Source organism: Camelina sativa, chromosome 5, assembly GCF_030686135.1.
Source record: "Camelina sativa cultivar CO46 ecotype springtype chromosome 5, ASM3068613v1".
Taxonomy (NCBI): Eukaryota; Viridiplantae; Streptophyta; class Magnoliopsida; order Brassicales; family Brassicaceae; genus Camelina; species Camelina sativa.
The window spans coordinates 27,422,384-27,566,562 of NC_141884.1; positions in this window are offsets into that span (position 1 = coordinate 27,422,384).

Consider the following 144,179-nt stretch of genomic DNA (forward strand, 5'->3'; position numbering starts at 1 on the left):
CTAATTATAAGAGTTTGAGATTGATGTGGAGAGTTTAAAAGCCACTTATACCCATTTTGTCCCAAAACAAGCTAAAACCAAGAAAACATTGCTTAGAAGCACCAAACAGCTTTTTTAGTGTTTCTAGGGTTAAAATGTGTTTTAATCCAATGCAACTAACTAATTATAAGAGTTTGAGATAGATGTGGATAGTTTAAAAGCCACTTATACTCATTTTGTCCCAAAAAAGGCTAAAACCAAGAAAACATTGCTTAGAAGCACTAAACAGCTTTGTTAGTGTTTCTGGGGTTAAAATGTGTCTTAATCCAATGCATCTAACTAATTATAAGAGTTTGAGATAGATGTGGAGAGTTTAAAAGCCACTTATACCGATTTTGTCCCAAAACAGGCTAAAACCAAGAAAACATTGCTTAGAAGGTGTAAACAGCTATGTTAGTGTTTATGGGGTTAAAATCTGTTTTAATCCAATGAAACTAGCTAATTATAAGAGTTTGAGATAAATGTGGATAGTTTAAAAGCCACTTATACCCATTTTGTCCCAAAACAGGCTAAAACCAAGAAAATATTGCTTAGAAGCTGTAAACAGCTTTGTTAGTGTTTTGCGGTTAAAATGTGTCTTAATCCAATGCAACTGACTAATTATAAGAGTTTGAGATTGATGTGGAGAGTTTAAAAGCCACTTATACCCATTTTGTCCCAAAACAGGCTAAAACCATGAAAACATTGCTTAGAAGCACCAAACAGCTTTGTTAGTGTTTCTCGGGTTAAAATGTGTTTTAATCCAATGCAACTAACTAATTATAAGAGTTTGAGATAGATGTGGATAGTTTAAAAGCCACTTATACTCATTTTGTCCCAAAAAAGGCTAAAACCAAGAAAACATTGCTTAGAAGCACTAAACAGCTTTGTTAGTGTTTCTGGGGTTAAAATGTGTCTTAATCCAATGCATCTAACTAATTATAAGAGTTTGAGATAGATGTGGAGAGTTTAAAAGCCACTTATACCCATTTTGTCCCAAAACAGGCTAAAACCAAGAAAACATTGCTTAGAAGGTGTAAACAGCTATGTTAGTGTTTATGGTGTTAAAATCTGTTTTAATCCAATGCAACTAGCTAATTATAAGAGTTTGAGATAAATGTGGATAGTTTAAAAGCCACTTATACCCATTTTGTCCCAAAACAGGCTAAAACCAAGAAAACATTGCTTAGAAGCACCAAACAGCTTTGTTAGTGTTTCTGGGGTCAAAATGTGTTTTAATTCAATGCAACTAACTAATTATAAGAGTTTGAGATAGATGTGGATAGTTTAAAAGCCACTTATACTCATTTTGTCCCAAAAAAGGCTAAAACCGAGAAAACATTGCTTAGAAGCACTAAACAGCTTTGTTAGTGTTTCTGGGGTTAAAATGTGTCTTAATCCAATGCATCTAACTAATTATAAGATTTTGAGATAGATGTGGAGAGTTTAAAAGCCACTTATACCCATTTTGTCCCAAAACAGGCTAAAACCAAGAAAACATTGCTTAGAAGCACTAAACAGCTTTGTTAGTGTTTCTGGGGTTAAAATGTGTCTTAATCCAATGCAACTGACTAATTATAAGAGTTTGAGATTGATGTGGAGAGTTTAAAAGCCACTTATACCCATTTTGTCCCAAAAAAGGCTAAAACCAAAAAAACATTGCTTAGAAGCACTAAACAGCTTTGTTAGTGTTTCTGGGGTTAAAATGTGTCTTAATCCAATGCATCTAACTAATTATAAGAGTTTGAGATAGATGTGGAGAGTTTAAAAGCCACTTATACCCATTTTGTCCCAAAACAGGCTAAAACCAAGAAAACATTGCTTAGAAGCTGTAAACAGCTTTGTTAGTGTTTCTGGGGTTAAAATGTGTCTTAATCCAATGCAACTGACTAATTATAAGAGTTTGAGATTGATGTGGAGAGTTTAAAAGCCACTTATACCCATTTTGTCCCAAAACAGGCTAAAACCAAGAAAACATTGCTTAGAAGCACCAAACAGCTTTGTTAGTGTTTCTCGGGTTAAAATGTGTTTTAATCCAATGCAACTAACTAATTATAAGAGTTTGAGATAGATGTGGATAGTTTAAAAGCCACTTATACTCATTTTGTCCCAAAAAAGGCTAAAACCAAGAAAACATTGCTTAGAAGCACTAAACAGCTTTGTTAGTGTTTCTGGGGTGAAAATGTGTCTTAATCCAATGCATCTAACTAATTATAAGAGTTTGAGATAGATGTGGAGAGTTTAAAAGCCACTTATACCCATTTTGTCCCAAAACAGGCTAAAACCAAGAAAACATTGCTTAGAAGGTGTAAACAGCTATGTTAGTGTTTATGGTGTTAAAATCTGTTTTAATCCAATGCAACTAGCTAATTATAAGAGTTTGAGATAAATGTGGATAGTTTAAAAGCCACTTATACCCATTTTGTCCCAAAACAGGCTAAAACCAAGAAAACATTGCTTAGAAGCACCAAACAGCTTTGTTAGTGTTTCTGGGGTTAAAATGTGTTTTAATTCAATGCAACTAACTAATTATAAGAGTTTGAGATAGATGTGGATAGTTTAAAAGCCACTTATACTCATTTTGTCCCAAAAAAGGCTAAAACCGAGAAAACATTGCTTAGAAGCACTAAACAGCTTTGTTAGTGTTTCTGGGGTTAAAATGTGTCTTAATCCAATGCATCTAACTAATTATAAGATTTTGAGATAGATGTGGAGAGTTTAAAAGCCACTTATACCCATTTTGTCCCAAAACAGGCTAAAACCAAGAAAACATTGCTTAGAAGCACTAAACAGCTTTGTTAGTGTTTCTGGGGTTAAAATGTGTCTTAATCCAATGCAACTGACTAATTATAAGAGTTTGAGATTGATTTGGAGAGTTTAAAAGCCACTTATACCCATTTTGTCCCAAAAAAGGCTAAAACCAAAAAAACATTGCTTAGAAGCACTAAACAGCTTTGTTAGTGTTTCTGGGGTTAAAATGTGTCTTAATCCAATGCATCTAACTAATTATAAGAGTTTGAGATAGATGTGGAGAGTTTAAAAGCCACTTATACCCATTTTGTCCCAAAACAGGCTAAAACCAAGAAAACATTGCTTAGAAGCTGTAAACAGCTTTGTTAGTGTTTCTGGGGTTAAAATGTGTCTTAATCCAATGCAACTGACTAATTATAAGAGTTTGAGATTGATGTGGAGAGTTTAAAAGCCACTTATACCCATTTTGTCCCAAAACAAGCTAAAACCAAGAAAACATTGCTTAGAAGCACCAAACAGCTTTTTTAGTGTTTCTAGGGTTAAAATGTGTTTTAATCCAATGCAACTAACTAATTATAAGAGTTTGAGATAGATGTGGATAGTTTAAAAGCCACTTATACTCATTTTGTCCCAAAAAAGGCTAAAACCAAGAAAACATTGCTTAGAAGCACTAAACAGCTTTGTTAGTGTTTCTGGGGTTAAAATGTGTCTTAATCCAATGCATCTAACTAATTATAAGAGTTTGAGATAGATGTGGAGAGTTTAAAAGCCACTTATACCGATTTTGTCCCAAAACAGGCTAAAACCAAGAAAACATTGCTTAGAAGGTGTAAACAGCTATGTTAGTGTTTATGGGGTTAAAATCTGTTTTAATCCAATGAAACTAGCTAATTATAAGAGTTTGAGATAAATGTGGATAGTTTAAAAGCCACTTATACCCATTTTGTCCCAAAACAGGCTAAAACCAAGAAAATATTGCTTAGAAGCTGTAAACAGCTTTGTTAGTGTTTTGCGGTTAAAATGTGTCTTAATCCAATGCAACTGACTAATTATAAGAGTTTGAGATTGATGTGGAGAGTTTAAAAGCCACTTATACCCATTTTATCCCAAAACAGGCTAAAACCATGAAAACATTGCTTAGAAGCACCAAACAGCTTTGTTAGTGTTTCTCGGGTTAAAATGTGTTTTAATCCAATGCAACTAACTAATTATAAGAGTTTGAGATAGATGTGGATAGTTTAAAAGCCACGTATACTCATTTTGTCCCAAAAAAGGCTAAAACCAAGAAAACATTGCTTAGAAGCACTAAACAGCTTTGTTAGTGTTTCTGGGGTTAAAATGTGTCTTAATCCAATGCATCTAACTAATTATAAGAGTTTGAGATAGATGTGGAGAGTTTAAAAGCCACTTATACCCATTTTGTCCCAAAACAGGCTAAAACCAAGAAAACATTGCTTAGAAGGTGTAAACAGCTATGTTAGTGTTTATGGTGTTAAAATCTGTTTTAATCCAATGCAACTAGCTAATTATAAGAGTTTGAGATAAATGTGGATAGTTTAAAAGCCACTTATACCCATTTTGTCCCAAAACAGGCTAAAACCAAGAAAACATTGCTTAGAAGCACCAAACAGCTTTGTTAGTGTTTCTGGGGTTAAAATGTGTTTTAATTCAATGCAACTAACTAATTATAAGAGTTTGAGATAGATGTGGATAGTTTAAAAGCCACTTATACTCATTTTGTCCCAAAAAAGGCTAAAACCGAGAAAACATTGCTTAGAAGCACTAAACAGCTTTGTTAGTGTTTCTGGGGTTAAAATGTGTCTTAATCCAATGCATCTAACTAATTATAAGATTTTGAGATAGATGTGGAGAGTTTAAAAGCCACTTATACCCATTTTGTCCCAAAACAGGCTAAAACCAAGAAAACATTGCTTAGAAGCACTAAACAGCTTTGTTAGTGTTTCTGGGGTTAAAATGTGTCTTAATCCAATGCAACTGACTAATTATAAGAATTTGAGATTGATGTGGAGAGTTTAAAAGCCACTTATACCCATTTTGTCCCAAAAAAGGCTAAAACCAAAAAAACATTGCTTAGAAGCACTAAACAGCTTTGTTAGTGTTTCTGGGGTTAAAATGTGTCTTAATCCAATGCATCTAACTAATTATAAGAGTTTGAGATAGATGTGGAGAGTTTAAAAGCCACTTATACCCATTTTGTCCCAAAACAGGCTAAAACCAAGAAAACATTGCTTAGAAGCTGTAAACAGCTTTGTTAGTGTTTCTGGGGTTAAAATGTGTCTTAATCCAATGCAACTGACTAATTATAAGAGTTTGAGATTGATGTGGAGAGTTTAAAAGCCACTTATACCCATTTTGTCCCAAAACAAGCTAAAACCAAGAAAACATTGCTTAGAAGCACCAAACAGCTTTTTTAGTGTTTCTAGGGTTAAAATGTGTTTTAATCCAATGCAACTAACTAATTATAAGAGTTTGAGATAGATGTGGATAGTTTAAAAGCCACTTATACTCATTTTGTCCCAAAAAAGGCTAAAACCAAGAAAACATTGCTTAGAAGCACTAAACAGCTTTGTTAGTGTTTCTGGGGTTAAAATGTGTCTTAATCCAATGCATCTAACTAATTATAAGAGTTTGAGATAGATGTGGAGAGTTTAAAAGCCACTTATACCGATTTTGTCCCAAAACAGGCTAAAACCAAGAAAACATTGCTTAGAAGGTGTAAACAGCTATGTTAGTGTTTATGGGGTTAAAATCTGTTTTAATCCAATGAAACTAGCTAATTATAAGAGTTTGAGATAAATGTGGATAGTTTAAAAGCCACTTATACCCATTTTGTCCCAAAACAAGCTAAAACCAAGAAAATATTGCTTAGAAGCTGTAAACAGCTTTGTTAGTGTTTTGCGGTTAAAATGTGTCTTAATCCAATGCAACTGACTAATTATAAGAGTTTGAGATTGATGTGGAGAGTTTAAAAGCCACTTATACCCATTTTGTCCCAAAACAGGCTAAAACCATGAAAACATTGCTTAGAAGCACCAAACAGCTTTGTTAGTGTTTCTCGGGTTAAAATGTGTTTTAATCCAATGCAACTAACTAATTATAAGAGTTTGAGATAGATGTGGATAGTTTAAAAGCCACGTATACTCATTTTGTCCCAAAAAAGGCTAAAACCAAGAAAACATTGCTTAGAAGCACTAAACAGCTTTGTTAGTGTTTCTGGGGTTAAAATGTGTCTTAATCCAATGCATCTAACTAATTATAAGAGTTTGAGATAGATGTGGAGAGTTTAAAAGCCACTTATACCCATTTTGTCCCAAAACAGGCTAAAACCAAGAAAACATTGCTTAGAAGGTGTAAACAGCTATGTTAGTGTTTATGGTGTTAAAATCTGTTTTAATCCAATGCAACTAGCTAATTATAAGAGTTTGAGATAAATGTGGATAGTTTAAAAGCCACTTATACCCATTTTGTCCCAAAACAGGCTAAAACCAAGAAAACATTGCTTAGAAGCACCAAACAGCTTTGTTAGTGTTTCTGGGGTTAAAATGTGTTTTAATTCAATGCAACTAACTAATTATAAGAGTTTGAGATAGATGTGGATAGTTTAAAAGCCACTTATACTCATTTTGTCCCAAAAAAGGCTAAAACCGAGAAAACATTGCTTAGAAGCACTAAACAGCTTTGTTAGTGTTTCTGGGGTTAAAATGTGTCTTAATCCAATGCATCTAACTAATTATAAGATTTTGAGATAGATGTGGAGAGTTTAAAAGCCACTTATACCCATTTTGTCCCAAAACAGGCTAAAACCAAGAAAACATTGCTTAGAAGCACTAAACAGCTTTGTTAGTGTTTCTGGGGTTAAAATGTGTCTTAATCCAATGCAACTGACTAATTATAAGAATTTGAGATTGATGTGGAGAGTTTAAAAGCCACTTATACCCATTTTGTCCCAAAAAAGGCTAAAACCAAAAAAACATTGCTTAGAAGCACTAAACAGCTTTGTTAGTGTTTCTGGGGTTAAAATGTGTCTTAATCCAATGCATCTAACTAATTATAAGAGTTTGAGATAGATGTGGAGAGTTTAAAAGCCACTTATACCCATTTTGTCCCAAAACAGGCTAAAACCAAGAAAACATTGCTTAGAAGCTGTAAACAGCTTTGTTAGTGTTTCTGGGGTTAAAATGTGTCTTAATCCAATGCAACTGACTAATTATAAGAGTTTGAGATTGATGTGGAGAGTTTAAAAGCCACTTATACCCATTTTGTCCCAAAACAAGCTAAAACCAAGAAAACATTGCTTAGAAGCACCAAACAGCTTTTTTAGTGTTTCTAGGGTTAAAATGTGTTTTAATCCAATGCAACTAACTAATTATAAGAGTTTGAGATAGATGTGGATAGTTTAAAAGCCACTTATACTCATTTTGTCCCAAAAAAGGCTAAAACCAAGAAAACATTGCTTAGAAGCACTAAACAGCTTTGTTAGTGTTTCTGGGGTTAAAATGTGTCTTAATCCAATGCATCTAACTAATTATAAGAGTTTGAGATAGATGTGGATAGTTTAAAAGCCACTTATACTCATTTTGTCCCAAAAAAGGCTAAAACCAAGAAAACATTGCTTAGAAGCACTAAACAGCTTTGTTAGTGTTTCTGGGGTTAAAATGTGTCTTAATCCAATGCATCTAACTAATTATAAGAGTTTGAGATAGATGTGGAGAGTTTAAAAGCCACTTATACCGATTTTGTCCCAAAACAGGCTAAAACCAAGAAAACATTGCTTAGAAGGTGTAAACAGCTATGTTAGTGTTTATGGGGTTAAAATCTGTTTTAATCCAATGAAACTAGCTAATTATAAGAGTTTGAGATAAATGTGGATAGTTTAAAAGCCACTTATACCCATTTTGTCCCAAAACAGGCTAAAACCAAGAAAATATTGCTTAGAAGCTGTAAACAGCTTTGTTAGTGTTTTGCGGTTAAAATGTGTCTTAATCCAATGCAACTGACTAATTATAAGAGTTTGAGATTGATGTGGAGAGTTTAAAAGCCACTTATACCCATTTTGTCCCAAAACAGGCTAAAACCATGAAAACATTGCTTAGAAGCACCAAACAGCTTTGTTAGTGTTTCTCGGGTTAAAATGTGTTTTAATCCAATGCAACTAACTAATTATAAGAGTTTGAGATAGATGTGGATAGTTTAAAAGCCACGTATACTCATTTTGTCCCAAAAAAGGCTAAAACCAAGAAAACATTGCTTAGAAGCACTAAACAGCTTTGTTAGTGTTTCTGGGGTTAAAATGTGTCTTAATCCAATGCATCTAACTAATTATAAGAGTTTGAGATAGATGTGGAGAGTTTAAAAGCCACTTATACCCATTTTGTCCCAAAACAGGCTAAAACCAAAAAAACATTGCTTAGAAGGTGTAAACAGCTATGTTAGTGTTTATGGTGTTAAAATCTGTTTTAATCCAATGCAACTAGCTAATTATAAGAGTTTGAGATAAATGTGGATAGTTTAAAAGCCACTTATACCCATTTTGTCCCAAAACAGGCTAAAACCAAGAAAACATTGCTTAGAAGCACCAAACAGCTTTGTTAGTGTTTCTGGGGTTAAAATGTGTTTTAATTCAATGCAACTAACTAATTATAAGAGTTTGAGATAGATGTGGATAGTTTAAAAGCCACTTATACTCATTTTGTCCCAAAAAAGGCTAAAACCGAGAAAACATTGCTTAGAAGCTGTAAACAGCTTTGTTAGTGTTTCTGGGGTTAAAATGTGTCTTAATCCAATGCATCTAACTAATTATAAGATTTTGAGATAGATGTGGAGAGTTTAAAAGCCACTTATACCCATTTTGTCCCAAAACAGGCTAAAACCAAGAAAACATTGCTTAGAAGCACTAAACAGCTTTGTTAGTGTTTCTGGGGTTAAAATGTGTCTTAATCCAATGCAACTGACTAATTATAAGAGTTTGAGATTGATGTGGAGAGTTTAAAAGCCACTTATACCCATTTTGTCCCAAAAAAGGCTAAAACCAAAAAAACATTGCTTAGAAGCACTAAACAGCTTTGTTAGTGTTTCTGGGGTTAAAATGTGTCTTAATCCAATGCATCTAACTAATTATAAGAGTTTGAGATAGATGTGGAGAGTTTAAAAGCCACTTATACCCATTTTGTCCCAAAACAGGCTAAAACCAAGAAAACATTGCTTAGAAGCTGTAAACAGCTTTGTTAGTGTTTCTGGGGTTAAAATGTGTCTTAATCCAATGCAACTGACTAATTATAAGAGTTTGAGATTGATGTGGAGAGTTTAAAAGCCACTTATACCCATTTTGTCCCAAAACAAGCTAAAACCAAGAAAACATTGCTTAGAAGCACCAAACAGCTTTTTTAGTGTTTCTAGGGTTAAAATGTGTTTTAATCCAATGCAACTAACTAATTATAAGAGTTTGAGATAGATGTGGATAGTTTAAAAGCCACTTATACTCATTTTGTCCCAAAAAAGGCTAAAACCAAGAAAACATTGCTTAGAAGCACTAAACAGCTTTGTTAGTGTTTCTGGGGTTAAAATGTGTCTTAATCCAATGCATCTAACTAATTATAAGAGTTTGAGATAGATGTGGATAGTTTAAAAGCCACTTATACTCATTTTGTCCCAAAAAAGGCTAAAACCAAGAAAACATTGCTTAGAAGCACTAAACAGCTTTGTTAGTGTTTCTGGGGTTAAAATGTGTCTTAATCCAATGCATCTAACTAATTATAAGAGTTTGAGATAGATGTGGAGAGTTTAAAAGCCACTTATACCGATTTTGTCCCAAAACAGGCTAAAACCAAGAAAACATTGCTTAGAAGGTGTAAACAGCTATGTTAGTGTTTATGGGGTTAAAATCTGTTTTAATCCAATGAAACTAGCTAATTATAAGAGTTTGAGATAAATGTGGATAGTTTAAAAGCCACTTATACCCATTTTGTCCCAAAACAGGCTAAAACCAAGAAAATATTGCTTAGAAGCTGTAAACAGCTTTGTTAGTGTTTTGCGGTTAAAATGTGTCTTAATCCAATGCAACTGACTAATTATAAGAGTTTGAGATTGATGTGGAGAGTTTAAAAGCCACTTATACCCATTTTGTCCCAAAACAGGCTAAAACCATGAAAACATTGCTTAGAAGCACCAAACAGCTTTGTTAGTGTTTCTCGGGTTAAAATGTGTTTTAATCCAATGCAACTAACTAATTATAAGAGTTTGAGATAGATGTGGATAGTTTAAAAGCCACGTATACTCATTTTGTCCCAAAAAAGGCTAAAACCAAGAAAACATTGCTTAGAAGCACTAAACAGCTTTGTTAGTGTTTCTGGGGTTAAAATGTGTCTTAATCCAATGCATCTAACTAATTATAAGAGTTTGAGATAGATGTGGAGAGTTTAAAAGCCACTTATACCCATTTTGTCCCAAAACAGGCTAAAACCAAGAAAACATTGCTTAGAAGGTGTAAACAGCTATGTTAGTGTTTATGGTGTTAAAATCTGTTTTAATCCAATGCAACTAGCTAATTATAAGAGTTTGAGATAAATGTGGATAGTTTAAAAGCCACTTATACCCATTTTGTCCCAAAACAGGCTAAAACCAAGAAAACATTGCTTAGAAGCACCAAACAGCTTTGTTAGTGTTTCTGGGGTTAAAATGTGTTTTAATTCAATGCAACTAACTAATTATAAGAGTTTGAGATAGATGTGGATAGTTTAAAAGCCACTTATACTCATTTTGTCCCAAAAAAGGCTAAAACCAAGAAAACATTGCTTAGAAGCACTAAACAGCTTTGTTAGTGTTTCTGGGGTTAAAATGTGTCTTAATCCAATGCATCTAACTAATTATAAGAGTTTGAGATAGATGTGGAGAGTTTAAAAGCCACTTATACCCATTTTGTCCCAAAACAGGCTAAAACCAAGAAAACATTGCTTAGAAGGTGTAAACAGCTTTGTTAGTGTTTCTGGGGTTAAAATGTGTCTTAATCCAATGCAACTGACTAATTATAAGAGTTTGAGATTGATGTGGAGAGTTTAAAAGCCACTTATACCCATTTTGTCCCAAAACAGGCTAAAACCAAGAAAACATTGCTTAGAAGCACCAAACAGCTTTGTTAGTGTTTCTCGGGTTAAAATGTGTTTTAATCCAATGCAACTAACTAATTATAAGAGTTTGAGATAGATGTGGATAGTTTAAAGGCCACTTATACTCATTTTGTCCCAAAAAAGGCTAAAACCAAGAAAACATTGCTTAGAAGCACTAAACAGCTTTGTTAGTGTTTCTGGGGTGAAAATGTGTCTTAATCCAATGCATCTAACTAATTATAAGAGTTTGAGATAGATGTGGAGAGTTTAAAAGCCACTTATACCCATTTTGTCCCAAAACAGGCTAAAACCAAGAAAACATTGCTTAGAAGGTGTAAACAGCTATGTTAGTGTTTATGGTGTTAAAATCTGTTTTAATCCAATGCAACTAGCTAATTATAAGAATTTGAGATAAATGTGGATAGTTTAAAAGCCACTTATACCCATTTTGTCCCAAAACAGGCTAAAACCAAAAAAACATTGCTTAGAAGCACTAAACAGCTTTGTTAGTGTTTCTGGGGTTAAAATGTGTCTTAATCCAATGCATCTAACTAATTATAAGAGTTTGAGATAGATGTGGAGAGTTTAAAAGCCACTTATACCCATTTTGTCCCAAAACAGGCTAAAACCAAGAAAACATTGCTTAGAAGCTGTAAACAGCTTTGTTAGTGTTTGTGGGGTTAAAATGTGTCTTAATCCAATGCAACTGACTATTTATAAGAGTTTGAAATTGATGTGGAGAGTTTAAAAGCCACTTATACCTATTTTGTCCCAAAACAGGCTAAAACCAAGAAAACATTGCTTAGAAGCACCAAACAGCTTTGTTAGTGTTTCTGGGGTTAAAATATGTTTTAATCCAATGCAACTAACTAATTATAAGAGTTTGAGATAGATGTGGATAGTTTAAAAGCCATTTATACTCATTTTGTCCCAAAAAAGGCTAAAACCAAGAAAACATTGCTTAGAAGCACTAAACAGCTTTGTTAGTGTTTCTGGGGTTAAAATGTGTCTTAATCCAATGCATCTAACTAATTATAAGAGTTTGAGATAGATGTGGAGAGTTTAAAAGCCACTTATACCCATTTTGTCCCAAAATAGGCTAAAACCAAGAAAACATTGCTTAGAAGGTGTAAACAGCTATGTTAGTGTTTATGGGGTTAAAATCTGTTTTAATCCAATGCAACTAGCTAATTATAAGAGTTTGAGATAAATGTGGATAGTTTAAAAGCCACTTATACCCATTTTGTCCCAAAACAGGCTAAAACCAAGAAAACATTGCTTAGAAGGTGTAAACAGCTATGTTAGTGTTTCTGGGGTTAAAATGTGTCTTAATCCAATGCAACTGACTAATAATAAGAGTTTCAGATAGATGTGGAAAGTTTAAAAGCCACTTATACCCATTTTGTCCCAAAGAAGGCTAAAACCAAGAAAATATTGCTTAGAAGCTGTAAACAGCTTTGTTAGTGTTTCTGCGGTTAAAATGTGTCTTAATTCAATGCAACTTACTAATTATAAGAATTTGAGATTGATGTGGAGAGTTTAAAAGCCACTTATACCCATTTTGTCCCAAAAAAGGCTAAAACCAAAAAAACATTGCTTAGAAGCACTAAACAGCTTTGTTAGTGTTTTTGGGGTAAAAATGTTTCTTAATCCAATGCATCTAACTAATTATAAGAGTTTGAGATAGATGTGGAGAGTTTAAAAGCCACATATACCCATTTTGTACCAAAACAGGCTAAACCCAAGAAAACATTGCTTAGAAGCTGTAAACAGCTTTGTTAGTGTTTGTGGGGTTAAAATGTGTCTTAATCCAATGCAACTGACTATTTATAAGAGTTTGAAATTGATGTGGAGAGTTTAAAAGCCACTTATACCCATTTTGTCCCAAAACAGGCTAAAACCAAGAAAACATTGCTTAGAAGCACCAAACAGCTTTGTTAGTGTTTCTGGGGTTAAAATATGTTTTAATCCAATGCAACTAACTAATTATAAGAGTTTGAGATAGATGTGGATAGTTTAAAAGCCACTTATACTCATTTGTCCCAAAAAAGGCTAAAACCAAGAAAACATTGCTTAGAAGCACTAAACAGCTTTGTTAGTGTTTCTGGGGTTAAAATGTGTCTTAATCCAATGCATCTAACTAATTATAAGAGTTTGAGATAGATGTGGAGAGTTTAAAAGCCACTTATACCCATTTTGTCCCAAAACAGGCTAAAACCAAGAAAACATTGCTTAGAAGGTGTAAACAGCTATGTTAGTGTTTATGGGGTTAAAATCTGTTTTAATCCAATGCAACTAGCTAATTATAAGAGTTTGAGATAAATGTGGATAGTTTAAAAGCCACTTATACCCATTTTGTCCCAAAACAGGCTAAAACCAAGAAAACATTGCTTAGAAGGTGTAAACAGCTATGTTAGTGTTTCTGGGGTTAAAATGTGTCTTAATCCAATGCAACTGACTAATAATAAGAGTTTTAGATAGATGTGGAAAGTTTAAAAGCCACTTATACCCATTTTGTCCCAAAGAAGGCTAAAACCAAGAAAATATTGCTTAGAAGCTGTAAACAGCTTTGTTAGTGTTTCTGCGGTTAAAATATGTCTTAATTCAATGCAACTGACTAATTATAAGAATTTGAGATTGATGTGGAGAGTTTAAAAGCCACTTATACCCATTTTGTCCCAAAAAAGGCTAAAACCAAAAAAACATTGCTTAGAAGCACTAAACAGCTTTGTTAGTGTTTTTGGGGTAAAAATGTTTCTTAATCCAATGCATCTAACTAATTATAAGAGTTTGAGATAGATGTGGAGAGTTTAAAAGCCACTTATACCCATTTTGTCCCAAAACAGGCTAAAACCAAGAAAACATTGCTTAGAAGCTGTAAACAGCTTTGTTAGTGTTTCTGGGGTTAAAATGTGTCTTAATCCAATGCAACTGACTAATTATAAGAGTTTGAGATTGATGTGGAGAGTTTAAAAGCCACTTATACCCATTTTGTCCCAAAACAAGCTAAAACCAAGAAAACATTGCTTAGAAGTACCAAACAGCTTTGTTAGTGTTTCTGGGGTTAAAATGTGTTTTAATGCAATGCAACTAACTAATTATAAGAGTTTGAGATAGATGTGGATAGTTTAAAAGCCACTTATACTCATTTTGTTCCAAAAAAGGCTAAAACCAAGAAAACATTGCTTAGAAGCACTAAACAGCTTTGTTAGTGTTTCTGGGGTTAAAATGTGTCTTAATCCAATGCATCTAACTAATTATAAGAGTTTGAGATAGATGTGGAGAGTTTAAAAGCCAGTTATGCCCATTTTGTCCCAAAACAGGCTAAAACCAAGAAAACATTGCTTAGAAGGTGTAAACAGCTATGTTAGTGTTTATTGGGTTAAAATCTGTTTTAATCCAATGCAACTAGCTAATTATAAGAGTTTGAGAGAAATGTGGATAGTTTAAAAGCCACTTATACCCATTTTGTCCCAAAACAGGCTAAAACCAAGAAAACATTGCTTAGAAGCTGTAAACAGCTATGTTAGTGTTTCTGGGGTTAAAATGTGTCTTAATCCAATGCAACTGACTAATTATAAGAGTTTTAGATAGATGTGGAAAGTTTAAAAGCCACTTATACCCATTTTGTCCCAAAACAGGCTAAAACCAAGAAAATATTGCTTAGAAGCTGTAAACAGCTTTGTTAGTGTTTCTGCGGTTAAAATGTGTCTTAATCCAATGCAACTGACTAATTATAAAAGTTTGAGATTGATGTGGAGAGTTTAAAAGCCACTTATACCCATTTTGTCCCAAAATAGGGTAAAACCAAGAAACCATTGCTTAGAAGCACCAAACAGCTTTGTTAGTGTTTCTGGGGTTAGAACGTGTTTTAATCCAATGTAACTAGCTAATTATAAGAGTTTGAGATAGATGTGGAGAGTTTAAAAGCCACTTATACTCATTTTGTCCCAAAAAAGGCTAAAACCAAGAAAACATTGCTTAGAAGCACTAAACAGCTTTGTTAGTGTTTTTGGGGTTAAAATGTGTCTTAATCCAATGCATCTAACTAATTATAAGAGTTTGAGATAGATGTGGAGAGTTTAAAAGCCACTTATACCCATTTTGTCCCAAAACAGGCTAAAATCAAGAAAACATTGCTTAGAAGCTGTAAACAGCTTTGTTAGTGTTTGTGGGGTTAAAATGTGTCTTAATCCAATGCAACTGACTATTTATAAGAGTTTGAAATTGATGTGGAGAGTTTAAAAGCCACTTATACCCATTTTGTCCCAAAACAGGCTAAAACCAAGAAAACATTGCTTAGAAGCACCAAACAGCTTTGTTAGTGTTTCTGGGGTTAAAATATGTTTTAATCCAATGCAACTAACTAATTATAAGAGTTTGAGATAGATGTGGATAGTTTAAAAGCCACTTATACTCATTTGTCCCAAAAAAGGCTAAAACCAAGAAAACATTGCTTAGAAGCACTAAACAGCTTTGTTAGTGTTTCTGGGGTTAAAATGTGTCTTAATCCAATGCATCTAACTAATTATAAGAGTTTGAGATAGATGTGGAGAGTTTAAAAGCCACTTATACCCATTTTGTCCCAAAACAGGCTAAAACCAAGAAAACATTGCTTAGAAGGTGTAAACAGCTATGTTAGTGTTTATGGGGTTAAAATCTGTTTTAATCCAATGCAACTAGCTAATTATAAGAGTTTGAGATAAATGTGGATAGTTTAAAAGCCACTTATACCCATTTTGTCCCAAAACAGGCTAAAACCAAGAAAACATTGCTTAGAAGGTGTAAACAGCTATGTTAGTGTTTCTGGGGTTAAAATGTGTCTTAATCCAATGCAACTGACTAATAATAAGAGTTTTAGATAGATGTGGAAAGTTTAAAAGCCACTTATACCCATTTTGTCCCAAAGAAGGCTAAAACCAAGAAAATATTGCTTAGAAGCTGTAAACAGCTTTGTTAGTGTTTCTGCGGTTAAAATATGTCTTAATTCAATGCAACTGACTAATTATAAGAATTTGAGATTGATGTGGAGAGTTTAAAAGCCACTTATACCCATTTTGTCCCAAAAAAGGCTAAAACCAAAAAAACATTGCTTAGAAGCACTAAACAGCTTTGTTAGTGTTTTTGGGGTAAAAATGTTTCTTAATCCAATGCATCTAACTAATTATAAGAGTTTGAGATAGATGTGGAGAGTTTAAAAGCCACTTATACCCATTTTGTCCCAAAACAGGCTAAAACCAAGAAAACATTGCTTAGAAGCTGTAAACAGCTTTGTTAGTGTTTCTGGGGTTAAAATGTGTCTTAATCCAATGCAACTGACTAATTATAAGAGTTTGAGATTGATGTGGAGAGTTTAAAAGCCACTTATACCCATTTTGTCCCAAAACAAGCTAAAACCAAGAAAACATTGCTTAGAAGTACCAAACAGCTTTGTTAGTGTTTCTGGGGTTAAAATGTGTTTTAATGCAATGCAACTAACTAATTATAAGAGTTTGAGATAGATGTGGATAGTTTAAAAGCCACTTATACTCATTTTGTTCCAAAAAAGGCTAAAACCAAGAAAACATTGCTTAGAAGCACTAAACAGCTTTGTTAGTGTTTCTGGGGTTAAAATGTGTCTTAATCCAATGCATCTAACTAATTATAAGAGTTTGAGATAGATGTGGAGAGTTTAAAAGCCAGTTATGCCCATTTTGTCCCAAAACAGGCTAAAACCAAGAAAACATTGCTTAGAAGGTGTAAACAGCTATGTTAGTGTTTATTGGGTTAAAATCTGTTTTAATCCAATGCAACTAGCTAATTATAAGAGTTTGAGAGAAATGTGGATAGTTTAAAAGCCACTTATACCCATTTTGTCCCAAAACAGGCTAAAACCAAGAAAACATTGCTTAGAAGCTGTAAACAGCTATGTTAGTGTTTCTGGGGTTAAAATGTGTCTTAATCCAATGCAACTGACTAATTATAAGAGTTTTAGATAGATGTGGAAAGTTTAAAAGCCACTTATACCCATTTTGTCCCAAAACAGGCTAAAACCAAGAAAATATTGCTTAGAAGCTGTAAACAGCTTTGTTAGTGTTTCTGCGGTTAAAATGTGTCTTAATCCAATGCAACTGACTAATTATAAAAGTTTGAGATTGATGTGGAGAGTTTAAAAGCCACTTATACCCATTTTGTCCCAAAATAGGCTAAAACCAAGAAAACATTGCTTAGAAGCACCAAACAGCTTTGTTAGTGTTTCTGGGGTTAGAACGTGTTTTAATCCAATGTAACTAGCTAATTATAAGAGTTTGAGATAGATGTGGAGAGTTTAAAAGCCACTTATACTCATTTTGTCCCAAAAAAGGCTAAAACCAAGAAAACATTGCTTAGAAGCACTAAACAGCTTTGTTAGTGTTTTTGGGGTTAAAATGTGTCTTAATCCAATGCATCTAACTAATTATAAGAGTTTGAGATAGATGTGGAGAGTTTAAAAGCCACTTATACCCATTTTGTCCCAAAACAGGCTAAAATCAAGAAAACATTGCTTAGAAGCTGTAAACAGCTTTGTTAGTGTTTCTGGGGTTAAAATGTGTCTTAATCTAATGCAACTGACTAATTATAAGAGTTTGAGATTGATGTGGAGAGTGTAAAAGCCACTTATACCCATTTTGTCCCAAAACAGGCTAAAACCAAGAAAACATTGCTTAGAAGCACCAAACAGCTTTGTTAGTGTTTCTGGGGTTAAAATGTGTTTTAATCCGATGCAACTAACTAATTATAAGAGTTTGAGATAGATGTGGATAGTTTAAAAGCCACTTATACTCATTTTGTCCCAAAAAAGGCTAAAACCAAGAAAACATTGCTTAGAAGCACTAAACAGCTTTGTTAGTGTTTCTGGGGTTAAAATGTGTCTTAATCCAATGCATCTAACTAATTATAAGAGTTTGAGATAGATGTGGAGAGTTTAAAAGCCACTTATACCCATTTTGTCTCAAAACAGGCTAAAACCAAGAAAACATTGCTTAGAAGGTGTAAACAGCTATGTTAGTGTTTATGGGGTTAAAATCTGTTTTAATCTAATGCAACTAGCTAATTATAAGAGTTTGAGATAAATGTGGATAGTTTAAAAGCCACTTATACCCATTTTGTCCCAAAACAGGCTAAAACCAAGAAAACATTGCTTAGAAGGTGTAAACAGCTATGTTAGTGTTTCTGGGGTTAAAATGTGTCTTAATCCAATGCAACTGACTAATAATAAGAGTTTTAGATAGATGTGGAAAGTTTAAAAGCCACTTATACCCATTTTGTCCCAAAGAAGGCTAAAACCAAGAAAATATTGCTTAGAAGCTGTAAACAGCTTTGTTAGTGTTTCTGCGGTTAAAATGTGTCTTAATTCAATGCAACTTACTAATTATAAGAATTTGAGATTGATGTGGAGAGTTTAAAAGCCACTTATACCCATTTTGTCCCAAAAAAGGCTAAAACCAAAAAAACATTGCTTAGAAGCACTAAACAGCTTTGTTAGTGTTTTTGGGGTAAAAATGTTTCTTAATCCAATGCATCTAACTAATTATAAGAGTTTGAGATAGATGTGGAGAGTTTAAAAGCCACATATACCCATTTTGTACCAAAACAGGCTAAACCCAAGAAAACATTGCTTAGAAGCTGTAAACAGCTTTGTTAGTGTTTGTGGGGTTAAAATGTGTCTTAATCCAATGCAACTGACTATTTATAAGAGTTTGAAATTGATGTGGAGAGTTTAAAAGCCACTTATACCCATTTTGTCCCAAAACAGGCTAAAACCAAGAAAACATTGCTTAGAAGCACCAAACAGCTTTGTTAGTGTTTCTGGGGTTAAAATATGTTTTAATCCAATGCAACTAACTAATTATAAGAGTTTGAGATAGATGTGGATAGTTTAAAAGCCACTTATACTCATTTGTCCCAAAAAAGGCTAAAACCAAGAAAACATTGCTTAGAAGCACTAAACAGCTTTGTTAGTGTTTCTGGGGTTAAAATGTGTCTTAATCCAATGCATCTAACTAATTATAAGAGTTTGAGATAGATGTGGAGAGTTTAAAAGCCACTTATACCCATTTTGTCCCAAAACAGGCTAAAACCAAGAAAACATTGCTTAGAAGGTGTAAACAGCTATGTTAGTGTTTATGGGGTTAAAATCTGTTTTAATCCAATGCAACTAGCTAATTATAAGAGTTTGAGATAAATGTGGATAGTTTAAAAGCCACTTATACCCATTTTGTCCCAAAACAGGCTAAAACCAAGAAAACATTGCTTAGAAGGTGTAAACAGCTATGTTAGTGTTTCTGGGGTTAAAATGTGTCTTAATCCAATGCAACTGACTAATAATAAGAGTTTTAGATAGATGTGGAAAGTTTAAAAGCCACTTATACCCATTTTGTCCCAAAGAAGGCTAAAACCAAGAAAATATTGCTTAGAAGCTGTAAACAGCTTTGTTAGTGTTTCTGCGGTTAAAATATGTCTTAATTCAATGCAACTGACTAATTATAAGAATTTGAGATTGATGTGGAGAGTTTAAAAGCCACTTATACCCATTTTGTCCCAAAAAAGGCTAAAACCAAAAAAACATTGCTTAGAAGCACTAAACAGCTTTGTTAGTGTTTTTGGGGTAAAAATGTTTCTTAATCCAATGCATCTAACTAATTATAAGAGTTTGAGATAGATGTGGAGAGTTTAAAAGCCACTTATACCCATTTTGTCCCAAAACAGGCTAAAACCAAGAAAACATTGCTTAGAAGCTGTAAACAGCTTTGTTAGTGTTTCTGGGGTTAAAATGTGTCTTAATCCAATGCAACTGACTAATTATAAGAGTTTGAGATTGATGTGGAGAGTTTAAAAGCCACTTATACCCATTTTGTCCCAAAACAAGCTAAAACCAAGAAAACATTGCTTAGAAGTACCAAACAGCTTTGTTAGTGTTTCTGGGGTTAAAATGTGTTTTAATGCAATGCAACTAACTAATTATAAGAATTTGAGATAGATGTGGATAGTTTAAAAGCCACTTATACTCATTTTGTTCCAAAAAAGGCTAAAACCAAGAAAACATTGCTTAGAAGCACTAAACAGCTTTGTTAGTGTTTCTGGGGTTAAAATGTGTCTTAATCCAATGCATCTAACTAATTATAAGAGTTTGAGATAGATGTGGAGAGTTTAAAAGCCAGTTATGCCCATTTTGTCCCAAAACAGGCTAAAACCAAGAAAACATTGCTTAGAAGGTGTAAACAGCTATGTTAGTGTTTATGGGGTTAAAATCTGTTTTAATCCAATGCAACTAGCTAATTATAAGAGTTTGAGAGAAATGTGGATAGTTTAAAAGCCACTTATACCCATTTTGTCCCAAAATAGGCTAAAACCAAGAAAACATTGCTTAGAAGCTGTAAACAGCTATGTTAGTGTTTCTGGGGTTAAAATGTGTCTTAATCCAATGCAACTGACTAATTATAAGAGTTTTAGATAGATGTGGTAAGTTTAAAAGCCACTTATACCCATTTTGTCCCAAAACAGGCTAAAACCAAGAAAATATTGCTTAGAAGCTGTAAACAGCTTTGTTAGTGTTTCTGCGGTTAAAATGTGTCTTAATCCAATGCAACTGACTAATTATAAAAGTTTGAGATTGATGTGGAGAGTTTAAAAGCCACTTATACCCATTTTGTCCCAAAATAGGCTAAAACCAAGAAAACATTGCTTAGAAGCACCAAACAGCTTTGTTAGTGTTTCTGGGGTTAGAACGTGTTTTAATCCAATGTAACTAGCTAATTATAAGAGTTTGAGATAGATGTGGAGAGTTTAAAAGCCACTTATACTCATTTTGTCCCAAAAAAGGCTAAAACCAAGAAAACATTGCTTAGAAGCACTAAACAGCTTTGTTAGTGTTTTTGGGGTTAAAATGTGTCTTAATCCAATGCATCTAACTAATTATAAGAGTTTGAGATAGATGTGGAGAGTTTAAAAGCCACTTATACCCATTTTGTCCCAAAACAGGCTAAAATCAAGAAAACATTGCTTAGAAGCTGTAAACAGCTTTGTTAGTGTTTCTGGGGTTAAAATGTGTCTTAATCTAATGCAACTGACTAATTATAAGAGTTTGAGATTGATGTGGAGAGTGTAAAAGCCACTTATACCCATTTTGTCCCAAAACAGGCTAAAACCAAGAAAACATTGCTTAGAAGGTGTAAACAGCTATGTTAGTATTTCTGGGGTTAAAATGTGTCTTAATCCAATGCAACTGACTAATAATAAGAGTTTTAGATAGATGTGGAAAGTTTAAAAGCCACTTATACCCATTTTGTCCCAAAGAAGGCTAAAACCAAGAAAATATTGCTTAGAAGCTGTAAACAGCTTTGTTAGTGTTTCTGCGGTTAAAATATGTCTTAATTCAATGCAACTGACTAATTATAAGAATTTGAGATTGATGTGGAGAGTTTAAAAGCCACTTATACCCATTTTGTCCCAAAAAAGGCTAAAACCAAAAAAACATTGCTTAGAAGCACTAAACAGCTTTGTTAGTGTTTTTGGGGTAAAAATGTTTCTTAATCCAATGCATCTAACTAATTATAAGAGTTTGAGATAGATGTGGAGAGTTTAAAAGCCACTTATACCCATTTTGTCCCAAAACAGGCTAAAACCAAGAAAACATTGCTTAGAAGCTGTAAACAGCTTTGTTAGTGTTTCTGGGGTTAAAATGTGTCTTAATCCAATGCAACTGACTAATTATAAGAGTTTGAGATTGATGTGGAGAGTTTAAAAGCCACTTATACCCATTTTGTCCCAAAACAAGCTAAAACCAAGAAAACATTGCTTAGAAGTACCAAACAGCTTTGTTAGTGTTTCTGGGGTTAAAATGTGTTTTAATGCAATGCAACTAACTAATTATAAGAGTTTGAGATAGATGTGGATAGTTTAAAAGCCACTTATACTCATTTTGTTCCAAAAAAGGCTAAAACCAAGAAAACATTGCTTAGAAGCACTAAACAGCTTTGTTAGTGTTTTTGGGGTTAAAATGTGTCTTAATCCAATGCATCTAACTAATTATAAGAGTTTGAGATAGATGTGGAGAGTTTAAAAGCCACTTATACCCATTTTGTCCCAAAACAGGCTAAAATCAAGAAAACATTGCTTAGAAGCTGTAAACAGCTTTGTTAGTGTTTCTGGGGTTAAAATGTGTCTTAATCTAATGCAACTGACTAATTATAAGAGTTTGAGATTGATGTGGAGAGTGTAAAAGCCACTTATACCCATTTTGTCCCAAAACAGGCTAAAACCAAGAAAACATTGCTTAGAAGCACCAAACAGCTTTGTTAGTGTTTCTGGGGTTAAAATGTGCTTTAATCCGATGCAACTAACTAATTATAAGAGTTTGAGATAGATGTGGATAGTTTAAAAGCCACTTATACTCATTTTGTCCCAAAAAAGGCTAAAACCAAGAAAACATTGCTTAGAAGCACTAAACAGCTTTGTTAGTGTTTCTGGGGTTAAAATGTGTCTTAATCCAATGCATCTAACTAATTATAAGAGTTTGAGATAGATGTGGAGAGTTTAAAAGCCACTTATACCCATTTTGTCTCAAAACAGGCTAAAACCAAGAAAACATTGCTTAGAAGGTGTAAACAGCTTTGTTAGTGTTTCTGGGGTTAAAATGTGTCTTAATCCAATGCAACTGACTAATTATAAGAGTTTGAGATTGATGTGGAGAGTTTAAAAGCCACTTATACCCATTTTGTCCCAAAACAAGCTAAAACCAAGAAAACATTGCTTAGAAGTACCAAACAGCTTTGTTAGTGTTTCTGGGGTTAAAATGTGTTTTAATGCAATGCAACTAACTAATTATAAGAGTTTGAGATAGATGTGGATAGTTTAAAAGCCACTTATACTCATTTTGTTCCAAAAAAGGCTAAAACCAAGAAAACATTGCTTAGAAGCACTAAACAGCTTTGTTAGTGTTTTTGGGGTAAAAATGTTTCTTAATCCAATGCATCTAACTAATTATAAGAGTTTGAGATAGATGTGGAGAGTTTAAAAGCCACTTATACCCATTTTGTCCCAAAACAGGCTAAAACCAAGAAAACATTGCTTAGAAGCTGTAAACAGCTTTGTTAGTGTTTCTGGGGTTAAAATGTGTCTTAATCCAATGCAACTGACTAATTATAAGAGTTTGAGATTGATGTGGAGAGTTTAAAAGCCACTTATACCCATTTTGTCCCAAAACAAGCTAAAACCAAGAAAACATTGCTTAGAAGTACCAAACAGCTTTGTTAGTGTTTCTGGGGTTAAAATGTGTTTTAATGCAATGCAACTAACTAATTATAAGAGTTTGAGATAGATGTGGATAGTTTAAAAGCCACTTATACTCATTTTGTTCCAAAAAAGGCTAAAACCAAGAAAACATTGCTTAGAAGCACTAAACAGCTTTGTTAGTGTTTTTGGGGTTAAAATGTGTCTTAATCCAATGCATCTAACTAATTATAAGAGTTTGAGATAGATGTGGAGAGTTTAAAAGCCACTTATACCCATTTTGTCCCAAAACAGGCTAAAATCAAGAAAACATTGCTTAGAAGCTGTAAACAGCTTTGTTAGTGTTTCTGGGGTTAAAATGTGTCTTAATCTAATGCAACTGACTAATTATAAGAGTTTGAGATTGATGTGGAGAGTGTAAAAGCCACTTATACCCATTTTGTCCCAAAACAGGCTAAAACCAAGAAAACATTGCTTAGAAGCACCAAACAGCTTTGTTAGTGTTTCTGGGGTTAAAATGTGCTTTAATCCGATGCAACTAACTAATTATAAGAGTTTGAGATAGATGTGGATAGTTTAAAAGCCACTTATACTCATTTTGTCCCAAAAAAGGCTAAAACCAAGAAAACATTGCTTAGAAGCACTAAACAGCTTTGTTAGTGTTTCTGGGGTTAAAATGTGTCTTAATCCAATGCATCTAACTAATTATAAGAGTTTGAGATAGATGTGGAGAGTTTAAAAGCCACTTATACCCATTTTGTCTCAAAACAGGCTAAAACCAAGAAAACATTGCTTAGAAGGTGTAAACAGCTTTGTTAGTGTTTCTGGGGTTAAAATGTGACTTAATCCAATGCAACTGAATAATTATAAGAGTTTGAGATTGATGTGGAGAGTTTAAAAGCCACTTATACCCATTTTGTCCCAAAACAGGCTAAAACCAAGAAAACATTGCTTAGAAGCACCAAACAGCTTTGTTAGTGTTTCTAGGGTTAAAATGTGTTTTAATCCAATGCTACTAACTAATTATAAGAGTTTGAGATAGATGTGGATAGTTTAAAAGCCACTTATACTCATTTTGTCCCCAAAAAGGCTAAAACCAAGAAAACATTGCTTAGAAGCACTAAACAGCTTTGTTAGTGTTTCTGGGGTTAAAATGTGTCTTAATCCAATGCATCTAACTAATTATAAGAGTTTGAGATAGATGTGGAGAGTTTAAAAGCCACTTATACCCATTTTGTCCCAAAATAGGCTAAAACCAAGAAAACATTGCTTAGAAGGTGTAAACAGCTATGTTAGTGTTTATGGTGTTAAAATCTGTTTTAATCCAATGCAACTAGCTAATTATAAGAGTTTGAGATTGATGTGGATAGTTTAAAAGCCACTTATACCCATTTTGTCCCAAAACAGGCTAAAACCAAGAAAATATTGCTTAGAAGCTGTAAACAGCTTTGTTAGTGTTTCTGCGGTTAAAATGTGTCTTAATCCAATGCAACTGACTAATTATAAGAATTTGAGATTGATGTGGAGAGTTTAAAAGCCACTTATACCCATTTTGTCCCAAAAAAGGCTAAAACCAAGAACACATTGCTTAGAAGCACTAAACAGCTTTGTTAGTGTTTTTGGGGTTAAAATGTTTCTTAATCCAATGCATCTAACTAATTATAAGAGTTTGAGATAGATGTGGAGAGTTTAAAAGCCACTTATACCCATTTTGTCCCAAAACAGGCTAAAACCAAGAAAACATTGCTTAGAAGCTGTAAACAGCTTTGTTAGTGTTTCTGGGGTTAAAATGTGTCTTAATCCAATGCAACTGACTAATTATAAGAGTTTGAGATTGATGTGGAGAGTTTAAAACCACTTATACCCATTTTGTCCCAAAACAAGCTAAAACCAAGAAAACATTGCTTAGAAGCACCAAACAGCTTTGTTAGTGTTTCTGGGGTTAAAATGTGTTTTAATCCAATGCAACTAACTAATTATAAGAGTTTGAGATAGATGTGGATAGTTTAAAAGCCACTTATACTCATTTTGTCCCAAAAAAGGCTAAAACCAAGAAAACATTGCTTAGAAGCACTAAACAGCTTTGTTAGTGTTTCTGGGGTTAAAATGTGTCTTAATCCAATGCATCTAACTAATTATAAGAGTTTGAGATAGATGTGGAGAGTTTAAAAGCCATTTATACCCATTTTGTCCCAAAACAGGCTAAAACCAAGAAAACATTGCTTAGAAGGTGTAAACAGCTATGTTAGTGTTTATGGTGTTAAAATCTGTTTTAATCCAATGCAACTAGCTAATTATAAGAGTTTGAGATAAATGTGGATAGTTTAAAAGCCACTTATACCCCTTTTGTCCCAAAACAGGCTAAAACCAAGAAAACATTGCTTAGAAGGTGTAAACAGCTATGTTAGTGTTTATGGTGTTAAAATTTGTTTTAATCCAATGCAACTAGCTAATTATAAGAGTTTGAGATAAATGTGGATAGTTTAAAAGCCACTTATACCCATTTTGTCCCAAAACAGGCTAAAACCAAGAAAACATTGCTTAGAAGGTGTAAACAGCTATGTTAGTGTTTCTGCGGTTAAAATGTGTCTTAATCCAATGCAACTGACTAATTATAAGAATTTGAGATTGATGTGGAGAGTTTAAAAGCCACTTATACCCATTTTGTCCCAAAAAAGGCTAAAACCAAGAACACATTGCTTAGAAGCACTAAACAGCTTTGTTAGTGTTTTTGGGGTTAAAATGTTTCTTAATCCAATGCATCTAACTAATTATAAGAGTTTGAGATAGATGTGGAGAGTTTAAAAGCCACTTATACCCATTTTGTCCCAAAACAGGCTAAAACCAAGAAAACATTGCTTAGAAGCTGTAAACAGCTTTGTTAGTGCTTCTGGGGTTAAAATGTGTCTTAATCCAATGCAACTGACTAATTATAAGAGTTTGAGATTGATGTGGAGAGTTTAAAACCACTTATACCCATTTTGTCCCAAAACAAGCTAAAACCAAGAAAACATTGCTTAGAAGCACCAAACAGCTTTGATAGTGTTTCTGGGGTTAAAATGTGTTTTAATCCAATGCAACTAACTAATTATAAGAGTTTGAGATAGATGTGGATAGTTTAAAAGCCACTTATACTCATTTTGTCCCAAAAAAGGCTAAAACCAAGAAAACATTGCTTAGAAGCACTAAACAGCTTTGTTAGTGTTTCTGGGGTTAAAATGTGTCTTAATCCAATGCATCTAACTAATTATAAGAGTTTGAGATAGATGTGGAGAGTTTAAAAGCCATTTATACCCATTTTGTCCCAAAACAGGCTAAAACCAAGAAAACATTGCTTAGAAGGTGTAAACAGCTATGTTAGTGTTTATGGTGTTAAAATCTGTTTTAATCCAATGCAACTAGCTAATTATAAGAGTTTGAGATAAATGTGGATAGTTTAAAAGCCACTTATACCCATTTTGTCCCAAAACAGGCTAAAACCAAGAAAACATTGCTTAGAAGGTGTAAACAGCTATGTTAGTGTTTATGGTGTTAAAATTTGTTTTAATCCAATGCAACTAGCTAATTATAAGAGTTTGAGATAAATGTGGATAGTTTAAAAGCCACTTATACCCATTTTGTCCCAAAACAGGCTAAAACCAAGAAAACATTGCTTAGAAGGTGTAAACAGCTATGTTAGTGTTTCTGGGGTTAAAATGTGTCTTAATCCAATGCAACTGACTAATTATAAGAGTTTGAGATTGATGTGGAGAGTTTAAAAGCCACTTATACCCATTTTGTCCCAAAACAGGCTAAAACCAAGAAAACATTGCTTAGAAGCTGTAAACAGCTTTGTTAGTGTTTCTGGGGTTAAAATGTGTCTTAATCCAATGCAACTGACTAATTATAAGAGTTTGAGATTGATGTGGAGAGATTAAAAGCCACTTATACCCATTTTGTCCCAAAACAGGCTAAAACCAAGAAAACATTGCTTAGAAGCACCAAACAGCTTTGTTAGTGTTTTTGGGGTTAAAATGTGTTTTAATCCAATGCAACGAACTAATTATAAGAGTTTGAGATAGATGTGGATAGTTTAAAAGCCACTTATACTCATTTTGTCCCCAAAAAGGCTAAAACCAAGAAAACATTGCTTAGAAGCATTAAACAGCTTTGTTAGTGTTTCTGGGGTTAAAATGTGTCTTAATCCAATGCATCTAACTAATTATAAGAGTTTGAGATAGGTGTGGAGAGTTTAAAAGCCACTTATACCCATTTTGTCCCAAAACAGGCTAAAACCAAGAAAACATTGCTTAGAAGCACCAAACAGCTTTGTTAGTGTTTCTGGGGTTAAAATGTGTTTTAATCCAATGCAACTAACTAATTATAAGAGTTTGAGATAGATGTGGAGAGTTTAAAAGCCATTTATACCCATTTTGTCCCAAAACAGGCTAAAACCAAGAAAACATTGCTTAGAAGGTGTAAACAGCTATGTTAGTGTTTATGGTGTTAAAATCTGTTTTAATCCAATGCAACTAGCTAATTATAAGAGTTTGAGATAAATGTGGATAGTTTAAAAGCCACTTATACCCATTTTGTCCCAAAACAGGCTAAAACCAAGAAAACATTGCTTAGAAGGTGTAAACAGCTATGTTAGTGTTTATGGTGTTAAAATTTGTTTTAATCCAATGCAACTAGCTAATTATAAGAGTTTGAGATAAATGTGGATAGTTTAAAAGCCACTTATACTCATTTTGTCCCCAAAAAGGCTAAAACCAAGAAAACATTGCTTAGAAGCACTAAACAGCTTTGTTAGTGTTTCTGGGGTTAAAATGTGTCTTAATCCAATGCATCTAACTAATTATAAGAGTTTGAGATAGATGTGGAGAGTTTAAAAGCCACTTATACCGATTTTGTCCCAAAACAGGCTAAAACCAAGAAAGCATTGCTTAGAAGGGCTAAACAGCTATGTTAGTGTTTATGGGGTTAAAATCTGTTTTAATCCAATGAAACTAGCTAATTATAAGAGTTTGAGATAGATGTGGAGAGTTTAAAAGCCACTTATACCGATTTTGTCCCAAAACAGGCTAAAACCAAGAAAACATTGCTTAGAAGGTGTAAACAGCTATGTTAGTGTTTATGGTGTTAAAATTTGTTTTAATCCAATGCAACTAGCTAATTATAAGAGTTTGAGATAAATGTGGATAGTTTAAAAGCCACTTATACCCATTTTGTCCCAAAACAGGCTAAAACCAAGAAAACATTGCTTAGAAGGTGTAAACAGCTATGTTAGTGTTTCTGCGGTTAAAATGTGTCTTAATCCAATGCAACTGACTAATTATAAGAATTTGAGATTGATGTGGAGAGTTTAAAAGCCACTTATACCCATTTTGTCCCAAAAAAGGCTAAAACCAAGAACACATTGCTTAGAAGCACTAAACAGCTTTGTTAGTGTTTTTGGGGTTAAAATGTTTCTTAATCCAATGCATCTAACTAATTATAAGAGTTTGAGATAGATGTGGAGAGTTTAAAAGCCACTTATACCCATTTTGTCCCAAAACAGGCTAAAACCAAGAAAACATTGCTTAGAAGCTGTAAACAGCTTTGTTAGTGTTTCTGGGGTTAAAATGTGTCTTAATCCAATGCAACTGACTAATTATAAGAGTTTGAGATTGATGTGGAGAGTTTAAAACCACTTATACCCATTTTGTCCCAAAACAAGCTAAAACCAAGAAAACATTGCTTAGAAGCACCAAACAGCTTTGATAGTGTTTCTGGGGTTAAAATGTGTTTTAATCCAATGCAACTAACTAATTATAAGAGTTTGAGATAGATGTGGATAGTTTAAAAGCCACTTATACTCATTTTGTCCCAAAAAAGGCTAAAACCAAGAAAACATTGCTTAGAAGCACTAAACAGCTTTGTTAGTGTTTCTGGGGTTAAAATGTGTCTTAATCCAATGCATTTAACTAATTATAAGAGTTTGAGATAGATGTGGAGAGTTTAAAAGCCATTTATACCCATTTTGTCCCAAAACAGGCTAAAACCAAGAAAACATTGCTTAGAAGGTGTAAACAGCTATGTTAGTGTTTATGGTGTTAAAATCTGTTTTAATCCAATGCAACTAGCTAATTATAAGAGTTTGAGATAAATGTGGATAGTTTAAAAGCCACTTATACCCATTTTGTCCCAAAACAGGCTAAAACCAAGAAAACATTGCTTAGAAGGTGTAAACAGCTATGTTAGTGTTTATGGTGTTAAAATTTGTTTTAATCCAATGCAACTAGCTAATTATAAGAGTTTGAGATAAATGTGGATAGTTTAAAAGCCACTTATACCCATTTTGTCCCAAAACAGGCTAAAACCAAGAAAACATTGCTTAGAAGGTGTAAACAGCTATGTTAGTGTTTCTGGGGTTAAAATGTGTCTTAATCCAATGCAACTGACTAATTATAAGAGTTTGAGATTGATGTGGAGAGTTTAAAAGCCACTTATACCCATTTTGTCCCAAAACAGGCTAAAACCAAGAAAACATTGCTTAGAAGCTGTAAACAGCTTTGTTAGTGTTTCTGGGGTTAAAATGTGTCTTAATCCAATGCAACTGACTAATTATAAGAGTTTGAGATTGATGTGGAGAGATTAAAAGCCACTTATACCCATTTTGTCCCAAAACAGGCTAAAACCAAGAAAACATTGCTTAGAAGCACCAAACAGCTTTGTTAGTGTTTTTGGGGTTAAAATGTGTTTTAATCCAATGCAACGAACTAATTATAAGAGTTTGAGATAGATGTGGATAGTTTAAAAGCCACTTATACTCATTTTGTCCCCAAAAAGGCTAAAACCAAGAAAACATTGCTTAGAAGCACTAAACAGCTTTGTTAGTGTTTCTGGGGTTAAAATGTGTCTTAATCCAATGCATCTAACTAATTATAAGAGTTTGAGATAGGTGTGGAGAGTTTAAAAGCCACTTATACCCATTTTGTCCCAAAACAGGCTAAAACCAAGAAAACATTGCTTAGAAGCACCAAACAGCTTTGTTAGTGTTTCTGGGGTTAAAATGTGTTTTAATCCAATGCAACTAACTAATTATAAGAGTTTGAGATAGATGTGGAGAGTTTAAAAGCCATTTATACCCATTTTGTCCCAAAACAGGCTAAAACCAAGAAAACATTGCTTAGAAGGTGTAAACAGCTATGTTAGTGTTTATGGTGTTAAAATCTGTTTTAATCCAATGCAACTAGCTAATTATAAGAGTTTGAGATAAATGTGGATAGTTTAAAAGCCACTTATACCCATTTTGTCCCAAAACAGGCTAAAACCAAGAAAACATTGCTTAGAAGGTGTAAACAGCTATGTTAGTGTTTATGGTGTTAAAATTTGTTTTAATCCAATGCAACTAGCTAATTATAAGAGTTTGAGATAAATGTGGATAGTTTAAAAGCCACTTATACTCATTTTGTCCCCAAAAAGGCTAAAACCAAGAAAACATTGCTTAGAAGCACTAAACAGCTTTGTTAGTGTTTCTGGGGTTAAAATGTGTCTTAATCCAATGCATCTAACTAATTATAAGAGTTTGAGATAGATGTGGAGAGTTTAAAAGCCACTTATACCGATTTTGTCCCAAAACAGGCTAAAACCAAGAAAGCATTGCTTAGAAGGGCTAAACAGCTATGTTAGTGTTTATGGGGTTAAAATCTGTTTTAATCCAATGAAACTAGCTAATTATAAGAGTTTGAGATAAATGTGGATAGTTTAAAAGCCACTTATACCCATTTTGTCCCAAAACAGGCTAAAACCAAGAAAATATTGCTTAGAAGCTGTAAACAGCTTTGTTAGTGTTTTGGGGTTAAAATGTGTCTTAATCCAATGCAACTGACTAATTATAAGAGTTTGAGATTGATGTGGAGAGTTTAAAAGCCACTTATACCCATTTTGTCCCAAAATAGGCTAAAACGAAGAAAACATTGCTTAGAAGAACCAAACAGCTTTGTTAGTGTTTCTGGGGTTAAAATGTGTTTTAATCCAATGCAACTAGCTAATTATAAGAATTTGAGATAGATGTGGAGAGTTTAAAAGCCACTTATACTCATTTTGTCCCAAAAAGGCTAAAACCAAGAAAACATTGCTTAGAAGCACAAAACAGCTTTGTTAGTGTTTTTGGGGTTGAAATGTGTCTTAATCCAATGCATCTAACTAATTATAAGAGTTTGAGATAGATGTGGAGAGTTTAAAAGCCACATATACCCATTTTGTACCAAAACAGGCTAAAACCAAGAAAACATTGCTTAGAAGCTGTAAACAGCTTTGTTAGTGTTTCTGGGGTTAAAATGTGTCTTAATCCAATGCAACTGACTAATTATAAGAGTTTGAGATTGATGGGGAGAGTTTAAAAGCCACTTATACCCATTTTGTCCCAAAACAGGCTAAAACCAAGAAAACATTGCTTAGAAGCACCAAACAGCTTTGTTAGTGTTTCTGGGGTTAAAATATGTTTTAATCCAATGCACCTAACTAATTATAAGAGTTTGAGATAGATGTGGATAGTTTAAAAGCCACTTATACTCATTTTGTCCCAAAAAAGGCTAAAACCAAGAAAACATTGCTTAGAAGCACTAAACAGCTTTGTTAGTGTTTCTGGGGTTAAAATGTGTCTTAATCCAATGCATCTAACTAATTATAAGAGTTTGAGATAGATGTGGAGAGTTTAAAAGCCACTTATACCCATTTTGTCCCAAAATAGGCTAAAACCAAGAAAACATTGCTTAGAAGCTGTAAAAAGCATTGTTAGTGTTTTTGGGGTTAAAATGTGTCTTAATCCAATGCAACTGACTAATTATAAGAGTTTGAGATTGATGTGGAGAGTTTAAAAGCCACTTATACCCATTTTGTCCCAAAACAGGCGAAAACCAAGAAAACATTGCTTAGAAGCACCAAACAGCTTTGTTAGTGTTTTTAGGGTTAAAATGTGTTTTAATCCAATGCAACGAACTAATTATAAGAGTTTGAGATAGATGTGGATAGTTTAAAAGCCACTTATACTCATTTTTTCCCCAAAAAGGCTAAAACCAAGAAAACATTGCTTAGAAGCACTAAACAGCTTTGTTAGTGTTTCTGGGGTTAAAATGTGTCTTAATCCAATGCATCTAACTAATTATAAGAGTTTGAGATAGATGTGGAGAGTTTAAAAGCCACTTATACCGATTTTGTCCCAAAGCAGGCTAAAACCAAGAAAACATTGCTTAGAAGGTGTAAACAGCTATGTTAGTGTTTATGGGGTTAAAATCTGTTTTAATCCAATGAAACTAGCTAATTATAAGAGTTTGAGATAAATGTGGATAGTTTAAAAGCCACTTATACCCATTTTGTCCCAAAACAGGCTAAAACCAAGAAAATATTGCTTAGAAGTTGTAAACAGCTTTGTTAGTGTTTTGCGGTTAAAATTGTCTTAATCCAATGCAACTGACTAATTATAAGAGTTTGAGATTGATGTGGAGAGTTTAAAAGCCACTTATACCCATTTTGTCCCAAAAAAGGCTAAAACCAAGAAAACATTGCTTAGACGCACTAAACAACTTTGTTAGTGTTTTTGGGGTTAAAATGTGTCTTAATCCAATGCATCTAACTAATTATAAGAGTTTGAGATAGATGTGGAGAGTTTAAAAGCCACATATACCCATTTTGTACCAAAACAGGCTAAAACCAAGAAAACATTGCTTAGAAGCTGTAAACAGCTTTGTTAGTGTTTCTGGGGTTAAAATGTGTCTTAATCCAATGCAACTGACTAATTATAAGAGTTTGAGATAGATGTGGAGAGTTTAAAAGCCACATATACCCATTTTGTACCAAAACAGGCTAAAACCAAGTAAACATTGCTTAGAAGCTGTAAACAGCTTTGTTAGTGTTTCTGGGGTTAAAATGTGACTTAATCCAATGCAACTGAATAATTATAAGAGTTTGAGATTGATGTGGAGAGTTTAAAAGCCACTTATACCCATTTTGTCCCAAAACAGGCTAAAACCAAGAAAACATTGCTTAGAAGCACCAAACAGCTTTGTTAGTGTCTCTAGGGTTAAAATGTGTTTTAATCCAATGCTACTAACTAATTATAAGAGTTTGAGATAGATGTGGATAGTTTAAAAGCCACTTATACTCATTTTGTCCCCAAAAAGGCTAAAACCAAGAAAACATTGCTTAGAAGCACTAAACAGCTTTGTTAGTGTTTCTGGGGTTAAAATGTGTCTTAATCCAATGCATCTAACTAATTATAAGAGTTTGAGATAGATGTGGAGAGTTTAAAAGCCACTTATACCCATTTTGTCCCAAAACAGGCTAAAACCAAGAAAACATTGCTTAGAAGGTGTAAACAGCTATGTTAGTGTTTCTGGGGTTAAAATGTGTCTTAATCCAATGCAACTGACTAATTATAAGAGTTTGAGATTGATGTGGAGAGTTTAAAAGCCACTTATACCCATTTTGTCCCAAAACAGGCTAAAACCAAGAAAACATTGCTTAGAAGCTGTAAACAGCTTTGTTAGTGTTTCTGGGGTTAAAATGTGTCTTAATCCAATGCAACTGACTAATTATAAGAGTTTGAGATTGATGTGGAGAGATTAAAAGCCACTTATACCCATTTTGTCCCAAAACAGGCTAAAACCAAGAAAACATTGCTTAGAAGCACCAAACAGCTTTGTTAGTGTTTCTAGGGTTAAAATTTGTTTTAATCCAATGCAACTTACTAATTATAAGAGTTTGAGATAGATGTGGATAGTTTAAAAGCCACTTATACTCATTTTTTCCCCAAAAAGGCTAAAACCAAGAAAACATTGCTTAGAAGCACTAAACAGCTTTGTTAGTGTTTCTGGGGTTAAAATGTGTCTTAATCCAATGCATCTAACTAATTATAAGAGTTTGAGATAGATGTGGAGAGTTTAAAAGCCACTTATACCCATTTTGTCCCAAAACAGGCTAAAACCAAGAAAACATTGCTTAGAAGGTGTAAACAGCTATGTTAGTGTTTATGGGGTGAAAATCTGTTTTAATCCAATTTAACTAGCTAATTATAAGAGTTTGAGATAAATGTGGATAGTTTAAAAGCCACTTATACCCATATTGTCCCAAAACAGGCTAAAACCAAGAAAACATTGCTTAGAAGGTGTAAACAGCTATGTTAGTGTTTCTGGGGTTAAAATGTGTCTTAATCCAATGCAACTGACTAATTATAAGAGTTTTAGATAGATGTGGAAAGTTTAAAAGCCACTTATACCCATTTTGTCCCAAAATAGGCTAAAACCAAGAAAATATTGCTTAGAAGCTGTAAACAGCTTTGTTAGTGTTTCTGCGGTTAAAATGTGTCTTAATCCAATGCAACTGACTAATTATAAGAATTTGAGATTGATGTGGAGAGTTTAAAAGCCACTTATACCCATTTTGTCCCAAAAAAGGCTAAAACCAAGAAAACATTGCTTAGAAGCACTAAACAGCTTTGTTAGTGTTTCTGGGGTTAAAATGTGTCTTAATCCAATGCATCTAACTAATTATAAGAGTTTGAGATAGATGTGGAGAGTTTAAAAGCCACTTATACCGATTTTGTCCCAAAGCAGGCTAAAACCAAGAAAACATTGCTTAGAAGGTGTAAACAGCTATGTTAGTGTTTATGGGGTTAAAATCTGTTTTATTCCAATGAAACTAGCTAATTATAAGAGTTTGAGATAAATGTGGATAGTTTAAAAGCCACTTATACCCATTTTGTCCCAAAACAGGCTAAAACCAAGAAAATATTGCTTAGAAGTTGTAAACAGCTTTGTTAGTGTTTTGCGGTTAAAATTGTCTTAATCCAATGCAACTGACTAATTATAAGAGTTTGAGATTGATGTGGAGAGTTTAAAAGCCACTTGTACCCATTTTGTCCCAAAACAGGTTAAAACCAAGAAAACATTGCTTCGAAGCACTAAACAGCTTTGTTAGTGTTTTTGTGGTTAAAATGTATCTTAATCCAATGCAACTAACTAATTATAAGTGTTTTAGATAGATGTGGAGAGTTTAAAAGCCACTTATACCCATTTTGTACCAAAACAGGCTAAAACCAAGAAAACATTGCTTAGAAGCTGTAAACAGCTTTGTTAGTGTTTCTGGGGTTAAAATGTGTCTTAATCCAATGCAACTGACTAATTATAAGAGTTTGAGATAGATGTGGAGAGTTTAAAAGCCACATATACCCATTTTGTACCAAAACAGGCTAAAACCAAGAAAACATTGCTTAGAAGCTGTAAACAGCTTTGTTAGTGTTTCTGGGGTTAAAATGTGACTTAATCCAATGCAACTGAATAATTATAAGAGTTTGAGATTGATGTGGAGAGTTTAAAAGCCACTTATACCCATTTTGTCCCAAAACAGGCTAAAACCAAGAAAACATTGCTTAGAAGCACCAAACAGCTTTGTTAGTGTTTCTAGGGTTAAAATGTGTTTTAATCCAATGCTACTAACTAATTATAAGAGTTTGAGATAGATGTGGATAGTTTAAAAGCCACTTATACTCATTTTGTCCCCAAAAAGGCTAAAACCAAGAAAACATTGCTTAGAAGCACTAAACAGCTTTGTTAGTGTTTCTGGGGTTAAAATGTGTCTTAATCCAATGCATCTAACTAATTATAAGAGTTTGAGATAGATGTGGAGAGTTTAAAAGCCACTTATACCCATTTTGTCCCAAAACAGGCTAAAACCAAGAAAACATTGCTTAGAAGGTGTAAACAGCTATGTTAGTGTTTCTGGGGTTAAAATGTGTCTTAATCCAATGCAACTGACTAATTATAAGAGTTTGAGATTGATGTGGAGAGTTTAAAAGCCACTTATACCCATTTTGTCCCAAAACAGGCTAAAACCAAGAAAACATTGCATAGAAGCTGTAAACAGCTTTGTTAGTGTTTCTGGGGTTAAAATGTGTCTTAATCCAATGCAACTGACTAATTATAAGAGTTTGAGATTGATGTGGAGAGATTAAAAGCCACTTATACCCATTTTGTCCCAAAACAGGCTAAAACCAAGAAAACATTGCTTAGAAGCACCAAACAGCTTTGTTAGTGTTTCTAGGGTTAAAATTTGTTTTAATCCAATGCAACTTACTAATTATAAGAGTTTGAGATAGATGTGGATAGTTTAAAAGCCACTTATACTCATTTTGTCCCAAAAAAGGCTAAAACCAAGAAAACATTGCTTAGAAGCACTAAACAGCTTTGTTAGTGTTTCTGGGGTTAAAATGTGTCTTAATCCAATGCATCTAACTAATTATAAGAGTTTGAGATAGATGTGGAGAGTTTAAAAGCCACTTATACCGATTTTGTCCCAAAACAGGCTAAAACCAAGAAAACATTGCTTAGAAGGTGTAAACAGCTATGTTAGTGTTTATGGGGTTAAAATCTGTTTTAATCCAATGAAACTAGCTAATTATAAGAGTTTGAGATAAATGTGGATAGTTTAAAAGCCACTTATACCCATTTTTTCCCAAAACAGGCTAAAACCAAGAAAATATTGCTTAGAAGTTGTAAACAGCTTTGTTAGTGTTTTGCGGTTAAAATGTGTCTTAATCCAATGCAACTGACTAATTATAAGAGTTTGAGATAGATGTGGAGAGTTTAAAAGCCACTTATACCCATTTTGTACCAAAACAGGCTAAAACCAAGAAAACATTGCTTAGAAGCTGTAAACAGCTTTGTTAGTGTTTCTGGGGTTAAAATGTGTCTTAATCCAATGCAACTGACTAATTATAAGAGTTTGAGATAGATGTGGAGAGTTTAAAAGCCACATATACCCATTTTGTACCAAAACAGGCTAAAACCAAGAAAACATTGCTTAGAAGCTGTAAACAGCTTTGTTAGTGTTTCTGGGGTTAAAATGTGACTTAATCCAATGCAACTGAATAATTATAAGAGTTTGAGATTGATGTGGAGAGTTTAAAAGCCACTTATACCCATTTTGTCCCAAAACAGGCTAAAACCAAGAAAACATTGCTTAGAAGCACCAAACAGCTTTGTTAGTGTTTCTAGGGTTAAAATGTGTTTTAATCCAATGCTACTAACTAATTATAAGAGTTTGAGATAGATGTGGATAGTTTAAAAGCCACTTATACTCATTTTGTCCCCAAAAAGGCTAAAACCAAGAAAACATTGCTTAGAAGCACTAAACAGCTTTGTTAGTGTTTCTGGGGTTAAAATGTGTCTTAATCCAATGCATCTAACTAATTATAAGAGTTTGAGATAGATGTGGAGAGTTTAAAAGCCACTTATACCCATTTTGTCCCAAAACAGGCTAAAACCAAGAAAACATTGCTTAGAAGGTGTAAACAGCTATGTTAGTGTTTCTGGGGTTAAAATGTGTCTTAATCCAATGCAACTGACTAATTATAAGAGTTTGAGATTGATGTGGAGAGTTTAAAAGCCACTTATACCCATTTTGTCCCAAAACAGGCTAAAACCAAGAAAACATTGCATAGAAGCTGTAAACAGCTTTGTTAGTGTTTCTGGGGTTAAAATGTGTCTTAATCCAATGCAACTGACTAATTATAAGAGTTTGAGATTGATGTGGAGAGATTAAAAGCCACTTATACCCATTTTGTCCCAAAACAGGCTAAAACCAAGAAAACATTGCTTAGAAGCACCAAACAGCTTTGTTAGTGTTTCTAGGGTTAAAATTTGTTTTAATCCAATGCAACTTACTAATTATAAGAGTTTGAGATAGATGTGGATAGTTTAAAAGCCACTTATACTCATTTTGTCCCAAAAAAGGCTAAAACCAAGAAAACATTGCTTAGAAGCACTAAACAGCTTTGTTAGTGTTTCTGGGGTTAAAATGTGTCTTAATCCAATGCATCTAACTAATTATAAGAGTTTGAGATAGATGTGGAGAGTTTAAAAGCCACTTATACCCATTTTGTCCCAAAACAGGCTAAAACCAAGAAAACATTGCTTAGAAGGTGTAAACAGCTATGTTAGTGTTTATGGGGTGAAAATCTGTTTTAATCCAATTTAACTAGCTAATTATAAGAGTTTGAGATAAATGTGGATAGTTTAAAAGCCACTTATACCCATATTGTCCCAAAACAGGCTAAAACCAAGAAAACATTGCTTAGAAGGTGTAAACAGCTATGTTAGTGTTTCTGGGGTTAAAATGTGTCTTAATCCAATGCAACTGACTAATTATAAGAGTTTTAGATAGATGTGGAAAGTTTAAAAGCCACTTATACCCATTTTGTCCCAAAATAGGCTAAAACCAAGAAAATATTGCTTAGAAGCTGTAAACAGCTTTGTTAGTGTTTCTGCGGTTAAAATGTGTCTTAATCCAATGCAACTGACTAATTATAAGAATTTGAGATTGATGTGGAGAGTTTAAAAGCCACTTATACCCATTTTGTCCCAAAAAAGGCTAAAACCAAGAAAACATTGCTTAGAAGCTGTAAACAGCTTTGTTAGTGTTTCTGGGGTTAAAATGTGACTTAATCCAATGCAACTGAATAATTATAAGAGTTTGAGATTGATGTGGAGAGTTTAAAAGCCACTTATACCCATTTTGTCCCAAAACAGGCTAAAACCAAGAAAACATTGCTTAGAAGCACCAAACAGCTTTGTTAGTGTTTCTAGGGTTAAAATGTGTTTTAATCCAATGCTACTAACTAATTATAAGAGTTTGAGATAGATGTGGATAGTTTAAAAGCCACTTATACTCATTTTGTCCCCAAAAAGGCTAAAACCAAGAAAACATTGCTTAGAAGCACTAAACAGCTTTGTTAGTGTTTCTGGGGTTAAAATGTGTCTTAATCCAATGCATCTAACTAATTATAAGAGTTTGAGATAGATGTGGAGAGTTTAAAAGCCACTTATACCCATTTTGTCCCAAAACAGGCTAAAACCAAGAAAACATTGCTTAGAAGGTGTAAACAGCTATGTTAGTGTTTCTGGGGTTAAAATGTGTCTTAATCCAATGCAACTGACTAATTATAAGAGTTTGAGATTGATGTGGAGAGTTTAAAAGCCACTTATACCCATTTTGTCCCAAAACAGGCTAAAACCAAGAAAACATTGCATAGAAGCTGTAAACAGCTTTGTTAGTGTTTCTGGGGTTAAAATGTGTCTTAATCCAATGCAACTGACTAATTATAAGAGTTTGAGATTGATGTGGAGAGATTAAAAGCCACTTATACCCATTTTGTCCCAAAACAGGCTAAAACCAAGAAAACATTGCTTAGAAGCACCAAACAGCTTTGTTAGTGTTTCTAGGGTTAAAATTTGTTTTAATCCAATGCAACTTACTAATTATAAGAGTTTGAGATAGATGTGGATAGTTTAAAAGCCACTTATACTCATTTTGTCCCAAAAAAGGCTAAAACCAAGAAAACATTGCTTAGAAGCACTAAACAGCTTTGTTAGTGTTTATGGGGTTAAAATGTGTCTTAATCCAATGCATCTAACTAATTATAAGAGTTTGAGATAGATGTGGAGAGTTTAAAAGCCACTTATACCGATTTTGTCCCAAAACAGGCTAAAACCAAGAAAACATTGCTTAGAAGGTGTAAACAGCTATGTTAGTATTTATGGGGTTAAAATCTGTTTTAATCCAATGAAACTAGCTAATTATAAGAGTTTGAGATAAATGTGGATAGTTTAAAAGCCACTTATACCCATTTTTTCCCAAAACAGGCTAAAACCAAGAAAATATTGCTTAGAAGTTGTAAACAGCTTTGTTAGTGTTTTGCGGTTAAAATGTGTCTTAATCCAATGCAACTGACTAATTATAAGAGTTTGAGATTGATGTGGAGAGTTTAAAAGCCACTTATACCCATTTTGTCCCAAAAAAGGCTAAAACCAAGAAAACATTGCTTAGAAGCACTAAACAGCTTTGTTAGTGTTTTTGGGGTTAAAATGTGTCTTAATCCAATGCATCTAACTAATTATAAGAGTTTGAGATAGATGTGGAGAGTTTAAAAGCCACATATACCCATTTTGTACCAAAACAGGCTAAAACCAAGAAAACATTGCTTAGAAGCTGTAAACAGCTTTGTTAGTGTTTCTGGGGTTAAAATGTGTCTTAATGCAATGCAACTGACTAATTATAAGAGTTTGAGATTGATGTGGAGAGTTTAAAAGCCACTTATACCCATTTTGTCCCAAAACAGGCTAAAACCAAGAAAATATTGCTTAGAAGCACCAAACAGCTTTTTAGTGTTTCTGGGGTTAAAATATGTTTTAATCCAATGCAACTAACTAATTATAAGAGTTTGAGATAGATGTGGATAGTTTAAAAGCCACTTATACTCATTTTGTCCCAAAAAAGGCTAAAACCAAGAAAACATTGCTTAGAAGCACTAAACAGCTTTGTTAGTGTTTCTGGGGTTAAAATGTGTCTTAATCCAACGCATCTAACTAATTATAAGAGTTTGAGATAGATGTGGAGAGTTTAAAAGCCATTTATACCCATTTTGTCCCAAAACAGGCTAAAACCAAGAAAACATTGCTTAGAAGGTGTAAACAGCTATGTTAGTGTTTATGGTGTTAAAATCTGTTTTAATCCAATGCAACTAGCTAATTATAAGAGTTTGAGATAAATGTGGATAGTTTAAAAGCAACTTATACCCATTTTGTCCCAAAACAGGCTAAAACCAAGAAAACATTGCTTAGAAGGTGTAAACAGCTATGTTAGTGTTTATGGTGTTAAAATTTGTTTTAATCCAATGCAACTAGCTAATTATAAGAGTTTGAGATAAATGTGGATAGTTTAAAAGCCACTTATACCCATTTTGTCCCAAAACAGGCTAAAACCAAGAAAACATTGCTTAGAAGCACCAAACAGCTTTGTTAGTGTTTCTGGGGTTAAAATGTGTTTTAATTCAATGCAACTAACTAATTATAAGAGTTTGAGATAGATGTGGATAGTCTAAAAGCCACTTATACTCATTTTGTCCCAAAAAAGGCTAAAACCAAGAAAACATTGCTTAGAAGCACTAAACAGCTTTGTTAGTGTTGATGGGGTTAAAATGTGTCTTAATCCAATGCATCTAACTAATTATAAGATTTCGAGATAGATGTGGAGAGTTTAAAAGCCACTTATACTCATTTTGTCCCAAAAAAGGCTAAAACCAAGAAAACATTGCTTAGAAGCACTAAACAGCTTTGTTAGTGTTTCTGGGGTTAAAATGTGTCTTAATCCAATGCATCTAACTAATTATAAGAGTTTCAGATAGATGTGGAGAGTTTAAAAGCCACTTATACCGATTTTGTCCCAAAACAGGCTAAAACCAAGAAAACATTGCTTAGAAGGGTTAAACAGCTATGTTAGTGTTTATGGGGTTAAAATCTGTTTTAATCCAATGAAACTAGCTAATTATAAGAGTTTGAGATAAATGTGGATAGTTTAAAAGCCACTTATACCCATTTTGTCCCAAAACAGGCTAAAACCAAGAAAATATTGCTTAGAAGCTGTAAACAGCTTTGTTAGTGTTTTGCGGTTAAAATGTGTCTTAATCCAATGCAACTGACTAATTATAAGAGTTTGAGATTGATGTGGAGAGTTTAAAAGCCACTTATACCCATTTTGTCCCAAAATAGGCTAAAACGAAGAAAACATTGCTTAGAAGAACCAAACAGCTTTGTTAGTGTTTCTGGGGTTAAAATGTGTTTTAATCCAATGCAACTAGCTAATTATAAGAATTTGAGATAGATGTGGAGAGTTTAAAAGCCACTTATACTCATTTTGTCCCAAAAAGGCTAAAACCAAGAAAACATTGCTTAGAAGCACTAAACAGCTTTGTTAGTGTTTTTGGGGTTGAAATGTGTCTTAATCCAATGCATCTAACTAATTATAAGAGTTTGAGATAGATGTGGAGAGTTTAAAAGCCACATATACCCATTTTGTACCAAAACAGGCTAAAACCAAGAAAACATTGCTTAGAAGCTGTAAACAGCTTTGTTAGTGTTTCTGGGGTTAAAATGTGTCTTAATCCAATGCAACTGACTAATTATAAGAGTTTGAGATTGATGTGGAGAGTTTAAAAGCCACTTATACCCATTTTGTCCCAAAACAGGCTAAAACCAAGAAAACATTGCTTAGAAGCACCAAACAGCTTTGTTAGTGTTTCTGGGGTTAAAATATGTTTTAATCCAATGCAACTAACTAATTATAAGAGTTTGAGATAGATGTGGATAGTTTAAAAGCCACTTATACTCATTTTGTCCCAAAAAAGGCTAAAACCAAGAAAACATTGCTTAGAAGCACTAAACAGCTTTGTTAGTGTTTCTGGGGTTAAAATGTGTCTTAATCCAATGCATCTAACTAATTATAAGAGTTTGAGATAGATGTGGAGAGTTTAAAAGCCACTTATACCCATTTTGTCCCAAAACAGGCTAAAACCAAGAAAACATTGCTTAGAAGCTGTAAAAAGCATTGTTAGTGTTTCTGGGGTTAAAATGTGTCTTAATCCAATGCAACTGACTAATTATAAGAGTTTGAGATTGATGTGGAGAGTTTAAAAGCCACTTATACCCATTTTGTCCCAAAACAGGCTAAAACCAAGAAAATATTGCTTAGAAGCTGTAAACAGCTTTGTTAGTGTTTTGCGGTTAAAATGTGTCTTAATCCAATGCAACTGACTAATTATAAGAGTTTGAGATTGATGTGGAGAGTTTAAAAGCCACTTATACCCATTTTGTCCCAAAATAGGCTAAAACGAAGAAAACATTGCTTAGAAGAACCAAACAGCTTTGTTAGTGTTTCTGGGGTTAAAATGTGTTTTAATCCAATGCAACTAGCTAATTATAAGAATTTGAGATAGATGTGGAGAGTTTAAAAGCCACTTATACTCATTTTGTCCCAAAAAGGCTAAAACCAAGAAAACATTGCTTAGAAGCACTAAACAGCTTTGTTAGTGTTTTTGGGGTTGAAATGTGTCTTAATCCAATGCATCTAACTAATTATAAGAGTTTGAGATAGATGTGGAGAGTTTAAAAGCCACATATACCCATTTTGTACCAAAACAGGCTAAAACCAAGAAAACATTGCTTAGAAGCTGTAAACAGCTTTGTTAGTGTTTCTGGGGTTAAAATGTGTCTTAATCCAATGCAACTGACTAATTATAAGAGTTTGAGATTGATGTGGAGAGTTTAAAAGCCACTTATACCCATTTTGTCCCAAAACAGGCTAAAACCAAGAAAACATTGCTTAGAAGCACCAAACAGCTTTGTTAGTGTTTCTGGGGTTAAAATATGTTTTAATCCAATGCAACTAACTAATTATAAGAGTTTGAGATAGATGTGGATAGTTTAAAAGCCACTTATACTCATTTTGTCCCAAAAAAGGCTAAAACCAAGAAAACATTGCTTAGAAGCACTAAACAGCTTTGTTAGTGTTTCTGGGGTTAAAATGTGTCTTAATCCAATGCATCTAACTAATTATAAGAGTTTGAGATAGATGTGGAGAGTTTAAAAGCCACTTATACCCATTTTGTCCCAAAACAGGCTAAAACCAAGAAAACATTGCTTAGAAGCTGTAAAAAGCATTGTTAGTGTTTCTGGGGTTAAAATGTGTCTTAATCCAATGCAACTGACTAATTATAAGAGTTTGAGATTGATGTGGAGAGTTTAAAAGCCACTTATACCCATTTTGTCCCAAAACAGGCGAAAACCAAGAAAACATTGCTTAGAAGCACCAAACAGCTTTGTTAGTGTTTTTGGGGTTAAAATGTGTTTTAATCCAATGCAACGAACTAATTATAAGAGTTTGAGATAGATGTGGATAGTTTAAAAGCCACTTATACTCATTTTTTCCCCAAAAAGACTAAAACCAAGAAAACATTGCTTAGAAGCACTAAACAGCTTTGTTAGTGTTTCTGGGGTTAAAATGTGTCTTAATCCAATGCATCTAACTAATTATAAGAGTTTGAGATAGATGTGGAGAGTTTAAAAGCCACTTATACCCATTTTGTCCCAAAACAGGCTAAAACCAAGAAAACATTGCTTAGAAGGTGTAAACAGCTATGTTAGTGTTTATGGGGTGAAAATCTGTTTTAATCCAATTTAACTAGCTAATTATAAGAGTTTGAGATAAATGTGGATAGTTTAAAAGCCACTTATACCCATATTGTCCCAAAACAGGCTAAAACCAAGAAAACATTGCTTAGAAGGTGTAAACAGCTATGTTAGTGTTTCTGGGGTTAAAATGTGTCTTAATCCAATGCAACTGACTAATTATAAGAGTTTTAGATAGATGTGGAAAGTTTAAAAGCCACTTATACCCATTTTGGCCCAAAATAGGCTAAAACCAAGAAAATATTGCTTAGAAGCTGTAAACAGCTTTGTTAGTGTTTCTGCGGTTAAAATGTGTCTTAATCCAATGCAACTGACTAATTATAAGAATTTGAGATTGATGTGGAGAGTTTAAAAGCCACTTATACCCATTTTGTCCCAAAAAAGGCTAAAACCAAGAAAACATTGCTTAGAAGCACTAAACAGCTTTGTTAGTGTTTCTGGGGTTAAAATGTGTCTTAATCCAATGCATCTAACTAATTATAAGAGTTTGAGATAGATGTGGAGAGTTTAAAAGCCACTTATACCGATTTTGTCCCAAAGCAGGCTAAAACCAAGAAAACATTGCTTAGAAGGTGTAAACAGCTATGTTAGTGTTTATGGGGTTAAAATCTGTTTTAATCCAATGAAACTAGCTAATTATAAGAGTTTGAGATAAATGTGGATAGTTTAAAAGCCACTTATACCCATTTTGTCCCAAAACAGGCTAAAACCAAGAAAATATTGCTTAGAAGTTGTAAACAGCTTTGTTAGTGTTTTGCGGTTAAAATTGTCTTAATCCAATGCAACTGACTAATTATAAGAGTTTGAGATTGATGTGGAGAGTTTAAAAGCCACTTATACCCATTTTGTCCCAAAAAAGGCTAAAACCAAGAAAACATTGCTTAGACGCACTAAACAGCTTTGTTAGTGTTTTTGGGGTTAAAATGTGTCTTAATCCAATGCATCTAACTAATTATAAGAGTTTGAGATAGATGTGGAGAGTTTAAAAGCCACATATACCCATTTTGTACCAAAACAGGCTAAAACCAAGAAAACATTGCTTAGAAGCTGTAAACAGCTTTGTTAGTGTTTCTGGGGTTAAAATGTGTCTTAATCCAATGCAACTGACTAATTATAAGAGTTTGAGATTGATGTGGAGAGTTTAAAAGCCACTTATACCCATTTTGTCCCAAAACAGGCTAAAACCAAGAAAACATTGCTTAGAAGCACCAAACAGCTTTGTTAGTGTTTCTGGGGTTAAAATATGTTTTAATCCAATGCAACTAACTAATTATAAGAGTTTGAGATATATGTGGATAGTTTAAAAGCCACTTATACTCATTTTGTCCCAAAAAAGGCTAAAACCAAGAAAACATTGCTTAGAAGCACTAAACAGCTTTGTTAGTGTTTCTGGGGTTAAAATGTGTCTTAATCCAATGCATCTAACTAATTATAAGAGTTTGAGATAGATGTGGAGAGTTTAAAAGCCACATATACCCATTTTGTACAAAAACAGGCTAAAACCAAGAAAACATTGCTTAGAAGCTGTAAACAGCTTTGTTAGTGTTTCTGGGGTTAAAATGTGTCTTAATCCAATGCAACTGACTAATTATAAGAGTTTGAGATTGATGTGGAGAGTTTAAAAGCCACTTATACCCATTTTGTCCCAAAAAAGGCTAAAACCAAGAAAACATTGCTTAGAAGCACTAAACAGCTTTGTTAGTGTTTTTGGGGTTAAAATGTGTCTTAATCCAATGCATCTAACTAATTATAAGAGTTTGAGATAGATGTGGAGAGTTTAAAAGCCACATATACCCATTTTGTACCAAAACAGGCTAAAACCAAGAAAACATTGCTTAGAAGCTGTAAATAGCTTTGTTAGTGTTTCTGGGGTTAAAATGTGTCTTAATCCAATGCAACTGACTAATTATAAGAGTTTGAGATTGATGTGGAGAGTTTAAAAGCCACTTATACCCATTTTGTCCCAAAAAAGGCTAAAACCAAGAAAACATTGCTTAGAAGCACTAAACAGCTTTGTTAGTGTTTTTGGGGTTAAAATGTGTCTTAATCCAATGCATCTAACTAATTATAAGAGTTTGAGATAGATGTGGATAGTTTAAAAGCCACTTATACTCATTTTGTCCCAAAAAAGGCTAAAACCAAGAAAACATTGCTTAGAAGCACTAAACAGCTTTGTTAGTGTTTCTGGGGTTAAAATGTGTCTTAATCCAATGCATCTAACTAATTATAAGAGTTTGAGATAGATGTGGAGAGTTTAAAAGCCACTTATACCCATTTTGTCCCAAAACAGGCTAAAACCAAGAAAACATTGCTTAGAAGGTGTAAACAGCTATGTTAGTGTTTATGGTGTTAAAATCTGTTTTAATCCAATGCAACTAGCTAATTATAAGAGTTTGAGATAAATGTGGATAGTTTAAAAGCCACTTATACCCATTTTGTCCCAAAACAGGCTAAAACCAAGAAAACATTGCTTAGAAGGTGTAAACAGCTATGTTAGTGTTTATGGTGTTAAAATCTGTTTTAATCCAATGCAACTAGCTAATTATAAGAGTTTGAGATAAATGTGGATAGTTTAAAAGCCACTTATATCCATTTTGTCCCAAAACAGGCTAAAACCAAGAAAACATTGCTTAGAAGCACCAAACAGCTTTGTTAGTGTTTATGGGGTTAAAATGTGTTTTAATTCAATGCAACTAACTAATTATAAGAGTTTGAGATAGATGTGGATAGTTTAAAAGCCACTTATACTCATTTTGTACCAAAAAAGGCTAAAACCAAGAAAACATTGCTTAGAAGCACTAAACAGCTTTGTTAGTGTTTCTGGGGTTAAAATGTGTCTTAATCCAATGCATCTAACTAATTATAAGATTTTGAGATAGATGTGGAGAGTTTAAAAGCCACTTATACTCATTTTGTCCCAAAAAAGGCTAAAACCAAGAAAACATTGCTTAGAAGCACTAAACAGCTTTGTTAGTGTTTCTGGGGTTAAAATGTGTCTTAATCCAATGCATCTAACTAATTATAAGAGTTTGAGATAGATGTGGAGAGTTTAAAAGCCACTTATACCGATTTTGTCCCAAAACAGGCTAAAACCAAGAAAACATTGCTTAGAAGGTGTAAACAGCTATGTTAGTGTTTATGGGGTTAAACTCTCCACAGCTTCTAAGCAATGTTTTCTTGGTTTTAGCCTGTTTTGGGACAAAATGAGTATAAGTGGCTTTTAAACAATCCACATCTATCTCAAACTCTTATAATTAGTTAGTTGCTTTGGATTAAAACACATTTTAACCCCAGAAACACTAACAAAGCTGTTTGGTGCTTCTAAGCAATGTTTTCTTGGTTTTAGCTTGTTTTGGGACAAAATGGGTATAAGTGGCTTTTAAACTCTCCACATCAATCTCAAACTCTTATAATTAGTCAGTTGCATTGGATTAAGACACATTTTAACCCCAGAAACACTAACAAAGCTGTTTACAGCTTCTAAGCAATGTTTTCTTGGTTTTAGCCTGTTTTGGGACAAAATGGGTATAAGTGGCTTTTAAACTATCCACATCTATCTCAAACTCTTATAATTAGTTAGATGCATTGGATTAAGAAACATTTTAACCCCAAAAACACTAACAAAGCTGTTTAGTGCTTCTAAGCAATGTTTTCTTGGTTTTAGCCTTTTTTGGGACAAAATGGGTATAAGTGGCTTTTAAACTCTCCACATCAATCTCAAATTCTTATAATTAGTCAGTTGCATTGGATTAAGACACATTTTAACCGCAGAAACACTAACAAAGCTGTTTACAGCTTCTAAGCAATATTTTCTTGGTTTTAGCCTATTTTGGGACAAAATGGGTATAAGTGGCTTTTAAACTTTCCACATCTATCTAAAACTCTTATAATTAGTCAGTTGCATTGGATTAAGACACATTTTAACCCCAGAAATACTAACAAAGCTGTTTGTAAGTTTGAGAGTAGAGTAATCAAGAGATTATGGAAGAGAGTATGAAAGAGAGTGAAATCGTGTAAAGAGTGAGGAGAGTGAACGATTGAGAGAGAGAGTGTTGGAGAAAGAGAATAAACTCTCTTCTTACTTCTATTAGTATGATACTTACAAACTATTTAAAGACATATACAAATAGGATATTCTCTTAGGATCCTATGCACACTAATATGAGGAGAAAGCGACATCTCCTTATTCTAACATGTGATCTCCTCTTCTCTCTTGCAACTTGCTCCAACGGCTACAAAGGAAGGATCGAGATGAATGGCGACCGTTGGAGGATCTCTTTGGTGGATTGGGCTCATGAAGACTTCTATTTGAGGATGGCCCGTTGGTTGGTCGTACGGACGTCCGTACGGTCGTACGGACAAGTGTGTGTGCCGGTTCATACTCCCCCTCAAGCTTGACTTGGGGAACTAGTCAAGCTTGACAACATAGGCACCCACCTCATTAAAAACCTTAGTATAGAAAAACCTCTTGGGAAAACTATACTTAAGGGAAAAAGAGTGTAGGCGCCAAAACAAAGCAAGTCATGGCCGAGTGAGGTTTAGGAGGCCAAGCTTAGGATGGATGTATTCACACACTTGGGGGCTCGCAGCTTTAGTCAGGACGTCTGCAAGTTGTTCTTTGCTTTCGGTATGGCAAGGTAAGACAACTCCAAGCTTGATTTGTTCTCGGACCTTATGGCAATCCACTTCAATGTGCTTGGTCCGCTCATGGAACACTGAATTGGTTGCTATATGAATGGCTGCTTCGTTATCACAGTGCATGGTGATCGGCTTTGTTGATTCTATTCCAAGATCCTTGAGTAACATCTTCAGCCACATTAGCTCCGTCGTTAGCTTCCTCATAGCTCTATACTCGGATTCGGCACTTGAGAGTGAGACGACCTTTTGCTTCTTGCTCTTCCATGTGACCAGGTTCCCTCCAAGGAACGTGCAATAGCCTGTGGTTGAGCGTCGGTCCCCACGATCTCCGGCATAGTCAGCGTCGCAGTAGCCTACCAACTCGGTGCTCTTGTTGCGTCCCATCCATATGCCTTGGCCGGGTGAGCCCTTGATGTACTTGAGGATCCGTGTCAGCATGTTCCAATGGTGCACGGTGGGGTTCTTCATATGCTGGCTTACCTGGTTCACGGCAAAGCAAATGTCAGGCCGTGTGATAGTTAAATAAATGAGCTTACCGACTAGCCGCCGGTAGAGGCTAACGTCCTCGAATGGAGCGGTGTCAAGCTCCCCCTGTCCTCCATCCTTGTAATTCTCTTCTAGGGGCGTTGTTACTGCCTTAGCTCCTAGTTTTCCTGTTTCACTCAATAAGTCTAGTGCATACTTTCTTTGAGATAACAATAACCCTTCATTTGATCTATAAACTTCTATCCCAAGAAAGTATTTCAACTCTCCAAGATCTTTAATATCAAAAACTGATTTCAAGAATGTTTTAGAGTCTTGAATACCTACCGAGTCACTTCCAGTGATGATGATATCATCAACATACACTAGAATGACTACTATACCTTTGGCGCTTGGTAAGGTGAACAAGGTGTGGTCAGCTTCGGATTTGCGAAAGCCTTTGTCAAGAAGTGTGGTGCTAAGCTTGTGATACCAAGCCCTTGGTGACTGCTTCAAGCCATAGATAGCTTTGTTGAGTTTCAAGACCTTTCCCGGACCAATAGTATCCTCCAAACCCGGTGGTGGTCGCATATACACTTCATCCTCCAGTTCTCCTTGCAAGAAGGCGTTCTTCACGTCCATTTGCCAAAGTTCCCAGTCGAGGTTGGTGGCGAGAGAGAGTACAACTCGAACCGTGTGAAGCTTAGCCACCGGAGCAAACGTATCAAGATAGTCCTCCCCATACGTTTGCGTGAAACCGCGTGCGACTAGGCGGGCTTTGTGGCGTTCAATCTCCCCATTGCTCTTATATTTGATTGTGAAGATATACCGAGAGGTGACAGCCTTCTTGCCCTTGGGTAAGTCAGCCTCGTCCCATGTATGATTTTGCACCATGGCCGTATTCTCGGCATCCACTGCATCTCTCCATACTTTGTGCTGCTTAGCCTCATCATAGGTCTTGGGGATCCAATCCTCATCAATATGGCCAAGAAACACTTGATGCTCTATCGGAAAATGAGCCAAGGTGCACACGGCCTGAATCGGATGAGCAACGGCCATGTTGTTGTAGTACACACGGGTGTTCTTCCAATGACTAGGAGGATACTTGATACGTTGGCTGCGCCGAAGAGGAACTATAGCCCCAGCTTCGGAGTTGGCTCGTCCTGGAGTAATGATCTCCTCAAGCTGGTCAGCCGTCCCCTCGGTTGTTTCGGCCGTGTTGTCCGCGAGTGACTCGGGTGCTTCCTCATGCTGCTCAGTATGGTCATCGGCATGTGTAGCAGGCTCAGGCTCAGTAGATGGCTCAGGTTGTTCTGGTGATGCTGGTCTGGCTGACTCAGTAGTGATCCGATCGTTTTCAAGACCTAGTCGCTCAAGGATTACTCGGAGGTTGCGCGTCCGATCAGATGGTGAATCAGAGAGGTTACGGAGCTCATCCCAATTCTTCTCATCGTAAAAGCCTTGTGTCTCCATGAACTTGACATCACGAGATACTAGAACCCTCCTTGTTGTAGGGTCATAGCACTTATACCCCTTTTGTGTGGTAGAGTAGCCAAGAAACATAGCCTTTGTACTCTTTGCATCAAGCTTGTCTCTTAGCTCACCTGGTCGCAACACATAGCACACACAACCAAACACTCGTAAGTGATCAAATGTAGGTTTGTCATTCGTTAATACCTCAAATGGAGACACATCTTTTAGGATCTTTGTTGGTGTGCGGTTAATAAGATAACAAGCGGCTAGCACAGCATCTCCCCAAAACCTCTTTGGAACCCTTGTGTGAAACATCATAGACCTTGCTACTTCCATGAGATGCCTATTCTTTCTCTCAGCCACTCCATTTTGTTGTGGTGTGTAAGGACAGCTAGTTTGATGAAGAATTCCATGTTTGGCTAGATATTGTTTAAAGGCATGGCTTGTGTACTCTCCACCATTATCTGATCTCAAAATTTTAATCTTGGCATGAAAGTGGTTAGTGACATAATTTTGAAAATTAGTAAAGGCCTCAAGGACTCTATCCTTAGAGGGAAGCAAAGTTATCCAAGTATATTTTGATTTTTCATCAATAAAAGTCACAAAATACTTTTGATTATCTCTAGATAAGCAAGGAGATGTCCAAACATCAGAATGAATTAAATCAAAACATTTTTCATAAATAGTAATAGATTTAGGGAAAACAGCCTTGCAATGTTTACCAAGAATACAAGCCTCACACTCATCATTTTGAAAAGAAACATTAGGAAATATTAAGGATAAAGCTCTTGTGTGAGGGTGTCCTAGCCTAGCATGTAAAATAGAATCACTAGGTTTCATAATAACCGAATTAAAACAAGATGCATTAGAAGATAAGTTCAAGTCCTCAAGCACATAGAGGTCATCCTTGGATCCTCCTTGACCAAGAACCTTACTTGTCTCAATATCCTGAAAATGAACATTGTTAGGACCAAATATAGCATAACAATTTAAATCAGTAGTGGCTCTCTTAACTGATAGCAAGTTAGAAGTAAAGTTTGGCATATAAAATGCCTTAGTCTCCTTATCAAATAGTTTCAAGTTTCCTATGCCTTTAACTGGTACTTTCTCACCATTTGCTATTATTACATTACCATTAGCAGGTTTAATATCACTAATTAGCCTAGAATCACTAATCATGTGATGGGATGCACCAGAATCAACTATGAGGGGTTTAATTTTGTTTGAGGCAAGAAACGCCTTACCGGTGGCCTCTTTGATGGCTTTGATGAGCGCATCAAGGTCGGACCGCCTTACCAGCTCGGACGATGCTGCAGCAAGAGCAGTTCCACTGGTCACTTGTTGAGGCTGCTCAGAGATTGACTCCCCCATGGCTACTGCTTGATGAGCTCTCGGTGGTCCTCCGCGGTTTGGTCGTCCACCTCGGATGGTACCCGGCGGTGGTGCTAGATGAGGGTGTAGAATCCAGCAGCGGCTCTTGAAGTGACCAAGCTTCTTACAATGCTCACAAAATGGCGGGTTGTTCTTGTCCTCCGGCTTGTAGTAGCCCTTGTTTGCTGATGCCGTCTCAGCTTTGTTAGCGGTCACAAGTTCTCCCTTGCCGCCAAACAATCCCATGGAGCCATGCTCCTTTTGAATTTGGTTACAGACATCATCAAGGCTAGGGAGCTTGTCCGACCGTAGAATATGCTTGATAAGGTCATTGTAGGAGGGGTTCAAGGTCAAGAGAAGGCCGAACACCTTATCTTGTTCACGCCTCTCATTCAGAATGGCCGGATCTATAGTCGCCGGCCGGAGCATCTCTAGTTCAGCCCAAAGGGACCTAAACTTCCCAAAGTGCTTGGTGAACTCCATGTCTTCTTGGTTGAGGTTGTTGATGGCCCTCTTAATCTCAAAAATTCGGTTTACATTTGTAACATTCCCAAAAACATTCTTGAGAGTGTCCCACAAGTCTTTTGCTGTCTCGCAATAAGAGTAAGCTTCAAGTATAGGTGCATCTAGGGAGTTTTGAATGATAGCTAGGACTCCCTGATCTTCTTGAAACCACTTGTTCTTTTCATCGACAAGATCCTTGCCGTCTTTGGTGGTCTCGCCACTAGGAGCTTCGCTTGTCTCAACATGGGACCAAAGTCCTCGGCCGCATAGGGCTGTCTTTGTGGTTCTAGCCCACAGTAAGTAATTCTCTCCCTTGAGAGTAACTGGAACAATGAGAGTTTTGGTAGTTTCCATGGAAAAGGATGAAGAGACCGTTGGTTAAAGCTATTGTCCAACGGTTAAAGAAAGAAGATTCAAGAACAAGAAATTTCAAGAACAAGAAAGAGAATGCGGAAGGGAGTGATGGAGATTTGAGGCAAGAACAGAATCAAATCTGCTCTGATACCATGTAAGTTTGAGAGTAGAGTAATCAAGAGATTATGGAAGAGAGTATGAAAGAGAGTGAAATCGTGTAAAGAGTGAGGAGAGTGAACGATTGAGAGAGAGAGTGTTGGAGAAAGAGAATAAACTCTCTTCTTACTTCTATTAGTATGATACTTACAAACTATTTAAAGACATATACAAATAGGATATTCTCTTAGGATCCTATGCACACTAATATGAGGAGAAAGCGACATCTCCTTATTCTAACATGTGATCTCCTCTTCTCTCTTGCAACTTGCTCCAACGGCTACAAAGGAAGGATCGAGATGAATGGCGACCGTTGGAGGATCTCTTTGGTGGATTGGGCTCATGAAGACTTCTATTTGAGGATGGCCCGTTGGTTGGTCGTACGGACGTCCGTACGGTCGTACGGACAAGTGTGTGTGCCGGTTCATACTGTTTACAGCTTCTAAGCAATGTTTTCTTGGTTTTAGCCTGTTTTGGGACAAAATGGGTATAAGTGGCTTTTAAACTCTCCACATCTATCTCAAACTCTTATAATTAGTTAGATGCATTGGATTAAGACACATTTTAACCCCAGAAACACTAACAAAGCTTTTTAGTGCTTCTAAGCAATGTTTTTTTGGTTTTAGCCTTTTTTGGGACAAAATGGGTATAAGTGGCTTTTAAACTCTCCACATCAATCTCAAACTCTTATAATTAGTCAGTTGCATTGGATTAAGACACATTTTAACCCCAGAAACACTAACAAAGCTGTTTAGTGCTTCTAAGCAATGTTTTCTTGGTTTTAGCCTGTTTTGGGACAAAATGGGTATAAGTGGCTTTTAAACTCTCCACATCTATCTCAAAATCTTATAATTAGTTAGATGCATTGGATTAAGACACATTTTAACCCCAGAAACACTAACAAAGCTGTTTAGTGCTTCTAAGCAATGTTTTCTTGGTTTTAGCCTTTTTTGGGACAAAATGAGTACAAGTGGCTTTTAAACTATCCACATCTATCTCAAACTCTTATAATTAGTTAGTTGCATTGAATTAAAACACATTTTAACCCCAGAAACACTAACAAAGCTGTTTGGTGCTTCTAAGCAATGTTTTCTTGGTTTTAGCCTGTTTTGGGACAAAATGGGTATAAGTGGCTTTTAAACTATCCACATTTATCTCAAACTCTTATAATTAGTCAGTTGCATTGAATTAAAACACATTTTAACCCCAGAAACACTAACAAAGCTGTTTGGTGCATCTAAGCAATGTTTTCTTGGTTTTAGCCTGTTTTGGGACAAAATGGGTATAAGTGGCTTTTAAACTATCCACATTTATCTCAAACTCTTATAATTAGTCAGTTGCATTGGACTAAAACACATTTTAACCCCAGAAACACTAACTAAGCTGTTTGGTGCTTCTAAGCAATGTTTTCTTGGTTTTAGCCTGTTTTGGGACAAAATGAGTATAAGTGGCTTTTAAACTATCCACATCTATCTCAAACTCTTATAATTAGTTAGTTGCATTGGACTAAAACACATTTTAACCCCAGAAACACTAACTAAGCTGTTTGGTGCTTCTAAGCAATGTTTTCTTCGTTTTAGCCTATTTTGGGACAAAATGGGTATAAGTGGCTTTTAAACTCTCCACATCAATCTCAAACTCTTATAATTAGTCAGTTGCATTGGATTAAGACACATTTTAACCGCAAAACACTAACAAAGCTGTTTACAGCTTCTAAGCAATATTTTCTTGGTTTTAGCCTGTTTTGGGACAAAATGGGTATAAGTGGCTTTTTAAACTATCCAAATTTATCTCAAACTCTTATAATTAGCTAGTTTCATTGGATTAAAACAGATTTTAACCCCATAAACACTAACATAGCTGTTTACACCTTCTAAGCAATGTTTTCTTGGTTTTAGCTTGTTTTGGGACAAAATCGGTATAAGTGGCTTTTAAACTCTCCACATCTATCTCAAACTCTTATAATTAGTTAGATGCATTGGATTAAGACACATTTTAACCCCAGAAACACTAACAAAGCTGTTTAGTGCTTCTAAGCAATGTTTTTTTGGTTTTAGCCTTTTTTGGGACAAAATGGGTATAAGTGGCTTTTAAACTCTCCACATCAATCTCAAACTCTTATAATTAGTCAGTTGCATTGGATTAAGACACATTTTAATCCCAGAAACACTAACAAAGCTGTTTAGTGCTTCTAAACAATGTTTTCTTGGTTTTAGCCTGTTTTGGGACAAAATGGGTATAAGTGGCTTTTAAACTCTCCACATCTATCTCAAAATCTTATAATTAGTTAGATGCATTGGATTAAGACACATTTTAACCCCAGAAACACTAACAAAGCTGTTTAGTGCTTCTAAGCAATGTTTTCTTGGATTTAGCCTTTTTTGGGACAAAATGAGTATAAGTGGCTTTTAAACTATCCACATCTATCTCAAACTCTTATAATTAGTTAGTTGCTTTGGATTAAAACACATTTTAACCCCAGAAACACTAACAAAGCTGTTTGGTGCTTCTAAGCAATGTTTTCTTGGTTTTAGCTTGTTTTGGGACAAAATGGGTATAAGTGGCTTTTAAACTCTCCACATCAATCTCAAACTCTTATAATTAGTCAGTTGCATTGGATTAAGACACATTTTAACCCCAGAAACACTAACAAAGCTGTTTACAGCTTCTAAGCAATGTTTTCTTGGTTTTAGCCTGTTTTGGGACAAAATGGGTATAAGTGGCTTTTAAACTATCCACATCTATCTCAAACTCTTATAATTAGTTAGATGCATTGGATTAAGAAACATTTTAACCCCAAAAACACTAACAAAGCTGTTTAGTGCTTCTAAGCAATGTTTTCTTGGTTTTAGCCTTTTTTGGGACAAAATGAGTATAAGTGGCTTTTAAACTATCCACATCTATCTAAAACTCTTATAATTAGTCAGTTGCAAATTAAGACACATTTTAACCCCAGAAATACTAACAAAGCTGTTTACAGCTTCTAAGCAATGTTTTCTTGGTTTTAGCCTGTTTTGGGACAAAATGGGTATAAGTGGCTTTTAAACTCTCCACATCTATCTCAAACTCTTATAATTAGTTAGATGCATTGGATTAAGACACATTTTAACCCCAGAAACACTAACAAAGCTTTTTAGTGCTTCTAAGCAATGTTTTTTTGGTTTTAGCCTTTTTTGGGACAAAATGGGTATAAGTGGCTTTTAAACTCTCCACATCAATCTCAAACTCTTATAATTAGTCAGTTGCATTGGATTAAGACACATTTTAACCCCAGAAACACTAACAAAGCTGTTTAGTGCTTCTAAGCAATGTTTTCTTGGTTTTAGCCTGTTTTGGGACAAAATGGGTATAAGTGGCTTTTAAACTCTCCACATCTATCTCAAAATCTTATAATTAGTTAGATGCATTGGATTAAGACACATTTTAACCCCAGAAACACTAACAAAGCTTTTTAGTGCTTCTAAGCAATGTTTTTTTGGTTTTAGCCTTTTTTGGGACAAAATGGGTATAAGTGGCTTTTAAACTCTCCACATCAATCTCAAACTCTTATAATTAGTCAGTTGCATTGGATTAAGACACATTTTAACCCCAGAAACACTAACAAAGCTGTTTAGTGCTTCTAAGCAATGTTTTCTTGGTTTTAGCCTGTTTTGGGACAAAATGGGTATAAGTGGCTTTTAAACTCTCCACATCTATCTCAAAATCTTATAATTAGTTAGATGCATTGGATTAAGACACATTTTAACCCCAGAAACACTAACAAAGCTGTTTAGTGCTTCTAAGCAATGTTTTCTTGGTTTTAGCCTTTTTTGGGACAAAATGAGTACAAGTGGCTTTTAAACTATCCACATCTATCTCAAACTCTTATAATTAGTTAGTTGCATTGAATTAAAACACATTTTAACCCCAGAAACACTAACAAAGCTGTTTGGTGCTTCTAAGCAATGTTTTCTTGGTTTTAGCCTGTTTTGGGACAAAATGGGTATAAGTGGCTTTTAAACTATCCACATTTATCTCAAACTCTTATAATTAGTCAGTTGCATTGGATTAAGACACATTTTAACCCCAGAAACACTAACAAAGCTGTTTACAACTTCTAAGCAATGTTTTCTTGGTTTTAGCCTGTTTTGGGACAAAATGGGTATATGTGGCTTTTAAACTCTCCACATCTATCTCAAACTCTTATAATTAGTTAGATGCATTGAATTAAGACACATTTTAACCCCAGAAACACTAACAAAGCTGTTTAGTGCTTCTAAGCAATGTTTTCTTGGTTTTAGCCTTTTTTGGGACAAAATGAGTATAAGTGGCTTTTAAACTATCCACATCTATCTCAAACTCTTATAATTAGTTAGTTGCATTGGATTAAAACACATTTTAACCCCAGAAACACTAACAAAGCTGTTTGGTGCTTCTAAGCAATTTTTTCTTGGTTTTAGCTTGTTTTGGGACAAAATGGGTATAAGTGGCTTTTAAACTCTCCACATCAATCTCAAACTCTTATAATTAGTCAGTTGCATTGGATTAAGACACATTTTAACCCCAGAAACACTAACAAAGCTGTTTACAGCTTCTAAGCAATGTTTTCTTGGTTTTAGCCTGTTTTGGGACAAAATGGGTATAAGTGGCTTTTAAACCCTCCACATCTAACTCAAACTCTTATAATTAGTTAGATGCATTGGATTAAGAAACATTTTAACCCCAAAAACACTAACAAAGCTGTTTAGTGCTTCTAAGCAATGTTTTCTTGGTTTTAGCCTTTTTTGGGACAAAATGGGTATAAGTGGCTTTTAAACTCTCCACATCAATCTCATATTCTTCTAATTAGTCAGTTGCATTGGATTAAGAGTCATTTTAACCGCAGAAACACTAACAAAGCTGTTTACAGCTTCTAAGCAATATTTTCTTGGTTTTAGCCTATTTTGGGACAAAATGGGTATAAGTGGCTTTTAAACTTTCCACATCTATCTAAAACTCTTATAATTAGTCAGTTGCATTGGATTAAGACACATTTTAACCCCAGAAATACTAACATAGCTGTTTACACCTTCTAAGCAATGTTTTCTTGGCTTTAGCCTGTTTTGGGACAAAATGGGTATAAGTGGCTTTTAAACTATCCACATTTATCTCAAACTCTTATAATTAGCTAGTTGCATTGGATTAAAACAGATTTTCACCCCATAAACACTAACATAGCTGTTTACACCTTCTAAGCAATGTTTTCTTGGTTTTAGCCTGTTTTGGGATAAAATGGGTATAAGTGGCTTTTAAACTCTCCACATCTATCTCAAACTCTTATAATTAGTTAGATGCATCGGATTAAGACACATTTTAACCCCAGAAACACTAACAAAGCTGTTTAGTGCTTCTAAGCAATGTTTTCTTGGTTTTAGCCTTTTTGGGGACAAAATGAGTATAAGTGGCTTTTAAACTATCCACATCTATCTCAAACTCTTATAAGTAGTTCGTTGCATTGGATTAAAACACATTTTAACCCCAAAAACACTAACAAAGCTGATTGGTGCTTCTAAGCAATGTTTTCTTGGTTTTAGCCTGTTTTGGGACAAAATGGGTATAAGTGGCTTTTAAACTCTCCACATCAATCTCAAACTCTTATAATTAGTCAGTTGCATTGGATTAAGACACATTTTAACCCCAGAAACACTAACAAAGCTGTTTACAGCTTCTAAGCAATGTTTTCTTGGTTTTAGCCTGTTTTGGGACAAAATGGGTATAAGTGGCTTTTAAACTCTCCACATCTATCTCAAACTCTTATAATTATTTAGATGCATTGGATTAAGACACATTTTAACCCCAGAAACACTAACAAAGCTGTTTAGTGCTTCTAAGCAATGTTTTCTTGGTTTTAGCCTTTTTTGGGACAAAATGAGTATAAGTGGCTTTTAAACTATCCACATCTATCTCAAACTCTTATAATTAGTTAGTTGCATTGGATTAAAACATATTTTAACCCCAGAAACACTAACAAAGCTGTTTGGTGCTTCTAAGCAATGTTTTCTTGGTTTTAGCCTGTTTTGGGACAAAATGGGTATAAGTGGCTTTTAAACTCTCCACATCAATCTCAAACTCTTATTATTAGTCAGTTGCATTGGATTAAGACACATTTTAACCCTAGAAACACTAACAAAGCTGTTTACAGCTTCTAAGCAATGTTTTCTTGGTTTTAGCCTGTTTTGGTACAAAATGGGTACATGTGGCTTTTAAACTCTCCACATCTATCTCAAACTCTTATAATTAGTTAGATGCATTGGATTAAGACACATTTTAACCCTAAAAACACTAACAAAGCTGTTTAGTGCTTCTAAGCAATGTTTTCTTGGTTTTAGCCTTTTTTGGGACAAAATGAGTATAAGTGGCTTTTAAACTCTCCACATCTATCTCAAACTCTTATAATTAGCTAGTTGCATTGGATTAAAACACATTTTAACCCCAGAAACACTAACAAAGCTGTTTGGTGCTTCTAAGCAATGTTTTCTTCGTTTTAGCCTATTTTGGGACAAAATGGGTATAAGTGGCTTTTAAACTCTCCACATCAATCTCAAACTCTTATAATTAGTCAGTTGCATTGGATTAAGACACATTTTAACCGCAAAACACTAACAAAGCTGTTTACAGCTTCTAAGCAATATTTTCTTGGTTTTAGCCTGTTTTGGGACAAAATGGGTATAAGTGGCTTTTAAACTATCCACATTTATCTCAAACTCTTATAATTAGCTAGTTTCATTGGATTAAAACAGATTTTAACCCCATAAACACTAACATAGCTGTTTACACCTTCTAAGCAATGTTTTCTTGGTTTTAGCCTGTTTTGGGACAAAATCGGTATAAGTGGCTTTTAAACTCTCCACATCTATCTCAAACTCTTATAATTAGTTAGATGCATTGGATTAAGAAACATTTTAACCCCAAAAACACTAACAAAGCTGTTTAGTGCTTCTAAGCAATGTTTTCTTGGTTTTAGCCTTTTTTGGGACAAAATGGGTATAAGTGGCTTTTAAACTCTCCACATCAATCTCATATTCTTCTAATTAGTCAGTTGCATTGGATTAAGAGTCATTTTAACCGCAGAAACACTAACAAAGCTGTTTACAGCTTCTAAGCAATATTTTCTTGGTTTTAGCCTATTTTGGGACAAAATGGGTATAAGTGGCTTTTAAACTTTCCACATCTATCTAAAACTCTTATAATTAGTCAGTTGCATTGGATTAAGACACATTTTAACCCCAGAAATACTAACATAGCTGTTTACACCTTCTAAGCAATGTTTTCTTGGCTTTAGCCTGTTTTGGGACAAAATGGGTATAAGTGGCTTTTAAACTATCCACATTTATCTCAAACTCTTATAATTAGCTAGTTGCATTGGATTAAAACAGATTTTCACCCCATAAACACTAACATAGCTGTTTACACCTGCTAAGCAATGTTTTCTTGGTTTTAGCCTGTTTTGGGATAAAATGGGTATAAGTGGCTTTTAAACTCTCCACATCTATCTCAAACTCTTATAATTAGTTAGATGCATCGGATTAAGACACATTTTAACCCCAGAAACACTAACAAAGCTGTTTAGTGCTTCTAAGCAATGTTTTCTTGGTTTTAGCCTTTTTGGGGACAAAATGAGTATAAGTGGCTTTTAAACTATCCACATCTATCTCAAACTCTTATAAGTAGTTCGTTGCATTGGATTAAAACACATTTTAACCCCAAAAACACTAACAAAGCTGATTGGTGCTTCTAAGCAATGTTTTCTTGGTTTTAGCCTGTTTTGGGACAAAATGGGTATAAGTGGCTTTTAAACTCTCCACATCAATCTCAAACTCTTATAATTAGTCAGTTGCATTGGATTAAGACACATTTTAACCCCAGAAACACTAACAAAGCTGTTTACAGCTTCTAAGCAATGTTTTCTTGGTTTTAGCCTGTTTTGGGACAAAATGGGTATAAGTGGCTTTTAAACTCTCCACATCTATCTCAAACTCTTATAATTATTTAGATGCATTGGATTAAGACACATTTTAACCCCAGAAACACTAATTATATGCATCTAACTAAACAGCTTTGTTAGTGTTTCTGGGGTTAAAATGTGTCTTAATCCAATGCATCTAACTAATTATAAGATTTTGAGATAGATTTGGAGAGTTTAAAAGCCACTTATACTCATTTTGTCCCAAAGAAGGCTAAAACCAAGAAAACATTGCTTAGAAGCACCAAACAGCTTTGTTAGTGTTTCTGGGGTTAAAATGTGTTTTAATCCAATGCAACTAACTAATTATAAGAGTTTGAGATAGATGTGGATAGTTTAAAAGCCACTTATACTCATTTTGTCCCAAAAAAGGGTAAAACCAAGAAAACATTGCTTAGAAGCACTAAACAGCTTTGTTAGTGTTTCTGGGGTTAAAATGTGTCTTAATCCAATGCATCTAACTAATTATAAGAGTTTGAGATAGATGTGGAGAGTTTAAAAGCCACTTATACCCATTTTGTCCCAAAACAGGCTAAAACCAAGAAAACATTGCTTAGAAGCTGTAATCAGCTTTGTTAGTGTTTCTGGGGTTAAAATGTGTCTTAATCCAATGCAACTGACTAATTATAAGAGTTTGAGATTGATGTGGAGAGTTTAAAAGCCACTTATACCCATTTTGTCCCAAAACAGGCTAAAACCAAGAAAACATTGCTTAGAAGCACCAAACAGCTTTGTTAGTATTTTTTGGGTTAAAATGTGTTTTATTCTAATGCAACTAACTAATTATAAGAGTTTGGGATAGATGTGGAGAGTTTAAAAGCCACTTATACTCATTTTGTCCCAAAAAAGGCTAAAACCAAGAAAACATTGCTTAGAAGCACTAAACAGCTTTGTTAGTGTTTTTGGGGTTAAAATGTGTCTTAATCCAATGCATCTAACTAATTATAAGAGTTTGAGATAGATGTGGAGAGTTTAAAAGCCACATATACCGATTTTGTACCAAAACAGGCTAAAACCAAGAAAACATTGCTTAGAAGCTGTAAACAGCTTTGTTAGTGTTTCTGGGGTTAAAATGTGTCTTAATCCAATGCAACTGACTAATTATAAGAGTTTGAGATTGATGTGGAGAGTTTAAAAGCCACTTATACCCATTTTGTCCCAAAACAGGCTAAAACCAAGAAAACATTGCTTAGAAGCACCAAACAGCTTTGTTAGTGTTTCTGGGGTTAAAATGTGTTTTAATCCAATGCAACGAACTAATTATAAGAGTTTGAGATAGATGTGGATAGTTTAAAAGCCACTTATACTCATTTTGTCCCCAAAAAGGCTAAAACCAAGAAAACATTGCTTAGAAGCACTAAACAGCTTTGTTAGTGTTTCTGGGGTTAAAATGTGTCTTAATCCAATGCATCTAACTAATTTTAAGAGTTTGAGATAGATGTGGAGAGTTTAAAAGCCACTTATACCCATTTTGTCCCAAAACAGGCTAAAACCAAGAAAACATTGCTTAGAAGGTGTAAACAGCTATGTTAGTGTTTATGGGGTTAAAATCTGTTTTAATCCAATGCAACTAGCTAATTATAAGAGTTTGAGATAAATGTGGATAGTTTAAAAGCCACTTATACCCATTTTGTCCCAAAACAGGCTAAAACCAAGAAAACATTGCTTAGAAGGTGTAAACAGCTATGTTAGTGTTTCTGGGGTTAAAATGTGTCTTAATCCAATGCAACTGACTAATTATAAGAGTTTTAGATAGATGTGGAAAGTTTAAAAGCCACTTATACCCATTTTGTCCCAAAATAGGCTAAAACCAAGAAAATATTGCTTAGAAGCTGTATACAGCTTTGTTAGTGTTTCTGCGGTTAAAATGTGTCTTAATCCAATGCAACTGACTAATTATAAGAATTTGAGATTGATGTGGAGAGTTTAAAATCCACTTATACCCATTTTGTCCCAAAAAAGGCTAAAACCAAGAAAACATTGCTTAGAAGCACTAAACAGCTTTGTTAGTGTTTTTGGGGTTAAAATGTTTCTTAATCCAATGCATCTAACTAATTATAAGAGTTTGAGATAGATGTGGAGAGTTTAAAAGCCACTTATACCGATTTTGTCCCAAAACAGGCTAAAACCAAGAAAACATTGCTTAGAAGGTGTAAACAGCTATGTTAGTGTTTATGGGGTTAAAATCTGTTTTAATCCAATGAAACTAGCTAATTATAAGAGTTTGAGATAAATGTGGATAGTTTAAAAGCCACTTATACCCATTTTGTCCCAAAACAGGCTAAAACCAAGAAAATATTGCTTAGAAGCTGTAAACAGCTTTGTTAGTGTTTTGCGGTTAAAATGTGTCTTAATCCAATGCAACTGACTAATTATAAGAGTTTGAGATTGATGTGGAGAGTTTAAAAGCCACTTATACCCATTTTGTCCCAAAATAGGCTAAAACGAAGAAAACATTGCTTAGAAGCACCAAACAGCTTTGTTAGTGTTTCTGGGGTTAAAATGTGTTTTAATCCAATGCAACTAGCTAATTATAAGAGTTTGAGATAGATGTGGAGAGTTTAAAAGCCACTTATACTCATTTTGTCCCAAAAAAGGCTAAAACCAAGAAAACATTGCTTAGAAGCACTAAACAGCTTTGTTAGTGTTTTTAGGGTTAAAATGTGTCTTAATCCAATGCATCTAACTAATTATAAGAGTTTGAGATAGATGTGGAGAGTTTAAAAGCCACATGTACCCATTTTGTACCAAAACAGGCTAAAACCAAGAAAACATTGCTTAGAAGCTGTAAACAGCTTTGTTAGTGTTTCTAGGGTTAAAATGTGTCTTAATCCAATGCAACTGACTAATAATAAGAGTTTGAGATTGATGTGGAGAGTTTAAAAGCCACTTATACCCATTTTGTCCCAAAACAGGCTAAAACCAAGAAAACATTGCTTAGAAGCACCAAACAGCTTTGTTAGTGTTTCTGGGGTTAAAATATGTTTTAATCCAATGCAACTAACTAATTATAAGAGTTTGAGATAGATGTGGATAGTTTAAAAGCCACTTATACTCATTTTGTCCCAAAAAAGGCTAAAACCAAGAAAACATTGCTTAGAAGCACTAAACAGCTTTGTTAGTGTTTCTGGGGTTAAAATGTGTCTTAATCCAATGCATCTAAATAATTATAAGAGTTTGAGATAGATGTGGAGAGTTTAAAAGCCACTTATACCCATTTTGTCCCAAAACAGGCTAAAACCAAGAAAACATTGCTTAGAAGCTGTAAACAGCTTTGTTAGTGTTTCTGGGGTTAAAATATGTTTTAATCCAATGCAACTAACTAATTATAAGAGTTTGAGATAGATGTGGATAGTTTAAAAGCCACTTATACTCATTTTGTCCCAAAAAAGGCTAAAACCAAGAAAACATTGCTTAGAAGCACTAAACAGCTTTGTTAGTGTTTCTGGGGTTAAAATGTGTCTTAATCCAATGCATCTAACTAATTATAAGAGTTTGAGATAGATGTGGAGAGTCTAAAAGCCACTTATACCCATTTTGTCCCAAAACAGGCTAAAACCAAGAAAACATTGCTTAGAAGCTGTAAACAGCTTTGTTAGTGTTTCTGGGGTTAAAATGTGTCTTAATCCAATGCAACTGACTAATTATAAGAGTTTGAGATTGATGTGGAGAGTTTAAAAGCCACTTATACCCATTTTGTCCCAAAACAGGCTAAAACCAAGAAAACATTGCTTAGAAGCACCAAACAGCTTTGTTAGTGTTTCTAGGGTTAAAATGTGTTTTAATCCAATGCAACTAACTAATTATAAGAGTTTGAGATAGATGTGGATAGTTTAAAAGCCACTTATACTCATTTTGTCCCAAAAAAGGCTAAAACCAAGAAAACATTGCTTAGAAGCACTAAACAGCTTTGTTAGTGTTTCTGGGGTTAAAATGTGTCTTAATCCAATGCATCTAACTAATTATAAGAGTTTGAGATAGATGTGGAGAGTTTAAAAGCCACTTATACCGATTTTGTCCCAAAACAGGCTAAAACCAAGAAAACATTGCTTAGAAGGTGTAAACAGCTATGTTAGTGTTTATGGGGTTAAAATCTGTTTTAATCCAATGAAACTAGCTAATTATAAGAGTTTGAGATAAATTTGGATAGTTTAAAAGCCACTTATACCCATTTTGTCCCAAAACAGGCTAAAACCAAGAAAATATTGCTTAGAAGCTGTAAACAGCTTTGTTAGTGTTTTTCGGTTAAAATGTGTCTTAATCCAATGCAACTGACTAATTATAAGAGTTTGAGATTGATGTGGAGAGTTTAAAAGCCACTTATACCCATTTTGTCCCAAAATAGGCTAAAACGAAGAAAACATTGCTTAGAAGCACCAAACAGCTTAGTTAGTGTTTCTGGGGTTAAAATGTGTTTTAATCCAATGCAACTAGCTAATTATAAGAGTTTGAGATAGATGTGGAGAGTTTAAAAGCCACTTATACTCATTTTGTCCCAAAAAAGGCTAAAACCAAGAAAACATTGCTTAGAAGCACTAAACAGCTTTGTTAGTGTTTTTGGGGTTAAAATGTGTCTTAATCCAATGCATCTAACTAATTATAAGAGTTTGAGATAGATGTGGAGAGTTTAAAAGCCACATATACCGATTTTGTACCAAAACAGGCTAAAACCAAGAAAACATTGCTTAGAAGCTGTAAACAGCTTTGTTAGTGTTTCTGGGGTTAAAATGTGTCTTAATCCAATGCAACTGACTAATTATAAGAGTTTGAGATTGATGTGGAGAGTTTAAAAGCCACTTATACCCATTTTGTCCCAAAACAGGCTAAAACCAAGAAAACATTGCTTAGAAGCACCAAACAGCTTAGTTAGTGTTTCTGGGGTTAAAATCTGTTTTAATCCAATGCAACTAGCTAATTATAAGAGTTTGAGAGAAATGTGGATAGTTTAAAAGCCACTTATACCCATTTTGTACCAAAACAGGCTAAAACCAAGAAAACATTGCTTAGAAGCTGTAAACAGCTTTGTTAGTGTTTCTGGGGTTAAAATGTGTCTTAATCCAATGCAACTGACTAATTATAAGAGTTTGAGATTGATGTGGAGAGTTTAAAAGCCACTTATACCCATTTTGTCCCAAAACAGGCTAAAACCAAGAAAACATTGCTTAGAAGCACCAAACAGCTTTGTTAGTGTTTCTGGGGTTAAAATATGTTTTAATCCAATGCAACTAACTAATTATAAGAGTTTGAGATAGATGTGGATAGTTTAAAAGCCACTTATACTCATTTTGTCCCAAAAAAGGCTAAAACCAAGAAAACATTGCTTAGAAGCACTAAACAGCTTTGTTAGTGTTTCTGGGGTTAAAATGTGTCTTAATCCAATGCATCTAACTAATTATAAGAGTTTGAGATAGATGTGGAGAGTCTAAAAGCCACTTATACCCATTTTGTCCCAAAACAGGCTAAAACCAAGAAAACATTGCTTAGAAGCTGTAAACAGCTTTGTTAGTGTTTCTGGGGTTAAAATGTGTCTTAATCCAATGCAACTGACTAATTATAAGAGTTTGAGATTGATGTGGAGAGTTTAAAAGCCACTTATACCCATTTTGTCCCAAAACAGGCTAAAACCAAGAAAACATTGCTTAGAAGCACCAAACAGTTTTGTTAGTGTTTCTAGGGTTAAAATGTGTTTTAATCCAATGCAACTAACTAATTATAAGAGTTTGAGATAGATGTGGATAGTTTAAAAGCCACTTATACTCATTTTGTCCCAAAAAAGGCTAAAACCAAGAAAACATTGCTTAGAAGCACTAAACAGCTTTGTTAGTGTTTCTGGGGTTAAAATGTGTCTTAATCCAATGCATCTAACTAATTATAAGAGTTTGAGATAGATGTGGAGAGTTTAAAAGCCACTTATACCGATTTTGTCCCAAAACAGGCTAAAACCAAGAAAACATTGCTTAGAAGGTGTAAACAGCTATGTTAGTGTTTATGGGGTTAAAATCTGTTTTAATCCAATGAAACTAGCTAATTATAAGAGTTTGAGATAAATTTGGATAGTTTAAAAGCCACTTATACCCATTTTGTCCCAAAACAGGCTAAAACCAAGAAAACATTGCTTAGAAGCACTAAACAGCTTTGTTAGTGTTTCTGGGGTTAAAATGTGTCTTAATCCAATGCATCTAACTAATTATAAGAGTTTGAGATAGATGTGGAGAGTCTAAAAGCCACTTATACCCATTTTGTCCCAAAACAGGCTAAAACCAAGAAAACATTGCTTAGAAGCTGTAAACAGCTTTGTTAGTGTTTCTGGGGTTAAAATGTGTCTTAATCCAATGCAACTGACTAATTATAAGAGTTTGAGATTGATGTGGAGAGTTTAAAAGCCACTTATACCCATTTTGTCCCAAAACAGGCTAAAACCAAGAAAACATTGCTTAGAAGCACCAAACAGCTTTGTTAGTGTTTCTAGGGTTAAAATGTGTTTTAATCCAATGCAACTAACTAATTATAAGAGTTTGAGATAGATGTGGATAGTTTAAAAGCCACTTATACTCATTTTGTCCCAAAAAAGGCTAAAACCAAGAAAACATTGCTTAGAAGCACTAAACAGCTTTGTTAGTGTTTCTGGGGTTAAAATGTGTCTTAATCCAATGCATCTAACTAATTATAAGAGTTTGAGATAGATGTGGAGAGTCTAAAAGCCACTTATACCCATTTTGTCCCAAAACAGGCTAAAACCAAGAAAACATTGCTTAGAAGCTGTAAACAGCTTTGTTAGTGTTTCTGGGGTTAAAATTTGTCTTAATCCAATGCAACTGACTAATTATAAGAGTTTGAGATTGATGTGGAGAGTTTAAAAGCCACTTATACCCATTTTGTCCCAAAACAGGCTAAAACCAAGAAAACATTGCTTAGAAGCACCAAACAGCTTTGTTAGTGTTTCTAGGGTTAAAATGTGTTTTAATCCAATGCAACTAACTAATTATAAGAGTTTGAGATAGATGTGGATAGTTTAAAAGCCACTTATACTCATTTTGTCCCAAAAAAGGCTAAAACCAAGAAAACATTGCTTAGAAGCACTAAACAGCTTTGTTAGTGTTTCTGGGGTTAAAATGTGTCTTAATCCAATGCATCTAACTAATTATAAGAGTTTGAGATAGATGTGGAGAGTTTAAAAGCCACTTATACCGATTTTGTCCCAAAACAGGCTAAAACCAAGAAAACATTGCTTAGAAGGTGTAAACAGCTATGTTAGTGTTTATGGGGTTAAAATCTGTTTTAATCCAATGAAACTAGCTAATTATAAGAGTTTGAGATAAATTTGGATAGTTTAAAAGCCACTTATACCCATTTTGTCCCAAAACAGGCTAAAACCAAGAAAACATTGCTTAGAAGCACTAAACAGCTTTGTTAGTGTTTCTGGGGTTAAAATGTGTCTTAATCCAATGCATCTAACTAATTATAAGAGTTTGAGATAGATGTGGAGAGTCTAAAAGCCACTTATACCCATTTTGTCCCAAAACAGGCTAAAACCAAGAAAACATTGCTTAGAAGCTGTAAACAGCTTTGTTAGTGTTTCTGGGGTTAAAATGTGTCTTAATCCAATGCAACTGACTAATTATAAGAGTTTGAGATTGATGTGGAGAGTTTAAAAGCCACTTATACCCATTTTGTCCCAAAACAGGCTAAAACCAAGAAAACATTGCTTAGAAGCACCAAACAGCTTTGTTAGTGTTTCTAGGGTTAAAATGTGTTTTAATCCAATGCAACTAACTAATTATAAGAGTTTGAGATAGATGTGGATAGTTTAAAAGCCACTTATACTCATTTTGTCCCAAAAAAGGCTAAAACCAAGAAAACATTGCTTAGAAGCACTAAACAGCTTTGTTAGTGTTTCTGGGGTTAAAATGTGTCTTAATCCAATGCATCTAACTAATTATAAGAGTTTGAGATAGATGTGGAGAGTTTAAAAGCCACTTATACCGATTTTGTCCCAAAACAGGCTAAAACCAAGAAAACATTGCTTAGAAGGTGTAAACAGCTATGTTAGTGTTTATGGGGTTAAAATCTGTTTTAATCCAATGAAACTAGCTAATTATAAGAGTTTGAGATAAATTTGGATAGTTTAAAAGCCACTTATACCCATTTTGTCCCAAAACAGGCTAAAACCAAGAAAATATTGCTTAGAAGCTGTAAACAGCTTTGTTAGTGTTTTGCGGTTAAAATGTGTCTTAATCCAATGCAACTGACTAATTATAAGAGTTTGAGATTGATGTGGAGAGTTTAAAAGCCACTTATACCCATTTTGTCCCAAAATAGGCTAAAACGAAGAAAACATTGCTTAGAAGCACCAAACAGCTTAGTTAGTGTTTCTGGGGTTAAAATGTGTTTTAATCCAATGCAACTAGCTAATTATAAGAGTTTGAGATAGATGTGGAGAGTTTAAAAGCCACTTATACTCATTTTGTCCCAAAAAAGGCTAAAACCAAGAAAACATTGCTTAGAAGCACTAAACAGCTTTGTTAGTGTTTTTGGGGTTAAAATGTGTCTTAATCCAATGCATCTAACTAATTATAAGAGTTTGAGATAGATGTGGAGAGTTTAAAAGCCACATATACCGATTTTGTACCAAAACAGGCTAAAACCAAGAAAACATTGCTTAGAAGCTGTAAACAGCTTTGTTAGTGTTTCTGGGGTTAAAATGTGTCTTAATCCAATGCAACTGACTAATTATAAGAGTTTGAGATTGATGTGGAGAGTTTAAAAGCCACTTATACCCATTTTGTCCCAAAACAGGCTAAAACCAAGAAAACATTGCTTAGAAGCACCAAACAGCTTTGTTAGTGTTTCTGGGGTTAAAATGTGTTTTAATCCAATGCAACGAACTAATTATAAGAGTTTGAGATAGATGTGGATAGTTTAAAAGCCACTTATACTCATTTTGTCCCCAAAAAGGCTAAAACCAAGAAAACATTGCTTAGAAGCACTAAACAGCTTTGTTAGTGTTTCTGGGGTTAAAATGTGTCTTAATCCAATGCATCTAACTAATTATAAGAGTTTGAGATAGATGTGGAGAGTTTAAAAGCCACTTATACCCATTTTGTCCCAAAACAGGCTAAAACCAAGAAAACATTGCTTAGAAGGTGTAAACAGCTATGTTAGTGTTTATGGGGTTAAAATCTGTTTTAATCCAATGCAACTAGCTAATTATAAGAGTTTGAGATAAATGTGGATAGTTTAAAAGCCACTTATACCCATTTTGTCCCAAAACAGGCTAAAACCAAGAAAATATTGCTTAGAAGCTGTAAACAGCTTTGTTAGTGTTTTGCGGTTAAAATGTGTCTTAATCCAATGCAACTGACTAATTATAAGAGTTTGAGATTGATGTGGAGAGTTTAAAAGCCACTTATACCCATTTTGTCCCAAAATAGGCTAAAACGAAGAAAACATTGCTTAGAAGCACCAAACAGCTTAGTTAGTGTTTCTGGGGTTAAAATGTGTTTTAATCCAATGCAACTAGCTAATTATAAGAGTTTGAGATAGATGTGGAGAGTTTAAAAGCCACTTATACTCATTTTGTCCCAAAAAAGGCTAAAACCAAGAAAACATTGCTTAGAAGCACTAAACAGCTTTGTTAGTGTTTTTGGGGTTAAAATGTGTCTTAATCCAATGCATCTAACTAATTATAAGAGTTTGAGATAGATGTGGAGAGTTTAAAAGCCACATATACCGATTTTGTACCAAAACAGGCTAAAACCAAGAAAACATTGCTTAGAAGCTGTAAACAGCTTTGTTAGTGTTTCTGGGGTTAAAATGTGTCTTAATCCAATGCAACTGACTAATTATAAGAGTTTGAGATTGATGTGGAGAGTTTAAAAGCCACTTATACCCATTTTGTCCCAAAACAGGCTAAAACCAAGAAAACATTGCTTAGAAGCACCAAACAGCTTAGTTAGTGTTTCTGGGGTTAAAATGTGTATTAATCCAATGCAACTAGCTAATTATAAGAGTTTGAGATAGATGTGGAGAGTTTAAAAGCCACTTATACTCATTTTGTCCCAAAAAAGGCTAAAACCAAGAAAACATTGCTTAGAAGCACTAAACAGCTTTGTTAGTGTTTTTGGGGTTAAAATGTGTCTTAATCCAATGCATCTAACTAATTATAAGAGTTTGAGATAGATGTGGAGAGTTTAAAAGCCACATATACCGATTTTGTACCAAAACAGGCTAAAACCAAGAAAACATTGCTTAGAAGCTGTAAACAGCTTTGTTAGTGTTTCTGGGGTTAAAATGTGTCTTAATCCAATGCAACTGACTAATTATAAGAGTTTGAGATTGATGTGGAGAGTTTAAAAGCCACTTATACCCATTTTGTCCCAAAACAGGCTAAAACCAAGAAAACATTGCTTAGAAGCACCAAACAGCTTTGTTAGTGTTTCTGGGGTTAAAATGTGTTTTAATCCAATGCAACGAACTAATTATAAGAGTTTGAGATAGATGTGGATAGTTTAAAAGCCACTTATACTCATTTTGTCCCCAAAAAGGCTAAAACCAAGAAAACATTGCTTAGAAGCACTAAACAGCTTTGTTAGTGTTTCTGGGGTTAAAATGTGTCTTAATCCAATGCATCTAACTAATTATAAGAGTTTGAGATAGATGTGGAGAGTTTAAAAGCCACTTATACCCATTTTGTCCCAAAACAGGCTAAAACCAAGAAAACATTGCTTAGAAGGTGTAAACAGCTATGTTAGTGTTTATGGGGTTAAAATCTGTTTTAATCCAATGCAACTAGCTAATTATAAGAGTTTGAGATAAATGTGGATAGTTTAAAAGCCACTTATACCCATTTTGTCCCAAAACAGGCTAAAACCAAGAAAACATTGCTTAGAAGGTGTAAACAGCTAGGTTAGTGTTTCTGGGGTTAAAATGTGTCTTAATCCAATGCAACTGACTAATTATAAGAGTTTTAGATAGATGTGGAAAGTTTAAAAGCCACTTATACCCATTTTGTCCCAAAATAGGCTAAAACCAAGAAAATATTGCTTAGAAGCTGTATACAGCTTTGTTAGTGTTTCTGCGGTTAAAATGTGTCTTAATCCAATGCAACTGACTAATTATAAGAATTTGAGATTGATGTGGAGAGTTTAAAAGCCACTTATACCCATTTTGTCCCAAAAAAGGCTAAAACCAAGAAAACATTGCTTAGAAGCACTAAACAGCTTTGTTAGTGTTTTTGGGGTTAAAATGTTTCTTAATCCAATGCATCTAACTAATTATAAGAGTTTGAGATAGATGTGGAGAGTTTAAAAGCCACTTATACCGATTTTGTCCCAAAACAGGCTAAAACCAAGAAAACATTGCTTAGAAGGTGTAAGCAGCTATGTTAGTGTTTATGGGGTTAAAATCTGTTTTAATCCAATGAAACTAGCTAATTATAAGAGTTTGAGATAAATGTGGATAGTTTAAAAGCCACTTATACCCATTTTGTCCCAAAACAGGCTAAAACCAAGAAAATATTGCTTAGAAGCTGTAAACAGCTTTGTTAGTGTTTTGCGGTTAAAATGTGTCTTAATCCAATGCAACTGACTAATTATAAGAGTTTGAGATTGATGTGGAGAGTTTAAAAGCCACTTATACCCATTTTGTCCCAAAATAGGCTAAAACGAAGAAAACATTGCTTAGAAGCACCAAACAGCTTAGTTAGTGTTTCTGGGGTTAAAATGTGTTTTAATCCAATGCAACTAGCTAATTATAAGAGTTTGAGATAGATGTGGAGAGTTTAAAAGCCACTTATACTCATTTTGTCCCAAAAAAGGCTAAAACCAAGAAAACATTGCTTAGAAGCACTAAACAGCTTTGTTAGTGTTTTTGGGGTTAAAATGTGTCTTAATCCAATGCATCTAACTAATTATAAGAGTTTGAGATAGATGTGGAGAGTTTAAAAGCCACATATACCGATTTTGTACCAAAACAGGCTAAAACCAAGAAAACATTGCTTAGAAGCTGTAAACAGCTTTGTTAGTGTTTCTGGGGTTAAAATGTGTCTTAATCCAATGCAACTGACTAATTATAAGAGTTTGAGATTGATGTGGAGAGTTTAAAAGCCACTTATACCCATTTTGTCCCAAAACAGGCTAAAACCAAGAAAACATTGCTTAGAAGCACCAAACAGCTTTGTTAGTGTTTCTGGGGTTAAAATATGTTTTAATCCAATGCAACTAACTAATTATAAGAGTTTGATATAGATGTGGATAGTTTAAAAGCCACTTATACTCATTTTGTCCCAAAAAAGGCTAAAACCAAGAAAACATTGCTTAGAAGCACTAAACAGCTTTGTTAGTGTTTCTGGGGTTAAAATGTGTCTTAATCCAATGCATCTAACTAATTATAAGAGTTTGAGATAGATGTGGAGAGTCTAAAAGCCACTTATACCCATTTTGTCCCAAAACAGGCTAAAACCAAGAAAACATTGCTTAGAAGCTGTAAACAGCTTTGTTAGTGTTTCTGGGGTTAAAATGTGTCTTAATCCAATGCAACTGACTAATTATAAGAGTTTGAGATTGATGTGGAGAGTTTAAAAGCCACTTATACCCATTTTGTCCCAAAACAGGCTAAAACCAAGAAAACATTGCTTAGAAGCACCAAACAGCTTTGTTAGTGTTTCTGGGGTTAAAATGTGTTTTAATCCAATGCAACGAACTAATTATAAGAGTTTGAGATAGATGTGGATAGTTTAAAAGCCACTTATACTCATTTTGTCCCCAAAAAGGCTAAAACCAAGAAAACATTGCTTAGAAGCACTAAACAGCTTTGTTAGTGTTTCTGGGGTTAAAATGTGTCTTAATCCAATGCATCTAACTAATTATAAGAGTTTGAGATAGATGTGGAGAGTATAAAAGCCACTTATACCCATTTTGTCCCAAAACAGGCTAAAACCAAGAAAACATTGCTTAGAAGGTGTAAACAGCTATGTTAGTGTTTATGGGGTTAAAATCTGTTTTAATCCAATGCAACTAGCTAATTATAAGAGTTTGAGATAAATGTGGATAGTTTAAAAGCCACTTATACCCATTTTGTCCCAAAACAGGCTAAAACCAAGAAAACATTGCTTAGAAGGTGTAAACAGCTATGTTAGTGTTTCTGGGGTTAAAATGTGTCTTAATCCAATGCAACTGACTAATTACAAGAGTTTTAGATAGATGTGGAAAGTTTAAAAGCCACTTATACCCATTTTGTCCCAAAATAGGCTAAAACCAAGAAAATATTGCTTAGAAGCTGTATACAGCTTTGTTAGTGTTTTTGCGGTTAAAATGTGTCTTAATCCAATGCAACTGACTAATTATAAGAATTTGAGATTGATGTGGAGAGTTTAAAAGCCACTTATACCCATTTTGTCCCAAAAAAGGCTAAAACCAAGAAAACATTGCTTAGAAGCACTAAACAGCTTTGTTAGTGTTTTTGGGGTTAAAATGTTTCTTAATCCAATGCATCTAACTAATTATAAGAGTTTGAGATAGATGTGGAGAGTTTAAAAGCCACTTATACCCATTTTGTCCCAAAACAGGCTAAAACCAAGAAAACATTGCTTAGAAGCTGTAAACAGCTTTGTTAGTGTTTCTGGGGTTAAAATGTGTCTTAATCCAATGCAACTGACTAATTATAAGAGTTTGAGATTGATGTGGAGAGTTTAAAAGCCACTTATACCCATTTTGTCCCAAAACAGGCTAAAACCAAGAAAACATTGCTTAGAAGGTGTAAACAGCTAGGTTAGTGTTTCTGGGGTTAAAATGTGTCTTAATCCAATGCAACTGACTAATTATAAGAGTTTTAGATAGATGTGGAAAGTTTAAAAGCCACTTATACCCATTTTGTCCCAAAATAGGCTAAAACCAAAAAAATATTGCTTAGAAGCTGTATACAGCTTTGTTAGTGTTTCTGCGGTTAAAATGTGTCTTAATCCAATGCAACTGACTAATTATAAGAATTTGAGATTGATGTGGAGAGTTTAAAAGCCACTTATACCCATTTTGTCCCAAAAAAGGCTAAAACCAAGAAAACATTGCTTAGAAGCACTAAACAGCTTTGTTAGTGTTTTTGGGGTTAAAATGTTTCTTAATCCAATGCATCTAACTAATTATAAGAGTTTGAGATAGATGTGGAGAGTTTAAAAGCCACATATACCGATTTTGTCCCAAAACAGGCTAAAACCAAGAAAACATTGCTTAGAAGGTGTAAGCAGCTATGTTAGTGTTTATGGGGTTAAAATCTGTTTTAATCCAATGAAACTAGCTAATTATAAGAGTTTGAGATAAATGTGGATAGTTTAAAAGCCACTTATACCCATTTTGTCCCAAAACAGGCTAAAACCAAGAAAATATTGCTTAGAAGCTGTAAACAGCTTTGTTAGTGTTTTGCGGTTAAAATGTGTCTTAATCCAATGCAACTGACTAATTATAAGAGTTTGAGATTGATGTGGAGAGTTTAAAAGCCACTTACACCCATTTTGTCCCAAAATAGGCTAAAACGAAGAAAACATTGCTTAGAAGCACCAAACAGCTTAGTTAGTGTTTCTGGGGTTAAAATGTGTTTTAATCCAATGCAACTAGCTAATTATAAGAGTTTGAGATAGATGTGGAGAGTTTAAAAGCCACTTATACTCATTTTGTCCCAAAAAAGGCTAAAACCAAGAAAACATTGCTTAGAAGCACTAAACAGCTTTGTTAGTGTTTTTGGGGTTAAAATGTGTCTTAATCCAATGCATCTAACTAATTATAAGAGTTTGAGATAGATGTGGAGAGTTTAAAAGCCACATATACCGATTTTGTACCAAAACAGGCTAAAAGCAAGAAAACATTGCTTAGAAGCTGTAAACAGCTTTGTTAGTGTTTCTGGGGTTAAAATGTGTCTTAATCCAATGCAACTGACTAATTATAAGAGTTTGAGATTGATGTGGAGAGTTTAAAAGCCACTTATACCCATTTTGTCCCAAAACAGGCTAAAACCAAGAAAACATTGCTTAGAAGCACCAAACAGCTTTGTTAGTGTTTCTGGGGTTAAAATATGTTTTAATCCAATGCAACTAACTAATTATAAGAGTTTGATATAGATGTGGATAGTTTAAAAGCCACTTATACTCATTTTGTCCCAAAAAAGGCTAAAACCAAGAAAACATTGCTTAGAAGCACTAAACAGCTTTGTTAGTGTTTCTGGGGTTAAAATGTGTCTTAATCCAATGCATCTAACTAATTATAAGAGTTTGAGATAGATGTGGAGAGTCTAAAAGCCACTTATACCCATTTTGTCCCAAAACAGGCTAAAACCAAGAAAACATTGCTTAGAAGCTGTAAACAGCTTTGTTAGTGTTTCTGGGGTTAAAATGTGTCTTAATCCAATGCAACTGACTAATTATAAGAGTTTGAGATTGATGTGGAGAGTTTAAAAGCCACTTATACCCATTTTGTCCCAAAACAGGCTAAAACCAAGAAAACATTGCTTAGAAGCACCAAACAGCTTTGTTAGTGTTTCTGGGGTTAAAATGTGTTTTAATCCAATGCAACGAACTAATTATAAGAGTTTGAGATAGATGTGGATAGTTTAAAAGCCACTTATACTCATTTTGTCCCCAAAAAGGCTAAAACCAAGAAAACATTGCTTAGAAGCACTAAACAGCTTTGTTAGTGTTTCTGGGGTTAAAATGTGTCTTAATCCAATGCATCTAACTAATTATAAGAGTTTCAGATAGATGTGGAGAGTATAAAAGCCACTTATACCCATTTTGTCCCAAAACAGGCTAAAACCAAGAAAACATTGCTTAGAAGGTGTAAACAGCTATGTTAGTGTTTATGGGGTTAAAATCTGTTTTAATCCAATGCAACTAGCTAGTTATAAGAGTTTGAGATAAATGTGGATAGTTTAAAAGCCACTTATACCCATTTTGTCCCAAAACAGGCTAAAACCAAGAAAACATTGCTTAGAAGGTGTAAACAGCTATGTTAGTGTTTCTGGGGTTAAAATGTGTCTTAATCCAATGCAACTGACTAATTACAAGAGTTTTAGATAGATGTGGAAAGTTTAAAAGCCACTTATACCCATTTTGTCCCAAAATAGGCTAAAACCAAGAAAATATTGCTTAGAAGCTGTATACAGCTTTGTTAGTGTTTTTGCGGTTAAAATGTGTCTTAATCCAATGCAACTGACTAATTATAAGAATTTGAGATTGATGTGGAGAGTTTAAAAGCCACTTATACCCATTTTGTCCCAAAAAAGGCTAAAACCAAGAAAACATTGCTTAGAAGCACTAAACAGCTTTGTTAGTGTTTTTGGGGTTAAAATGTTTCTTAATCCAATGCATCTAACTAATTATAAGAGTTTGAGATAGATGTGGAGAGTTTAAAAGCCACTTATACCCATTTTGTCCCAAAACAGGCTAAAACCAAGAAAACATTGCTTAGAAGCTGTAAACAGCTTTGTTAGTGTTTCTGGGGTTAAAATGTGTCTTAATCCAATGCAACTGACTAATTATAAGAGTTTGAGATTGATGTGGAGAGTTTAAAAGCCACTTATACCCATTTTGTCCCAAAACAAGCTAAAACCAAGAAAACATTGCTTAGAAGCACCAAACAGCTTTGTTAGTGTTTCTGGGGTTAAAATGTGTTTTAATCCAATGCAACTAACTAATTATAAGAGTTTGAGATAGATGTGGATAGTTTAAAAGCCACTTATACTCATTTTGTCCCCAAAAAGGCTAAAACCAAGAAAGCATTGCTTAGAAGCACTAAACAGCTTTGTTAGTGTTTCTGGGGTTAAAATGTGTCTTAATCCAATGCATCTAACTAATTATAAGAGTTTGAGATAGATGTGGAGAGTTTAAAAGCCACATATACCCATTTTGTCCCAAAACAGGCTAAAACCAAGAAAACATTGCTTAGAAGGTGTAAACAGCTATGTTAGTGTTTCTGGGGTTAAAATGTGTCTTAATCCAATGCAACTGACTAATTACAAGAGTTTTAGATAGATGTGGAAAGTTTAAAAGCCACTTATACCCATTTTGTCCCAAAATAGGCTAAAACCAAGAAAATATTGCTTAGAAGCTGTATACAGCTTTGTTAGTGTTTCTGCGGTTAAAATGTGTCTTAATCCAATGCAACTGACTAATTATAAGAATTTGAGATTGATGTGGAGAGTTTAAAGGCCACTTATACCCATTTTGTCCCAAAAAAGGCTAAAACCAAGAAAACATTGCTTAGAAGCACTAAACAGCTTTGTTAGTGTTTTTGGGGTTAAAATGTTTCTTAATCCAATGCATCTAACTAATTATAAGAGTTTGAGATAGATGTGGAGAGTTTAAAAGCCACTTATACCCATTTTGTCCCAAAACAGGCTAAAACCAAGAAAACATTGCTTAGAAGCTGTAAACAGCTTTGTTAGTGTTTCTGGGGTTAAAATGTGTCTTAATCCAATGCAACTGACTAATTATAAGAGTTTGAGATTGATGTGGAGAGTTTAAAAGCCACTTATACCCATTTTGTCCAAAAACAAGCTAAAACCAAGAAAACATTGCTTAGAAGCACCAAACAGCTTTGTTAGTGTTTCTGGGGTTAAAATGTGTTTTAATCCAATGCAACTAACTAATTATAAGAGTTTGAGATAGATGTGGATAGTTTAAAAGCCACTTATACTCATTTTGTCCCCAAAAAGGCTAAAACCAAGAAAGCATTGCTTAGAAGCACTAAACAGCTTTGTTAGTGTTTCTGGGGTTAAAATGTGTCTTAATCCAATGCATCTAACTAATTATAAGAGTTTGAGATAGATGTGGAGAGTTTAAAAGCCACTTATACCCATTTTGTCCCAAAACAGGCTAAAACCAAGAAAACATTGCTTAGAAGGTGTAAACAGCTATGTTAGTGTTTATGGGGTTAAAATCTGTTTTAATCCAATGCAACTAGCTAATTATAAGAGTTTGAGATAAATGTGGATAGTTTAAAAGCCACTTATACCCATTTTGTCCCAAAACAGGCTAAAACCAAGAAAACATTGCTTAGAAGGTGTAAACAGCTATGTTAGTGTTTCTAGGGTTAAAATGTGTCTTAATCCAATGCAACTGACTAATTATAAGAGTTTTAGATAGATGTGGAAAGTTTAAAAGCCACTTATACCCATTTTGTCCCAAAATAGGCTAAAACCAAGAAAATATTGCTTAGAAGCTGTATACAGCTTTGTTAGTGTTTTTGCGGTTAAAATGTGTCTTAATCCAATGCAACTGACTAATTATAAGAATTTGAGATTGATGTGGAGAGTTTAAAAGCCACTTATACCCATTTTGTCCCAAAAAAGGCTAAAACCAAGAAAACATTGCTTAGAAGCACTAAACAGCTTTGTTAGTGTTTTTGGGGTTAAAATGTTTCTTAATCCAATGCATCTAACTAATTATAAGAGTTTGAGATAGATGTGGAGAGTTTAAAAGCCACTTATACCCATTTTGTCCCAAAACAGGCTAAAACCAAGAAAACATTGCTTAGAAGCTGTAAACAGCTTTGTTAGTGTTTCTGGGGTTAAAATGTGTCTTAATCCAATGCAACTGACTAATTATAAGAGTTTGAGATTGATGTGGAGAGTTTAAAAGCCACTTATACCCATTTTGTCCCAAAACAGGCTAAAACCAAGAAAACATTGCTTAGAAGGTGTAAACAGCTAGGTTAGTGTTTCTGGGGTTAAAATGTGTCTTAATCCAATGCAACTGACTAATTATAAGAGTTTTAGATAGATGTGGAAAGTTTAAAAGCCACTTATACCCATTTTGTCCCAAAATAGGCTAAAACCAAAAAAATATTGCTTAGAAGCTGTATACAGCTTTGTTAGTGTTTCTGCGGTTAAAATGTGTCTTAATCCAATGCAACTGACTAATTATAAGAATTTGAGATTGATGTGGAGAGTTTAAAAGCCACTTATACCCATTTTGTCCCAAAAAAGGCTAAAACCAAGAAAACATTGCTTAGAAGCACTAAACAGCTTTGTTAGTGTTTTTGGGGTTAAAATGTTTCTTAATCCAATGCATCTAACTAATTATAAGAGTTTGAGATAGATGTGGAGAGTTTAAAAGCCACTTATACCGATTTTGTCCCAAAACAGGCTAAAACCAAGAAAACATTGCTTAGAAGGTGTAAGCAGCTATGTTAGTGTTTATGGGGTTAAAATCTGTTTTAATCCAATGAAACTAGCTAATTATAAGAGTTTGAGATAAATGTGGATAGTTTAAAAGCCACTTATACCCATTTTGTCCCAAAACAGGCTAAAACCAAGAAAATATTGCTTAGAAGCTGTAAACAGCTTTGTTAGTGTTTTGCGGTTAAAATGTGTCTTAATCCAATGCAACTGACTAATTATAAGAGTTTGAGATTGATGTGGAGAGTTTAAAAGCCACTTACACCCATTTTGTCCCAAAATAGGCTAAAACGAAGAAAACATTGCTTAGAAGCACCAAACAGCTTAGTTAGTGTTTCTGGGGTTAAAATGTGTTTTAATCCAATGCAACTAGCTAATTATAAGAGTTTGAGATAGATGTGGAGAGTTTAAAAGCCACTTATACTCATTTTGTCCCAAAAAAGGCTAAAACCAAGAAAACATTGCTTAGAAGCACTAAACAGCTTTGTTAGTGTTTTTGGGGTTAAAATGTGTCTTAATCCAATGCAACTGACTAATTATAAGAGTTTGAGATTGATGTGGAGAGTTTAAAAGCCACTTATACCCATTTTGTCCCAAAACAGGCTAAAACCAAGAAAACATTGCTTAGAAGCACCAAACAGCTTTGTTAGTGTTTCTGGGGTTAAAATGTGTTTTAATCCAATGCAACGAACTAATTATAAGAGTTTGAGATAGATGTGGATAGTTTAAAAGCCACTTATACTCATTTTGTCCCCAAAAAGGCTAAAACCAAGAAAACATTGCTTAGAAGCACTAAACAGCTTTGTTAGTGTTTCTGGGGTTAAAATGTGTCTTAATCCAATGCATCTAACTAATTATAAGAGTTTGAGATAGATGTGGAGAGTATAAAAGCCACTTATACCCATTTTGTCCCAAAACAGGCTAAAACCAAGAAAACATTGCTTAGAAGGTGTAAACAGCTATGTTAGTGTTTATGGGGTTAAAATCTGTTTTAATCCAATGCAACTAGCTAGTTATAAGAGTTTGAGATAAATGTGGATAGTTTAAAAGCCACTTATACCCATTTTGTCCCAAAACAGGCTAAAACCAAGAAAACATTGCTTAGAAGGTGTAAACAGCTATGTTAGTGTTTCTGGGGTTAAAATGTGTCTTAATCCAATGCAACTGACTAATTACAAGAGTTTTAGATAGATGTGGAAAGTTTAAAAGCCACTTATACCCATTTTGTCCCAAAATAGGCTAAAACCAAGAAAATATTGCTTAGAAGCTGTATACAGCTTTGTTAGTGTTTTTGCGGTTAAAATGTGTCTTAATCCAATGCAACTGACTAATTATAAGAATTTGAGATTGATGTGGAGAGTTTAAAAGCCACTTATACCCATTTTGTCCCAAAAAAGGCTAAAACCAAGAAAACATTGCTTAGAAGCACTAAACAGCTTTGTTAGTGTTTTTGGGGTTAAAATGTTTCTTAATCCAATGCATCTAACTAATTATAAGAGTTTGAGATAGATGTGGAGAGTTTAAAAGCCACTTATACCCATTTTGTCCCAAAACAGGCTAAAACCAAGAAAACATTGCTTAGAAGCTGTAAACAGCTTTGTTAGTGTTTCTGGGGTTAAAATGTGTCTTAATCCAATGCAACTGACTAATTATAAGAGTTTGAGATTGATGTGGAGAGTTTAAAAGCCACTTATACCCATTTTGTCCCAAAACAAGCTAAAACCAAGAAAACATTGCTTAGAAGCACCAAACAGCTTTGTTAGTGTTTCTGGGGTTAAAATGTGTTTTAATCCAATGCAACTAACTAATTATAAGAGTTTGAGATAGATGTGGATAGTTTAAAAGCCACTTATACTCATTTTGTCCCCAAAAAGGCTAAAACCAAGAAAGCATTGCTTAGAAGCACTAAACAGCTTTGTTAGTGTTTCTGGGGTTAAAATGTGTCTTAATCCAATGCATCTAACTAATTATAAGAGTTTGAGATAGATGTGGAGAGTTTAAAAGCCACATATACCCATTTTGTCCCAAAACAGGCTAAAACCAAGAAAACATTGCTTAGAAGGTGTAAACAGCTATGTTAGTGTTTCTGGGGTTAAAATGTGTCTTAATCCAATGCAACTGACTAATTACAAGAGTTTTAGATAGATGTGGAAAGTTTAAAAGCCACTTATACCCATTTTGTCCCAAAATAGGCTAAAACCAAGAAAATATTGCTTAGAAGCTGTATACAGCTTTGTTAGTGTTTCTGCGGTTAAAATGTGTCTTAATCCAATGCAACTGACTAATTATAAGAATTTGAGATTGATGTGGAGAGTTTAAAGGCCACTTATACCCATTTTGTCCCAAAAAAGGCTAAAACCAAGAAAACATTGCTTAGAAGCACTAAACAGCTTTGTTAGTGTTTTTGGGGTTAAAATGTTTCTTAATCCAATGCATCTAACTAATTATAAGAGTTTGAGATAGATGTGGAGAGTTTAAAAGCCACTTATACCCATTTTGTCCCAAAACAGGCTAAAACCAAGAAAACATTGCTTAGAAGCTGTAAACAGCTTTGTTAGTGTTTCTGGGGTTAAAATGTGTCTTAATCCAATGCAACTGACTAATTATAAGAGTTTGAGATTGATGTGGAGAGTTTAAAAGCCACTTATACCCATTTTGTCCAAAAACAAGCTAAAACCAAGAAAACATTGCTTAGAAGCACCAAACAGCTTTGTTAGTGTTTCTGGGGTTAAAATGTGTTTTAATCCAATGCAACTAACTAATTATAAGAGTTTGAGATAGATGTGGATAGTTTAAAAGCCACTTATACTCATTTTGTCCCCAAAAAGGCTAAAACCAAGAAAGCATTGCTTAGAAGCACTAAACAGCTTTGTTAGTGTTTCTAGGGTTAAAATGTGTCTTAATCCAATGCATCTAACTAATTATAAGAGTTTGAGATAGATGTGGAGAGTTTAAAAGCCACTTATACCCATTTTGTCCCAAAACAGGCTAAAACCAAGAAAACATTGCTTAGAAGGTGTAAACAGCTATGTTAGTGTTTATGGGGTTAAAATCTGTTTTAATCCAATGCAACTAGCTAATTATAAGAGTTTGAGATAAATGTGGATAGTTTAAAAGCCACTTATACCCATTTTGTCCCAAAACAGGCTAAAACCAAGAAAACATTGCTTAGAAGGTGTAAACAGCTATGTTAGTGTTTCTAGGGTTAAAATGTGTCTTAATCCAATGCAACTGACTAATTATAAGAGTTTTAGATAGATGTGGAAAGTTTAAAAGCCACTTATACCCATTTTGTCCCAAAATAGGCTAAAACCAAGAAAATATTGCTTAGAAGCTGTATACAGCTTTGTTAGTGTTTTTGCGGTTAAAATGTGTCTTAATCCAATGCAACTGACTAATTATAAGAATTTGAGATTGATGTGGAGAGTTTAAAAGCCACTTATACCCATTTTGTCCCAAAAAAGGCTAAAACCAAGAAAACATTGCTTAGAAGCACTAAACAGCTTTGTTAGTGTTTTTGGGGTTAAAATGTTTCTTAATCCAATGCATCTAACTAATTATAAGAGTTTGAGATAGATGTGGAGAGTTTAAAAGCCACTTATACCCATTTTGTCCCAAAACAGGCTAAAACCAAGAAAACATTGCTTAGAAGCTGTAAACAGCTTTGTTAGTGTTTCTGGGGTTAAAATGTGTCTTAATCCAATGCAACTGACTAATTATAAGAGTTTGAGATTGATGTGGAGAGTTTAAAAGCCACTTATACCCATTTTGTCCCAAAACAGGCTAAAACCAAGAAAACATTGCTTAGAAGGTGTAAACAGCTAGGTTAGTGTTTCTGGGGTTAAAATGTGTCTTAATCCAATGCAACTGACTAATTATAAGAGTTTTAGATAGATGTGGAAAGTTTAAAAGCCACTTATACCCATTTTGTCCCAAAATAGGCTAAAACCAAAAAAATATTGCTTAGAAGCTGTATACAGCTTTGTTAGTGTTTCTGCGGTTAAAATGTGTCTTAATCCAATGCAACTGACTAATTATAAGAATTTGAGATTGATGTGGAGAGTTTAAAAGCCACTTATACCCATTTTGTCCCAAAAAAGGCTAAAACCAAGAAAACATTGCTTAGAAGCACTAAACAGCTTTGTTAGTGTTTTTGGGGTTAAAATGTTTCTTAATCCAATGCATCTAACTAATTATAAGAGTTTGAGATAGATGTGGAGAGTTTAAAAGCCACTTATACCGATTTTGTCCCAAAACAGGCTAAAACCAAGAAAACATTGCTTAGAAGGTGTAAGCAGCTATGTTAGTGTTTATGGGGTTAAAATCTGTTTTAATCCAATGAAACTAGCTAATTATAAGAGTTTGAGATAAATGTGGATAGTTTAAAAGCCACTTATACCCATTTTGTCCCAAAACAGGCTAAAACCAAGAAAATATTGCTTAGAAGCTGTAAACAGCTTTGTTAGTGTTTTGCGGTTAAAATGTGTCTTAATCCAATGCAACTGACTAATTATAAGAGTTTGAGATTGATGTGGAGAGTTTAAAAGCCACTTACACCCATTTTGTCCCAAAATAGGCTAAAACGAAGAAAACATTGCTTAGAAGCACCAAACAGCTTAGTTAGTGTTTCTGGGGTTAAAATGTGTTTTAATCCAATGCAACTAGCTAATTATAAGAGTTTGAGATAGATGTGGAGAGTTTAAAAGCCACTTATACTCATTTTGTCCCAAAAAAGGCTAAAACCAAGAAAACATTGCTTAGAAGCACTAAACAGCTTTGTTAGTGTTTTTGGGGTTAAAATGTGTCTTAATCCAATGCATCTAACTAATTATAAGAGTTTGAGATAGATGTGGAGAGTTTAAAAGCCACATATACCGATTTTGTACCAAAACAGGCTAAAACCAAGAAAACATTGCTTAGAAGCTGTAAACAGCTTTGTTAGTGTTTCTGGGGTTAAAATGTGTCTTAATCCAATGCAACTGACTAATTATAAGAGTTTGAGATTGATGTGGAGAGTTTAAAAGCCACTTATACCCATTTTGTCCCAAAACAGGCTAAAACCAAGAAAACATTGCTTAGAAGCACCAAACAGCTTAGTTAGTGTTTCTGGGGTTAAAATGTGTTTTAATCCAATGCAACTAGCTAATTATAAGAGTTTGAGATAGATGTGGAGAGTTTAAAAGCCACTTATACTCATTTTGTCCCAAAAAAGGCTAAAACCAAGAAAACATTGCTTAGAAGCACTAAACAGCTTTGTTAGTGTTTTTGGGGTTAAAATGTGTCTTAATCCAATGCATCTAACTAATTATAAGAGTTTGAGATTGATGTGGAGAGTTTAAAAGCCACTTATACCCATTTTGTCCCAAAACAGGCTAAAACCAAGAAAACATTGCTTAGAAGCACCAAACAGCTTTGTTAGTGTTTCTGGGGTTAAAATATGTTTTAATCCAATGCAACTAACTAATTATAAGAGTTTGATATAGATGTGGATAGTTTAAAAGCCACTTATACTCATTTTGTCCCAAAAAAGGCTAAAACCAAGAAAACATTGCTTAGAAGCACTAAACAGCTTTGTTAGTGTTTCTGGGGTTAAAATGTGTCTTAATCCAATGCATCTAACTAATTATAAGAGTTTGAGATAGATGTGGAGAGTCTAAAAGCCACTTATACCCATTTTGTCCCAAAACAGGCTAAAACCAAGAAAACATTGCTTAGAAGCTGTAAACAGCTTTGTTAGTGTTTCTGGGGTTAAAATGTGTCTTAATCCAATGCAACTGACTAATTATAAGAGTTTGAGATTGATGTGGAGAGTTTAAAAGCCACTTATACCCATTTTGTCCCAAAACAGGCTAAAACCAAGAAAACATTGCTTAGAAGCACCAAACAGCTTTGTTAGTGTTTTTGCGGTTAAAATGTGTCTTAATCCAATGCAACTGACTAATTATAAGAATTTGAGATTGATGTGGAGAGTTTAAAAGCCACTTATACCCATTTTGTCCCAAAAAAGGCTAAAACCAAGAAAACATTGCTTAGAAGCACTAAACAGCTTTGTTAGTGTTTTTGGGGTTAAAATGTTTCTTAATCCAATGCATCTAACTAATTATAAGAGTTTGAGATAGATGTGGAGAGTTTAAAAGCCACTTATACCCATTTTGTCCCAAAACAGGCTAAAACCAAGAAAACATTGCTTAGAAGCTGTAAACAGCTTTGTTAGTGTTTCTGGGGTTAAAATGTGTCTTAATCCAATGCAACTGACTAATTATAAGAGTTTGAGATTGATGTGGAGAGTTTAAAAGCCACTTATACCCATTTTGTCCCAAAACAAGCTAAAACCAAGAAAACATTGCTTAGAAGCACCAAACAGCTTTGTTAGTGTTTCTGGGGTTAAAATGTGTTTTAATCCAATGCAACTAACTAATTATAAGAGTTTGAGATAGATGTGGATAGTTTAAAAGCCACTTATACTCATTTTGTCCCCAAAAAGGCTAAAACCAAGAAAGCATTGCTTAGAAGCACTAAACAGCTTTGTTAGTGTTTCTGGGGTTAAAATGTGTCTTAATCCAATGCATCTAACTAATTATAAGAGTTTGAGATAGATGTGGAGAGTTTAAAAGCCACATATACCCATTTTGTCCCAAAACAGGCTAAAACCAAGAAAACATTGCTTAGAAGGTGTAAACAGCTATGTTAGTGTTTCTGGGGTTAAAATGTGTCTTAATCCAATGCAACTGACTAATTACAAGAGTTTTAGATAGATGTGGAAAGTTTAAAAGCCACTTATACCCATTTTGTCCCAAAATAGGCTAAAACCAAGAAAATATTGCTTAGAAGCTGTATACAGCTTTGTTAGTGTTTCTGCGGTTAAAATGTGTCTTAATCCAATGCAACTGACTAATTATAAGAATTTGAGATTGATGTGGAGAGTTTAAAGGCCACTTATACCCATTTTGTCCCAAAAAAGGCTAAAACCAAGAAAACATTGCTTAGAAGCACTAAACAGCTTTGTTAGTGTTTTTGGGGTTAAAATGTTTCTTAATCCAATGCATCTAACTAATTATAAGAGTTTGAGATAGATGTGGAGAGTTTAAAAGCCACTTATACCCATTTTGTCCCAAAACAGGCTAAAACCAAGAAAACATTGCTTAGAAGCTGTAAACAGCTTTGTTAGTGTTTCTGGGGTTAAAATGTGTCTTAATCCAATGCAACTGACTAATTATAAGAGTTTGAGATTGATGTGGAGAGTTTAAAAGCCACTTATACCCATTTTGTCCCAAAACAAGCTAAAACCAAGAAAACATTGCTTAGAAGCACCAAACAGCTTTGTTAGTGTTTCTGGGGTTAAAATGTGTTTTAATCCAATGCAACTAACTAATTATAAGAGTTTGAGATAGATGTGGATAGTTTAAAAGCCACTTATACTCATTTTGTCCCCAAAAAGGCTAAAACCAAGAAAGCATTGCTTAGAAGCACTAAACAGCTTTGTTAGTGTTTCTGGGGTTAAAATGTGTCTTAATCCAATGCATCTAACTAATTATAAGAGTTTGAGATAGATGTGGAGAGTTTAAAAGCCACATATACCCATTTTGTCCCAAAACAGGCTAAAACCAAGAAAACATTGCTTAGAAGGTGTAAACAGCTATGTTAGTGTTTCTGGGGTTAAAATGTGTCTTAATCCAATGCAACTGACTAATTACAAGAGTTTTAGATAGATGTGGAAAGTTTAAAAGCCACTTATACCCATTTTGTCCCAAAATAGGCTAAAACCAAGAAAATATTGCTTAGAAGCTGTATACAGCTTTGTTAGTGTTTCTGCGGTTAAAATGTGTCTTAATCCAATGCAACTGACTAATTATAAGAATTTGAGATTGATGTGGAGAGTTTAAAGGCCACTTATACCCATTTTGTCCCAAAAAAGGCTAAAACCAAGAAAACATTGCTTAGAAGCACTAAACAGCTTTGTTAGTGTTTTTGGGGTTAAAATGTTTCTTAATCCAATGCATCTAACTAATTATAAGAGTTTGAGATAGATGTGGAGAGTTTAAAAGCCACTTATACCCATTTTGTCCCAAAACAGGCTAAAACCAAGAAAACATTGCTTAGAAGCTGTAAACAGCTTTGTTAGTGTTTCTGGGGTTAAAATGTGTCTTAATCCAATGCAACTGACTAATTATAAGAGTTTGAGATTGATGTGGAGAGTTTAAAAGCCACTTATACCCATTTTGTCCAAAAACAAGCTAAAACCAAGAAAACATTGCTTAGAAGCACCAAACAGCTTTGTTAGTGTTTCTGGGGTTAAAATGTGTTTTAATCCAATGCAACTAACTAATTATAAGAGTTTGAGATAGATGTGGATAGTTTAAAAGCCACTTATACTCATTTTGTCCCCAAAAAGGCTAAAACCAAGAAAGCATTGCTTAGAAGCACTAAACAGCTTTGTTAGTGTTTCTGGGGTTAAAATGTGTCTTAATCCAATGCATCTAACTAATTATAAGAGTTTGAGATAGATGTGGAGAGTTTAAAAGCCACTTATACCCATTTTGTCCCAAAACAGGCTAAAACCAAGAAAACATTGCTTAGAAGGTGTAAACAGCTATGTTAGTGTTTATGGGGTTAAAATCTGTTTTAATCCAATGCAACTAGCTAATTATAAGAGTTTGAGATAAATGTGGATAGTTTAAAAGCCACTTATACCCATTTTGTCCCAAAACAGGCTAAAACCAAGAAAACATTGCTTAGAAGGTGTAAACAGCTATGTTAGTGTTTCTAGGGTTAAAATGTGTCTTAATCCAATGCAACTGACTAATTATAAGAGTTTTAGATAGATGTGGAAAGTTTAAAAGCCACTTATACCCATTTTGTCCCAAAATAGGCTAAAACCAAGAAAATATTGCTTAGAAGCTGTATACAGCTTTGTTAGTGTTTCTGCGGTTAAAATGTGTCTTAATCCAATGCAACTGACTAATTATAAGAATTTGAGATTGATGTGGAGAGTTTAAAAGCCACTTATACCCATTTTGTCCCAAAAAAGGCTAAAACCAAGAAAACATTGCTTAGAAGCACTAAACAGCTATGTTAGTGTTTATGGGGTTAAAATCTGTTTTAATCCAATGCAACTAGCTAATTATAAGAGTTTGAGAGAAATGTGGATAGTTTAAAAGCCACTTATACCCATTTTGTCCCAAAACAGGCTAAAACCAAGAAAACATTGCTTAGAAGCTGTAAACAGCTATGTTATTGTTTCTGGGGTTAAAATGTGTCTTAATCCAATGCAACTGACTAATTATAAGAGTTTTAGATAGATGTGGAAAGTTTAAAAGCGACTTATACCCATTTTGTCCCAAAACAGGCTAAAACCAAGAAAATATTGCTTAGAAGCTGTAAACAGCTTTGTTAGTGTTTCTGCGGTTAAAATGTGTCTTAATCCAATGCAACTGGCTAATTATAAGAGTTTGAGATTGATGTGGAGAGTTTAAAAGCCACTTATACCCATTTTGTCCCAAAATAGGCTAAAACGAAGAAAACATTGCTTAGAAGCACCAAACAGCTTTGTTAGTGTTTCTGGGGTTAGAATGTGTTTTAATCCAATGTAACTAGCTAATTATAAGAGTTTGAGATAGATGTGGAGAGTTTAAAAGCCACTCATACTCATTTTGTCCCAAAAAAAGGCTAAAACCAAGAAAACATTGCTTAGAAGCACTAAACAGCTTTGTTAGTGTTTTTGGGGTTAAAATGTTTCTTAATCCAATGCATCTAACTAATTATAAGAGTTTGAGATAGATGTGGAGAGTTTAAAAGCCACTTATACCCATTTTGTCCCAAAACAGGCTAAAATCAAGAAAACATTGCTTAGAAGCTGTAAACAGCTTTGTTAGTGTTTCTGCGGTTAAAAAGTGTCTTAATCCAATGCAACTGACTAATTATAAGAGTTTGAGATTGATGTGGAGAGTTTAAAAGCCACTTATACCCATTTTGTCCCAAAATAGGCTAAAACCAAGAAAACATTGCTTAGAAGCACCAAACAGCTTTGTTAGTGTTTCTGGGGTTAAAATGTGTTTTAATCCAATGCAACTAGCTAATTATAAGAGTTTGAGATAGATGTGGAGAGTTTAAAAGCCACTTATACTCATTTTGTCCCAAAGAAGGCTAAAACCAAGAAAACATTGCTTAGAAGCACCAAACAGCTTTGTTAGTGTTTCTGGGGTTAAAATGTGTTTTAATCCAATGCAACTAACTAATTATAAGAGTTTGAGATAGATGTGGAGAGTTTAAAAGCCACTTATACCCATTTTGTCCCAAAACAGGCTAAAACCAAGAAAACATTGCTTAGAAGGTGTAAACAGCTATGTTAGTGTTTATGGGGTTAAAATCTGTTTTAATCCAATGCAACTAGCTAATTATAAGAGTTTGAGATAAATGTGGATAGTTTAAAAGCCACTTATACCCATTTTGTCCCAAAACAGGCTAAAACCAAGAAAACATTGCTTAGAAGGTGTAAACAGCTATGTTAGTGTTTCTAGGGTTAAAATGTGTCTTAATCCAATGCAACTGACTAATTATAAGAGTTTTAGATAGATGTGGAAAGTTTAAAAGCCACTTATACCCATTTTGTCCCAAAATAGGCTAAAACCAAGAAAATATTGCTTAGAAGCTGTATACAGCTTTGTTAGTGTTTCTGCGGTTAAAATGTGTCTTAATCCAATGCAACTGACTAATTATAAGAATTTGAGATTGATGTGGAGAGTTTAAAAGCCACTTATACCCATTTTGTCCCAAAAAAGGCTAAAACCAAGAAAACATTGCTTAGAAGCACTAAACAGCTATGTTAGTGTTTATGGGGTTAAAATCTGTTTTAATCCAATGCAACTAGCTAATTATAAGAGTTTGAGAGAAATGTGGATAGTTTAAAAGCCACTTATACCCATTTTGTCCCAAAACAGGCTAAAACCAAGAAAACATTGCTTAGAAGCTGTAAACAGCTATGTTAGTGTTTCTGGGGTTAAAATGTGTCTTAATCCAATGCAACTGACTAATTATAAGAGTTTTAGATAGATGTGGAAAGTTTAAAAGCGACTTATACCCATTTTGTCCCAAAACAGGCTAAAACCAAGAAAATATTGCTTAGAAGCTGTAAACAGCTTTGTTAGTGTTTCTGCGGTTAAAATGTGTCTTAATCCAATGCAACTGGCTAATTATAAGAGTTTGAGATTGATGTGGAGAGTTTAAAAGCCACTTATACCCATTTTGTCCCAAAATAGGCTAAAACGAAGAAAACATTGCTTAGAAGCACCAAACAGCTTTGTTAGTGTTTCTGGGGTTAGAATGTGTTTTAATCCAATGTAACTAGCTAATTATAAGAGTTTGAGATAGATGTGGAGAGTTTAAAAGCCACTCATACTCATTTTGTCCCAAAAAAAGGCTAAAACCAAGAAAACATTGCTTAGAAGCACTAAACAGCTTTGTTAGTGTTTTTGGGGTTAAAATGTTTCTTAATCCAATGCATCTAACTAATTATAAGAGTTTGAGATAGATGTGGAGAGTTTAAAAGCCACTTATACCCATTTTGTCCCAAAACAGGCTAAAATCAAGAAAACATTGCTTAGAAGCTGTAAACAGCTTTGTTAGTGTTTCTGCGGTTAAAAAGTGTCTTAATCCAATGCAACTGACTAATTATAAGAGTTTGAGATTGATGTGGAGAGTTTAAAAGCCACTTATACCCATTTTGTCCCAAAATAGGCTAAAACCAAGAAAACATTGCTTAGAAGCACCAAACAGCTTTGTTAGTGTTTCTGGGGTTAAAATGTGTTTTAATCCAATGCAACTAGCTAATTATAAGAGTTTGAGATAGATGTGGAGAGTTTAAAAGCCACTTATACTCATTTTGTCCCAAAGAAGGCTAAAACCAAGAAAACATTGCTTAGAAGCACCAAACAGCTTTGTTAGTGTTTCTGGGGTTAAAATGTGTTTTAATCCAATGCAACTAACTAATTATAAGAGTTTGAGATAGATGTGGATAGTTTAAAAGCCACTTATACTCATTTTGTCCCAAAAAAGGGTAAAACCAAGAAAACATTGCTTAGAAGCACTAAACAGCTTTGTTAGTGTTTCTGGGGTTAAAATGTGTCTTAATCCAATGCATCTAACTAATTATAAGAGTTTGAGATAGATGTGGAGAGTTTAAAAGCCACTTATACCCATTTTGTCCCAAAACAGGCTAAAACCAAGAAAACATTGCTTAGAAGCTGTAATCAGCTTTGTTAGTGTTTCTGGGGTTAAAATGTGTCTTAATCCAATGCAACTGACTAATTATAAGAGTTTGAGATTGATGTGGAGAGTTTAAAAGCCACTTATACCCATTTTGTCCCAAAACAGGCTAAAACCAAGAAAACATTGCTTAGAAGCACCAAACAGCTTTGTTAGTATTTTTTGGGTTAAAATGTGTTTTATTCTAATGCAACTAACTAATTATAAGAGTTTGAGAAAGATTTGGATAGTTTAAAAGCCACTTATACACATTTTGTCCCAAAACAGGCTAAAACCAAGAAAACATTGCTTAGAAGCTGTAACAGCTATGTTAGTGTTTCTGGGGTGAAAATGTGTCTTAATCCAATGCAAATGACTAATTATAAGAGTTTGAGATTGATGTGAGAGTTTAAAAGCCACTTATACCCATTTTGTCCCAAAACAGGCTAAAACAAAGAAAACATTGCCTAGAAGCTATAAACAGCTTTGTTAGTGTTTCTGGGGTTAAAATGTATCTTAATCCAAAGCAACTGACTAATTATCTGAGTTTGAGGTGGATGTGGAGAGTTTAAAAGCCACTTATACCCATTTTGTCCCAAAAGAGGTTAAAACCAAGAAAACATTGCTTAGAAGCACTAAACAGCTTTGTTAGTGTTTCTGTGGTTAAAATATGTCTTAATCCAATGCAACTAACTAATTATAAGAGTTTTAGATAGATGTGGAGAGTTTAAAAGCCACTTATACCCATTTTGTCCCAAAACAAGCTAAAACCAAAAAAACATTGCTTAGAAGCTCTAAACAGCTATGTTAGTGTTTCTGGGGTTAAAATGTGTTTTAATCCAATGCAACTGACTAATAATAAGAGTTTGAGATTGATGTGGAGAGTTTAAAAGCCACTTATACCCATTTTGTCCCAAAACAGGCTAAAACCAAGAAAACATTGCTTAGAAGCACCAAACAGCTTTGTTAGTGTTTCTGGGGTTAAAATGTGTTTTAATCCGATGCAACTAACTAATTATAAGAGTTTGAGATAGATGTGGATAGTTTAAAAGCCACTTATACTCATTTTGTCCCAAAAAAGGCTAAAACCAAGAAAACAATTGCTTAGAAGCACTAAACAGCTTTGTTAGTGTTTCTGGGGTTAAAATGTGTCTTAATCCAATGCATCTAACTAATTATAAGAGTTTGAGATGGATGTGGAGAGTTTAAAAGCCACTTATACCCATTTTGTCTCAAAACAGGCTAAAACCAAGAAAACATTGCTTAGAAGGTGTAAACAGCTATGTTAGTGTTTATGGGGTTAAAATCTGTTTTAATCCAATGCAACTAGCTATTTATAAAAGTTTGAGATAAATGTGGATAGTTTAAAAGCCACTTATACCCATTTTGTCCCAAAACAGGCTAAAACCTAGAAAATATTGCTTAGAAGCTGTAAACAGCTTTGTTAGTGTTTCTGCGGTTAAAAAGTGTCTTAATCCAATGCAACTGACTAATTATAAGAGTTTGAGATTGATGTGGAGAGTTTAAAAGCCACTTATACCCATTTTGTCCCAAAATAGGCTAAAACCAAGAAAACATTGCTTAGAAGCACCAAACAGCTTTGTTAGTGTTTCTGGGGTTAAAATGTGTTTTAATCCAATGCAACTAACTAATTATAAGAGTTTGAGATAGATGTGGATAGTTTAAAAGCCACTTATACTCATTTTGTCCCAAAAAAGGGTAAAACCAAGAAAACATTGCTTAGAAGCACTAAACAGCTTTGTTAGTGTTTCTGGGGTTAAAATGTGTCTTAATCCAATGCATCTAACTAATTATAAGAGTTTGAGATAGATGTGGAGAGTTTAAAAGCCACTTATACCCATTTTGTCCCAAAACAGGCTAAAACCAAGAAAACATTGCTTAGAAGCTGTAATCAGCTTTGTTAGTGTTTCTGGGGTTAAAATGTGTCTTAATCCAATGCAACTGACTAATTATAAGAGTTTGAGATTGATGTGGAGAGTTTAAAAGCCACTTATACCCATTTTGTCCCAAAACAGGCTAAAACCAAGAAAACATTGCTTAGAAGCACCAAACAGCTTTGTTAGTATTTTTTGGGTTAAAATGTGTTTTATTCTAATGCAACTAACTAATTATAAGAGTTTGGGATAGATGTGGATAGTTTAAAAGCCACTTATACTCATTTTGTCCCAAAAAAGGCTAAAACCAAGAAAACATTGCTTAGAAGCACTAAACAGCTTTGTTAGTGTTTCTGGGGTTAAAATGTGTCTTAATCCAATGCATCTACCTAATTATAAGAGTTTGAGATAGATGTGGAGAGTTTAAAAGCCACTTATACCCATTTTGTCCCAAAACAGGCTAAAACCAAGAAAACATTGCTTAGAAGGTGTAAACAGCTATGTTAGTGTTTATGGGGTTAAAATCTGTTTTAATCCAATGCAACTAGCTAATTATAAGAGTTTGAGATAAATGTGGATAGTTTAAAAGCCACTTATACCCATTTTGTCCCAAAACAGGCTAAAACCTAGAAAATATTGCTTAGAAGCTGTAAACAGCTTTGTTAGTGTTTCAGCGGTTAAAATGTGTCTTAATCCAATGCAACTGACCAATTATAAGAGTTTGAGATTGATGTGGAGAGTTTAAAAGCCACTTATACTCATTTTGTCCCAAGAAAGGCTAAAACCAATAAAACATTGCTTAGAAGCACCAAACAGCTTTGTTAGTGTTTCTGGGGTTAAAATGTGTTTTAATCCAATGCAACTAACTAATTATAAGAGTTTGAGATAGATGTGGAAAGTTTAAAAGCCACTTATACCCATTTTGTCCCAAAATAGGCTAAAACCAAGAAAATATTGCTTAGAAGCTGTAAACAGCTTTGTTATTGTTTCTGCGGGTAAAACGTGTCTTAATCCAATGCAACTGACTAATTATAAGAGTTTGAGATTAATGTGGAGAGTTTAAAAGCCACTTATACCCATTTTGTCCCAAAAAAGGCTAAATCCAAGAAAACAATGCTTAGAAGCACTAAACAGCTTTGTTAGTGTTTTTGGGGTTAAAATGTTTCTTAATCCAATGCATCTAACTAATTATAAGAGTTTGAGATAGATGTGGAGAGTTTAAAAGCCACTTATACCCATTTTGTCCCAAAACAGGCTAAAACCAAGAAAACATTGCTTAGAAGCTGTAATCAGCTTTGTTAGTGTTTCTGGGGTTAAAATGTGTCTTAATCCAATGCAACTGACTAATTATAAGAGTTTGAGATTGATGTGGAGAGTTTAAAAGCCACTTATACCCATTTTGTCCCAAAACAGGCTAAAACCAAGAAAACATTGCTTAGAAGGTGTAAACAGCTATGTTAGTGTTTATGGGGTTAAAATCTGTTTTAATCCAATGCAACTAGCTAATTATAAGAGTTTGAGATAAATGTGGATAGTTTAAAACCCACTTATACCCATTTTGTCCCAAAACAGGCTAAAACCTAGAAAATATTGCTTAGAAGCTGTAAACAGCTTTGTTAGTGTTTCAGCGGTTAAAATGTGTCTTAATCCAATGCAACTGACCAATTATAAGAGTTTGAGATTGATGTGGAGAGTTTAAAAGCCACTTATACTCATTTTGTCCCAAGAAAGGCTAAAACCAATAAAACATTGCTTAGAAGCACCAAACAGCTTTGTTAGTGTTTCTGGGGTTAAAATGTGTTTTAATCCAATGCAACTAGCTAATTATAAGAGTTTGAGATAGATGTGGAGAGTTTAAAAGCCACTTATACTCATTTTGTCCCAAAGAAGGCTAAAACCAAGAAAACATTGCTTAGAAGCACCAAACAGCTTTGTTAGTGTTTCTGGGGTTAAAATGTGTTTTAATCCAATGCAACTAACTAATTATAAGAGTTTGAGATAGATGTGGATAGTTTAAAAGCCACTTATACTCATTTTGTCCCAAAAAAGGGTAAAACCAAGAAAACATTGCTTAGAAGCACTAAACAGCTTTGTTAGTGTTTCTGGGGTTAAAATGTGTCTTAATCCAATGCATCTAACTAATTATAAGAGTTTGAGATAGATGTGGAGAGTTTAAAAGCCACTTATACCCATTTTGTCCCAAAACAGGCTAAAACCAAGAAAACATTGCTTAGAAGTTGTAATCAGCTTTGTTAGTGTTTCTGGGGTTAAAATGTGTCTTAATCCAATGCAACTGACTAATTATAAGAGTTTGAGACTGATGTGGAGAGTTTAAAAGCCACTTATACCCATTTTGTCCCAAAACAGGCTAAAACCAAGAAAACATTGCTTAGAAGCACCAAACAGCTTTGTTAGTATTTTTTAGGTTAAAATGTGTTTTATTCTAATGCAACTAACTAATTATAAGAGTTTGGGATAGATGTGGATAGTTTAAAAGCCACTTATACTCATTTTGTCCCAAAAAAGGCTAAAACCAAGAAAACATTGCTTAGAAGCACTAAACAGCTTTGTTAGTGTTTCTGGGGTTAAAATGTGTCTTAATCCAATGCATCTAACTAATTATAAGAGTTTGAGATAGATGTGGAGAGTTTAAAAGCCACTTATACCCATTTTGTCCCAAAACAGGCTAAAACCAAGAAAACATTGCTTAGAAGGTGTAAACAGCTATGTTAGTGTTTATGGGGTTAAAATCTGTTTTAATCCAATGCAACTAGCTAATTATAAGAGTTTGAGATAAATGTGGATAGTTTAAAACCCACTTATACCCATTTTGTCCCAAAACAGGCTAAAACCTAGTAAATATTGCTTAGAAGCTGTAAACAGCTTTGTTAGTGTTTCAGCGGTTAAAATGTGTCTTAATCCAATGCAACTGACCAATTATAAGAGTTTGAGATTGATGTGGAGAGTTTAAAAGCCACTTATACTCATTTTGTCCCAAGAAAGACTAAAACCAATAAAACATTGCTTAGAAGCACCAAACAGCTTTGTTAGTGTTTCTGGGGTTAAAATGTGTTTTAATCCAATGCAACTAACTAATTATAAGAGTTTGAGATAGATGTGGAGAGTTTAAAAGCCACTTATACTCATTTTGTCCCAAAAAGGCTAAAACCAATAAAACATTGCTTAGAAGCACCAAACAGCTTTGTTAGTGTTTCTGGGGTTAAAATGTGTTTTAATCCAATGCAACTAACTAATTATAAGAGTTTGAGATAGATGTGGAAAGTTTAAAAGCCACTTATACCCATTTTGTCCCAAAATAGGCTAAAACCAAGAAAATATTGCTTAGAAGCTGTAAACAGCTTTGTTAGTGTTTCTGCGGTTAAAATGTGTCTTAATCCAATGCAACTGACTAATTATAAGAGTTTGAGACTAATGTGGAGAGTTTAAAAGCCACTCATACCCATTTTGTCCCAAAAAAGGCTAAATCCAAGAAAACATTGCTTAGAAGCACTAAACAGCTTTGTTAGTGTTTTTGGGGTTAAAATGTTTCTTAATCCAATGCATCTAACTAATTATAAGAGTTTGAGATAGATGTGGAGAGTTTAAAAGCCACTTATACCCATTTTGTCCCAAAACAGGCTAAAACCAAGAAAACATTGCTTAGAAGCTGTAAACAGCTTTGTTAGTGTTTCTGGGGTTAAAATGTTTCTTAATCCAATGCAACTGACTAATTATAAGAGTTTGAGATTGATGTGGAGAGTTTAAAAGCCACTTATACCCATTTTGTCCCAAAACAGGCTAAAACCAAGAAAACATTGCTTAGAAGCACCAAACAGCTTTGTTAGTGTTTCTGTGGTTAAAATGTGTTTTAATCCAATGCAACTAACTAATTATAAGAGTTTGAGATAGATGTGGATAGTTTAAAAGCCACTTATACTCATTTTGTCCCAAAAAAGGCTAAAACCAAGAAAACATTGCTTAGAAGCACTAAACAGCTTTGTTAGTGTTTCTCGGGTTAAAATGTTTCTTAATCCAATGCATCTAACTAATTATAAGAGTTTGAGATAGATGTGGAGAGTTTAAAAGCCACTTATACCCATTTTGTCCCAAAACAGGCTAAAACCAAGAAAACATTGCTTAGAAGCTGTAAACAGCTTTGTTAGTGTTTCTGGGGTTAAAATGTGTCTCAATCCAATGCAACTGACTAATTATAAGAGTTTGAGATTGATGTGGAGAGTTTAAAAGCCACTTATACCCATTTTGTCCCAAAACAGGCTAAAACCAAGAAAACATTGCTTAGAAGCACCAAACAGCTTTGTTAGTGTTTCTGGTGTTAAAATGTGTTTTACTCCAATGCAACTAACTAATTATAAGAGTTTGAGATAGATGTGGATAGTTTAAAAGCCACTTATACTCATTTTGTCCCAAAAAAGGCTAAAACCAAGAAAACATTGCTTAGAAGCACTATACAGCTTTGTTAATGTTTCTGGGGTTAAAATGTGTCTTAATCCAATGCATCTAACTAATTATAAGAGTTTGAGATAGATGTGGAGAGTTTATAAGCCACTTATACCCATTTTGTCCCAAAACAGGCTAAAACCAAGAAAACATTGCTTAGAAGGTGTAAACAGCTATGTTAGTGTTTATGGGGTTAAAATCTGTTCTAATCCAATGCAACTAGCTAATTATAAAAGTTTGAGATAAATGTGGATAGTTTAAAAGCCACTTATACCCATTTTATCCCAAAACAGGCTAAAACCTAGAAAATATTGCTTAGAAGCTGTAAACAGCTTTGTTAGTGTTTCTGCGGTTAAAATGTGTCTTAATCCGATGCAACTGACTAATTATAAGAGTTTGAGATTGATGTGGAGAGTTTAAAAGCCACTTATACCCATTTTGTCCCAAAATAGGCTAAAACCAAGAAAACATTGCTTAGAAGCACCAAACAGCTTTGTTAGTGTTTCTGGGGTTAAAATGTGTTTTAATCCAATGCAACTAGCTAATTATAAGAGTTTGAGATAGATGTGGAGAGTTTAAAAGCCACTTATACTCATTTTGTCCCAAAAAAGGCTAAAACCAAGAAAACATTGCTTAGAAGCACCAAACAGCTTTGTTAGTGTTTCTGGGGTTAAAATGTGTTTTAATCCAATGCAACTAACTAATTATAAGAGTTTGAGATAGATGTGGATAGTTTAAAAGCCACTTATACTCATTTTGTCCCAAAAAAGGGTAAAACCAAGAAAACATTGCTTAGAAGCACTAAACAGCTTTGTTAGTGTTTCTGGGGTTAAAATGTGTCTTAATCCAATGCATCTAACTAATTATAAGAGTTTGAGATAGATGTGGAGAGTTTAAAAGCCACTTATACCCATTTTGTCCCAAAACAGGCTAAAACCAAGAAAACATTGCTTAGAAGGTGTAAACAGCTATGTTAGTGTTTATGGGGTTAAAATCTGTTTTAATCCAATGCAACTAGCTAATTATAAGAGTTTGAGATAAATGTGGATAGTTTAAAAGCCACTTATACCCATTTTGTCCCAAAACAGGCTAAAACCTAGAAAATATTGCTTAGAAGCTGTAAACAGCTTTGTTAGTGTTTCTGGGGTTAAAATGTTTCTTAATCCAATGCAACTGACTAATTATAAGAGTTTGAGATTGATGTGGAGAGTTTAAAAGCCACTTATACCCATTTTGTCCCAAAACAGGCTAAAACCAAGAAAACATTGCTTAGAAGCACCAAACAGCTTTGTTAGTGTTTCTGTGGTTAAAATGTGTTTTAATCCAATGCAACTAACTAATTATAAGAGTTTGAGATAGATGTGGATAGTTTAAAAGCCACTTATACTCATTTTGTCCCAAAAAAGGCTAAAACCAAGAAAACATTGCTTAGAAGCACTAAACAGCTTTGTTAGTGTTTCTGCGGTTAAAATGTGTCTTAATCCAATGCATCTAACTAATTATAAGAGTTTGAGATAGATGTGGAGAGTTTAAAAGCCACTTATACCCATTTTGTCCCAAAACAGGCTAAAACCAAGAAAACATTGCTTAGAAGCTGTAAACAGCTTTGTTAGTGTTTCTGGGGTTAAAATGTGTCTCAATCCAATGCAACTGACTAATTATAAGAGTTTGAGATTGATGTGGAGAGTTTAAAAGCCACTTATACCCATTTTGTCCCAAAACAGGCTAAAACCAAGAAAACATTGCTTAGAAGCACCAAACAGCTTTGTTAGTGTTTCTGGGGTTAAAATGTGTTTTACTCCAATGCAACTAACTAATTATAAGAGTTTGAGATAGATGTGGATAGTTTAAAAGCCACTTATACTCATTTTGTCCCAAAAAAGGCTAAAACCAAGAAAACATTGCTTAGAAGCACTATACAGCTTTGTTAGTGTTTCTGGGGTTAAAATGTGTCTTAATCCAATGCATCTAACTAATTATAAGAGTTTGAGATAGATGTGGAGAGTTTATAAGCCACTTATACCCATTTTGTCCCAAAACAGGCTAAAACCAAGAAAACATTGCTTAGAAGGTGTAAACAGCTATGTTAGTGTTTATGGGGTTAAAATCTGTTCTAATCCAATGCAACTAGCTAATTATAAAAGTTTGAGATAAATGTGGATAGTTTAAAAGCCACTTATACCCATTTTATCCCAAAACAGGCTAAAACCTAGAAAATATTGCTTAGAAGCTGTAAACAGCTTTGTTAGTGTTTCTGCGGTTAAAATGTGTCTTAATCCGATGCAACTGACTAATTATAAGAGTTTGAGATTGATGTGGAGAGTTTAAAAGCCACTTATACCCATTTTGTCCCAAAATAGGCTAAAACCAAGAAAACATTGCTTAGAAGCACCAAACAGCTTTGTTAGTGTTTCTGGGGTTAAAATGTGTTTTAATCCAATGCAACTAGCTAATTATAAGAGTTTGAGATAGATGTGGAGAGTTTAAAAGCCACTTATACTCATTTTGTCCCAAAAAAGGCTAAAACCAAGAAAACATTGCTTAGAAGCACCAAACAACTTTGTTAGTGTTTCTGGGGTTACAATGTGTTTTAATCCAATGCAACTAACTAATTATAAGAGTTTGAGATAGATGTGGATAGTTTAAAAGCCACTTATACTCATTTTGTCCCAAAAAAGGGTAAAACCAAGAAAACATTGCTTAGAAGCACTAAACAGCTTTGTTAGTGTTTCTGGGATTAAAATGTGTCTTAATCCAATGCATCTAACAAATTATAAGAGTTTGAGATAGATGTGGAGAGTTTAAAAGCCACTTATACCCATTTTGTCCCAAAACAGGCTAAAACCAAGAAAACATTGCTTAGAAGGTGTAAACAGCTATCTTAGTGTTTATGGGGTTAAAATCTGTTTTAATCCAATGCAACTAGCTAATAATAAGAGTTTGAGATAAATGTGGATAATTTAAAAGCCACTAATACCCATTTTGTCCCAAAACAGGCTAAAACCTAGAAACTATTGCTTAGAAGCTGTAAACAGCTTTCTTAGTGTTTCTGCGGTTAAAATGTGTCTTAATCCAATGCAACTGACTAATTATAAGAGTTTGAGATTGATGTGGAGAGTTTAAAAGCCACTTATACCCATTTGGTCCCAAAACAGGCTAAAACCAAGAAAACATTGCTTAGAAGCTGTAAACAGCTTTGTTAGTGTTTCTGGGGTTAAAATGTGTCTTAATCCAATGCAAATGACTAATTATAAGAGTTTGAGATTGATGTGGAGAGTTTAAAAGCCACTTATACCCATTTTGTTCCAAAACAGGCTAAAACCAAGAATACATTGCTTAGAAGCACCAAACAGCTTTGTTAGTGTTTATGGGGTAAAAATGTGTTTTAATCCAATGCAACTAACTAATTATAAGAGTTTAAGATAGTTGTGGATAGTTTAAAAGCCACTTATACTCATTTTGTCCCAAAAAAGCTAAAACCAAGAAAACATTGCTTAGAAGCACCAAACAGCTTTGTTAGTGTTTCTGGGGTTAAAATGTGTTTTAATCCAATGCAACTAACTAATTATAAGAGTTTGAGATAGATGTGGATAGTTTAAAAGCCACTTATACTCATTTTGTCCCAAAAAAGGGTAAAACCAAGAAAACATTGCTTAGAAGCACTAAACAGCTTTGTTAGTGTTTCTGGGGTTAAAATGTGTCTTAATCCAATGCATCTAACTAATTATAAGAGTTTGAGATAGATGTGGAGAGTTTAAAAGCCACTTATACCCATTTTGTCCCAAAACAGGCTAAAACCAAGAAAACATTGCTTAGAAGGTGTAAACAGCTATGTTAGTGTTTATGGGGTTAAAATCTGTTTTATCCAATGCAACTAGCTAATTATAAGAGTTTGAGATAAATGTGGATAGTTTAAAAGCCACTTATACCCATTTTGTCCCAAAACAGGCTAAAACCTAGAAAATATTGCTTAGAAGCTGTAAACAGCTTTCTTAGTGTTTCTGCGGTTAAAATGTGTCTTAATCCAATGCAACTGACTAATTATAAGAGTTTGAGATTGATGTGGAGAGTTTAAAAGCCACTTATACCCATTTTGTCCCAAAACAGGCTAAAACCAAGAAAACATTGCTTAGAAGCGGTAAACAGCTTTGTTAGTGTTTCTGGGGTTAAAATGTGTCTTAATCCAATGCAACTGACTAATTATAACAGTTTGAGATTGATGTGGAGAGTTTAAAAGCCACTTATACCCATTTTGTCCCAAAACAGGCTAAAACCAAGAATACATTGCTTAGAAGCACCAAACAGCTTTGTTAGTGTTTATGGGGTTAAAATGTGTTTTAATCCAATGCAACTAACTAATTATAAGAGTTTAAGATAGTTGTGGATAGTTTAAAAGCCACTTATACTCATTTTGTCCCAAAAAAGGCTAAAACCAAGAAAACATTGCTTAGAAGCACTAAACAGCTTTGTTAGTGTTTCTGGGGTTAAAATGTTTCTTAATCCAATGCATCTAACTAATTATAAGAGTTTGAGATAAATGTGGATAGTTTAAAAGCCACTTATACCCATTTTGTCCCAAAACAGGCTAAAACCTAGAAAATATTGCTTAGAAGCTGTAAACAGCTTTCTTAGTGTTTCTGCGGTTAAAATGTGTCTTAATCCAATGCAACTGACTAATTATAAGAGTTTGAGATTGATGTGGAGAGTTTAAAAGCCACTTATACCCATTTGGTCCCAAAACAGGCTAAAACCAAGAAAACATTGCTTAGAAGCTGTAAACAGCTTTGTTAGTGTTTCTGGGGTTAAAATGTGTCTTAATCCAATGCAACTGACTAATTATAAGAGTTTGAGATTGATGTGGAGAGTTTAAAAGCCACTTATACCCATTTTGTTCCAAAACAGGCTAAAACCAAGAATACATTGCTTAGAAGCACCAAACAGCTTTGTTAGTGTTTATGGGGTAAAAATGTGTTTTAATCCAATGCAACTAACTAATTATAAGAGTTTAAGATAGTTGTGGATAGTTTAAAAGCCACTTATACTCATTTTGTCCCAAAAAAGCTAAAACCAAGAAAACATTGCTTAGAAGCACCAAACAGCTTTGTTAGTGTTTCTGGGGTTAAAATGTGTTTTAATCCAATGCAACTAACTAATTATAAGAGTTTGAGATAGATGTGGATAGTTTAAAAGCCACTTATACTCATTTTGTCCCAAAAAAGGGTAAAACCAAGAAAACATTGCTTAGAAGCACTAAACAGCTTTGTTAGTGTTTCTGGGGTTAAAATGTGTCTTAATCCAATGCATCTAACTAATTATAAGAGTTTGAGATAGATGTGGAGAGTTTAAAACCCACTTATACCCATTTTGTCCCAAAACAGGCTAAAACCAAGAAAACATTGCTTAGAAGGTGTAAACAGCTATGTTAGTGTTTATGGGGTTAAAATCTGTTTTATCCAATGCAACTAGCTAATTATAAGAGTTTGAGATAAATGTGGATAGTTTAAAAGCCACTTATACCCATTTTGTCCCAAAACAGGCTAAAACCTAGAAAATATTGCTTAGAAGCTGTAAACAGCTTTCTTAGTGTTTCTGCGGTTAAAATGTGTCTTAATCCAATGCAACTGACTAATTATAAGAGTTTGAGATTGATGTGGAGAGTTTAAAAGCCACTTATACCCATTTTGTCCCAAAACAGGCTAAAACCAAGAAAACATTGCTTAGAAGCGGTAAACAGCTTTGTTAGTGTTTCTGGGGTTAAAATGTGTCTTAATCCAATGCAACTGACTAATTATAAGAGTTTGAGATTGATGTGGAGAGTTTAAAAGCCACTTATACCCATTTTGTCCCAAAACAGGCTAAAACCAAGAATACATTGCTTAGAAGCACCAAACAGCTTTGTTAGTGTTTATGGGGTTAAAATGTGTTTTAATCCAATGCAACTAACTAATTATAAGAGTTTAAGATAGTTGTGGATAGTTTAAAAGCCACTTATACTCATTTTGTCCCAAAAAAGGCTAAAACCAAGAAAACATTGCTTAGAAGCACTAAACAGCTTTGTTAGTGTTTCTGGGGTTAAAATGTTTCTTAATCCAATGCATCTAACTAATTATAAGAGTTTTAGATAGATGTGGAGAGTTTAAAAGCCACTTATACCCATTTTGTCCCAAAACAGGCTAAAACCAAGAAAACATTGCTTAAAAGCTGTAAACAGCTTTGTTAGTGTTTCTGGGGTTAAAATGTGTCTTAATCCAATGCAACTAACTAATTATAAGAGTTTGAGATAGATGTGGAGAGTTTAAAAGCCACTTATAACCATTTTGTCTCAAAAGATGCTAAAACCAAGAAAACATATAGAAGCTGTAAACAACTATGTTAGTGTTTATGGGGTTAAAATGTATCTTAATCCAATGCAACTGACTAACTATAAGAGTTTGAGATGGATTTGGAGAGTTTAAAAGCCACTTATACTCATTTTGTCCCAAAAAAGGCTAAAACCAAGAAAACATTGCTTAGAAGCACTAAACAGCTTTGTTAGTGTTTCTGGGGTTAAAATGTGACTTAATCCAATGCATCTAACTAATTATAAGAGTTTGAGATAGATGTGGAGAGTTTAAAAGCCATTCTGTCCCAAAACAGGCTAAAACCAAGAAAACATTGCTTCGAAGGTGTAAACAGCTATGTTAGTGTCTATGGGGTTAAAATCTGTTTTAATCCAATGCAACTAGCTAATTATAAGAGTTTGAGATAAATGTGGATAGTTTAAAAGCCACTTATACCCATTTTGTCCCAAAACAGGCTAAAACCAAGAAAACATTGCTTAGAAGCTATAAACAGCTATGTTAGTGTTTCTGGGGTTAAAATGTGTCTTAATTCAATGCAACTGACTAATTATAAGAGTTTTAGATAGATGTGGAAAGTTTAAAAGCCACTTATACCCATTTTGTCCCAAAACAGGCTAAAACCAAGAAAATATTGCTTAGAAGCTGTAAACAGCTTTGTTAGTGTTTCTGCGGTTAAAATGTGTCTTAATCCAATGCAACTGACTAATTATAAGAGTTTGAGATTGATGTGGAGAGTTTAAAAGCCACTTATACCAATTTTGTCCCAAAATAGGCTAAAACCAAGAAAACATTGCTTAGAAGCACCAAACAGCTTTGTTAGTGTTTCTGGGGTTAAAATGTGTTTTAATCCAATGCAACTAGCTAATTATAAGAGTTTGAGATAGATGTGGAGAGTTTAAAAGCCACTTATACTCATTTTGTCCCAAAAAAGGCTAAAACCAAGAAAACATTGCTTAGAAGCACTAAAAAGCTTTGTTAGTGTTTTTGGGGTTAAAATGTGTCTTAATCCAATGCATCTAACTAATTATAAGAGTTTGAGATAGATGTGGAGAGTTTAAAAGCCACTTATACCCATTTTGTCCCAAAACAGGCTAAAACCAAGAAAACATTGCTGAGAAGCACCAAACAGCTTTGTTAGTGTTTCTGGGGTTAAAATGTGTCTTAATCCAATGCAACTGACTAATTACAAGAGTTTGAGATTGATGTGGAGAGTTTAAAAGCCACTTATACCCATTTTGTCCCAAAACAGGCTAAAACCAAGAAAACATTGCTAAGAAGCACCAAACAGCTTTGTTAGTGTTTCTGGGGTTAAAATGTGTCTTAATCCAATGCAACTAACTAATTATAAGAGTTTGAGATAGATGTGGATAGTTTAAAAGCCACTTATACTCATTTTGTCCCAAAAAAGGCTAAAACCAAGAAAACATTGCTTAGAAGCACTAAACAGCTTTGTTAGTGTTTCTGGGGTTAAAATGTGTCTTAATCCAATGCATCTAACTAATTATAAGAGTTTGAGATAGATGTGGAGAGTTTAAAAGCCACTTATACCCATTTTGTCCCAAAACATGCTAAAACCAAGAAAACATAGCTTAGAAGCTGTAAACAGCTTTGTTAGTGTTTCTGGGGTTAAAATGTGTCTTAATCCAATGCAACTGACTAATTATAAGAGTTTGAGATTGATGTGGAGAGTTTAAAAGCCACTTATACCCATTTTGTCCCAAAACCGGCTAAAACCAAGAAAACATTGCTTAGAAGCACCAAACAGCTTTGTTAGTGTTTCTGGGGTTAAAATGTGTTTTAATCCAATGCAACTAACTAATTATAAGAGTTTGAGATAGATGTGGATAGTTTAAAAGCCACTTATACTCATTTTGTCCCAAAAAAGGCTAAAACCAAGAAAACATTGCTTAGAAGCACTAAACAGCTTTGTTAGTGTTTCTGGGGTTAAAATGTGACTTAATCCAATGCATCTAACTAATTATAAGAGTTTGAGATAGATGTGGAGAGTTTAAAAGCCATTCTGTCCCAAAACAGGCTAAAACCAAGAAAACATTGCTTAGAAGGTGTAAACAGCTATGTTAGTGTTTATGGGGTTAAAATCTGTTTTAATCCAATGCAACTAGCTAATTATAAGAGTTTGAGATAAATGTGGATAGTTTAAAAGCCACTTATACCCATTTTGTCCCAAAACAGGCTAAAACCAAGAAAACATTGCTTAGAAGCTGTAAACAGCTATGTTAGTGTTTCTGGGGTTAAAATATGTCTTAATTCAATGCAACTGACTAATTATAAGAGTTTTAGATAGATGTGGAAAGTTTAAAAGCCACTTATACCCATTTTGTCCCAAAACAGGCTAAAACCAAGAAAATATTGCTTAGAAGCTGTAAACAGCTTTGTTAGTGTTTTTGCAGTTAAAATGTGTCTTAATCCAATGCAACTGACTAATTATAAGAGTTTGAGATTGATGTGGAGAGTTTAAAAGCCACTTATACCAATTTTGTCCCAAAATAGGCTAAAACCAAGAAAACATTGCTTAGAAGCACCAAACAGCTTTGTTAGTGTTTCTGGGGTTAAAATGTGTTTTAATCCAATGCAACTAGCTAATTATAAGAGTTTGAGATAGATGTGGAGAGTTTAAAAGCCACTTATACTCATTTTGTCCCAAAAAAGGCTAAAACCAAGAAAACATTGCTTAGAAGCACTAAACAGCTTTGTTAGTGTTTTTGGGGTTAAAATGTGTCTTAATCCAATGCATCTAACTAATTATAAGAATTTGAGATAGATGTGGAGAGTTTAAAAGCCACTTATTCCCATTTTGTCCCAAAACAGGCTAAAACCAAGAAAACATTGCTGAGAAGCACCAAACAGCTTTGTTAGTGTTTCTGGGGTTAAAATGTGTCTTAATCCAATGCAACTGACTAATTACAAGAGTTTGAGATTGATGTGGAGAGTTTAAAAGCCACTTATACCCATTTTGTCCCAAAACAGGCTAAAACCAAGAAAACATTGCTAAGAAGCACCAAACAGCTTTGTTAGTGTTTCTGGGGTTAAAATGTGTCTTAATCCAATGCAACTAACTAATTATAAGAGTTTGAGATAGATGTGGATAGTTTAAAAGCCACTTATACACATTTTGTCCCAAAACAGGCTAAAACCAAGAAAAAATTGCTTAGTAGCTGTAAACAGCTATGTTAGTGTTTCTGGGGTGAAAATGTGTCTTAATCCAATGCAAATGACTAATTATAAGAGTTTGAGATTGATGTGGAGAGTTTAAAAGCCACTTATACCCATTTTGTCCCAAAACAGGCTAAAACCAAGAAAACATTGTCGAGAAGCTATAAACAGCTTTGTTAGTGTTTCTGGGGTTAAAATGTATCTTAATCCAAAGCAACTGACTAATTATATGAGTTTGACATGGATGTGGAGAGTTTAAAAGCCACTTATACCCATTTTGTCTCAAAACAGGTTAAAACCAAGAAAACATTGCTTAGAAGCACTAAACAGCTTTGTTAGTGTTTCTGGGGTTAAAATGTGTCTTAATCCAATGCAACTGACTAATTATAAGAGTTTGAGATGGATGTGGAGAGTTTAAAAGCCACTTATACACATTTTGTCCTAAAACAGGCTAAAACCAAGAGAACATTGCTTAGAAGCTGTAAACAGTTTTGTTAGTGTTTCTAGGGTTAAAATGTGTCTTAATCCAATACAACTGACTAATTATAAGAGTTTGAGATTGATGTGGAGAGTTTAAAAGCCACTTATACCCATTTTTTCCCAAAACAGGCTAAAACCAAGAAAACATTGCTGAAAAGCACCAAACAGCTTTGTTAGTGTTTCTGGGGTTAAAATGTGTCTTAATCCAATGCAACTAACTAATTATAAGAGCTTGAGATAGATGTGGAGAGTTTAAAAGCCACTTATACCCATTTTCTCCCAAAAAGGCTTAAACCAAAAAAACATTGCTGAGAAGCTGTAAACAGCTTTGTTAGTGTTTCTAGGGTTAAAATGTGTCTTAATCCAATGCAACTGACTAATTACAAGAGTTTGAGATTGATGTGGAGAGTTTAAAAGCCACTTATACCCATTTTGTCCCAAAACAGGCTAAAACCAAGAAAACATTGCTAAGAAGCACCAAACAGCTTTGTTAGTGTTTCTGGGGTTAAAATGTGTCTTAATCCAATGCAACTAACTAATTATAAGAGTTTGAGATAGATGTGGATAGTTTAAAAGCCACTTAGACACATTTTGTCCCAAAACAGGCTAAAACCAAGAAAATATTGCTTAGTAGCTGTAAACAGCTATGTTAGTGTTTCTGGGGTGAAAATGTGTCTTAATCCAATGCAAATGACTAATTATAAGAGTTTGAGATTGATGTGGAGAGTTTAAAAGCCACTTATACCCATTTTGTCCCAAAACAGGCTAAAACCAAGAGAACATTGCTTAGAAGCTGTTAGCAGTTTTGTTAGTGTTTCTAGGATTAAAATGTGTCTTAATCCAATGCAACTGACTAATTATAAGAGTTTGAGATTGATGTGGAGAGTTTAAAAGCCACTTATACCCATTTTGTCCCAAAACAGGCTAAAACCAAGAAAACATTGTTAAGAAGCACCAAAGAGCTTTGTTAGTGTTTCTGGGGCTAAAATGTGTCTTAATCCAATGCAACTAACTAATTACAAGAGCTTTAGATAGATGTGGAGAGTTTAAAAGCCACTTATACCCATTTTCTCCCAAAAAGGCTTAGACCAAAAAAACATTGCTGAGAAGCTGTAAACAGCTTTGTTAGTGTTTCTAGGGTTAAAATGTGTCTTAATCCAATGCAACTGACTAATTACAAGAGTTTGAGATTGATGTGGAGAGTTTAAAAGCCACTTATACCCATTTTGTCCCAAAACAGGCTAAAACCAAGAAAACATTGCTAAGAAGCACCAAACAGCTTTGTTAGTGTTTCTGGGGTTAAAATGTGTCTTAATCCAATGCAACTAACTAATTATAAGAGTTTGAGATAGATGTGGATAGTTTAAAAGCCACTTATACACATTTTGTCCCAAAACAGGCTAAAACCAAGAAAAAATTGCTTAGTAGCTGTAAACAGCTATGTTAGTGTTTATGGGGTGAAAATGTGTCTTAATCCAATGCAAATGACTAATTATAAGAGTTTGAGATTGATGTGGAGAGTTTAAAAGCCACTTATACCCATTTTGTCCCAAAACAGGCTAAAACCAAGAGAACATTGCTTAGAAGCTGTTAGCAGTTTTGTTAGTGTTTCTAGGATTAAAATGTGTCTTAATCCAATGCAACTGACTAATTATAAGAGTTTGAGATTGATGTGGAGAGTTTAAAAGCCACTTATACCCATTTTGTCCCAAAACAGGCTAAAACCAAGAAAACATTGTTGAGAAGCACCAAAGAGCTTTGTTAGTGTTTCTGGGGCTAAAATGTGTCTTAATCCAATGCAACTAACTAATTATAAGAGCTTGAGATAGATGTGGAGAGTTTAAAAGCCACTTATACCCATTTTCTCCCAAAAAGGCTTAAACCAAAAAAACATTGCTGAGAAACTGTAAACAGCTTTGTTAGTGTTTCTAGGGTTAAAATGTGTCTTAATCCAATGCAACTGACTAATTACAAGAGTTTGAGATTGATGTGGAGAGTTTAAAAGCCACTTATACCCATTTTGTCCCAAAACAGGCTAAAACCAAGAAAACATTGCTAAGAAGCACCAAACAGCTTTGTTAGTGTTTCTGGGGTTAAAATGTGTCTTAATCCAATGCAACTAACTAATTATAAGAGTTTGAGAAAGATGTGGATAGTTTAAAAGCCACTTATACATATTTTGTCCCAAAACAGGCTAAAACCAAGAAAAAATTGCTTAGTAGCTGTAAACAGCTATGTTAGTGTTTCTGGGGTGAAAATGTGTCTTAATCCAATGCAAATGACTAATTATAAGAGTTTGAGATTGATGTGGAGAGTTTAAAAGCCACTTATACCCATTTTGTCCCAAAACAGGCTAAAACCAAGAAAACATTGCCGAGAAGCTATAAACAGCTTTGTTAGTGTTTCTGGGGTTAAAATGTATCTCAATCCAAAGCAACTGACTAATTATATGAGTTTGACATGGATATGGAGAGTTTAAAAGCCACTTATACCCATTTTGTCCCAAAACAGGTTAAAACCAAGAAAACATTGCTTAGAAGCACTAAACAGCTTTGTTAGTGTTTCTGTGGTTAAAATGTGTCTTAATCCAATGCAACTAACTAATTATAAGAGTTTTAGATAGATGTGGAGAGTTTAAAAGCCACTTATACCCATTTTGTCCCAAAACAGGCTAAAACCAAGAAAACATTGTTTAGAAGCTCTAAACAGCTATGTTAGTGTTTCTGGGGTTAAAATGTGTCTTAATCCAATGCAACTGACTAATTATAAGAGTTTGAGATGGATGTGGAGAGTTTAAAAGCCACTTATACACATTTTGTCCTAAAACAGGCTAAAACCAAGAGAACATTGCTTAGAAGCTGTAAACAGTTTTGTTAGTGTTTCTAGGGTTAAAATGTGTCTTAATCCAATGCAACTGACTAATTATAAGAGTTTGAGATTGATGTGGAGAGTTTAAAAGCCACTTATACCCATTTTTTCCCAAAACAGGCTAAAACCAAGAAAACATTGCTGAGAAGCACCAAACAGCTTTGTTAGTGTTTCTGGGCTTAAAATGTGTCTTAATCCAATGCAACTAACTAATTATAAGAGCTTGAGATAGATGTGGAGAGTTTAAAAGCCACTTATACCCATTTTGTCCCAAAAAGGCTTAAACCAAGAAAACATTGCTTAGAAGCTGTAAACAGCTTTGTTAGTGTTTCTAGGGTTAAAATGTGTCTTAATCCAATGCAACTGACTAATTATAAGAGTTTGAGATTGATGTGGAGAGTTTAAAGGCCACTTATACCCATTTTGTCCCAAAATAGGCTAAAACCAAGAAAACATTGCTGAGAAGCACCAGACAGCTTTGTTAGTGTTTCTGGGGTTAAAAGGTGTCTTAATCCAATGCAACTAACTAATTATAAGAGTTTGAGATAGATGTGGATAGTTTAAAAGCCACTTATACCCATTTTGTCCCAAAACAGGCTAAAACCAAGAAAAAAATGCTTAGAAGCTGTAAACAGCTATGTTAGTGTTTCTGGGGTGAAAATGTGTCTTAATCCAATGCAAATGACTAATTATAAGAGTTTGAGATTGATGTGGAGAGTTTAAAAGCCACTTATACCCATTTTGTCCCAAAACAGGCTAAAACCAAGAAAACATTGCCTAGAAGCTATAAACAGCTTTGTTAGTGTTTCTGGGGTTAAAATGTATCTTAATCCAAAGCAACTGACTAATTATATGAGTTTGACATGGATGTGGAGAGTTTAAAAGCCACATATACCCATTTTGTCCCAAAACAGGTTAAAACCAAGAGAACATTGCTTAGAAGCTGTTAGCAGTTTTGTTAGTGTTTCTAGGATTAAAATGTGTCTTAATCCAATGCAACTGACTAATTATAAGAGTTTGAGATTGATGTGGAGAGTTTAAAAGCCACTTATACCCATTTTTTCCCAAAACAGGCTAAAACCAAGAAAACATTGCTGAGAAGCACCAAACAGCTTTGTTAGTGTTTCTGGGCTTAAAATGTGTCTTAATCCAATGCAACTAACTAATTATAAGAGCTTGAGATAGATGTGGAGAGTTTAAAAGCCACTTATACCCATTTTGTCCCAAAAAGGCTTAAACCAAGAAAACATTGCTTAGAAGCTGTAAACAGCTTTGTTAGTGTTTCTAGGGTTAAAATGTGTCTTAATCCAATGCAACTGACTAATTATAAGAGTTTGAGATTGATGTGGAGAGTTTAAAAGCCACTTATACCCATTTTGTCCCAAAATAGGCTAAAACCAAGAAAACATTGCTGAGAAGCACCAGACAGCTTTGTTAGTGTTTCTGGGGTTAAAAGGTGTCTTAATCCAATGCAACTAACTAATTATAAGAGTTTGAGATAGATGTGGATAGTTTAAAAGCCACTTATACCCATTTTGTCCCAAAACAGGCTAAAACCAAGAAAAAAATGCTTAGAAGCTGTAAACAGCTATGTTAGTGTTTCTGGGGTGAAAATGTGTCTTAATCCAATGCAAATGACTAATTATAAGAGTTTGAGATTGATGTGGAGAGTTTAAAAGCCACTTATACCCATTTTGTCCCAAAACAGGCTAAAACCAAGAAAACATTGCCTAGAAGCTATAAACAGCTTTGTTAGTGTTTCTGGGGTTAAAATGTATCTTAATCCAAAGCAACTGACTAATTATATGAGTTTGACATGGATGTGGAGAGTTTAAAAGCCACATATACCCATTTTGTCCCAAAACAGGTTAAAACCAAGAGAACATTGCTTAGAAGCTGTTAGCAGTTTTGTTAGTGTTTCTAGGATTAAAATGTGTCTTAATCCAATGCAACTGACTAATTATAAGAGTTTGAGATTGATGTGGAGAGTTTAAAAGCCACTTATACCCATTTTGTCCCAAAACAGGCTAAAACCAAGAAAACATTGTTGAGAAGCACCAAAGAGCTTTGTTAGTGTTTCTGGGGCTAAAATGTGTCTTAATCCAATGCAACTAACTAATTATAAGAGCTTGAGATAGATGTGGAGAGTTTAAAAGCCACTTATACCCATTTTCTCCCAAAAAGGCTTAAACCAAAAAAACATTGTTGAGAAGCTGTAAACAGCTTTGTTAGTGTTTCTAGGGTTAAAATGTGTCTTAATCCAATGCAACTGACTAATTACAAGAGTTTGAGATTGATGTGGAGAGTTTAAAAGCCACTTATACCCATTTTGTCCCAAAACAGGCTAAAACCAAGAAAACATTGCTAAGAAGCACCAAACAGCTTTGTTAGTGTTTCTGGGGTTAAAATGTGTCTTAATCCAATGCAACTAACTAATTATAAGAGTTTGAGAAAGATGTGGATAGTTTAAAAGCCACTTATACACATTTTGTCCCAAAACAGGCTAAAACCAAGAAAAAATTGCTTAGTAGCTGTAAACAGCTATGTTAGTGTTTCTGGGGTGAAAATGTGTCTTAATCCAATGCAAATGACTAATTATAAGAGTTTGAGATTGATGTGGAGAGTTTAAAAGCCACTTATACCCATTTTGTCCCAAAACAGGCTAAAACCAAGAAAACATTGCCGAGAAGCTATAAACAGCTTTGTTAGTGTTTCTGGGGTTAAAATGTATCTTAATCCAAAGCAACTGACTAATTATATGAGTTTGACATGGATATGGAGAGTTTAAAGCCACTTATACCCATTTTGTCCCAAAACAGGTTAAAACCAAGAAAACATTGCTTAGAAGCACTAAACAGCTTTGTTAGTGTTTCTGTGGTTAAAATGTGTCTTAATCCAATGCAACTAACTAATTATAAGAGTTTTAGATAGATGTGGAGAGTTTAAAAGCCACTTATACCCATTTTGTCCCAAAACAGGCTAAAACCAAGAAAACATTGTTTAGAAGCTCTAAACAGCTATGTTAGTGTTTCTGGGGTTAAAATGTGTCTTAATCCAATGCAACTGACTAATTATAAGAGTTTGAGATGGATGTGGAGAGTTTAAAAGCCACTTATACACATTTTGTCCTAAAACAGGCTAAAACCAAGAGAACATTGCTTAGAAGCTGTAAACAGTTTTGTTAGTGTTTCTAGGGTTAAAATGTGTCTTAATCCAATGCAACTGACTAATTATAAGAGTTTGAGATTGATGTGGAGAGTTTAAAAGCCACTTATACCCATTTTTTCCCAAAACAGGCTAAAACCAAGAAAACATTGCTGAGAAGCACCAAACAGCTTTGTTAGTGTTTCTGGGCTTAAAATGTGTCTTAATCCAATGCAACTAACTAATTATAAGAGCTTGAGATAGATGTGGAGAGTTTAAAAGCCACTTATACCCATTTTGTCCCAAAAAGGCTTAAACCAAGAAAACATTGCTTAGAAGCTGTAAACAGCTTTGTTAGTGTTTCTAGGGTTAAAATGTGTCTTAATCCAATGCAACTGACTAATTATAAGAGTTTGAGATTGATGTGGAGAGTTTAAAAGCCACTTATACCCATTTTGTCCCAAAATAGGCTAAAACCAAGAAAACATTGCTGAGAAGCACCAGACAGCTTTGTTAGTGTTTCTGGGGTTAAAAGGTGTCTTAATCCAATGCAACTAACTAATTATAAGAGTTTGAGATAGATGTGGATAGTTTAAAAGCCACTTATACCCATTTTTTCCCAAAACAGGCTAAAACCAAGAAAAAAATGCTTAGAAGCTGTAAACAGCTATGTTAGTGTTTCTGGGGTGAAAATGTGTCTTAATCCAATGCAAATGACTAATTATAAGAGTTTGAGATTGATGTGGAGAGTTTAAAAGCCACTTATACCCATTTTGTCCCAAAACAGGCTAAAACCAAGAAAACATTGCCTAGAAGCTATAAACAGCTTTGTTAGTGTTTCTGGGGTTAAAATGTATCTTAATCCAAAGCAACTGACTAATTATATGAGTTTGACATGGATGTGGAGAGTTTAAAAGCCACATATACCCATTTTGTCCCAAAACAGGTTAAAACCAAGAGAACATTGCTTAGAAGCTGTTAGCAGTTTTGTTAGTGTTTCTAGGATTAAAATGTGTCTTAATCCAATGCAACTGACTAATTATAAGAGTTTGAGATTGATGTGGAGAGTTTAAAAGCCACTTATACCCATTTTGTCCCAAAACAGGCTAAAACCAAGAAAACATTGTTGAGAAGCACCAAAGAGCTTTGTTAGTGTTTCTGGGGCTAAAATGTGTCTTAATCCAATGCAACTAACTAATTATAAGAGCTTGAGATAGATGTGGAGAGTTTAAAAGCCACTTATACCCATTTTCTCCCAAAAAGGCTTAAACCAAAAAAACATTGTTGAGAAGCTGTAAACAGCTTTGTTAGTGTTTCTAGGGTTAAAATGTGTCTTAATCCAATGCAACTGACTAATTACAAGAGTTTGAGATTGATGTGGAGAGTTTAAAAGCCACTTATACCCATTTTGTCCCAAAACAGGCTAAAACCAAGAAAACATTGCTAAGAAGCACCAAACAGCTTTGTTAGTGTTTCTGGGGTTAAAATGTGTCTTAATCCAATGCAACTAACTAATTATAAGAGTTTGAGAAAGATGTGGATAGTTTAAAAGCCACTTATACACATTTTGTCCCAAAACAGGCTAAAACCAAGAAAAAATTGCTTAGTAGCTGTAAACAGCTATGTTAGTGTTTCTGGGGTGAAAATGTGTCTTAATCCAATGCAAATGACTAATTATAAGAGTTTGAGATTGATGTGGAGAGTTTAAAAGCCACTTATACCCATTTTGTCCCAAAACAGGCTAAAACCAAGAAAACATTGCCGAGAAGCTATAAACAGCTTTGTTAGTGTTTCTGGGGTTAAAATGTATCTTAATCCAAAGCAACTGACTAATTATATGAGTTTGACATGGATATGGAGAGTTTAAAGCCACTTATACCCATTTTGTCCCAAAACAGGTTAAAACCAAGAAAACATTGCTTAGAAGCACTAAACAGCTTTGTTAGTGTTTCTGTGGTTAAAATGTGTCTTAATCCAATGCAACTAACTAATTATAAGAGTTTTAGATAGATGTGGAGAGTTTAAAAGCCACTTATACCCATTTTGTCCCAAAACAGGCTAAAACCAAGAAAACATTGTTTAGAAGCTCTAAACAGCTATGTTAGTGTTTCTGGGGTTAAAATGTGTCTTAATCCAATGCAACTGACTAATTATAAGAGTTTGAGATGGATGTGGAGAGTTTAAAAGCCACTTATACACATTTTGTCCTAAAACAGGCTAAAACCAAGAGAACATTGCTTAGAAGCTGTAAACAGTTTTGTTAGTGTTTCTAGGGTTAAAATGTGTCTTAATCCAATGCAACTGACTAATTATAAGAGTTTGAGATTGATGTGGAGAGTTTAAAAGCCACTTATACCCATTTTTTCCCAAAACAGGCTAAAACCAAGAAAACATTGCTGAGAAGCACCAAACAGCTTTGTTAGTGTTTCTGGGCTTAAAATGTGTCTTAATCCAATGCAACTAACTAATTATAAGAGCTTGAGATAGATGTGGAGAGTTTAAAAGCCACTTATACCCATTTTGTCCCAAAAAGGCTTAAACCAAGAAAACATTGCTTAGAAGCTGTAAACAGCTTTGTTAGTGTTTCTAGGGTTAAAATGTGTCTTAATCCAATGCAACTGACTAATTATAAGAGTTTGAGATTGATGTGGAGAGTTTAAAAGCCACTTATACCCATTTTGTCCCAAAATAGGCTAAAACCAAGAAAACATTGCTGAGAAGCACCAGACAGCTTTGTTAGTGTTTCTGGGGTTAAAAGGTGTCTTAATCCAATGCAACTAACTAATTATAAGAGTTTGAGATAGATGTGGATAGTTTAAAAGCCACTTATACCCATTTTTTCCCAAAACAGGCTAAAACCAAGAAAAAAATGCTTAGAAGCTGTAAACAGCTATGTTAGTGTTTCTGGGGTGAAAATGTGTCTTAATCCAATGCAAATGACTAATTATAAGAGTTTGAGATTGATGTGGAGAGTTTAAAAGCCACTTATACCCATTTTGTCCCAAAACAGGCTAAAACCAAGAAAACATTGCCTAGAAGCTATAAACAGCTTTGTTAGTGTTTCTGGGGTTAAAATGTATCTTAATCCAAAGCAACTGACTAATTATATGAGTTTGACATGGATGTGGAGAGTTTAAAAGCCACATATACCCATTTTGTCCCAAAACAGGTTAAAACCAAGAGAACATTGCTTAGAAGCTGTTAGCAGTTTTGTTAGTGTTTCTAGGATTAAAATGTGTCTTAATCCAATGCAACTGACTAATTATAAGAGTTTGAGATTGATGTGGAGAGTTTAAAAGCCACTTATACCCATTTTGTCCCAAAACAGGCTAAAACCAAGAAAACATTGTTGAGAAGCACCAAAGAGCTTTGTTAGTGTTTCTGGGGCTAAAATGTGTCTTAATCCAATGCAACTAACTAATTATAAGAGCTTGAGATAGATGTGGAGAGTTTAAAAGCCACTTATACCCATTTTCTCCCAAAAAGGCTTAAACCAAAAAAACATTGTTGAGAAGCTGTAAACAGCTTTGTTAGTGTTTCTAGGGTTAAAATGTGTCTTAATCCAATGCAACTGACTAATTACAAGAGTTTGAGATTGATGTGGAGAGTTTAAAAGCCACTTATACCCATTTTGTCCCAAAACAGGCTAAAACCAAGAAAACATTGCTAAGAAGCACCAAACAGCTTTGTTAGTGTTTCTGGGGTTAAAATGTGTCTTAATCCAATGCAACTAACTAATTATAAGAGTTTGAGAAAGATGTGGATAGTTTAAAAGCCACTTATACACATTTTGTCCCAAAACAGGCTAAAACCAAGAAAAAATTGCTTAGTAGCTGTAAACAGCTATGTTAGTGTTTCTGGGGTGAAAATGTGTCTTAATCCAATGCAAATGACTAATTATAAGAGTTTGAGATTGATGTGGAGAGTTTAAAAGCCACTTATACCCATTTTGTCCCAAAACAGGCTAAAACCAAGAAAACATTGCCGAGAAGCTATAAACAGCTTTGTTAGTGTTTCTGGGGTTAAAATGTATCTTAATCCAAAGCAACTGACTAATTATATGAGTTTGACATGGATATGGAGAGTTTAAAGCCACTTATACCCATTTTGTCCCAAAACAGGTTAAAACCAAGAAAACATTGCTTAGAAGCACTAAACAGCTTTGTTAGTGTTTCTGTGGTTAAAATGTGTCTTAATCCAATGCAACTAACTAATTATAAGAGTTTTAGATAGATGTGGAGAGTTTAAAAGCCACTTATACCCATTTTGTCCCAAAACAGGCTAAAACCAAGAAAACATTGTTTAGAAGCTCTAAACAGCTATGTTAGTGTTTCTGGGGTTAAAATGTGTCTTAATCCAATGCAACTGACTAATTATAAGAGTTTGAGATGGATGTGGAGAGTTTAAAAGCCACTTATACACATTTTGTCCTAAAACAGGCTAAAACCAAGAGAACATTGCTTAGAAGCTGTAAACAGTTTTGTTAGTGTTTCTAGGGTTAAAATGTGTCTTAATCCAATGCAACTGACTAATTATAAGAGTTTGAGATTGATGTGGAGAGTTTAAAAGCCACTTATACCCATTTTTTCCCAAAACAGGCTAAAACCAAGAAAACATTGCTGAGAAGCACCAAACAGCTTTGTTAGTGTTTCTGGGCTTAAAATGTGTCTTAATCCAATGCAACTAACTAATTATAAGAGCTTGAGATAGATGTGGAGAGTTTAAAAGCCACTTATACCCATTTTGTCCCAAAAAGGCTTAAACCAAGAAAACATTGCTTAGAAGCTGTAAACAGCTTTGTTAGTGTTTCTAGGGTTAAAATGTGTCTTAATCCAATGCAACTGACTAATTATAAGAGTTTGAGATTGATGTGGAGAGTTTAAAAGCCACTTATACCCATTTTGTCCCAAAATAGGCTAAAACCAAGAAAACATTGCTGAGAAGCACCAGACAGCTTTGTTAGTGTTTCTGGGGTTAAAAGGTGTCTTAATCCAATGCAACTAACTAATTATAAGAGTTTGAGATAGATGTGGATAGTTTAAAAGCCACTTATACCCATTTTTTCCCAAAACAGGCTAAAACCAAGAAAAAAATGCTTAGAAGCTGTAAACAGCTATGTTAGTGTTTCTGGGGTGAAAATGTGTCTTAATCCAATGCAAATGACTAATTATAAGAGTTTGAGATTGATGTGCAGAGTTTAAAAGCCACTTATACCCATTTTGTCCCAAAACAGGCTAAAACCAAGAAAACATTGCCTAGAAGCTATAAACAGCTTTGTTAGTGTTTCTGGGGTTAAAATGTATCTTAATCCAAAGCAACTGACTAATTATATGAGTTTGACATGGATGTGGAGAGTTTAAAAGCCACTTATACCCATTTTGTCCCAAAACAGGTTAAAACCAAGAGAACATTGCTTAGAAGCTGTTAGCAGTTTTGTTAGTGTTTCTAGGATTAAAATGTGTCTTAATCCAATGCAACTGACTAATTATAAGAGTTTGAGATTGATGTGGAGAGTTTAAAAGCCACTTATACCCATTTTGTCCCAAAACAGGCTAAAACCAAGAAAACATTGTTGAGAAGCACCAAAGAGCTTTGTTAGTGTTTCTGGGGCTAAAATGTGTCTTAATCCAATGCAACTAACTAATTATAAGAGCTTGAGATAGATGTGGAGAGTTTAAAAGCCACTTATACCCATTTTCTCCCAAAAAGGCTTAAACCAAAAAAACATTGTTGAGAAGCTGTAAACAGCTTTGTTAGTGTTTCTAGGGTTAAAATGTGTCTTAATCCAATGCAACTGACTAATTACAAGAGTTTGAGATTGATGTGGAGAGTTTAAAAGCCACTTATACCCATTTTGTCCCAAAACAGGCTAAAACCAAGAAAACATTGCTAAGAAGCACCAAACAGCTTTGTTAGTGTTTCTGGGGTTAAAATGTGTCTTAATCCAATGCAACTAACTAATTATAAGAGTTTGAGAAAGATGTGGATAGTTTAAAAGCCACTTATACCCATTTTGTCCCAAAACAGGCTAAAACCAAGAAAAAAATGCTTAGAAGCTGTAAACAGCTATGTTAGTGTTTCTGGGGTGAAAATGTGTCTTAATCCAATGCAAATGACTAATTATAAGAGTTTGAGATTGATGTGGAGAGTTTAAAAGCCACTTATACCCATTTTGTCCCAAAACAGGCTAAAACCAAGAAAACATTGCCTAGAAGCTATAAACAGCTTTGTTAGTGTTTCTGGGGTTAAAATGTATCTTAATCCAAAGCAACTGACTAATTATATGAGTTTGACATGGATGTGGAGAGTTTAAAAGCCACATATACCCATTTTGTCCCAAAACAGGTTAAAACCAAGAGAACATTGCTTAGAAGCTGTTAGCAGTTTTGTTAGTGTTTCTAGGATTAAAATGTGTCTTAATCCAATGCAACTGACTAATTATAAGAGTTTGAGATTGATGTGGAGAGTTTAAAAGCCACTTATACCCATTTTTTCCCAAAACAGGCTAAAACCAAGAAAACATTGCTGAGAAGCACCAAACAGCTTTGTTAGTGTTTCTGGGCTTAAAATGTGTCTTAATCCAATGCAACTAACTAATTATAAGAGCTTGAGATAGATGTGGAGAGTTTAAAAGCCACTTATACCCATTTTGTCCCAAAAAGGCTTAAACCAAGAAAACATTGCTTAGAAGCTGTAAACAGCTTTGTTAGTGTTTCTAGGGTTAAAATGTGTCTTAATCCAATGCAACTGACTAATTATAAGAGTTTGAGATTGATGTGGAGAGTTTAAAAGCCACTTATACCCATTTTGTCCCAAAATAGGCTAAAACCAAGAAAACATTGCTGAGAAGCACCAGACAGCTTTGTTAGTGTTTCTGGGGTTAAAAGGTGTCTTAATCCAATGCAACTAACTAATTATAAGAGTTTGAGATAGATGTGGATAGTTTAAAAGCCACTTATACCCATTTTGTCCCAAAACAGGCTAAAACCAAGAAAAAAATGCTTAGAAGCTGTAAACAGCTATGTTAGTGTTTCTGGGGTGAAAATGTGTCTTAATCCAATGCAAATGACTAATTATAAGAGTTTGAGATTGATGTGGAGAGTTTAAAAGCCACTTATACCCATTTTGTCCCAAAACAGGCTAAAACCAAGAAAACATTGCCTAGAAGCTATAAACAGCTTTGTTAGTGTTTCTGGGGTTAAAATGTATCTTAATCCAAAGCAACTGACTAATTATATGAGTTTGACATGGATGTGGAGAGTTTAAAAGCCACATATACCCATTTTGTCCCAAAACAGGTTAAAACCAAGAGAACATTGCTTAGAAGCTGTTAGCAGTTTTGTTAGTGTTTCTAGGATTAAAATGTGTCTTAATCCAATGCAACTGACTAATTATAAGAGTTTGAGATTGATGTGGAGAGTTTAAAAGCCACTTATACCCATTTTGTCCCAAAACAGGCTAAAACCAAGAAAACATTGTTGAGAAGCACCAAAGAGCTTTGTTAGTGTTTCTGGGGCTAAAATGTGTCTTAATCCAATGCAACTAACTAATTATAAGAGCTTGAGATAGATGTGGAGAGTTTAAAAGCCACTTATACCCATTTTCTCCCAAAAAGGCTTAAACCAAAAAAACATTGTTGAGAAGCTGTAAACAGCTTTGTTAGTGTTTCTAGGGTTAAAATGTGTCTTAATCCAATGCAACTGACTAATTACAAGAGTTTGAGATTGATGTGGAGAGTTTAAAAGCCACTTATACCCATTTTGTCCCAAAACAGGCTAAAACCAAGAAAACATTGCTAAGAAGCACCAAACAGCTTTGTTAGTGTTTCTGGGGTTAAAATGTGTCTTAATCCAATGCAACTAACTAATTATAAGAGTTTGAGAAAGATGTGGATAGTTTAAAAGCCACTTATACACATTTTGTCCCAAAACAGGCTAAAACCAAGAAAAAATTGCTTAGTAGCTGTAAACAGCTATGTTAGTGTTTCTGGGGTGAAAATGTGTCTTAATCCAATGCAAATGACTAATTATAAGAGTTTGAGATTGATGTGGAGAGTTTAAAAGCCACTTATACCCATTTTGTCCCAAAACAGGCTAAAACCAAGAAAACATTGCCGAGAAGCTATAAACAGCTTTGTTAGTGTTTCTGGGGTTAAAATGTATCTTAATCCAAAGCAACTGACTAATTATATGAGTTTGACATGGATATGGAGAGTTTAAAGCCACTTATACCCATTTTGTCCCAAAACAGGTTAAAACCAAGAAAACATTGCTTAGAAGCACTAAACAGCTTTGTTAGTGTTTCTGTGGTTAAAATGTGTCTTAATCCAATGCAACTAACTAATTATAAGAGTTTTAGATAGATGTGGAGAGTTTAAAAGCCACTTATACCCATTTTGTCCCAAAACAGGCTAAAACCAAGAAAACATTGTTTAGAAGCTCTAAACAGCTATGTTAGTGTTTCTGGGGTTAAAATGTGTCTTAATCCAATGCAACTGACTAATTATAAGAGTTTGAGATGGATGTGGAGAGTTTAAAAGCCACTTATACACATTTTGTCCTAAAACAGGCTAAAACCAAGAGAACATTGCTTAGAAGCTGTAAACAGTTTTGTTAGTGTTTCTAGGGTTAAAATGTGTCTTAATCCAATGCAACTGACTAATTATAAGAGTTTGAGATTGATGTGGAGAGTTTAAAAGCCACTTATACCCATTTTTTCCCAAAACAGGCTAAAACCAAGAAAACATTGCTGAGAAGCACCAAACAGCTTTGTTAGTGTTTTTGGGCTTAAAATGTGTCTTAATCCAATGCAACTAACTAATTATAAGAGCTTGAGATAGATGTGGAGAGTTTAAAAGCCACTTATACCCATTTTGTCCCAAAAAGGCTTAAACCAAGAAAACATTGCTTAGAAGCTGTAAACAGCTTTGTTAGTGTTTCTAGGGTTAAAATGTGTCTTAATCCAATGCAACTGACTAATTATAAGAGTTTGAGATTGATGTGGAGAGTTTAAAAGCCACTTATACCCATTTTGTCCCAAAATAGGCTAAAACCAAGAAAACATTGCTGAGAAGCACCAGACAGCTTTGTTAGTGTTTCTGGGGTTAAAAGGTGTCTTAATCCAATGCAACTAACTAATTATAAGAGTTTGAGATAGATGTGGATAGTTTAAAAGCCACTTATACCCATTTTTTCCCAAAACAGGCTAAAACCAAGAAAAAAATGCTTAGAAGCTGTAAACAGCTATGTTAGTGTTTCTGGGGTGAAAATGTGTCTTAATCCAATGCAAATGACTAATTATAAGAGTTTGAGATTGATGTGGAGAGTTTAAAAGCCACTTATACCCATTTTGTCCCAAAACAGGCTAAAACCAAGAAAACATTGCCTAGAAGCTATAAACAGCTTTGTTAGTGTTTCTGGGGTTAAAATGTATCTTAATCCAAAGCAACTGACTAATTATATGAGTTTGACATGGATGTGGAGAGTTTAAAAGCCACTTATACCCATTTTGTCCCAAAACAGGTTAAAACCAAGAGAACATTGCTTAGAAGCTGTTAGCAGTTTTGTTAGTGTTTCTAGGATTAAAATGTGTCTTAATCCAATGCAACTGACTAATTATAAGAGTTTGAGATTGATGTGGAGAGTTTAAAAGCCACTTATACCCATTTTGTCCCAAAACAGGCTAAAACCAAGAAAACATTGTTGAGAAGCACCAAAGAGCTTTGTTAGTGTTTCTGGGGCTAAAATGTGTCTTAATCCAATGCAACTAACTAATTATAAGAGCTTGAGATAGATGTGGAGAGTTTAAAAGCCACTTATACCCATTTTCTCCCAAAAAGGCTTAAACCAAAAAAACATTGTTGAGAAGCTGTAAACAGCTTTGTTAGTGTTTCTAGGGTTAAAATGTGTCTTAATCCAATGCAACTGACTAATTACAAGAGTTTGAGATTGATGTGGAGAGTTTAAAAGCCACTTATACCCATTTTGTCCCAAAACAGGCTAAAACCAAGAAAACATTGCTAAGAAGCACCAAACAGCTTTGTTAGTGTTTCTGGGGTTAAAATGTGTCTTAATCCAATGCAACTAACTAATTATAAGAGTTTGAGAAAGATGTGGATAGTTTAAAAGCCACTTATACACATTTTGTCCCAAAACAGGCTAAAACCAAGAAAAAATTGCTTAGTAGCTGTAAACAGCTATGTTAGTGTTTCTGGGGTGAAAATGTGTCTTAATCCAATGCAAATGACTAATTATAAGAGTTTGAGATTGATGTGGAGAGTTTAAAAGCCACTTATACCCATTTTGTCCCAAAACAGGCTAAAACCAAGAAAACATTGCCGAGAAGCTATAAACAGCTTTGTTAGTGTTTCTGGGGTTAAAATGTATCTTAATCCAAAGCAACTGACTAATTATATGAGTTTGACATGGATGTGGAGAGTTTAAAAGCCACTTATACCCATTTTGTCCCAAAACAGGTTAAAACCAAGAAAACATTGCTTAGAAGCACTAAACAGCTTTGTTAGTGTTTCTGTGGTTAAAATGTGTCTTAATATAATGCAACTAACTAATTATAAGAGTTTTAGATAGATGTGGAGAGTTTAAAAGCCACTTATACCCATTTTGTCCCAAAACAGGCTAAAACCAAGAAAACATTGTTTAGAAGCTCTAAACAGCTATGTTAGTGTTTCTGGGGTTAAAATGTGTCTTAATCCAATGCAACTGACTAATTATAAGAGTTTGAGATGGATGTGGAGAGTTTAAAAGCCACTTATACACATTTTGTCCTAAAACAGGCTAAAACCAAGAGAACATTGCTTAGAAGCTGTAAACAGTTTTGTTAGTGTTTCTAGGGTTAAAATGTGTCTTAATCCAATGCAACTGACTAATTATAAGAGTTTGAGATTGATGTGGAGAGTTTAAAAGCCACTTATACCCATTTTTTCCCAAAACAGGCTAAAACCAAGAAAACATTGCTGAGAAGCACCAAACAGCTTTGTTAGTGTTTCTGGGCTTAAAATGTGTCTTAATCCAATGCAACTAACTAATTATAAGAGCTTGAGATAGATGTGGAGAGTTTAAAAGCCACTTATACCCATTTTGTCCCAAAAAGGCTTAAACCAAGAAAACATTGCTTAGAAGCACCAAATAACTTTGTTAGTGTTTCTGGGGTTAAAATGTGTCTTAATCCGATGCAACTAACTAATTATAAGAGCTTGAGATAGATGTGGAGAGTTTAAAAGCCACTTATACCCATTTTGTCCCGAAAAGGCTTAAACCAAGAAAACATTGCTTAGAAGCTGTAAACAGCTTTGTTAGTGTTTCTAGGGTTAAAATGTGTCTTAATCCAATGCAACTGACTAATTATAAGAGTTTGAGATTGATGTGGAGAGTTTAAAAGCCACTTATACCCATTTTGTCCCAAAACAGGTTAAAACCAAGAAAACATTGCTTAGAAGCACTAAACAGCTTTGTTAGTGTTTCTGTTGTTAAAATGTGTCTTAATCCAATGCAACTAACTAATTATAATAGTTTTAGATAGATGTGGAGAGTTTAAAAGCCACTTATACACATTTTGTCCCAAAAGAGGCTAAAACCAAGAAAACATTGCTTAGAAGCTGTAAACAGCTTTGTTAGTGTTTCTAGGGTTAAAATGTGTCTTAATCCAATGAAACTGACTAATTATAAGAGCTTGAGATTGATGTGGAGAGTTTAAAAGCCACTTATACCCATTTTGTCCCAAAACAGGCTAAAATCAAGAAAACATTGCTGAGAAGTACCAAACAGCTTTGTTAGTGTTTCTGGGGTTAAAATGTGTCTTAATCCAATGCAGCTGACTAGTTATAAGAGTTTGAGATAGATTTGGAGAGTTTAAAAACCACTTATACCCATTTTGTCTCAAAACAGGCTAAAACCAAGAAAACATTGCTGAGAAGCACCAAACAGCTTTGTTAGTGTTTCTGGGGTTAAAATGTGTCTTAATCCAATGCCACTAACTAATTATAAGAGTTTGAGATAGATGTGGATAGTTTAAAAGCCACTTATACACATTTTGTCCCAAAACAGGCTAAAACCAAGAAAACATTGCTTAGAAGCTCTAAACAGCTATGTTCGTGTTTCTGGGGTGAAAATGTGTCTTAATCCAATGCAAATGACTAATTATAAGAGTTTGAGATTGATGTGGAGAGTTTAAAAGCCACTTATACCCATTTTTTCCCAAAACAGGCTAAAACCAAAAAAACATTGCCTAGAAGCTATAAACAGCTTTGTTAGTGTTTCTGGGGTTAAAATGTATCTTAATCCAAAGCAACTGACTAACTATATGAGTTTGAGATGGATGTGGAGAGTTTAAAAGCCACTTATTATTAGAATATAAGAAGGAGAAGAGAGAGGGAGGCCGGTAAGGCCAAGCTGTGGAAGAAGAAGAGGAGCGGCCGGTAAGGCCGTGAGCACAAGAAGAGTGGCTGGTAAGGCCATGAGTGGAATTAGAGCGGCTAGTAAGGCCGTGAGCAATGAGGCCATCCGTACAAGGGAGGAATAAGGTCGAGTTTGAGTGTTGTAAAGAAGGGAGACGAGGCCTTATAAGAGAGAGGCCCATAAGGAAGAAGGATCTAGAAGAAGGAAATATCTCACAAGGAAAGAAAGGAAGGAAGAATCACGTGTGAGATATGTTGGGAAGGAAGTCGCTTTCACCATCAAAGAATCGAGAATGTCCCTTTCAAGCTTTCATCTCCTCTCTAACGGTCATATGCACCTTGTATTCCTATATTAAGCTGTAATTGAGCTTCTATGTAACGAACACAACAATCCAATAATAAGAGAATCTGTTTCCCATTCTTCTCCTCTCTACACAAGTGTTTATGTTCTTATTTGCAATGTAGAGAGCTTAGGGATATCGGTTTGAGGCTCCCCTTAAGGCAGCCGATTCTCTTCTCAAATCTCACCTAAACTCTTCTTATTTACTGCTTTACTTAGCCTAGATTACTGATTCTTAATCCTCTTTCCCTAAGTACACAAACTCTAAGTGTTGTTTTACTAGAAGTGGATAAGTCTCAAACTAGGGCTTTAGCCTTCATAGATCCACTTACTCTCTAGTATTTGGGTTCTATCTAGCTATTCTATGGGGAGTTCATCACAAGTTGATGACCCCTTCTTCCCCTTGAGATCGAGTTAGTTTGTTGTGGGTGTAAGGAGATTCAATCATTGGGAGTTGTCTCTCCTTTGTCAAGAGCTTTCTCTCTTGAAATCCCAACATGGTATCAGAGCCGAGTTATGTTCTTGGTGATTCAAACTCGTTCTCAAGTCAGTCTTTTAATTTCTCTTAGGAGTTAGCTTAGGTAAAGCTTTTTAAATTCCGCTTAGTTGTTTAGCTTAGTTTCGTGAAAGCTCTTAAACTTGTCTTTGCCGTTAAATCGATTCTCTAGCAGCTCAATGTTGAGAAAGCTTGGTCTCTGGTCTTGTTAGAGTTTGTAGACCGAGTATGTGAAGAGAAATCGATTTTAAAGCCTCATCTTTATGCTTTACTGATTTGGTAAAAGCGTGTTTCAAATGAGGAGGTGATGAACCGATGAACAAATTGTTTTTGTTCATGGTAAGGATTCACGGTTTAAGCTTGTATGAGCCACGAAAATCTTATCCTCTCAGCTGAGTCAATTAGATTAAAGCTGTTTCAGAGGTGCTTTCTTTTAACCGATGGACAAAAGGTTGTTCCAAAGGTTGCTTTACCTTTTATTTGAATCTGACCACGAAAATCATCTTCAATATGATATTTTGTGGGTCTTGTTCAATTAAAACCATCGAAAATCACTAGTTCATGTGTTATTTCGTGGTTCTTAATGCCTGCAGCTCTTGGAGAACACTTTGTTTAAGTGATTCTACCATGAGTTATGTCTTTAAACCGTGGGAAATTCATTATCCAACGGTTCTTAGAAGCTCCAGCCACTAAAACGCCCATGTTCTTGAGTAAACAAACACCATAGAGTGATACTCTCTAAAGTTCTGGGCTGTTCAAGGCTGTTTTAAAGCTTCTTTCAACTCAAAAAAACAGAGCAAAACTCTGTCCATTGGAACTCTTGAGCAAACTCCTTATTCTACATTCTACTCTCGCCTATACTCTATATTCTTTGGTTACTTATTCTCTAAATTCTCTTTTATTTTCAGTAATATACTCTATACTCTATTCTCTAATCACTCACCATCTCTTGTTTAGAATCTGTGTTAATCTTAAACAGGTTCGTTATTTAAAGATGGTGAGGTTGTTGTGACAAACACTTTCGCCAACAAGCAAAATCTCTGCCGAAACGTCTCAAAGATCTACTCGTACGAAAGCCTTCCACTGCGATTCAGCCTCCGCGTTCTTTACAAAAGTTCTAGATGGCCGAGTCTTCTTTCTAGTGGAAGTGAAATCATCCCCATCCGAGTAGCCTGTCAAAAGTTATGTCCAATTCAGTGGGCATATATCATTCCGGCGCATCACAATGCTTGGAAGTTAGAACCAATGGCCATCAAGCTTCAGAGACAGCAGACAAGCCCAACCATAGCCGGATGACTTGAACATGGCAGTCCAGATAGGCTGACCGGAGGAAGCAGATCGGAGTTGACCATGGTGGAAGATCTAGTGGAGAGGAAAGCTGGTGGAAGGTGATGAATCAGCTCCAAAGCATGTGTGGTAGTGTCAAGTTATGGAGTTCAAGATCGGATGTGCACAAGACTTTAAGGTCGTTGGTGTACAAGGTTTCTAGGCTCGGAAATGGTTAAAACCATTAGACGAGAAGCGGTCTCAAGAGGAGAGTTCAAACCGCAACAATAATCAACTCTCTCTTCCCTTTTCAATCAAAGACACCAAAAAGGCTGTTCTCTAAACTTTACTCTATTTAAATTATTTTCTTAAATTCATTATCTTAGCTCTATTACTAGTCTTTACTCTTTAATATGTTCTCTTAAATTGTCACATTTTCTTTAAAATTTTCTTTGATATTCCTCATAGCATACACTTATACTTTTCTTCTTTATCACTTGATTGAAGGGTAAAGGAGACTATGAGAGCCTCAAAGAAATTCGAAAAGTGCAAGCTTGGAGATCATACGAAGTGAGTTAAAGGCAAGAAGGGCTAAGGCAGTGTAGCGGTTCAAAGACCTGAAGAGAAGAGAGCCGGTTCTTTACAAACCAAGATCATTGCAACATCAAGGTCCGTGAAAGCTATACTCTTTTTCCCTTACCAAAGTTTTATCCCAAGTGGTTTTCTTTGTTAAGTTTTTTAATGAGGTAGTCGACACGAGTCCAAACTTGATCTTTGGCCCTCATGGTGTCCCGGCGATCAAACATGCGGGGGAGTATTAGAATATAAGAAGGAGAAGAGAGAGGGAGGCCGGTAAGGCCGAGCTGTGGAAGAAGAAGAGGAGCGGCCGGTAAGGCCGTGAGCACAAGAAGAGTGGCCGTTAAGGCCATGAGTGGAATGAGAGCGGCTAGTAAGGCCGTGAGCAATGAGGCCGTCCGTACAAGGGAGCAATAAGGCCGAGTTTGAGTGTTGTAAAGAAGGGAGACGAGGCCTTATAAGAGAGAGGCCCATAAGGAAGAAGGATCTAGAAGAAGGAAATATCTCATAAGGAAAGAAAGGAAGGAAGAATCACGTGTGAGATATGTTGGGAAGGAAGTCGCTTTCACCATCAAAGAATCGAGAATGTCCCTTTCAAGCTTTCATCTCCTCTCTAACGGTCATATGCACCTTGTATTCCTATATTAAGCTGTAATTGAGCTTCTATGTAACGAACACAACAATCCAATAATAAGAGAATCCGTTTCCCATTCTTCTCCTCTCTACACAAGTGTTTATGTTCTTATTTGCAATGTAGAGAGCTTAGGGATATCGGTTAGTGGCTGCCCTTAAGGCAGCCGATTCTCTTCTCAAATCTCACCTAAACTCTTCTTATTTACTGCTTTACTTAGCCTAGATTTTTGATTCTTAATCCTCTTTCCCTAAGTACACAAACTCTAAGTGTTGTGTTACTAGAAGTAGATAAGTCTCAAACTAGTGCTTTACCCTTCATAGATCCACTTACTCTCTAGTATTTGGGTTCTATCTAGCTATTCTATGGGGAGTTCATCACAAGTTGATGACCCCTTCTTCCCCTTGAGATTCATGTGGAGAGTTTAAAAGCCACTTATACACATTTTGTCCCAAAACAGGCTAAAACCAAGAAAACATTGCTTAGAAGCTGTAAACAGCTATGTTAGTGTTTCTAGGGTGAAAATGTGTCTTAATCCAATGCAAATGACTAATTATAAGAGTTTGAGATTGATGTGGAGAGTTTAAAAGCCACTTATACCCATTTTGTCCCAAAACTGGCTAAAACCAAGAAAACATTGCTTAGAAGCACCAAACAGCTTTGTTAGTGTTTCTGGGGTTAAAATGTGTTTTAATCCAATGCAACTAGCTAATTATAAGAGTTTGAGATAGATGTGGAGAATTTAAAAGCCACTTATACTCATTTTGTCCCAAAAAAGGCTAAACCCAAGAAAACATTGCTTAGAAGCACTAAACAGCTTTGTTAGTGTTTTTGGGGTTAAAATGTGTCTTAATCCAATGCAACTAACTAATTATAAGAGTTTGAGATTGATGTGGAGAGTTTAAAAGCCACTTATACCCATTTTGTCCCAAGACAGGCTAAAACCATGAAAACAATGCCTAGAAGCTGTAAACAGCTTTGTTAGTGTTTATGGGGTTAAAATGAGTCTTAATCCAATGCAACTGACTAATTATAAGAGTTTGAGATGGATGTGGAGAGTTTAAAAGCCACTTATACACATTTTGTCCCAAAACAAGCTAAAACCAAGACAACATTGCTTAGAAGCAGTAAACAGTTTTGTTAGTGTTTCTAGGGTTAAAATGTGTCTTAATCCAATGCAACTTACTAATTATAAAGTTTGAGATTGATGTGGAGAGTTTAAAAGCCACTTATACCCATTTTGTCCCAAAACAGGCTAAAACCAAGAAAACACTGCTTAGAAGCTCTAAACAGCTATGTTAGTGTTTCTGGGGTTAAAATGTGTCTTAATCCAATGCAACTGACTAATTATAAGAGTTTGAGATGGATGTGGAGAGTTTAAAAGCCACTTATACACATTTTGTCCCAAAACAGGCTAAAACCAAGACAACATTGCTTAGAAGCTGTAAACAGTTTTGTTAGTGTTTATAGGGTCAAAATGTGTCTTAATCCAATGCAACTGACTAATTATAAGAGTTTGAGATGGATGTGGAGAGATTAAAAGCCACTTATACACATTTTGTCCCAAAACAGGCTAAAACCAAGACAACATTGCTTAGAAGCTGTAAACAGTTTTGTTAGTGTTTCTAGGGTTAAAATGTGTCTTAATCCAATGCAACTGACTAGTTATAAGTGTTTGAGATTGATGTGGAGAGTTTAAAAGCCACTTATACCCATTTTGTCCCAAAACAGGCTAAAACCAAGACAACATTGCTTAGAAGCTGTAAACAGTTTTGTTAGTGTTTCTAGGGTTAAAATGTGTCTTAATCCAATACAACTGACTAATTATAAGAGTTTGAGATTGATGTGGAGAGTTTAAAAGCCACTTATACCCATTTTGTCCCAAAAGAGGCTAAAACCAAGAAAACATTGCTGAGAAGCACCAAACAGCTTTGTTAGTGTTTCTGGGGTTAAAATGTGTCTTAATCCAATGCAACTAACTAATTATAAGAGCTTGAGATGGATGTGGAGAGTTTAAAAGCCACTTATACACATTTTGTCCCAAAACAGGCTAAAACCAAGACAACATTGCTTAGAAGCTGTAAACAGTTTTGTTAGTGTTTATAGGGTCAAAATGTGTCTTAATCCAATGCAACTAACTAATTATAAGAGCTTGAGATGGATGTGGAGAGTTTAAAAGCCACTTATACACATTTTGTCCCAAAACAGGCTAAAACCAAGACAACATTGCTTAGAAGCTGTAAACAGTTTTGTTAGTGTTTATAGGGTCAAAATGTGTCTTAATCCAATGCAACTGACTAATTATAAGAGTTTGAGATGGATGTGGAGAGATTAAAAGCCACTTATACACATTTTGTCCCAAAACAGGCTAAAACCAAGACAACATTGCTTAGAAGCTGTAAACAGTTTTGTTAGTGTTTCTAGGGTTAAAATGTGTCTTAATCCAATGCAACTGACTAGTTATAAGTGTTTGAGATTGATGTGGAGAGTTTAAAAGCCACTTATACCCATTTTGTCCCAAAACAGGCTAAAACCAAGACAACATTGCTTAGAAGCTGTAAACAGTTTTGTTAGTGTTTCTAGGGTTAAAATGTGTCTTAATCCAATACAACTGACTAATTATAAGAGTTTGAGATTGATGTGGAGAGTTTAAAAGCCACTTATACCCATTTTGTCCCAAAAGAGGCTAAAACCAAGAAAACATTTCTGAGAAGCACCAAACAGCTTTGTTAGTGTTTCTGGGGTTAAAATGTGTCTTAATCCAATGCAACTGACTAATTATAAGAGTTTGAGATGGATGTGGAGAGTTTAAAAGCCACTTATACACATTTTGTCCCAAAACAGGCTAAAACCAAGACAACATTGCTTAGAAGCTGTAAACAGTTTTGTTAGTGTTTATAGGGTCAAAATGTGTCTTAATCCAATGCAACTGACTAATTATAAGAGTTTGAGATGGATGTGGAGAGTTTAAAAGCCACTTATACACATTTTGTCCCAAAACAGGCTAAAACCAAGACAACATTGCTTAGAAGCTGTAAACAGTTTTGTTAGTGTTTCTAGGGTTAAAATGTGTCTTAATCCAATGCAACTGACTAGTTATAAGTGTTTGAGATTGATGTGGAGAGTTTAAAAGCCACTTATACCCATTTTGTCCCAAAACAGGCTAAAACCAAGACAACATTGCTTAGAAGCTGTAAACAGTTTTGTTAGTGTTTCTAGGGTTAAAATGTGTCTTAATCCAATGCAACTGACTAATTATAAGTGTTTGAGATTGATGTGGAGAGTTTAAAAGCCACTTATACCCATTTTGTCCCAAAAGAGGCTAAAACCAAGAAAACATTGCTGAGAAGCACCAAACAGCTTTGTTAGTGTTTCTGGGGTTAAAATGTGTCTTAATCCAATGCAACTAACTAATTATAAGAGCTTGAGATAGATGTGGAGAGTTTAAAAGCCACTTATACCCATTTTGTCCCAAAAAGGCTAAAACCAAGAAAACATTGCTTAGAAGCTCTAAACAGCTATGTTAGTGTTTCTGGGGTTAAAATGTGTCTTAATCCAATGCAACTGACTAATTATAAGAGTTTGAGATGGATGTGGAGAGTTTAAAAGCCACTTATACACATTTTGTCCCAAAACAGGCTAAAACCAAGACAACACTGCTTAGAAGTTGTAAACAGTTTTGTTAGTGTTTATAGGGTCAAAATGTGTCTTAATCCAATGCAACTGACTAATTATACGAGTTTGAGATTGATGTGGAGAGTTTAAAAGCCACTTATACCCATTTTGTCCCAAAACAGGCTAAAACCAAGAAAACATTGCTTAGAAGCACTAAACAGCTTTGTTAGTGTTTCTGTGGTAAAAATGTGTCTTAATCCAATGCAACTAACTAACTATAAGAGTTTTAGATAGATGTGGAGAGTTTAAAAGCCACTTATACCCATTTTGTCCCAAAACAGGCTAAAACCAAGAAAACATTGCTTAGAAGCTCTAAACAGCTATGTTAGTGTTTCTGGGGTTTAAATGTGTCTTAATCCAATGCAACTGCCTAATTATAAGAGTTTGAGATTGATGTGGAGAGTTTAAAAGCCACTTATACCCATTTTGTCCCAAAACAGGCTTAAACCAAGAAAACATTGTTTAGAAGCTCTAAACAGCTATGTTAGTGTTTCTGGGGTTAAAATGTGTCTTAATCCAATGCAACTGACTAATTATAAGAGTTTGAGATGGATGTGGAGAGTTTAAAAGCCACTTATACACATTTTGTCCCAAAACAGGCTAAAACCAAGACAACATTGCTTAGAAGCTGTAAACAGCTTTGTTAGTGTTTCTAGGGTTAAAATATGTCTTAATCCAATGCAACTGACTAATTATAAGAGTTTGAGATTGATGTGGAGAGTTTAAAAGCCACTTATACCCATTTTGTCCCAAAACAGGCTAAAACCAAGAAAACATTGCTTAGAAGCACCAAACAGCTTTGTTAGTGTTTCTGGGGTTAAAATGTGTCTTAATCCAATGCAACTAACTAATTATAAGAGCTTGAGATAGATGTGGAGAGTTTAAAAGCCACTTATACCCATTTTGTCCCAAAAAGGCTAAAACCAAGAAAACATTGCTTAGAAGCACTAAACTGCTTTGTTAGTGTATCTGGGGTTAAAATGTGTCTTAATCCAATGCAACTAACTAATTATAAGAGTTTGAGATAGATGTGGAGAGTTTAAAAGCCACTTATACCCATTTTGCCCCAAAACAGGCTAAAACCATGAAAACAATGCCTAGAAGCTGTAAAAAGCTTTGTTAGTGTTTCTGGGGTTAAAATGAGTCTTAATCCAATTCAACTGACTAATAATAAGAGTTTGAGATGGATGTGGAGAGTTTAAAAGCCACTTATACACATTTTGTCCCAAAACAGGCTAAAACCAAGAAAACATTGCTTAGAAGCTGTAAACAGTTTTGTTAGTGTTTCTAGGGTTAAAATGTGTCTTAATCCAATGCAACTGACTAATTATAAGTGTTTGAGATTGATGTGGAGAGTTTAAAAGCCACTTATACCCATTTTGTCCCAAAAGAGGCTAAAACCAAGAAAACATTGCTGAGAAGCACCAAACAGCTTTGTTAGTGTTTCTGGGGTTAAAATGTGTCTTAATCCAATGCAACTAACTAATTATAAGAGCTTGAGATAGATGTGGAGAGTTTAAAAGCCACTTATACCCATTTTGTCCCAAAAAGGCTAAAACCAAGAAAACATTGCTTAGAAGCTCTAAACAGCTATGTTAGTGTTTCTGGGGTTAAAATGTGTCTTAATCCAATGCAACTGACTAATTATAAGAGTTTGAGATGGATGTGGAGAGTTTAAAAGCCACTTATACACATTTTGTCCCAAAACAGGCTAAAACCAAGACAACACTGCTTAGAAGTTGTAAACAGTTTTGTTAGTGTTTATAGGGTCAAAATGTGTCTTAATCCAATGCAACTGACTAATTATACGAGTTTGAGATTGATGTGGAGAGTTTAAAAGCCACTTATACCCATTTTGTCCCAAAACAGGCTAAAACCAAGAAAACATTGCTTAGAAGCACTAAACAGCTTTGTTAGTGTTTCTGTGGTAAAAATGTGTCTTAATCCAATGCAACTAACTAACTATAAGAGTTTTAGATAGATGTGGAGAGTTTAAAAGCCACTTATACCCATTTTGTCCCAAAACAGGCTAAAACCAAGAAAACATTGCTTAGAAGCTCTAAACAGCTATGTTAGTGTTTCTGGGGTTTAAATGTGTCTTAATCCAATGCAACTGCCTAATTATAAGAGTTTGAGATTGATGTGGAGAGTTTAAAAGCCACTTATACCCATTTTGTCCCAAAACAGGCTTAAACCAAGAAAACATTGTTTAGAAGCTCTAAACAGCTATGTTAGTGTTTCTGGGGTTAAAATGTGTCTTAATCCAATGCAACTGACTAATTATAAGAGTTTGAGATGGATGTGGAGAGTTTAAAAGCCACTTATACACATTTTGTCCCAAAACAGGCTAAAACCAAGACAACATTGCTTAGAAGCTGTAAACAGCTTTGTTAGTGTTTCTAGGGTTAAAATATGTCTTAATCCAATGCAACTGACTAATTATAAGAGTTTGAGATTGATGTGGAGAGTTTAAAAGCCACTTATACCCATTTTGTCCCAAAACAGGCTAAAACCAAGAAAACATTGCTTAGAAGCACCAAACAGCTTTGTTAGTGTTTCTGGGGTTAAAATGTGTCTTAATCCAATGCAACTAACTAATTATAAGAGCTTGAGATAGATGTGGAGAGTTTAAAAGCCACTTATACCCATTTTGTCCCAAAAAGGCTAAAACCAAGAAAACATTGCTTAGAAGCACTAAACTGCTTTGTTAGTGTATCTGGGGTTAAAATGTGTCTTAATCCAATGCAACTAACTAATTATAAGAGTTTGAGATAGATGTGGAGAGTTTAAAAGCCACTTATACCCATTTTGCCCCAAAACAGGCTAAAACCATGAAAACAATGCCTAGAAGCTGTAAAAAGCTTTGTTAGTGTTTCTGGGGTTAAAATGAGTCTTAATCCAATTCAACTGACTAATAATAAGAGTTTGAGATGGATGTGGAGAGTTTAAAAGCCACTTATACACATTTTGTCCCAAAACAGGCTAAAACCAAGAAAACATTGCTTAGAAGCTGTAAACAGTTTTGTTAGTGTTTCTAGGGTTAAAATGTGTCTTAATCCAATGCAACTGACTAATTATAAGTGTTTGAGATTGATGTGGAGAGTTTAAAAGCCACTTATACCCATTTTGTCCCAAAACAGGCTAAAACCAAGAAAACATTGCTTAGAAGCACCAAACAGCTTTGTTAGTGTTTCTGGGGTTAAAATATGTCTTAATCCAATGCAACTAACTAATTATAAGAGCTTGAGATAGATGTGGAGATCATACGAAGTGAGTTAAAGGCAAGAAGGGCTAAGGCAGTGTAGCGGTTCAAAGACCTGAAGAGAAGAGAGCCGGTTCTTTACAAACCAAGATCATTGCAACATCAAGGTCCGTGAAAGCTATACTCTTTTTCCCTTACCAAAGTTTTATCCCAAGTGGTTTTCTTTGTTAAGTTTTTTAATGAGGTAGTCGACACGAGTCCAAACTTGATCTTTGGCCCTCATGGTGTCCCGGCGATCAAACGTGCGGGGGAGTATTAGAATATAAGAAGGAGAAGAGAGAGGGAGGCCGGTAAGGCCGAGCTGTGGAAGAAGAAGAGGAGCGGCCGGTAAGGCCGTGAGCACAAGAAGAGTGGCCGTTAAGGCCATGAGTGGAATGAGAGCGGCTAGTAAGGCCGTGAGCAATGAGGCCGTCCGTACAAGGGAGCAATAAGGCCGAGTTTGAGTGTTGTAAAGAAGGGAGACGAGGCCTTATAAGAGAGAGGCCCATAAGGAAGAAGGATCTAGAAGAAGGAAATATCTCATAAGGAAAGAAAGGAAGGAAGAATCACGTGTGAGATATGTTGGGAAGGAAGTCGCTTTCACCATCAAAGAATCGAGAATGTCCCTTTCAAGCTTTCATCTCCTCTCTAACGGTCATATGCACCTTGTATTCCTATATTAAGCTGTAATTGAGCTTCTATGTAACGAACACAACAATCCAATAATAAGAGAATCCGTTTCCCATTCTTCTCCTCTCTACACAAGTGTTTATGTTCTTATTTGCAATGTAGAGAGCTTAGGGATATCGGTTAGTGGCTGCCCTTAAGGCAGCCGATTCTCTTCTCAAATCTCACCTAAACTCTTCTTATTTACTGCTTTACTTAGCCTAGATTTTTGATTCTTAATCCTCTTTCCCTAAGTACACAAACTCTAAGTGTTGTGTTACTAGAAGTAGATAAGTCTCAAACTAGTGCTTTACCCTTCATAGATCCACTTACTCTCTAGTATTTGGGTTCTATCTAGCTATTCTATGGGGAGTTCATCACAAGTTGATGACCCCTTCTTCCCCTTGAGATTCATGTGGAGAGTTTAAAAGCCACTTATACACATTTTGTCCCAAAACAGGCTAAAACCAAGAAAACATTGCTTAGAAGCTGTAAACAGCTATGTTAGTGTTTCTAGGGTGAAAATGTGTCTTAATCCAATGCAAATGACTAATTATAAGAGTTTGAGATTGATGTGGAGAGTTTAAAAGCCACTTATACCCATTTTGTCCCAAAACTGGCTAAAACCAAGAAAACATTGCTTAGAAGCACCAAACAGCTTTGTTAGTGTTTCTGGGGTTAAAATGTGTTTTAATCCAATGCAACTAGCTAATTATAAGAGTTTGAGATAGATGTGGAGAATTTAAAAGCCACTTATACTCATTTTGTCCCAAAAAAGGCTAAAACCAAGAAAACATTGCTTAGAAGCACTAAACAGCTTTGTTAGTGTTTTTGGGGTTAAAATGTGTCTTAATCCAATGCAACTAACTAATTATAAGAGTTTGAGATTGATGTGGAGAGTTTAAAAGCCACTTATACCCATTTTGTCCCAAGACAGGCTAAAACCATGAAAACAATGCCTAGAAGCTGTAAACAGCTTTGTTAGTGTTTATGGGGTTAAAATGAGTCTTAATCCAATGCAACTGACTAATTATAAGAGTTTGAGATGGATGTGGAGAGTTTAAAAGCCACTTATACACATTTTGTCCCAAAACAAGCTAAAACCAAGACAACATTGCTTAGAAGCAGTAAACAGTTTTGTTAGTGTTTCTAGGGTTAAAATGTGTCTTAATCCAATGCAACTTACTAATTATAAAGTTTGAGATTGATGTGGAGAGTTTAAAAGCCACTTATACCCATTTTGTCCCAAAACAGGCTAAAACCAAGAAAACACTGCTTAGAAGCTCTAAACAGCTATGTTAGTGTTTCTGGGGTTAAAATGTGTCTTAATCCAATGCAACTGACTAATTATAAGTGTTTGAGATTCATGTGGAGAGTTTAAAAGCCACTTATACCCATTTTGTCCCAAAACAGGCTAAAACCAAGAAAACACTGCTTAGAAGCTCTAAACAGCTATGTTAGTGTTTCTGGGGTTAAAATGTGTCTTAATCCAATGCAACTGACTAACTATAAGAGTTTGAGATGGATGTGGAGAGTTTAAAAGCCACTTATACACATTTTGTCCCAAAACAGGCTAAAACCAAGACAACATTGCTTAGAAGCTGTAAACAGTTTTGTTAGTGTTTCTAGGGTTAAAATGTGTCTTAATCTAATGCAACTGACTAATTATAAGAGTTTGAGATTGATGTGGAGAGTTTAAAAGCCACTTATACCCATTTTGTCCCAAAACAGGCTAAAACCAAGAAAACACTGCTTAGAAGCTCTAAACAGCTATGTTAGTGTTTCTGGGGTTAAAATGTGTCTTAATCCAATGCAACTGACTAATTATAAGAGTTTGAGATGGATGTGGAGAGTTTAAAAGCCACTTATACATATTTTGTCCCAAAACAGGCTAAAACCAAGACAACATTGCTTAGAAGCTGTAAACAGTTTTGTTAGTGTTTATAGGGTCAAAATGTGTCCTAATCCAATGCAGCTGACTAATTATAAGAGTTTGAGATTAATGTGGAGAGTTTAAAAGCCACTTATACCCATTTTGTCCCAAAACAGGCTAAAACCAAGAAAACATTGCTTAGAAGCTATAAACAGCTATGTTAGTGTTTCTGGGGTTAAAATGTGTCTTAATCCAATGCAACTGACTAATTATAAGAGTTTGAGATGGATGTGGAGAGTTTAAAAGCCACTTATACACATTTTGTCCCAAAACAGGCTAAAAGCAAGACAACATTGCTTAGAAGCTGTAAACAGTTTTGTTAATGTTTCTAGGGTTAAAATGTGTCTTAATCCAATGCAACTGACTAATTATAAGAGTTTGAGATTGATGTGGAGAGTTTAAAAGCCACTTATACCCATTTTGTCCCAAAAGGCTAAAACCAAGAAAACATTGCTTAGAAGCACTAAACTGCTTTGTTAGTGTATCTGGGGTTAAAATGTGTCTTAATCCAATGCAACTAACTAATTATAAGAGTCTGAGATAGATGTGGAGAGTTTAAAAGCCACTTATACCCATTTTGCCCCAAAACAGGCTAAAACCATGAAAACAATGCCTAGAAGCTGTAAACAGCTTTGTTAGTGTTTCTGGGGTTAAAATGAGTCTTAATCCAATTCAACTGACTAATAATAAGAGTTTGAGATGGATGTGGAGAGTTTAAAAGCCACTTATACACATTTTGTCCCAAAACAGGCTAAAACCAAGAAAACATTGCTTAGAAGCTCTAAACAGCTATGTTAGTGTTTCTGGGGTTAAAATGTGTCTTAATCCAATGCAACTGACTAATTTAAGAGTTTGAGATGGATGTGGAGAGTTTAAAAGCCACTTATACCCATTTTGTCCCAAAACAGGCTAAAACCAAGACAACATTGCTTAGAAGCTGTAAACAGTTTTGTTAGTGTTTATAGGGTCAAAATGTGTCTTAATCCAATGCAACTGACTAATTATACGAGTTTGAGATTGATGTGGAGAGTTTAAAAGCAAATTATACCCATTTTGTCCCAAAACAGGCTAAAACCAAGAAAACATTGCTTAGAAGCTCTAAACAGCTATGTTAGTGTTTCTGGGGTTAAAATGTGTCTTAATCCAATGCAACTGACTAATAATAAGAGTTTGAGATGGATGTGGAGAGTTTAAAAGCCACTTATACACATTTTGTCCCAAAACAGGCTAAAACCAAGACAACATTGCTTAGAAGCTGTAAACAGTTTTGTTAGTGTTTCTAGGGTTAAAATGTGTCTTAATCCAATGCAACTGACTAATTATAAGTGTTTGAGATTCATGTGGAGAGTTTAAAAGCCACTTTTACCCATTTTGTCCCAAAACAGGCTAAAACCAAGAAAACACTGCTTAGAAGCTCTAAACAGCTATGTTAGTGTTTCTGGGGTTAAAATGTGTCTTAATCCAATGCAACTAACTAATTATAAGAGTTTGAGATGGATGTGGAGAGTTTAAAAGCCACTTATACACATTTTGTCCCTAAACAGGCTAAAACCAAGACAACATTGCTTAGAAGCTGTAAACAGTTTTGTTAGTGTTTCTAGGGTTAAAATGTGTCTTAATCTAATGCAACTGACTAATTATAAGAGTTTGAGATTGATGTGGAGAGTTTAAAAGCCACTTATACCCATTTTGTCCCAAAACAGGCTAAAACCAAGAAAACACTGCTTAGAAGCTCTAAACAGCTATGTTAGTGTTTCTGGGGTTAAAATGTGTCTTAATCCAATGCAACTGACTAATTATAAGAGTTTGAGATGGATGTGGAGAGTTTAAAAGCCACTTATACATATTTTGTCCCAAAACAGGCTAAAACCAAGACAATATTGCTTAGAAGCTGTAAACAGTTTTGTTAGTGTTTATAGGGTCAAAATGTGTCCTAATCCAATGCAACTGACTAATTATAAGAGTTTGAGATTAATGTGGAGAGTTTAAAAGCCACTTATACCCATTTTGTCCCAAAACAGGCTAAAACCAAGAAAACATTGCTTAGAAGCTATAAACAGCTATGTTAGTGTTTCTGGGGTTAAAATGTGTCTTAATCCAATGCAACTGACTAATTATAAGAGTTTGAGATGGATGTGGAGAGTTTAAAAGCCACTTATACACATTTTGTCCCAAAACAGGCTAAAAGCAAGACAACATTGCTTAGAAGCTGTAAACAGTTTTGTTAATGTTTCTAGGGTTAAAATGTGTCTTAATCCAATGCAACTGACTAATTATAAGAGTTTGAGATTGATGTGGAGAGTTTAAAAGCCACTTATACCCATTTTGTCCCAAAAGGCTAAAACCAAGAAAACATTGCTTAGAAGCACTAAACTGCTTTGTTAGTGTATCTGGGGTTAAAATGTGTCTTAATCCAATGCAACTAACTAATTATAAGAGTTTGAGATAGATGTGGAGAGTTTAAAAGCCACTTATACCCATTTTGCCCCAAAACAGGCTAAAACCATGAAAACAATGCCTAGAAGCTGTAAACAGCTTTGTTAGTGTTTCTGGGGTTAAAATGAGTCTTAATCCAATTCAACTGACTAATAATAAGAGTTTGAGATGGATGTGGAGAGTTTAAAAGCCACTTATACACATTTTGTCCCAAAACAGGCTAAAACCAAGACAACATTGCTTAGAAGCACTAAACAGCTTTGTTAGTGTTTCTGTGGTTAAAATGTGTCTTAATCCAATGCAACTAACTAATTATAAGAGTTTTAGATAGATGTGGAGAGTTTAAAAGCCACTTATACCTATTTTGTCCCAAAACATGCTTAAACCAAGAAAACATTGCTTAGAAGCTGTAAACAGCTTTGTTAGTGTTTCTGGGGTAAGAGTGTGTCTTAATCCAATGCAACTGACTAATTATAAGAGTTTGAGATTTATGTGGAGAGTTTAAAAGCCACTTATACCCATTTTGTCCCAAAATAGGCTAAAACCAAGAAAACATTGCTGAGAAGCACCAAACAGCTTAGTTAGTGTTTCTGGGGTAAAAGTGTGTCTTAATCCAATGCAACTGACTAATTATAAGAGTTTGAGATTGATGTGGAGAGTTTAAAAGCCACTTATACCCATTTTGTCCCAAAACAGGCTAAAACCAAGAAAACACTGCTTAGAAGCTCTAAACAGCTATGTTAGTGTTTCTGGGGTTAAAATGTGTCTTAATCCAATGCAACTGACTAATTATAAGAGTTTGAGATGGATGTGGAGAGTTTAAAAGCCACTTATACCCATTTTGTCCCAAAACAGGCTAAAACCAAGACAACATTGCTTAGAAGCTGTAAACAGTTTTGTTAGTGTTTCTAGGGTTAAAATGTGTCTTAATCTAATGCAACTGACTAATTATAAGAGTTTGAGATTGATGTGGAGAGTTTAAAAGCCACTTATACCCATTTTGTCCCAAAACAGGCTAAAACCAAGAAAACACTGCTTAGAAGCTCTAAACAGCTATGTTAGTGTTTCTGGGGTTAAAATGTGTCATAATCCAATGCAACTGACTAATTATAAAAGTTTGAGATGGATGTGGAGAGTTTAAAAGCCACTTATACATATTTTGTCCCAAAACAGGCTAAAACCAAGACAACATTGCTTAGAAGCTGTAAACAGTTTTGTTAGTGTTTATAGGGTCAAAATGTGTCTTAATCCAATGCAACTGACTAATTATAAGAGTTTGAGATTAATGTGGAGAGTTTAAAAGCCACTTATACCCATTTTGTCCCAAAACAGGCTAAAACCAAGAAAACATTGCTTAGAAGCTATAAACAGCTATGTTAGTGTTTCTGGGGTTAAAATGTGTCTTAATCCAATGCAACTGACTAATTATAAGAGTTTGAGATGGATGTGGAGAGTTTAAAAGCCACTTATACACATTTTGTCCCAAAACAGGCTAAAAGCAAGACAACATTGCTTAGAAGCTGTAAACAGTTTTGTTAGTGTTTCTAGGGTTAAAATGTGTCTTAATCCAATGCAACTGACTAATTATAAGAGTTTGAGATTGATGTGGAGAGTTTAAAAGCCAC